The 144,179-nt window shown below is 45.2% G+C and overlaps 1 long non-coding RNA gene across 1 annotated transcript; it reads left to right on the top strand.

The window, feature by feature from the left end:
- Positions 1 to 32,173: 32,173 nt before the first annotated feature.
- LOC110740840 lies at positions 32,174 to 33,704 on the top strand. The gene is made up of 2 exons (XR_002516022.2): positions 32,174 to 32,712; positions 33,458 to 33,704. It is a non-coding gene; the product is annotated as an uncharacterized LOC110740840 (long non-coding RNA).
- Positions 33,705 to 144,179: the final 110,475 nt, after the last annotated feature.

The following is a 144,179-nucleotide window of genomic DNA, read 5'->3' as shown; positions in this document are numbered from 1 at the left end:
TTTGAGGAGGGAGTGGTTCCAAGACTATGCTGATGGCTGAACAATGTGGAAGGAGTTAGGGCAGGCATTGGGACCGATTGTCATGAGAGGGGTTTCTCTGGGAGAGCAGCCAACCAGAAGACGGGGCCACGGACCTCAAGAACAAGGAGACTGAGCTGGAAGGAGCGAAGGTGCCCAGAGAGAGGCCACACCAGCAGCAGCCAGCATGCTCCAGCACGCAGTCCTGAGCAGTCTTCTCACCTGTGAAGTAGGAGTCGTAACTTCTACCCTGCAGGGCGCTGGTGGTATTAACAAGGTTGTATGGAGAAATCATCTAGCCCAAAGCCGGGCACACAGAAGGTGTTGAGAAATGTCATTGGCATTTTCTCCTTAATTCTTAGCCCTCGCTTGGCCTATTGTTATGATTAGTAGTTGCTTTTGGTTTATTCGGCATACTGTGGCTTCCTTCTATATTCCCAAATTCTCTCCTGCTCTGTTTCTGCTAGGAGGACAGAACCTCACACAAGCTCCACTCCTGAGACAGCCCCTTCCTCCCTCCCTGCTCGGCCTCCCTAGAACTATTTGGGGATGAGCAGACCCCAACAACCCTGCAGTTTCAGGCTGGCAGCTGCTCCTGAGCTTCTCAGCTCCTCAGGGCACAGGTTCCTCAGAGGCCTGAGCCTCCATTATTTGGATGAGACAATCTCCTTTGCTTTGCTTCAGTTGATTTCAACATTTCTACATAGAAACCCTCCCTGAATAGGCTGGGTGCGGTGGCTCATGCCTGTAATCCCAGCACTTTGGGAGGCCGAGGCGCGTGGATTGCCTGAGGTCAGGAGTTTGAGACCAGCCTGGCCAACGTGGTGAAACCTCGTCTTTACTAAAAATACAAAAAATTAGCCAGGCATGGTGGTGGGCACCTGTCATCCTAGCTACTTGGGAGGCTCAGGCAGGAGAATTGCTTGAATCTGAGAGGCGGAGGTTGTCGTGAGCTGAGGTGGCGCCATTGCACTCCAGGCTGGACAACAAGAGGGAAACTCTGTCTCAAAAAAAAAAAAAAAAAAAGGAGACCCTCCCAGAATAAAAAATGGGCCATGCCAGAGCTGAAGCAGTACATGGCCCGGGCCATCCCGGTGACCCCAACCTGGCTTAGTCGTGAGCCTGCTCCTGAGTCACCCTTTGGGAGTCTGAGACCTGGGGGACTCCTTTCTCCAGGAGAAGCTCTGCAGACTCTGTATTTGTCATCCTTGCTTTTCCGCTGAGACCCCAGGCCCTGTCTGTTCGGGCTCCTGGGCCCATGTTCTTTCAGATGGGTGTGCCGGCCGGTGAGTAGTGATGGCTGCAGGCAGACAGGTCAGGGAGCAATGGAAACATAGGTTGTTAGGGGGACCCTGCGGGGTGGTGCTGATGGTGTTGAAAAGAGGCTGGAGATAGTCTATGCTCTCCACTTTAGGATTCAGTCATTTCCCGCTCACCCATCCTTCTCTGTCCCTGCTTCTCTTCTCCCCGGGTCTTAGTAAGTGTCACTGTCAGAGGCCAGGCTCTGGGAAAGGAGCACATACTTCCTTGTTCCTCTCTCATCCCCTTTCTGGCCATTATGGTGCTGGGCTTTATAAACATACAAACTTTCCTACTAATCCTCAGGTCCTTCTTCACATTTAGACATGAATGACCCGTTATTACTTCAGTGTCAACTCACCCATAGGAAGCTGCGTTGCTACCAATATTTAATGCTAAGTAGGTAAAACTTGCTTACTAGGGAATGACTTCTGGCCTGCGGGACGTCTGCATGTCAGTGGGACTCCGAACTGGGACACTAGAAAGCTAGAGTTGGAAAGCAAGCAAGCGACCGCTAGGAAAGCAGAGTTCTGGGACCCAGGCAGAGGTGGGGGAAGCATCAGAGGTGAAGGAGACAGTCTCTGAACTTACAGGACAATCTCCAGAGGCAGAGGAGAAGCCGTTAGCCTGACTCAGTGGGCTCGAATGACAGGGGCGTGGCGGATGGGTGCCTGGGTTTGGTGGCAGCAAAAGGGAACTGCTGTGGGCCTGAGCTGGACACGAAGGTGATGGAAACTCCTGGGGTTGCGCGGGGATGGAGTGGGGGCGAGGACCAGGGAGAGATGCAGGGAGGAGTAGAAGAGAGCATAGCGAGAGGCTGAACGAGGCCCATCTGGCTTCTGCCAGGCACTGCCTTCAGGAAGCTCCAGCTGGCTTTGATGGACCCAGCGGTGTAAGAGGAGTTATTCATAGGCTGATTTGAAGAGCTGCTGGGGTAATGCAAGTGAAAGCATCTAGCAACCAACCAGTAAACCACTGGTTCCCAAACCTTATTGTGCATCCGAGTCACCTGGAGGGCTCTTGGAGCACACCTGGCTGGGCCCCGCCCTGAGTTTCTGAGTCTGCAGGTCTAGGGTGGAATTCACAGCTCCAGCAAGTTCTCAGGTGACAGTGATGCTGCTGCCCCGCCCTCCCCCCACCCCCCAGGACCACACCTTGAGAAGCACAGTTGTAAAGGCTGGAGGCTGGAAAAAGGGAACCCCTCCCTATCCACGGTGTTCGCATCTACAGATTCAACTAACCACAGATTGAAAATATTTAAGAAGAAAACAATAAAAAGTAACAATAGAGGCCGGGCGCGGCGGTTCACGCCTGTAATCCCAGCACTTTGGGAGGCTGAGGCGGGCAGATCACGAGGTCAGGAGATCGAGACCATCCTGGCTAACACAGTGAAACCCCATCTCTACTAAAATACAAAGAATTAGCCGGGCGTGGTGGCGGGTGCCTGTAGTCCCAGCTACTCGGGAGGCTGAGGCAGGGGAAGGGCTTGAACCCGGGAGGCAGAGCTTGCAGTGAGCCGAGATCGCACCACTGCACTCCAGCCTGGGAGACAGAGCAAGATTCTGTCTCAAAAAAAAAAAAAAAGACAAAAAGTAATGTAAATAAAGAACAATATAGTATAACAACTATTTCTATAGCATTTACATTGTATATGTTATACGTAATCTAGAGATGATTTAAAGTATATGGGAGGATGTGTGTAGGTTATAAGCAACTACTACATCATTTTCTATCCCAGACTCAAGCATCTTCAGATTTTGGTATCTGAGGGGGAGAGGGTGTCCTGGAGCTAATCCCCCACAGATGCCAAGTGATGACTGCATCTATTTAATGTTTTAGTGCCATTAACCAAACTCAGTTTAAAAGACACACACTGTCATCTCCTCTTTCTATTGTACCTGATAATTACACCCTTAGGAATAAACAAATACGGAATTTTGGGATCAATTTATCCTAAAGTTTTTGCATCATCAAGTAGAGACTAAGCTCCATTTTGGTGGCTAGTAACTGAAATCCACTTGAGTTGGTTTAAGCAATGAAGGAGAATTTTTTCTAAAGACTGTTCATCTCTCCTCTGTCTGCTCTGTAGACCAACTTTCTCTGCTTCCCAGGCCATACCATGGCAGGAGAAGGATTCTCATTGGCTTAGCTTGGGTCAGTTTTCCAACCACTGCCCCATCAATCACCTGTGACCAGCAAGGGTAAGGTCTCATAGAATCTCTAAGTCGGCTCTCACTGTAACCAGGGGGATAGAAGGTGGGACTGGGGGCAGATGAAGCAAGAGGAAGATTGCAGATACGAATAAAGTGGGCTGTTCGGTTGAAGGAGCTGGCTTCCTATGTAGCCCAGCACTGGGTACGTGGGCTTTGCTAAATGTTACATAAATTAAATGCAGTTATTCTTAGAAAATGCCTGGGACTATGTGTTGGGCATGTTTTTGTGCAAAGAACAATGATTTAATAACTGTACTGAACAAATGCATAGATGGAAAATTCCAGAGGTAGGTTTTCGACTCTGTGTCCATCGCTATGACTTACTTAGGTGAATTCTTAAGAATCCTTTTCCTAAAAGCATTTTGTTTTGGTCCTCATAGCTGGTTGATGGACCAGTCAGCTCAGCCAAGCACAGGATTAGTAACTGGTAGGTCCAGTCAAACTCTAGAGTCCGTGTGTGCATTTACAAATGGATTGAAGCAGCCACATCTCTCCTTAAATTTCCTTTGCCGTGTTCTCCACAAGTGGAAGGATGGGTGTGTTTGCAGCTCCAATGTGGACAACTTGCAGTTTCCAAAGGATGCTTTTGGGGGTGCTACAAATGATGATTTTAAAGCACATCTCTGCAAGAGACTCTCACCTCCTCAAAGTGATCTGGGGGCCCTATTTTCTCGTGTTCTAAAACTACTGTTCATGTTTGGGGGCAAATGCAGAGGGAGCTGTAATCTAACTTTTTATTCAAAGTATTTTCTAGCTACTTAACCATTTTGGTATTTTCATAATAAATAGGCTGTGAGGATTGCTAATGGGTTTCTCCCAGGGGTTCCTTCTTTTAAAAGGTGTCTGGCAGTTTTAGGTCATATATTTTCTTCCTTTTGTGTTGAAAGGGAAAACAAGGAAAAGAAATAGAGAATTCCCAGTAAGAATCTTTTCAGCGACTTCTACATTAGCTCAAACGAGCAGAGGTTTGCTCTGCCTGCAGCTGTGGGAAATCTATTAGAATCTTTAAGGGCCTGAGTGAGGAAGGGAGGTCCTGCCAACGGGGTCAGCCATTAGAGCTGGCTTTCAGTATTATTAGCAGGACCCTCATAGGGAATCCACGGGGGGCCTGGCCTGGGTTGGAACTGGCCTTCAGCCCAACATTAGTCTTCACTTTCCCTGGAATTCCTTGGTCCAGGGAAACTTCTTGGAGGTGAAACCTCCCAGATAGAATCAGACTCAAGAAAAGAATCAACCCATCAAAATGCCTGCACTTGGGATCGAGCAGAATTGGGTTTCACTCCTGACTCTGCCACTGGCCAGCTGTGGTACTTTGGGCAAATCGCTTAGCTTCTCAGCCTCACTTTCCTCATCTGTATACTGGGAATAATCATTGGTCTCTCATTCAGTTGTTGTGAAGAGTAAATAAAAACATAGGGAACCTAGAAGAGACAAGATGCTGAATAAATGGCAGCTATTATTAGGATTAGTATTGCGAAGTTTTTCAACCCATTATCATAAACACATTTGTCAACAGCAAATATTTGAGCATCTCTTGAAGCGATGACTGACCTTTCCAAACAGCATTCACATCTATTCCTTCATTTATGTCTGGAGATGGCTCTGAGAGGTATTCTGGCCTGCAGCTGTCTCCAGAGGTCATCTAACGACTCAAGGTCATTCTGCTTACAGAAGCAATGGGGAGACACTCAGAACCTGCTATAGAATTTGGAGGCCCCAGGGCAAAATGAAAATATGGAGGCTACGTTCAAAAATTAAGCATTGAATGTAACAGCAGAGCTTTCAACCACGGATGGAGTCTTCTACAAGCAAATCCACGAAGCTGGCTCTGGGTAGACTAGATGCATGAGCTCCAGGGGCTCTCATGCTGACCCCCGTCTGCCACCTCTGTGCCTACTCCCAGATGCTGCTGGGGAGCACTGTTGCCATGGACCAGCAGATTCTCTGGACTGCAAGGGCCTAAGGCTGCTCCCAGCCTGGTTGCTTGGGATTTCTTTTGCAGCATTTCTGCTGGAAGCGGCGCTCTGCCCAAGGCCTTCTCCTGGGAACTCTAAGCACCGCAGGAACAACTTGCTCCCTCCTGATGTGACCTTGACTCTGCCTGTTCATGACCTCCACTTGGAGCTTCAGTGACAGGCCCCCAGAGCAACGCCGAGGAAGTCGCTTATCTCTTCCTTCCTGCAGCCCTTTGGGTATCTGAAGATGGCTCTCCCATCTCCAACTCGTGTTTCTTCGGCAAGCCACATGCTGCCTTTCTCAACACGTGCTGAGACTAGACATGGCTCTCCAGTTGGTCAGTGTGGGAGGATGACTACATCAGGGGTCATTCAGCTGGCAGTGAGCACCCACTGTGGCTGAGGTGCCAGGAACACAGAAACAAATATGAGGACCAGCCCTCGACCTGCAGGCTGGGACCACAGGTGTGAGTGGTCCTGGAATGGATGGGAAGAGCATGAATGAACAGGGAGCTGCGGGAAGTGGGCTGGGGTGCAGAGGGCTTGGGAGTGCATCTCAGAAGCATGAGCACTTGAGTGGGGCCTGCATCGAGGAAGGGTAACTCATGTGCAGAGCATTCTGGGCGGTGAACATAGGGCAGAAATTGGTGTGGTGCGAGCCTTGGGGTGGGGTATGGGGGAGCCAGCCTGTGTGAGTGTATCTGAGGCAGTCAGAGGCCAGGGACTAGGTGGTGAAAACCTCTGCCCGAGAGCCTGCCTCCATGCTAGAATCACTGGGAGCTGCGAGAACTTTCCAGTGCCCCTGCCCATCCCAGGCTAGTTAGATTGGAATCTCTGGGAAGGCCAGGGATAGGAGTTTTGGAAAGCTCCTCAGGGGCCTCTGATATTCAGCACTGTGTAGGGCAGGGGTTCTCAAAGTGGGGCCCTTGACTGGCAGCATCAGCATCGCTTGGGAACCTATTAGAAATGCAAGTTCTCAGATCGCACCTCAAACCTAGGAATCAGAGTCTTGGGGGCAGGGGGTGGGAGGGCCCAGCCAGCTGAGTTTGAGAACCATTATCCTCAGAGCTGACACTTTTGGGACAGAAGATCCAGGAAGAGTTGCTGCTTTTTCTGTTTTCTGTCCTGTGGTGCACCTTGCCTGAGGCACTGAAGGACTGAATCAGTCACTTGCCTGGGCATGGGGAGGGAAAGGGGAAAATGTAGGGAGGAGAAAAATCCATACATGAATGTCTCAAAATATCCAGCCATAAACAAGCTTTCGGACCTTGCAAAGGGCAGGTTCTGTCCCTGTAGCTCTCACAGTGACCCTCGCGGGAGTGTGAGGGGACTTACAGGGGCCTGGGCTGCCATTCTAACAGGGACTGGGGTGAGGGTGCAGAGGTCTCTCTCCAGCCTGTCCGAGTGCACAGATCCGGCTTCCTGGTGACATGCCTGCTCCTTCCTGCAAGGGCTGCTGGGCCCAGACCCTCCAGGAAGATGGGACGCTTTCTGTCACTGCTCCCAGGAAGGTCAGAGTCCACTGGTGCCCAGGGTGCCTGCCGTCTACCCATCCCTGGAGGCTAAGCCCGTGAGGCTGTCTCAGACCTCTCACAGGTGCTGAGGACATAGGAAGGAAGGGAAGGACCTGACTGTTTTGGAGACAGTCATGGTGTGGGTTGAGTTGAGGTGAGTGGGCACCCCCTGTCTAGGGACCAGTGACCCTCAGAACCCTCTCACCTCATCTGCCTACCTCACTCCTGTAGGCACCGTTGAGAGCTTGGCTGCCAGCACCCTGGACCCTTGGCAGGTTACTCCGTGTTCCCAAGCCTTGGTGTCCTCACCACCCAACCGGACTCAGCAGCTTTGGAGAGAGAGGATGCATGGTTTACCACTGACTGGGTGGCTTAACCTACGGAAATGTATTTGCTCACAGTTCTGGAGGCAGCAGGCCTGAGATGAAGGCATTGGCAGGGTGATTTCTCCTGAGGCCACCCTCCTTGGCCAGTAGGTGGCCGTCTTCTCCCTGGGTTCTCCCATGGCTGTCTCTCATCTCCTCTTCTTGTAAGGACAGCAGCCATATTGGATCAGAACCCCTGCTCATGAACTCACTGTACCCTGTTACCTCGTTAGAGACCCTGTCTCCCAAAACAGTTCCATTCTTCCACCAAAGAATTTTGGGGGGACACATGTACATTACGACCCATAACAATGGTAAATAGCTAATTGTAAGCTAAATCCAGATAGCTGGTACAATCCTGCGACTCCCAGTTCTCTGGGAATCCCTGGCTGACCCCACAGGCTGGGCTGTGGGGCTCCTTGTGCTCCCCCAGCCCCTGGGTCCCTTCCCGAGGGCAGTGGTCACACAACTGGTCATTGTAGGTTTATGTGCTGGTTTTCTCCCCTGGACCTGGAGTGACTGCTGACAGCATCTGTCTTTGTCTCTGTGTGGATCCAAGTACCAGATCTCATTGCTGGGGCCTTTCCACGCTCTCAGCATCCCCATGCTGCCCTCCATGCTGCCGGGAGGTCGTTGCTTCTTCCAACCCTGTCATCGTCTCTGTCTAGTCCCCGTGTCTCCTCCATCACAGCTAACGGCAGCAGGAGGATGGTGGGGATGTGGAAGGGGAGGAAGAGGGGGAGATGAGATGGGCATTGAGGGATGGGCAGGGGATGATGGATGGCAGGGGGCACAGTGGCAGAGGGGAATGGGTAGCAGTGATGCCAATTACAACAGAATATCTGCGGGTGGGGTTTGAGCATTGGTATTTTAAAGAAAACTCGGGAGATGCTGATGTGCAACCAAGGCAGAAGACATTTACTGTTGGACTCACCCCCATCAGCTGCAGATGGGGGAAACGTCTCTCTGGCTTTTGGGTCCAGAGACTAGGGACTTCCTTTTACCTGTGAACGAGCAGCCTGCATTGGCTACAGCTGAGATCATTTTATTTCTGAGTAATGTGATGTTTTAAGTGACTGCACAGAAAGTCTACTGTTGCAAAACCAAGTATTACTGCCAGTGATTAAAACACTAGCAGCACCTTAACATTATTTTCATGCTTATGAATAATGTATTTTTTATCTTAATGTTGCATTAATGTTGCTGTGCATATCATTACCTTCCTTTTATTTCAAGGAAAAATACAGCAAAATACTTGAGTTGTCAAAAGGGCCTGGGATTCTTGTATCTGGGGCTTCAGACAGGGGAGTGCTGATGGGGAACAAATTTGACTCTAAGGCCTTTATCTGAGAAGAGCCTGGGCACTGGTGGAGAGGGGAGGATGAACTGGGCAGTGTAGCTGGGAGGCTGATGGAAAAACCTTTGAAGCCAGAGTTGAAAATATTTTTCAGGGCCGTGTGCGGTGGCTCACGCCTATAATCCCAGCAGTTTGGGAGGCTGAGGCGGGCAGATCACGAGGTCAGGAGATCAAGACCATCTTGGTTAACATGGTGAAACCCCGTCTCTACTAGAAATACAAAAAAATTGGCCGGGTGAGGTGACGGGCGCCTGTAGTCCCAGCTACTTGGGAACTTGGGAGGCTGAGGCAGGAGAAGGGTGTGAATCTGGGGGGCGGAGCTTGCAGTGAGCCCAGATTGCGCCACTGCACTCCAGCCTGGGCGACAGAGCGAGACTCCGTCTCAAAAAAAAAAAAAAAAAAAAAAAGAAAATCTTTTTCGGGGTTTCACATACTTCTGATCCATGATGTCAGCTAATCCAAGAAATTGTTCATTCTCAGAATCTGAGTTTGTTTGCACCTTGAAGTCACAGAGGCCCTTCAGTCCGTGTGTTTTTTTCCAGGTGTATTTGGGATCAATTTATCTATGACTGGCCCCTCAAACATGAGGATGGGGTGGGGCACGGAAAAGCTCTGTTTGGTGATTTTATGTGTGAGACTCAGCCCTTGAGGTGCTGAGAATCCTGCGCAGAGGAACAGACATCGATTACAAACAAAGTCTAAACAGAGAAAAGGATTAGGAACATAGTGGAGGGATATGTAAACTGGCCTAAAGAGTAGCAGCATCTGTAACACTTTCTAAGTGGAGGTCACATTTCTTTTGGGGTTTTGGAGGATGAATAAGAGTTTGCTAGAAGAAGCAGGCAGGGGATAGTAGTGATGAAAATGGTGATGAAGAAAGGCAGAGAAAACAAACAAACTTGCATTCCTCTCAGTGCCCAGGGAGTGGATAGGGCTGACAGGAGTGAGAAGAAGCTGTCAGGAGATCCAGCTTGAGTGAGCCTGACGGGTGCTACTGACTCTTTCCTGGTGGGGCCAGGGCATGGCCACTTAGCAGGAAGAACCTGGACTTTGGGGTTAAAGAGACTTGGTATTGAATCCTGGCTCTGCCTTTGCCTGCTACGAGGAACCGGGCATGTCGTTTTTCTTCTCAGAGCCTCGGTTTTCTTATCCTACTTACTGTGGTTGGTAATGAGACTATTGCCAGAGCCCAAGGGGTTATTCCAGAGGCAGGGGTCATCCTGGTAGGCCAGTGCCTGTGAACATCCCAGGCACGGCATCAGGTGGAGACGGTGGGAGAGGCAAGTTTATGAATGGGGCTGTCTGTCGGGGGAGGGAGAGGGGCTCCAGACCTGGGGATCCCAGAGGATTCCTAGCGGGGAGGCCATGGTCAAAGACACAAGCCTGTGGTCAGAACCCCAGAACCCAATAGGGAAGCCACTGTAGAATGGCACCGTGGCAGTGCCTGGCACTGTTCTACACTACCCATAGCTGAGCCCATCGGACCCTCATACCTTTCCCATGAGGTAGGAGCTATTTTATCCTTTATCATATAGGATAGGAAACTGGGTCTTAAAGAGGGGAAGTGACTTGTCCAAGGTCTCACAGACAGCAAGAGGCAGGGGTGGCATTGGACACAGGCATTCCAACTCCAGGACCTGAGTCTGTGCCTGGTGACTTTTGGGGGCAAAGTCACTTCTCATCTCTGATCGTCCTCCTCATGCCTCTCTGTGGTGGCCTCACCGGGTCTGCATGTGCTGAACTGGGGGTTGCATGATGTAGGATCTCCATTAGGAACTGGGGGCTTTGCAGGCCGCAGCTGCTGTTTGTGACCTTTCTCTGTGTACCCTGTGAAGGTAGGAGCCCTGGCTGCTCACATCCACGGCCTCATACGAATGCGTGGATTTAGAGCTGGCTTGTCTTGGAGGCCACGACAGCACCTTCAAGCAGGGGCCGAAAGAGTGGTGTAACAGGGCATGCTGAAGTTAGGAAGTTAGAAGAGAGAGGGGGCCCAGGGGCGGGGACCAGGGAAGGCTTCCTGGAGGAGGAGGTGAGGCTGGAGAGTGACTTTCAAGGGCAGGAGGACTTGAGGATGAGCTCAGAATGTAATTATGCCAGAGAAAGGTATCAATTCCCCAAGTAAGATGAAGCTAATTGAAATGTCAGCTCCATCACCTCTGCTCTCACACAGAGCCAGGCTCTGCTACGCCTCATAAGAGCCCCGCTGGAAACGATGGCCGTGAAGTGTTTTTTTAATTGGACAAGGCACTGATTTACACAATGCCTCTCCTGCGTGGATTTAAAAAAAAATGTAAATTACTAATCTTGGTTGGCTTGATGAAGCGAATGCTTCTAAGAGGGCTGTGGAAAGACCTGGAATTTCTCTTCACCCCATTGGGCTTGCCTAATAAGAAATCAAATCTCATCAAGGCCTTTACCTGCTGTGGCAGAGGCTGTGATGAGGGGCTCCCAGCATACCCTGAGCAACATGGGTCCAGGCAACCTCCCTGAACTTCTAGAAGCAGAGGGGCAAGGAGGGGCGGGAGAAGGGACAACATTGGAGGAGTTGTCAAATTGTCACTGCTTGAGGAAAGGTGGGGGACTGAGGCTGAGTTCCAGGGCCAGATTCCTAGGCTCTGAGACTCTGGCCTGCACCTGAATAGGAGGCGGCCCTGTGACCTTGAGCAGATGGGTCTGACGCAGGCCCAACACCTCACTTGGAATAATAACTACCACTACTGAGCATCCACTCCACGAGAGACATTTAACCTGTTACATTCTCACCACCATCCCGTGCAGTAGTTAAGGATTATCTGTGTTAACTGATGAGTAACTTGAGGTTTGGAAAACACAAAAAAACCTGACCAGGGTTATACAGCCAGTGTGTAGGGGCTAGCGTGTACTCTGGGAGCCTCTGTCTTCCCAAATCCGGGCTCTGCATTGCTTTTTGTGGGTTGAACCGGATGGGGTCCCAGCGCCCCTGAGAGATCTGCTGTCTGCATAGTCCTCTTGGTTTTGCCCCTCATGTAATACACAGGGATCTTAAGTCTGTTTGGACGTCTACCACAAAATATCATAGACTGGGTAAATTGGAAACAACGGAAAAGTATTTATCACACTTCTGGAGGCTAAGAAGTCCAAGATCAAGGCACCGGCCAACTTGGTGACTGGGGAGGGTTCTCCTCATGGTTCACACAGAACACCTTCTGTGTTCTCACATAGCAGAAAGGGGAAGGCAGCTCTCTCAGTCTCTTCTATAAAGACACTAATCCCACTCACAAGGGCTCTGCCTTCATGACCAGATCACCTCCCAAAGGTGACACCATCTTAACACCATTACAGTAGGAGTTAGGTCTCAACAAATGAATTTCGGGGGGACACAGACATTCAGACCATAGCAATAGGCTCGTGGGGGGGGGGGTTCTGGGCACCCCACCACTCATGACAACAGCATGTAGACAGTAATATGTGTTTTCACTGCCCTGGTGGGTCATCAGGCAGCAGGTAATGAGGGTCACCAGGTGCCAGGAAGGGTGCCACGATTGTTCAACAATCAGCCAACTTTACACGCCCCCATTCCTTACACTGTTTTAGCACCATCAGGCTTGCCCAAGAAACCCGTTGGAGCTACACTGTGCATTGCCACAAAATAGACTCAGAATGATCTCAAAATCAAGCCTTGAGACCCGATTAGCTCAGCCGGATGTGATCTGGAATGAAGCAGCATCAGACACTGGGAGGCGCTTCTCGGACAGGCACTGGGTTAGACAGCCCAGACCTGGCGGAAGCAGAGGAGAAGGGGCCGCTCCTGGGGTGTTTTCCCGGCCTCCCCGGGCGGGTGAGGGGTCCTGGCGGCCTGAACTGGAGACGCTGCCTGGAAGGCACTGCCTCAGCCACTCCTGCCTTAGCATCCACACGGGTCCCGCCGGAGTCCTTCCACACCAGCTCATCGTCTCGGTTCCACCATCCACCCGGGCACACATGTCACGAGTATTCACCGTGCGCTGCTCACTGTTCTAACCGCGGAGGATAGAGTCTAGACCGACACTGCAGTCCCTCCTCTCACAGAACTGATGTCTCTAGAGGAGTGTTCCTCCCAGTGAGAACCTTCTATTTCTAGAACTTTCTTTCTCCTGATGAGCGAACAGTCTGACTGGAACTTCCCCATCCTCCTGGCTTGGTTCCTGAAGTGGCCCAAGGCTGCCTTCTCCCTCCGGTAGGTGAACGGGGTCACTGCTTCCTCTCTTGTCCGGGCCTCCTGGCCTGACCCTGAGCCCCGGGCATAACCGCGTTGTGGAGCCATCACAACCCCAGCCAGCCCCTTCCTCTTGGCCCAGGGGCCCTCCTGGGGACAGTGCGCAGGGCCCCCCACGGGGGCTTAGCTGTGCAAAAGCAGCCCCTACCGATGCTGCGGCTCCTGTGGATGGAGCACTGCCCTGGGAACAGAGCTGGAACTCATCCGAGAGGTGTCCCTTAGAAACAGCTCTGTGGGGTGGGGGAAGGTTGAAGGAAGGTGGTGAATGGGGTTAGGAGAAACAGAGGGACGGGAAGGGGGGCAGCTGCTGGTGCCTCCACCCTTCCTTCTGTCCCTTTCAGCCATCTTCCCGGCCAGGTGTGCTGAGGCTTTCCACACCCAAGTCCAAAGGGTGTTGCTGTTTTCACTCAGTGTCTGGGTGCCAGCTGGTATGCCGGGCGCCAGGAACACGCGATACTGAACACCCTAGCCCCTGCCCTCCCGGAACCTGACCCGCTGAGGGAGCCAGAGCAGAGCAGATATTTAGGAATGTGCTAGAGTATGTGCTAGACCGGGCAGAGTATGCACTTGGTACCAGGAGCACAGAGTAGGGGATAGTTTTTGCGACCTCAGGGTTTGGGGAAGGCTTTCCGGAGGAAGAAATGTGAGAGCACAGAAGCAAAGTAGGCAGGGTCCTTGGTATAGAAGAGCAGGAGGGAAAGTCACAGCTGGTGCATGGCAGCTCCAAGCAGTTTGCTTTAGTGCTAGGCTGCTGTGCGTAGAAGGGCATGGGGCACGAGGTTTTATTCTGCAGGGGACTTGGGGCTCCCACAGGAATTGGAGGTGCTGAGGAAGGGATGGGCTGGGGAGTAGTCTGCAGGACTTTTAGTCACAACCAGGCTTCTAAGGAATTCTGAGACTTTGGGCAGATAAACACAACCCTTTGAGACTCAGTTTCCTAATTTCATCCTTTCACCCTGTCGCCTTCCTCCCTCCCACTTGATGCTGGCCCATTTCTGGGAGCTGCACAAGATGGCTGGCTTTCACCTTGAATGTCCAGGGCAGGAAGGAAGACGGGTGGTGGAGGTGGATAGTGGGCCCACCCACTGCGGGTGGGTTCTGCAGCCTGTCATGCGGGTGTGTGGCACCCCACTCATTCCTTGGGTGGTCCAAGGCTGCCAGGGCTGTCTGGAGGGCATGCGGCCGAAGGTCATCTCTGCCTCTAGCTGGTCCCAGAATGGATAATTAAACACAGCTCTCCAGCTGGAATGCGTCAGTCAGATTCTTAGAAAAATGGTCAGGTGGGCTCTGGGATCCTCACTTCTCTTTGCGGGACCCAGCAGGATGGTGGAGCTGGGACCATCTTGGAGGAGACAGAGCCTGGGGCAAATCACCTAAAACGTTAGACGCAAGTCACACCAGCTAACCTACGTGATTGCCTTAGATCGATTGCAGTGCGTAGGGGCCAGACTCTGTGGGATTTTGAGCAGGTTGCTTCACCTCTGTTGAATCTCAGTTTTCTCTTCCAGAAAATGGGGATGTTAACAGGACTCACCACACAAGATCAAGCTGGTTCATGAGCTAAGCCATGCTGGATGCTTAGCACAGGGCTGGTCCAAGCAAAGGCAGCATAGACGACCCTGACCTTGAGCAGGAAGGTGTGGCCTCTGCACACCAGCTGGAGACAAACTGCAGAACACAGGGCCCGGGCTTGAGGGCAGCCAGGGCACAGCACACAGCTCAAACCCGAGGGCAGTGAGAGGGAGAAATTACTCAGGCCACTGTGAGTGGAACGATACTTGACTGTGGTTGGATGCTCAGGGTATGAGTTTGGAGCAGGCTCTGGCCAGCCTCTCTGACCCACGTGAATGTGTAACCTCTGGAGACAATCAAGCTTTTATGGGTGGAGTGCGGATGTAAAGTTCTCCACTGAATGTTCTATAAATGCTTTTTATTAGCCACCACTTTATAATGTGAGAGCCATTGAATTAGGTATCCATTAGCGTCTACTCTCTGGGGAAGCAAGGTTGCCTTCCCAAGGCATCCTTGGATGCTCTGAGGCTGGTTCAGCTTGGCAAGGAAAATATCCAAGTGACAGGTGGTTCTGGACTCAGGCAGGCAGTCTGCTCATATTTCTTTGTGTGTGTGTGTGTGTGTGGTTGCCTTGTCAATGACTAGAATCGGAGGGAAGGGGACAGGCTTCTGGGTGACTCTAGCAGTAGGCAGAAGGCTGGGCAGGGCCTCTTTGTACAGTTGTGCAGGCTGTGCACTGCCCAAGCATACATTTAAGAGAGCATTGTTTATATCATAGAAACCATAGGTTGCATTGGTCTAGTATGACCATTCTGGGAAAGAAATGAAAGTGTCTTATTGTAATAAAAATCAGAAAATGGTGAGAGTTTAAAAATGAATAGAAATGAAGTGTCTGAGAAGGGGAACCTTTTGATTTGGTGCAGAGGCATCACATAGACTCCCAGCATCCCTGAGGCAGGGCATATGGGCTGGGTCAGTCTGTGGTGGACAGGGGAAGGAGGGGGACCTGGGGTCAACAAGGGCATGCTGGGCTCCTCCCTGGTGTACTCTGGTATACCCAGCTGCACAAGGCTCTGCCTCCTGCCTCCCTTCAGATGCTGCTGCCACAGTTTTCACCAGGTCATGGGTGCCTCCCTTATGGGGACCTGCAGGTGGCTGGGGCAAGGCAAGAGGGGAGACTGGTGGCAGTAATACCATGTCAGAGGTCGTGACAATTGTTTTGGTGAGAGGTTGGCAGGGGGGCAGCAGGTTTGGGGGATGAGGTGGGCTTTTTGTTGAGTGAATTCAGGGCTTGAGGCAAGAGACAAGAGATGGTGCGGACGGCAGTGCCTAAACAAAGATGGGAACGTGGGAAGACTGGGGACTCCTCCCAGGCTGGAGCCCGGCCACATGACTCTTAGTTGAACCCAGCAGGTTTTTAAAGCTGGGACTGGTGAGAGAATGCCGTCATGATCATGTCGAAGGGTGCTGAGATTTCCAAATGGTTTTTGGTGGAATATCAATCCTGAGATACATTTGGCGGAGAAATCAAACCAAGCCAACCTTCAAAATATACTCAGGTTGAGCGAGGTGGCAACACCGCACATGGCATGCTGTGCTCGGGCCCAGAATAGGTTGGTGCAGAGAAGTTCTGTCTAATGAGACCAGGCTTGCATCACTGCAACCGGGATTTCCTAAATATGGCTGCAACATTTAAAAAGAATGAATACCTTTTAGTTTTCCCGGGAGCTGGTATTCTTCTGTCATCTGAATACCGAGTGGGGCCTGCCCAGGGGTCCGTCCCTGTGCCCAGAAGCCTTGCTGAGCTGCATGGAGCAGATTGTAGCTGCACCCTCCCCCCACCCCGCCACTGCCCTCCAACATCCCGAGGCTCAGAGGAGCTGACAGCTGCTTGCCTCCAAGGCTTTCCAGAGCCGTCTTCAGACAGCTCTCCCTCCAGCCAGTCTCCACTGAATAGTATTCTGTTGTATATATGTACCACTTTTCTTCCATAGATGGGCATGTAAGTTGCTTCTAAATCTTGGCTACTGTGAATAGTACTACAGTAAACATGGGAGTTCTGATGTTCATATGGTAGTTCTATTTTCAATTTTTTTTTTTTTTTTTTTTTTTTGAGACGAAGTCACTCTTGTTGTCCAGGCTGGAGTGCAATGGTGTGACCTCGGCTCACTGCAGCCTCCGCCTCCCGAGTTCAAGTGATTCTCATGCCTCAGCCTTGTGAGTAGCTGGGATTACAGGCACTTGCCACCATGCCTGGCTAATTGTTGTATATTTAGTAGAGACGGGGTTTCGCCATGTTGGCTGGGCTGGTCTCAAACTCCTGACCTCACGTGATCTGCCCGCCTCGGCCTCCCAAAGTGCTGGGATTACAGGCATGAGCCACCGCGCCTGGCAGTGCGCATTTTTTGTTTCTGTTATTCTTGGGACACACGAGGAAATGTTGCCATGCTTTGCAATTTCAAAGCACCTTTACCTGCATTGTCTGATTTCATCCTCACAGTAACTCTATGGGGGGTCTTCAGGGAGCGCTGTTCCTATAGTTAGAAACCTAGATTCCGAGGGATGAAGTGTCTTTTCCTAGGTCTCAGCCAGTGGCATGACTCAGTCTTAAACCCAGGTCTCCTGGTCTTTTCACGTATGTATGGTGTTCTGAGAGATGCCCAGGAGGCAGCTGGATGTGTGGATTTGGCTCACAAGGCAGAGGCTTAGGCTGCAGAGAGAGAGATAAGAGTCTCACCAGCAAATGTACCTTTTGCTTTTCTGATGAAAGGAGACATACGCAGCTGGAGCTGGCTTTGCCCATTTTCCCTCTCCTACCTTGAAGGCAGGTGTGATGTCTGGGGCTGTGGCAGCCATCTTGTCACCAAGAACTGGCAAGTGATGCCAGAGGCCCATTCACCAAAGATTGTGGTGTGGAGGCCCAGGAGGCGCCAGCGCTGCTGAGTGGTTGAAATCCCATGGGCGTCTGCTTACCTCTGGACTTCCTGTGATGAGGAAAACAGGCCCAGCTTTTCTAAGTCCCTATAGTCAGGTTTTCTTTGCTTGATGCTTCCCTGGGGGATGTGACACCTAGAGGAGTAGCATGAAGGAGAAAGAGCAAGTGCACTAAAGAATGCAGACAGTGCTGCAAGAGTGGGGAGCCTGGATCCTCAGCGACCCGGGATCAACCTTGCATCTGCTACCACCAGGCTGTGTGAGGTAAATGGGAACGGTCCTGGTGTGCTAAGCCACAGCTGGTCAGGTGTCTGTTACGGGTAGGCAAAGTTATTCCTAATGGTTACACCTTTCTTCCTTGGGTAAGATGCTAAATTGATTTATGAAATAAATTATATAAATGGATAAACACACACACACACCCCCATACACAGAGACAGTGTCGAAACAGAGAGAGGCAGAGGTGAGGGTGGGGTGGAGAGGTAAAGGACAGTCTGGCTGGGATCAGCCTTCCTGGGCAGGCGTGGGGAAAGGCACAGCCTTGATGGAGTCTCGAGGGAGCAGCTGCATCCTGGGGGCTCTGCCAGGCGCTGTAGGCACTGCGTCTTTTTGCCCCATGGCTCCCTGCTGCATGCTGAATGCTGTCGTGTCTGCTGCTGCTGTCCCGGCCTCGCTGTCACCCCACGCTGTCCTGTGTCATGTTCCCATCGTGGCTGACTTGCCTCTGCATGCTTAGCTGTGTGGCAACTTGCAACAAAGCAGGAAAGCCCCCTCTTCCCTTTCTGGGCCGCCCTGTAATGGAGACCTGAGTGGAGTGGCTTGCGCACCAGTGGAGCGTCTCATTTCGGTTTCTCTTGGAGCTGTCCCTCTGTCCTGAACCAGATGCAGGTGCAGGAGGCTGGGCCATGGGAGGACCAGAGAAGCAGCTGCAGTGCTGGGCTTCAGAAACCTTTCTGGCCACAACCCACGCCCAAGATGCACTCCCGCTTCCACGATGGAGAGAAGGGTCAGTGTGGGAACACCTAACACAGTGTCATTTTTTTCAAAGTTTGCGCCCCAGGCCTGCAGTTCTGTTCCCTCCTCCCGGATGCAGATTCCTGATCCTGCCCACACTCCTCCTAGAACACGTCAAGTGGCTACCTGTGCAGGACTCCTGCTTCTTAGGGGCTTATTTGTGGAGCGTGAATCCCAGAATAGACATTTCCCTATGAAGGAACACAGATAATGGGAGAAGAAAAAAGATGCCTCCTTATTGGGGCAGGTTTGCTTTGCCCAAAATAGCCCTGTAACCAACGTGCTTCTGAAGTGCCTTTTGAAGTCTAGGAACATTTGTAGTATTTTACATTGGCTTAATAATTTATTGATGTTTAATATTTCACAAGAGTAAGGCAGAAAACCTGATAAAATTTTCATATCTGCTATTATAAGCTAAATGGAATGTGAGGCGCTTCCGGATGGTGCTGAGTGTCTGAGGCCTGGGGTGCGCCCCCTGCCCCCTCCCATCACGGCAGGTCCAGGCAGCCAAAGTCAAACTCCTCCATCCATTAGTTATCCCAAACATCCCATGCACTCGGGAGAGTCAGAGGCCTGGGGATGTCGTGAAGTTTGGTTGAACAGCAAGACATGCTTAGGGTGTGATTTGATTAGGGCCAAACATCTCCCCTGTCCCCCCGATTTTCCCTGCTGACCTGTTGTTGATGCCTGCGATGTCCATCATTAGAACAGATAGCACTGCTTGCAGGACCATCAACACCCGTGAAAAGCGTAACTTATAAATAATAGTAATAGCAAATCGGTGTCACTGTCCTCATATAGAATTCATTAACTTCTCACAAGAATCCTATGAGGTGGGAGCTCTTGTTATCCCCATTTTACAGATGAGAAAACTGAGACAGAGAGGAAAAGCTGATTTGCTCAGGATCATGCAGTGGCAGTGAGCTGGAATTTGAATCCAGGCAGTCTCACTCCAGAGTCTATGCTTTTACCCATTACACTGTTTTTCTTCTCTAAGTACGAGTCAAATCAACAGTTGAAGGTATCTTCTCCAGGCACAGAGCTCCGGGCCACACACTCTGGAGGAGATAAAAATGGAGACTTCTAGTCTGAGTGATGTGCTCAGTAGCACGGAAGCGCTCAGAAGGCACTCCGGCCCTCCCCTTGCTAGCTGAGTGACCCTGGGCAAGTTCTGCGATCATTTAGAGCCCAGATAATATCTGCCTCACAGGTTTACCGTGAATATGAAAGAAGATACGTTAAAAAAAAATTACACTACAGCTGGGTCAGCAAACTCTGGAGAACTCTGGAGAATGGGCCAAATCCAGCCTGTGGACCACTTGTGTTCCTTTTTCCCTAAACAGTTTATTGATATGCAAATCACACACCATGAAATTTACCCATTTGAGGTGAACAATTCAGTCGTTTTCAGTGTGTTCACAGACATGTGCAACCATCGCCACAGTCAATTTTAGAACATTGTCATCACGTCGAAGCCCTTTAGCTACCATCCCTACCCCTTAATGTCTTCTCATTCTGCCCCTCCTCACCACGTAACTACAGATGTGCTGTCTGTCTTTATAGACCTCCCTGTTCTGGATGTTCCATTTGAATGAGTGGAATCATATAATACTGGGTTTTTTTTTATAACTGACTTCTTGTTTTTAGCATACCACTTTCTAGGTTTTCTCCATGCTGTAGCATGTGTCAGTATCTCATTCCTTCTTATGACCAAATAATATCCCATTGTATGGATAGACCACATTTTGTTCACCCACTCCTCAGTTGATAGACACTTGGATTGCTTCTGCTTTTTGGCTCTTAGGATGCCTACTGCTTTTGTAAGCAAGATTTTATTGTGATACAGTCCTGCTCAGGCCTGTGATTAAGGTGAGACAAGCAAGGTGCCCAGGGTTTAACAAATTAAGGAGCACTCAACTCTCCGGGTCCTGCAAGTTCACAGCCAGCTCTGGCCACACCTATTTGTTTACCTATGGCCTGTCACTGCTTCTGCCCTAGAGTGGCAGAGCTGAATAGTTGTGACAGAGATGTCTGGCCCACAAAGCCTAAAATATTTACTAGCAGGCCCTTCACAGAAAACGTTTGTTCACCCTGGTTCTTGAGCAACAAGTCAACCTAAGGTCCCTTACTCTCAAGTTTGAAGTAGAAGACAAAAACAAGGACTTAAAGGGCCATCCAAGACTTGCATCAGCCTGGGTATCAGCCTTGTCCTTGGCTGTGTCTGGATGGGCCACTGAAAATGATGAAGTCGTTTTAGGCTTGAAAATACCACTGCCAGGATGAAAGTGTTTCTTTCAGAGCCGTAATATTCTAAAGCTCCCTCCCAGAGCGTGCATACTTTAAGCACAGAACAATACGGCTTCCCACTCAACATAAACTACTCTTTCCCCAAATGTCCTGTCTAATCAAAATCTGAGTGCTCAAGATTGGATTAAAAACCCCTAATGCCTGCAAAACTGTTTGCCATCCATTCAAGTAGGGGTGTTTTATTTGTGTTGTCAGAGTCACGAGGAGTGACAACTCTCCTTGTCAAGAGTGTATTTTTCTAAAGATCACTCTGGAGACCTGCCGTCACCCCCCTGCCCTCCACCTTGCCATTATCCTGCTTTCTTGGGCTGGAAGATGTAGTAGAAAGAACACTGATGTTGGAATCCACTTCCTTTGGTAGTAATTCTGACTCTGCTGCAAAATAGCAAAGTAGCTGTGACATTGGGCAAGTCACTTAACCTCCTCTATTAAATAGCGGACATGATGTCTCCCTCACTCGGGTGTCATAGAATGAAGTGTCAGATAAAACAAGGACTGTGGCGATCCCTCAAGGATCTAGAACTAGAAATACCATTTGACCCAGCAATCCCATTACTGGGTATATACCCAAAGGATTATAAATCATGCTGCTATAAAGACACATGCACATGTATGTTTATTGTGGCACTATTCACAATAGCAAAGACTTGGAATCAACCCAAATGTCCATCAGTGATGGACTAGATTAAGAAAATGTGGCACATATACACCATGGAATACTATGCAGCCATAAAAAAGGATGAGTTCGTGTCCTTTGTAGGGACATGGACACAGCTGGAAACCATCATTCTCAGCAAACTATCACAAGAACAGAAAACCAAACACCGCATGTTCTCACTCATAGGTGGGAATTAAGCAATGAGATCACTTGGACACAGGAAGGGGAACATCAGATACCGGGGCCTATTGTGGGGGTGGGGACGGATAGCATTAGGAGATATAGCTAATGTAAATGACGAGTTAGTGGGTGCAGCACACCAACATGGCACATGTATACACATGTACCCTAGAACTGAAAGTATAATTAAAAAAAAAAAAAGAAAAAAAAGAAAAACAAGGACTGTGCATCAATATAATGCCATTGTTTGTTGCTGACTGAAAATTGTGTGCTAAATGATGAAGAAAACAAAGGATGGCTTTATATCCACCTCTGCTCAATGCCCCTTTGCTTCTGTTGGACAGAATCACCACCTCAAGATCATCTCTAGGGACTCTCCTGGTATTTCTTCTTTCCTATACCCTCCTTTCACAATCAAAGAATGTTCTAGAAAATACCCAAGCCACCAAATTCGTACCAAGGTATAATGATTGATAAAACTTTCCCATATTAAAAGCCTCAGAGGTGTTTGCCTTATGTCAAGAAGCTTTATGCTTAAAAAAAAAAAATCTCATTTTGGAATGTACAAAATGTGAGAAAAAGAGAGTGACAGTATGGGATTTGGGGGCGAGGCTTCCCTGGGTCCCAGGAGACAAACTTTCTTTGTGTCTGTTGAATCACACCATGTGGACATTGTTCTGCACAGACAAATCGCTGGGCTTGCACATATGCCTTAGGAACTAGGCAAAAATGAACTGAAAATGGGAGAACTTCTAAATTTGTCCTGTGTCCTGTGCTTTTTTCAGAGTCTATTCTGGTTCCTTTAATCTTTGGGTACTTAATTTACCTGAGTACTTGTAGTGGGCATTTGCTGTTTTGTTGCCTACACAAGGCCCTTCCTACTTGGGAGTATTCCTGAGTCCTACTAAGGAAGCTGTGTTAGGTAGTCCCTAAGGTTGCACCAATGCCAACCTTCTGGTATTCACAGTCTTGTGTAATCCCTTCTCCTTGGGTGTAGGCTGGACTTAGTGAAGTCCTTCTAATGAATAGAGTACAGCAGACATCATGTCACCTCTGAGATTAGGCTATAAAAACACAGTGACTTCTTTCTTGGGGGGTCTCTCTCCCTCTCTGAGAACCCTTGGTTGAGAGATTCAAGCTGGCGTCTTGTGAGCCACCCTCTGTGCCCATGTGGTGAGGGATCAAGACCTGCCAACAACCGTGTGTGTGAGCTTGGGAGCAGATCCACCCTCTCTGTCACTCCAGTTGACCTTTCAGTTGAAATGGCAGCCATGACTGACAGTTGACTATTGTAACCTTATGAGATACTTCACCCTGTGTAAAGGGGCACAGTAAGAGGAGAATCACAGCAGTCCCCCCTGCAGTATAGAGCCTAGCACAATAAACCTGGTTACCAAGGTCTAAGAGTGGTTCAGAATGTGCCCCTCAAGAGGGCCTAGACATTGCTTTTCTTTCTTTCTTGTTTTTTTTTTTTTTATTTTGGAGATATAGTTCTTGCTGTGTCACCCAGGTTGGAGTGCAGTGGCACAATCTCGGCTTACTGCAATCTCCACCTTCCGGGTTCAAGTGATTCTCCTGCCTCAGCTTCCCGAGTAGCTGGGATTATGGGCACGTGCCTCCATGCCCGGCTAATTTTTGTATTTTTAGTAGAGACGGGGTTTCACTATGTTGGCCAGGCTGATCTCAAATTCCTGATCTCAAGTGATCTGCCCGCCTCACTCTTCTTTAAGGCATTAAGAGAGACATCTGTAACGAGAGGAAGGATCAGCACCTTTGAGAAGTATGGAACTGGGATTGCTCTGCATGCTGGTAGGAACACATTGTAGTTGGAAGGGCCTCCCTCGTTTCAATCCGGGTAAGACAATTCTGGAATAATAGAGGCTGAAGAGCCACACTGAAGAGAATCAAGGTGGTTACCAAATTATGGCTAGGGTGTAGTTAGTGCAGTAATCAGAATGTTCTGACTCACATGGATCTTTGGGGGCTGGTTAATTTTAGAGACTCTAGAATTGAAATAGGTAGGCAGCCCACTAACATTCTACTTGATCTGTAAAATAAACAAAACAAATATCCCCTATAGATCTAGTGATCAAGTCATGGTCCTTCCCTAATACCTAAACCTAAGTCAGCTGCCGGACCCAGAGCTCTTTGGATCAAAGGAAAGACAGGTTCCCTTGAGGAAGGATCCTACAGTGTCATCACAAATACACACCTAAAGTAACCAGGTACCAGGGACAGGAAAAAAACAAGTCCTTTTGGGGATTACTGAACACTAGTTCTGAAATAGGTCTAATTTCTCCAGGGACAGAATGTCATGCTAGTCTAGTGGTTTTACTGAGAGCTTACAGGAGTCAGGTTGTGGATTTCAGCCTGAGCCTGCTTTATAATAAACTACATCCTGAGATTATTTCTTCCTTTTGTGAGTTTAAAGTTAAAATACACACACACACACACACGCACATATACACATATATATGTGTATATATATACACACACACATATATATACTCAGCAGTTGCTAGAATCCCCATGTTGTCTTTCTGATCCATGTAGTCAAGGATATTATGGGAGAAAGGGTAAAATAAAGTCCTTTTAAAAAGAGTTACGTGTCCACGTGTGCAGGGAAGCTTAGGGATAAGCAATACCTTATTTGGATAGCTTTTCCCTGCTCTGACTGCTGTAACAGAAGGACCATGACTTGATCACTAGATCTATAGGGGATATTTTTGTTTATTTTATAGATCAAGTAGAATATTAGTGGGTTGTGTACCTATTTCAATTCTAGAGTCTCTAAAATTAACCAGCCCCCAAAGATCCATGTGAGTCAGAACATTCTGATTACTGCTCTAACTACTCGCTAGCCATAATTTGGTAACTATCTTGATTCTCTTTAGTGTGGGGCTCTTCACTACTAAATGATAATCCAAAGCAATACTACATTCCAGGGGAATTTCAAAGATTAGTGCCACCATAAAAATCTTGATTTCTATCAAGTTTGACTGGTGTAGAATGTAAATATGACTTAAAACAAAGACCAAATTATTTTAAACTTAATAGTATAACTATAATTGTGTCTCGCAGGATAATCTAGCATTATTTCCCTATTTTAAGGTCATCTAATTAGCAACCTTAATTCTCCTTTGCCGTGTAACCTAACATATTTACGAGTTCTGGGAATTAGGACGCATTGGTCTATTATCCTGCCTCACACACATGTAAATACCAGGAAACCCTCTAATGGCCACTGTAGTTTATCCCATACACCTTCTTGCCCTCATTGGGTAGAGCAGCATTGATTCCTCTTAAGAATATCAATCATACCAGCTAACATTCTAGCTTCCAATTTTTCCTGTTTGAGGCATGTGAAACAAGAAAGGTTCAGGTAGCAGCCTCTGCTACAATTCAGTGGAACAACTGTTGTATCTTCTGGTAGATCATCCCTCCCTTCAATACTAAAACTTCAAAACTGGCATATTCCAGACTCATGGGGGTGGAAATCGGTATTGTAGACCACTGGACCCTGGAAACTGTATTGAGATGACACACCCAAGTATTTTCATGGTGTTTATCTCTGACCCTTTGTGTGTTACAGAATCATCTAGTATGGCTGCAACCTTCTGATTTCCATATTCCATAAGCCTGGTGTCATTAGTATTGTGGGTGAGTTTAGCATCCTGTAGGATGATGGTGATATGGGAGATACTCCTGTGGTGTAAGTATGGCACAAAACTGACACTATAAAATATTCCCAAAGAAAGACAGTAAAAGTGTGTTGTTGTCCTTATCAGATGAAGCAAACTGCTTTGGGTTTAAAAAGTTTGTTTTGATTTTCTGTTTATTGAAATAGAGGAAAAGGCATTCTTCAGGTCAATAGCTGCATGGTAGGTGCCAGAGACTATGCAAGAGAACATATATTGAGCGATGCAGATTGGGAGACATAACCACCGTGTTTTCAGAAGCATGGATGGCTACTCTATTCTTTCATGTCTTTTAATGTATACGTTCATATACTTTAATGAATTTCCTTTGATTGTTGTCTGTAGTGTTGATGGTGGTTGTTTCATGATTTGTTACCTAGGATACAGAATATCAAGATAGAGTGGTACAATGAAAAGAAATTCATTAAAATATATAAGTGGAATGGACATGGTCTAGAAATCTGGGATAGCTGATGTAATATGGGTGCCTCACCTTGAGGAGAGTTGGGAGCACTTTCAGCATGTTAATGGATAGTTGTCTTATGTTAGAAACACTTTTAGAAAGTTCCCAATATGGGAAGACTAGTGTGAGAAAATGCTGGGGAGCTGAAGAGATGGACTGCAAAAGGCAGTCCATTATTTTTGGCTGACTAGTTTCCAAATAACCCACTTCAAAAAATGAAGGAGGATGGTTATCACCTACCCTGGCTTCTTGGAAGCTAGGGTGCAGGCTTGTGACCTAGCCTAAGTCAATCGGATGTTTCTGCCTAGGACTTTGAAATGCAAGTGACAGAGTTGCACAGGACATGTAGAGATTCCTTTCTATGGCTGAGATAGAGACAGCAGTCTAGTGACAATGGTGTCACTGATGGTATGTGTTTTAGTCTGCTGTGACTGCTATAACAAAATCCCAGAGGCCAGGTAGCTTATAAACAACAGAAATTTATTTCTCATGGTTCTGGAGGCTGGGAAGTCCAAGATCAAGGTACCAACAGATTTGGTGTCTGGTGCGGGCTCTTTTCCTTGTTCATAGATGGTGCTTTCTAACCGTGTTCTCATGTGGCAGAAGACACAAGGCAGCTCTCCAGGCTCTTTCATAAGGGGCATTAATCCCATTCACAAGGGCCTGTAATCACCCTGCAAAGGCCCCATCTCCTCATGTCATCACTTTGGGGATTAGGTTTTAGCATAAGAATTTTAGGGGGACACAAACATTCAGACCATGGCTGTGGTGCTAAGAAGACTGTTCTCACAGTGTGATCTTCTCAATACCTTATTTTCCTTAGCTTTTTTCTCTTTCCTGAACCTGATTCCCAGATAATTTCAATTGAATCTGTGAGCCAGCCAACGCACTGCAAATCAATTTCTTTTCTGCTTAAGTTAGCTAGAGTTGCTTGCCTCCCAGAACACTGATTGTTAGGGTATTCAATACTGTTCAACCCGTGTGTGTGTGTGTGTGTGTGTGTGTGTGTGTGTGTCTGTGTAAATGTCACTTAGAGTATTGGAGAATTAGCAATGGAGACTTTCTTAAATGGAGAAAGAAACAAGTTCATTCACCTGGAGACATTATCCTGAGATAGCCTGTGGCAGAACTTTTTGGTGGAATGCATGGGCTGGCTCATACCTGGGCTAACCCTTAACCCAAACTAAGATGTGGGAGAATTTTGTTTGAAATGGTTTCTATTTTTATGCCCTGTCCCCCATCCCCTTGCCCAGCATTTGTAGAGAATGGGGGCTGGGGGAATTGTACTGGCATAGAAGCTATGAGGAAAATAGATTGACTGATTAAGAAGAGGAAAGATATTGAATAGTGTTTCATTTAGGTATTCAACAGACACTTACTGACTTAGTTCCTAGACCCCAGCCTGGCAGTCAGTGACTGTCCCATAGCATGATCTAGGGGCAGGAGACTTAAGGTAAGATATTTATCAATGACCTCACTTTACCACCTGATCCAAATCTAAGTGTGGAGGTTCAGAAACTACAGAAATGAGTGCAGTAGTATGCACGTGGATTTAGGATAGTGTTTTTAAGGAGTTAAATGTCTGCGTGTGCAGGGAAGCTTAGGGATAAGCAATACCTTATTTGGAATGACTTTTCAGGCCTAGTGAAAGCCAGATCAAAACCAAAGCAAAAATTTAAAACACCTCATTACTCCCAACCAAATACAGAAAAAAGTTTCTTCTCTCAAAACAACTTGTATTTGGAGTAATGGATTCTTTTTTCTTCTGCTTGTCAAACTGAGAGGTGACAATGTGCTAGCAGCCCTCACTCTCAGCACCTCCTCATTGTCACTGTCACCACTGTAAGCAGCAACCAGACCCCTTTTGAGGGGATTCTCCTCATCTCCGTTTCGCACCAATTCTGGGATGAGCTGCTGCCTTTCAGCTAAGGCTCCCTTCTTCTCAAAGACAGCAAAACCAGCGTCTGCTGCAGCAGATTCTCTCCTTTCTTCTTCCCTCAAGGAACTGACAGGCTGAAAGCCATTTTTAAAGTTTTCTTTCTGCTTATTCAAACTCTTAGCCCAGCGTTCCATGTCTTTGGCGATCTGCTGGGCTGTTTAACTCTTGGGTTTCTCCTTCTTCTCTTTCCCCTCTTTTGCAGGAGGCAGGCCCGTCTGCTGGTGGGAGCTAGACTCTGCAGCTGGCACGTAGGTCTCTTTCTCCCCATCCCAGTAAAAGTACTGCTGGGTTAAGGAATTATAGTAGTACCCAATGGGAGCCGTAATGCCTTGGCACTTTTGTCCCAAGCCAGAGCCTTCCGGCCAGCCCATGGCCTGCAGCATCTTGTTGCCAATGTTACTGTGGTCAATGCCATCTTTGGTGGGTTGCTTTTGGTGGGTTGCTTAATTCACAGTGCCAGCATCAAACTGCTTCTTGCGCTTGGGCTCTGGAGGTTCTGGAATGCCGTACTTCTCCCGTCTTTCTGCAGCTCGGTCTCGGTATTTCATCTCTCTCTCCCTTAGCTCCAAGGCTTCCAACTCCTGCTCGCTCAGCCTGGATTGTCGGTAGATACCCATGTTTTGCTTGTGAAGGTCTGAGAGTTGCTGGTGCCTAACTAGGGCATCTTTGTTTGGGAACTGGTGCCGGCAGAGCAGACAGGCCATCTTCTTCCAGTCAGCTAGCTTCTCTTCCTCACTCTCAAGTTTTTTCCACCAGTTCCTCCTCAACCGGGCAGAAACACCAAGGACTAGCACTCTGTGACTCTGTGTGTAGCTCAAGGATTGTAAACGTACCAATCAGCACTCTGTAAAATGGACCAATCAGCTCTCTGTAAAATGGACCAATCAGCTCTCTGTAAAATGGACAAATCAGCAGGATGTGGGTGGGGCCAGATAAGCAATAAAAGCAGGCTGCCCCAGCGAGCAGTAGCAACGCGATGGAGTCCCCTTCCAGACTGTGGAAGGCCTGTTCTTTCGCTTTTTGCGATAAATGTTGCTGCTGCTCACTCTTTGGGTACACGCTGCCTTTATGAGCTGTAACACTCACTGCCAAGGTCTGAAGCAGCGAGACCACGAACCCACCGGGAAGAACGAACAACTCCAGACTTGCTGCCTTTAAGAACTGCAACACTCACCACAAAGGTCTGCAGCTTCACTCCTGACGGCCAGACCACGAACCCACCAGAAGGAAGAAGCTCCAGACACGTCTGAAGGAACAAACTCCGGACACCCCATGTTTAAGAACTGTAACACTCACTGCGAGAGTCCGTGGCTTCATTCTCGAAGTCAGTGAGACCAAGAACCCACCAATTCTGGACACAAAATGACCTAACATGACTTAATCAGGGTGGCTGCAGTCTGGGAACGCTTGGCTGTAGTGGGAGTAGTTTGCGTGCTTTTCTGTCCTCCCTCCTTCCCCATAAAGTGCCCGTTATTCTCATTCATGCCCCTACTTCCCACAGCCATGTCTGTGACAGCACCACCACCGGCCTGAGCTCTGCCCACGCCTCTCCTGTCAGCCGAGTGGTGCTAACTGCTGTACAAACCACCCCAAATCTCGGAATTGGCACAGTTCATCCCATGCAGGCAGTTATCTTCCAAGGGGTGACTCAGGGACCCAAGCTGCTTCATCTCATGGAGTTGCCATCTTGTGCTGTGAAAGATTTACCTGGAGTCACCCAGGGAAAGGGCGTTAATGCTTTACCAGGTCAGCCTGGAACACCCACCACTGTCACCCACATTCCGCTGCAAAATGTTTGATTCCAAATGCAGGGAAATCTGGGAAGTGCAGTCCCTGGTGGGCTCCCCAGCAGCAACCTGACTGTGGAGTGGGAGCACGGTCCTTTCTGGGCTGTGATCATCTCTATCATACCATGTAATACCAAACCTTTTCCCCAACAACAAGCTTTTGACTCATCCCCATGGAGTAAGAAACTGGAGAAACCAGTTCACCCTCTGCCACTAATATTTGATGACATTTTATTTCATGATCACTTCCAGAATATTTATATTTAAAAAGAGGAAAAAGAAGGTAGTCTGCCTGAAGATAACTCAACGCCATGGCTTTACAATGGTGGGGGGAATAGTTTGGTGGGGGAGGGGAATTCCTGCTATCTTCAGATAATTTGCAGAGGACACCCATTCACCTATGTGTTAGGGAGATTCAGCTTCGAGTCGCAAAGCTGATCGTATCAGAGAGGGGACAGAATAGATGCCTTTTGGAGATTTCCAACCAAATTCCAGCCCTGCTGTGCCCTTATTGGCTCCGTAAGTCTAGGAGCAGAGCGGTGGCGCTCAGCTGGCAAACAGCTTGAGGAGTGGTGTGGCCCAGCTCTGTTTTAGTTGGGAGTGAGAGTAGAGTGAGATTGATGGCCGTCTCATTCATTTTCCAATGCTGATGGGTTCCCTGACTCACTCACTGGGGCCAGACATGCATCTCCTGCCTGGCAGTGAAAATTTCAATAACCTCTCTCTTTTTACTCTGCTTCTTTCCAACCTGGGAATGGGCTTTCATTAAATCCTCAACCCGTGCTTTTTTGGTTAAATCAAATGTACAGCCACGGGAGGAGTAGGATGTCAGCTATATTTACCTTGTCTTCAGCCAAGTATCCTGGACTAGTTTTTTTCAACAACTTACATATCAGTTTCCAGTTAAAGCCAAGGGCAGGTCCTAAGCTTGAGACCAGGAGAAGCTGCTTCACCTTCTGTGTAGGACTCAGGCACTCTAAGAATGAGAGGGGAATGGTGAAATTGTGGTGAGGTGGCTGACCTTGGGGTGAGGGAGGGTGACATCAGCAGGAGAGTGGGTGACATTTGTGAAAAGATGGGTGACAACTGGGAGAGGCTGGAATTGCTGACTCTTTGGTCAGTTTAAAGCCAACCATGTCTAAATGTCTGTCACCCTTTAAGAACACAGCTGATAGACTAATTTACATTTGAACATCCAAGATTAATGATAGCTAACATTTACTGATTGCTTACTACATATTGGTCACTGTGCTGACCAACTTCCACATCACCCCATCTAACACTTCCAACAAGCCAGGGAGGAAAGAGGATGATGATTGTCCTCATTTCTCAGCTGAGGAATTGGACTCAAGAAGAAGATAGGTGACCTTCCCAAGGTCGCAGAACCAGTTACATGGCAGAGCCAGGATTTGAATCTCCAAACCTGGCTTGAGAGCCTGGCCTCATAACTGCTGTCCTACACCTGGTGGTAGCAAGAACTCCTAATGTCATTGCTCCTGAAATGGTGACATTCTAAAAGAGCCCAGAATTGGGCCAAAGAAATAAAGCCATAATGGTAGCCTTGTGATGGGGAGATGAGAGAGAAATTCTTAGCCAGGAGGTTTTTATAAAGTCATCTTTCCAGTCACACCATGCTTTCGGTGGAACGTGCTGCCCGTGGAGAAGCCCAGCACAGGGCCACATCTAAGGGGAAGATGCCATCCTCAGGTGTTATCTTCAGCGGTGGTGTTGGAGGAGAGATCAGCTACGAGCTGCTCATGAGCAGAATTAGAAGAAACTAAGAGGAACCCAATCATTACTCTTTATTCTCTGAATTCACATTTTCCCCATGACAGAGTTGTTGCATTTTCATTCTTTTAAAAATTTAGTATTGGGTTAAATTCTTCAATTTGGGCTTACATGGGACGTCCTTTCAAATGGGAGTTGCCACCAGGTGGCCCTTCCTGGAAGAGCTTTCACAGCTTCGCACGGGCAGAGAGGCGTTGGGGTGAAGTCCCCCTGGGGATCCTTGAGCTGTGGGCCCACTCCTCCTCCCAACCGCCCCAGCAGCCTCCTGGGGGATTCCCTTCAGTCTGGGGTGGAATGACAAAGGCAGGGAAGAAGGGCAGCATCTGTGGGTCAGAGGAGTCCCCAGGCATAGGCCAGGCTGAGGTTCTGGAGTGGGGGATGTGGAACAGGGCTTGCACCTGCTGGGGGGGAGCAGCTTTGGAGCTGGTGTTGGGGGAATGAGGGGGAAGTTCAGGAACACAGGAGCTGTCCTTGACTCTACTGCTACTGCCATTCTCTGCCATCTGTGCAGCCCTGGACTGAGGTGAGGAGCCAGCCTTGGGACAGGTGGTCAGGGGCTTGTTCGGAGCTCTGCATGTGTTTGGGCACAAGGACAGGGGTCCTCAGTCCTCGGGTCATGGACCAGTATCTGTCTGTGGCCTGTTAGGACCCGGGCCACACAGCAGGAGGTGAGTGGTGGGCAAGCGAGCATTGCCACCTGAGTTCTCCCTCCTGTCGGATCAGTGGTGACATTAGATTCTCATAGGAGCACAAACCCTATTGTGAACTGTGCATGTCAGGGGTCTAGGTTGCTCACTCCTTATGAGAGTCTAATGATAAATGTCATGCTGTAATGTGTTTAAATCAACCCCAAGCCATCCCCCACCCCCCCCCCCCCCCCCCAGTCCATGGAAAAATTATCTTTCGTTCAGCCAGTCCCTTGTGCCAAAAAGTCTGGGGACTGCTGCACTAGGACATCAGGCCAAGTGGCATGGTGGGACTGTGCTTGCCCACCTGTGCACCGTGGCATCGGGCTGAGTCTGTGTGGAGGAAGGAGTGCCATCTTCTAATGACCGTTAAGACACTGTCTGCTCACTGCTGTGTGTCCCCAGGGCCATATTGACCAAAGGAGGGCCTTTTTTCTAATTCACACAAAGGCTCTACATGGGCTAGCTGTGTTCCTGGGTTTGGGCATTCCCGACTGCAGTGTGTTTGAAAGGGGATCCCAAGAAGTGATTGAGGATAAGCAGAGAGTTTCCATGGTTTCTGTTGTCCCCTAGATGGAGTGGCCAGTCTTGAAGAGTGAAGAAGCTGCATGTGGCAGTGAAGAATGGGAAGTACTTGTGACATGGAGAAGTGTGAGCTGCAGGTGTATCAGCCTGCTCAGGCTGCATAACAGAATACAGCAGACTCGGGGGCTTAAACAACAGACACTTCTTCTATCACGGTTCTGGAGGCTGGAAGTCCAAGATCGAGGAGCCCGCGGGGTTGGTTCCAGGTGAGGCCTCCCATCCTGTCCTGCAGAAGGCTGCCTTCTCACAAGGCCTTTCTTCTGTGCACATGCACTCCTAGTAGTTCTTCCTTTTCTTATGAAGACACACATTCTATTGGATCAGTGCCTTATCTTCACAACCTCATTTAGCCTTAATTACCTCCTTAAAGACCCTATCTTCAAATATTGTCACATTTGGGGGTGGGAGTGGGGACATAATTTAGTGCATAAGAGCAGGAAATGCCTACAATTCTGCAATTGGTATTTTAGTATCAATTTATGTGTGTGTGCGTGAGTGTGTGTGTGTGTGTGTGAGAGAGAGAGAGAGACATCCCAATTGGATCACAATCTTCTGAAGCAAGGCCTTTGTTTAAAACGTCATTTTTTTTGGGCCGGGCTCAGGGGCTCACGCCTGTAATCCCAGCACTTTGGGAAGTCAAGGCAGGCAGATCACAAGGTCAAGAGATGGAGACCAGCCTGGCCAACATGGTGAACCCAGTCTCTACTAAAAAAATTAGCTGGGTGTGGTGGCACATGCCTGTAGTCCCAACTACTTGGGAAGCTGAGACAGGAAAATCACTTGAACCCAGGAGGCAGAGGTTGCAGTGAGCCGAAATTGTGCCACTGCACTCCAGCCTGGTGACAGAGTGAGACTCCTTCTAAGAAACAAAAGTCATTTTTTTTTCACCCCTGTCCTTTTAGTCCCCCAGTCCTCCACCGCAGCGCCTAACACAGGCCTTCTGCCCATTAGGCACTCGAGAACTGTACGTGATGCAAGCCCGAAGGAGCTTCCTGGTGCACATGTGCAGAGAGAAGAGCGAAGCCAGTGCTTCATTCTGGGAGACGCTGTCAAATCCAGGTAGGAGCTGGTGGAGGGAAGGCCCCATCAGCTCACTCTCTGAAGTACGAGATGGAATTTTCAGAAGGGAAATGAACTCTAATTTTAGCCTGTTCACACTCTAATTTCACTTTGTTAAATAACATTATTTATTCAGTAACCTTTGGAATTCACATGTTTCATATTTAATGGGTCCAATTATACCCTTTCTGGCACGCCTGTGAAACATGGCGTTTTCACCATGCGAACGTTTGTTTGACATGATTTCAGATGTTATATTACTCCATAGGGCAATGTGCCTTAATAGCTCCAAACTCCAATAACAAGAAAGATTAGCAGAGCAATAAGCTTTTATCCATCAGCATAACTCCAGAATTGCCACCCACAAGAGACCCTGAAGGCAGCAGATCTCTTATTTACTCAAAGGCTCTTTTGAAAAAAGCATAAGTGGCTTTTTGAAAAAACGATTAAAAAAAAATATGCTCATTAAAAAAGTGTAAACAATGAGAAAGATATAAAAGTAGAGAAATTAACCATGGTCCTGCCACACAGGGATAGCTCCTAGACTCTTTAATGTGTTCCCTTTGATTTTCTTTTTTTTCTTGTTTTTTGATATGGAATCTCCCTCCGTCACCCAGGCTGGAGTGCGGTGGCACAATCTTGGCTCATTGCAACCTCTGCCTCCCAGGTTCAAGTGATTCTCCTGCCTCAGCCTCCCGAGTAGTTGGGATTACAGGCATGTGTCACGACGCCTGGCTAATTTTTGTACTTTTGTAGAGATGGGGTTTCACCAGTTGGCCAGGCTGGTCTCGAACTGCTGACCTCAAGTGATCCACCCACCTCAGCCTCCCAAAGTGCTGGGATTACAGGCGTGAGCCACCGAGCCTAGCCTGATTCTCTTCCTGAGCTCACTCTTATGTCTGTAGGTGTCTGTCGTACTCTTTTCCATAATGGGATTATACTAAATATCCTGTTTCCCTACCCTCACTGTAAAAAATCTTTTTTATCGTGAAACAGTTCAAACGTACACTAAAATGGACTGAAATCCATATTGAATCTCCATTTGTGGCGCCTCTTATTTCATCTGAGCTGCAGTTTACCCACAACCTAGATTATTCTGAAGCGAATCCTAGCCATGCTCTCATTTTATCAGTAAATATCTCAGCATGTCTCTATAAAAGACAAAAACTCTTAAAAAATGACAATACCCTTTTCACAGCTTAACAATTAGCACAGTCTTAATATCCTTAAATATTCAATCTCTGTTTACATTTCTCTAATTGTCTTGTAATTGTTTTCTTTCCAGTTTATTTGAATCTGGATCAAGGCATACTTACAATAGTTTCCTTTGGTTGATACGTCTCTTAAATCTTTTTTTGAAACTCCTACTTTAGGTTTGGGGGTACATGTGAAGGTTTATTATATAGGTAAACTTGTGTCATGGGTGTTCGTTGTAAAAGTTATTTCATTACCCAGGTAGTAAGCCGAGTACTTAATAGTTATTTTTTTCTGCTCTTCTCCGTCCTCTAAACCTCCACCCTCAAGTAGGCCCCCAAGTAGTGTCTCTTGTTCTCTTCTTTGTGTTGATGACTTCTCTTCATTTAGCTCCTATGTATAAGTGAGAACATGTGGTATTTGGTTTTCTGTTCCTGTGTTAGTTTGCTAAGGATAATAGCTTCTAGTTCCATCTGTGTTCCTGCAAAAGACATGATCTCATTCTTTTTTATAAAGACTGCATACTATTCCATGATGTATATGGACCACATTTTTTTTTTAGAAGTTAACATGGACATTTTTATTTTTATTTTTTAAACTTGTATTTTGATTTCGGGGGTAGATGTGCAGGAGATGCAGGTTTGTTACACAGGTAAACATGTGTCATGGGGGTTTGTCGTACAGGTTATTTCATCATCCAGGTATTAAGCCTAGTATCCATTACTTATTTTTCCTGATCCTCTCCCTCCTCCCACCCTCTGCTCTCTGGTAGGTCCCAGTGTGTGGTGTTCCCCTCGATGTGTCCAAGTGTTCTCATCATTTAGCTTCCACTTATAAGTAAGACTATGTGGTATTTGGTTTTCTGTTCCTGTGTTAGTTTGCTAACGATAATGACCTCCAGCTCCATCCACGTCCCTGCAAAGAACATGGTCTCGATCCTTTTAATGGCTATATAGTATTCCATGGTGCATATATACCACATTTTCTTTATCCAGTCTATTGTTGATGGGCATTTAGGTTGATTCCTTGTCTTTGCTATTGTGAATAGTGCTGGGATGAACATATGCACACATGTATCTTTATAACAGAATGATTTATATTCCTTTGGGTATATAAATCAAAGTCATGGGACTGCTAGGTCAAATGGTATTTCTGTCTCTAGGTCTTTGAGGAATCGTCACACTGTCTTCCACAATGGTTGAACTAATTTACACTCCCACTAAGTGTGTAAGTGTTCCCTTTTCTCCACATCCTAGGCAGCATCTATTATTTTTTGACTTTTTAATAGTAGCCATTCTGACCTGTGTAAGATGTTATCTCATTGCGATTTTGATTTGCATTTCTCTAATGACCAGTGATACTGAGCTTTTTTCTCATATGCTTTTGTCTGCATGCATGTCTTCTTTAGCAATCTTTTAAATCCATAGGCTCCTCTTCTGTCTTTTCCCCTTATAGTTTATTTGTTGAAGAAATGCAGTCATCTATTCTATCAAGTTTCTGTCTGGATCTTGCTGATTGCTTCCCCATGGTGTCTCTATGCCATCCCTCTGTCCTGTGTAGTTCCGGTGCGTTGCTAGTTAGACCTGAAAGCTTGATGAAATTCAGGCTCCTCTTTGGCTAGTCACATCTATTAATACTTTATAAATGGTGTCGCGTACATGCTCCAGGAGGCATCATGTCTGGTCTCTTTTATGTTACTTAGATCTGTTACCTGGATCTACTAATTCGTTACAAGGTGTAAAAGGGTGATACTGTAATCCCATCATATCATTTTTGTTTATCAGTTGGAATACTTCTGTAAACATGAATTTCCCCTCCACAACTATTTGGTTACCCAGAGGCATAACTGACAGAATAAGGGCAGGATAAATGCTTGATTCTTTTCCTTTCTGTACCAGTTTTCGAAATAATGGGTAGGTTTCTCATCATCACCCCAGTGAACAATGAAATGTTTTCTCTCTTTTGTTTTTAGTATTATTACGAACTTGTAGATTTAAAGATATTTGATATGATTTCACATACCTGTTCCTTAAATATATCATAGGTATTTTTATTTGCCAACACAATTCTAAATGATCAGTTATAATGGGTGCACAATTTTCCCTTACACGAATGTATTAGAATTTACTTAACCATTTATTATTGTTGGACATTTATGTTCTGTCTCTTTAGAGTTAGCATTTCTACTCCAGTTCAGTCTCGCTTTTATAAATATATGTATTTTTTCCTGAAGTAAGGTAGTATTTTCTCTAATATTATTTGAAAAGATAAAATTAGTAGATTAATTTTTAATGATGATCATGATATGAAAGGGAGTCTGATTAGTTGAGTAGCCTTTTTTATTGAAGCTTGAAAGATATTTTCTACTCTACCTATTTAAAATATTCATACCATTAGTGAGGGAAAATATTCCTTTTTTTCCCCTCAAGGGTTGAAGAAGTTCTTTATCAAGGACAAAAGATAAGACTACCAATTCAGCTAAGATAGTAATTAAAAGTATAAAAATGATAGTAGTAAAGTACCTTTTGCTCTTTCCATATTTGACTGAATGTTTTCATAAAAATAAGTTTCCAGCTTTGAAAGAAATCATATTTGCCTTTATTAATTCGCCCTAATGGCAGGTACCATCAGATGCATGACTAAATTTTGTGTATTGATGCACAGACTAGTGCCAGCAATGAGTCAAGTGACATTCATCCTGATATGCCTGTGACAGTGCCTGTTTATATCTGTTCTGAAACTATTATTAATAATCTTCCTGGCCGGGCATGGTGACTCATGCCTGTAATCCTAGCACGTTGGCAGGCTGAGGCGGGTGGATCATTTAAGGTCAGGGGTTCAAGACCAGCCTGGCCAACATGGTGAAACCCTATCTCTACTAAAAATACAAAAAATTAGCCAGGTATGGTGGTGTGTGCCTGTAATCCCAGCTCCTCGGGAGGCTGAGGAAGGAGAATTGCTTGAACCCAGAAGGTGGAAGTTGCAGTGAGTCAAGGTCGCGCCACTGCACTCCAGCCCGGGCAACAGAGTGTGACTGTCTCAGAAAAAAAAAAAAAAAAAAGTTCCCTAGTGCTCTCAAAAGAGTCCTGGTGGTTTGGACAATAAATTATATGATCACCCTAGATATTAACATTTCTGTTTTCCTTCTACTTATTCAAGTTTCCTCATGTCCCTTATTTCAACTGCCTCAAAGATAAGAGAGGGATGTCAAAGGGCCACCTTCTTTTTCCCAACCCATCTGGACCTCCTCCCTTCCCACAATCCCGTGGCCACATTTATCTTTCCCCTTTTCTTGCTCATTTTGTATTTTAAGCAAGTTGCTACTGTGTGTCTTCCTCTGCAACCCCCATTTTTACTACAGTGCCCTTCAGTAGGACATGAAGCTGTCAGAGCAGGTAACAATAATAGTTCAGTCCAGATGAATAGGATTCAATCCAGATGAGAAGACTGAAGCCAGAAGGGACACTGGGGCCATGGCAACACAGCTGGTTAGTGGCAGTGCAGGACAAGGAGCAGGGTCCGTAAATTCTCTGCTAATTGACCTTCACTAATTAGTCCTTTTCATAATTGCCTGGACTTTGGACGAGTTTGATGTTTTGAGGAAGGTAGGACACTAGCTCCCTTCCCATCGCTTTGCCATCAGGTGCTCAATTATAATGAAAACAAGTCTCAGATCCAGTTCTACCACACACACTACATTTATTACCAAGCCGTATTTATTGGAAGCAGGCAAAGAAGAGTTCTACAATCTCTTTCTCCAAACTTAGGTCAAGTCCACAACCAATTATTATGTGCTTTGACAAGCACCTTGTATGAAAGGCCCCCTGGTGCCATGGTAGAGGAATTGCTATTCTAGTGGTAGAATCAGACAGCTGTCAAGTCAGCTGGCAAAACCTTGTGTTAAGTTGAAGATGGTGGGAGAATACACTGTAGACCTGGAACACTCCTCTATCAGGGAAACCTGTTGGGTTTGACAGACGCTTTCTTTTTCTTTTTCTTTTTTTTTTGAGATGGAGTCTTGCTCTGTCACCCAGGCTGGAGTGCAGTGGCATGATCTCAGGTCACTGTGACCTCTGCCTCCCAGGTTCAAGCGATTCTCCTGCTTCAGCCTCCTGAGTCACTGGGATTACAGATGTGTGTAACCATGCCCGACTAATTTTTGTATTTTTGGTAGAGACAGGTTTCACCGTGTTGGCCAGACTGGCCTTGAACTCCCGACCTCAAGCGATCCACCCACCTTGGCCTCCCGAAGTGCTGGGATTTCAGGTGTGAGCCACCACACCCGGCTGGTTATTTCTTATATTTTATTTTTGCAAAGGCAGTAAATCCTGTAAATCTTTTTAGTCAATCATATTTTTTGAGTTCCACTCATTTAACCAATGAAGAGGATTTCTAATATTGTGAAAAGAATGGTTAGCAGCAGTCCTGCAATTTATTCCTTTCCTTTGGACAAGGGTTCTGGGATGCCTCTGGGAAAGGAAGAAGGAAGGCAATCTGATTAAGTCTCTTGTAAACATGTTAATAACAGGCCTCCTGGAAAACCACTGACGGTAACTCTAATGCTAACCAACAGTAGCTAACAGGAGAGTCCTTACTTATGGAAGGATTTTTAGCAGAATGTATTTGGTCTTTATAGGATTGCTTATGGTAAGTGTCTTAGTTCTTTCAGGCTGCTACAACAAATTTCCATAGACTGAGTGGATTAAGCAACAAACATTTTTCCTCGCAGTTCTGGAGGCTGGGAAGTTCAAGATCAAGGTATCAGCAGGTCCTGTGTCTGGTGAGGGTCTGCCTTCTGGTTTGCAGAAGGTTGTCTTCTTCTTGTATCGTTACCTGAGTAGAGCAGAGAGAATAGGCAAGCTCTCATGTCTCTTTTTATAAGGGCACTAATTACATTCATGAAGGCCCCACCCTCATGACCTAATTACCTTCCCAAAGCCCTATCTCCTAATACCATAACATTTAGGTTTAGGATTTCAACATATGAATTTGATGGGGGACACAAACATTTGGTCCATAACAGTAAAAAAAAAAAAAACTTGAGATCTATGGATTTATGTCACAGGACTACCTGGAGAGTGTCATGTAGGCTAGGTAAATATTTAAGTATAAAAATGGAGATGTTTTATAACCAGAGCAGATCCCTTTTGTGTAAGCGATGCAGCTGCATGCAATTCTTAGAGACATCAAAGTGCATGCTAGTGTGGCAAGAACGGGCCTGGGGAGCTATGCCAGGTGTCCCAGACTTCTCTTTGCTTTACCTGTGCCTCACAATTACTTGCATCCTTGGATGTACTAGTAAATCTGGGTACTGGATAAGACCTCTGATCCTTGTGAGTCTTATTTGGCAGTGTAACACTTTGTCCATCTCTTACCCCTTATGCTAACTAATGTACTCCTGGTATAAATACAGATGAAAACACCTGAAGCAAGGCCTTACTTTCCTCTGGAGTATGGATTTATGACTAGATGATTCAAATGTTATTCAATAACTCCTGGGTATAAAGGTAATTTGTATATATGTGTACACCTTGCTGTTCATACTGAGATATTTTAATGCATATTACAGACAATATAACATGAACAAAACAGGATTATGTCTCCTGTGATTTCTAGTGATGGTTATTAACAGCAACAATAGCACTAACTATAACTATCAATTGTTTTGTGATGATTATGTGCAGATCACTTTGCATATATTAGCGGTAGCTCAGTAAACTTGTAAGGTCTCTGTTCTCATTTTACAGATAAGAAAACTGAGTATTAAAGAGGTTAAGTAACTTATCCAACGTCACATCACTATGTGACCTCAAGCCTGATATATCTAAAGCCTTTGGATCTGCCACAAACCCAGCTGTTCTCAATTGTGAAACAAAGGACTAAAATGGATGGGAACTTAGGCTCTCTGTAGTTTTAATACTATGGTGGCTTTATGAGCAAAGTTTCCAAAAAGTTTATGGAACTGCTTTCACAAATTCAGAGGTAACTGGAGACAAAGGCGAGTCAGCTCCCTGGGGACTGGTGGGGATGTGGAGGGCAGCCCTCACTGCCCCAGGATGATTCAGCGGTTTGTACATTAGTCTTCATGCAGGGGACATGTAGAAGCAGCATAAAACACGGTTCCCTTCTCAAGGAACTTACACTCGGCAGGGGAGTAAGACGCAATACTGATTGATTCAGACTGTTGAGGATGATGGGCATCACTGTGTGGTACATCCTGTAAGTGCACCAGGACTTCGGGAGCTGGGGATGTGGGAATAGGAAAGTTAATGAAGGCCTTGGGAGGAAAAGAGCCAAGTTGTGGAGAAAGTGTTGAGTCCCAATTTGGCTGTGATGCTGGACTCACAGTGCAACAGGGGCCAGATGCTTGGCCTCCCTAACAACAGTGATGCCCTATTGAGTGCTTGCTACTTGGGTTCCAGTTAGGCCCTCCATGCACCTTTTATTGCAAGTCCTCTGAGCCACATTGCAAAGTAGATGCCATTATCTCTGTTTTATAGTCGAGGCTCAGCCAGGTTTAGTGACCTGCCAATTATCATATGAGAAGTAATCAGTAGGGTTTATACTTGAACCTGAGTCTATGTCAAACCTCAGCTCATACCTATTCCATGATTCCAGTGGTTCTCAAAATGTGAACCGGGACCAGTAACATCAGCCTCATCCAGGAACTAATTGGAAATGCAAATTCCCGGTCCCAATTCAGACCCCAGGCCTGTTGACTTAGAAACTCTGGGGGTGGGCTAACAATCCACGTTTCAGTAAGCCCTCCAGGCGATTCTGATGTGCCCTGAAGTTTTAGAATCACTGTACCTGACCATCAGCCTCCATTTCTTATCTACAACTGGTGACAATAATCCCCCCTCACAGTGCTGTGGTAAGGATTATGTGAGACAGTGTTGGGGGAACATCTAGCTTGGTGCCTGGCTCATAGGAGGAAGGACAGACAGTGGCTGTTCCCTTCCTACCATGAGAATATGAAGTGCCATCTTTTTTAGCCAGCACTGTGTCTGGAGGATAGCAGGTGGAAGGTTGAGTGAGGAAAGACATTTTCAGGGGAAACGGTGGAGCATTTCAGATGACGGGAACCACACGGCCACCAGCTGTCACTAGTAGGGCACAGAGTTGTCCTTCCATCATCTTCAAATGTCTTCCTTCTTGTTTGTCTGTCTGAGATTACAACAGTCGTTATTATTGGTGAGACACCTGTTCAGTGTAATTAACCTGGAGTTCACTGCAATTGGCAAATGAGCAGTTCCTTGTAATTGGCTCATAAGACTGATAAGATGTAGACAGCCATAGTTAAAACATTTTCAGTTCATGTGTGCCATTAGTAGGAGCTCGTTAAAGACATGAACGAAGAGAAAATGTAAATAAAGAATCCTGCTTTCTGTAATCACACCTGGACATCTAACTCCCTGTCTCAGGGTTCAGTGGAAGAAATCTCCCTGTGCTCACGGTCTGCTGGCCTGCCTGCTCTCTGCAGCCTCATTTTTGTAGGTCTCAGAGTGTCTTGTCTCCATTAAGCTGCAGCTGGGTTGGGGATGTGGCTTACAGACAGTCTGGGGTGGACAACACTGCCTCCATGGCCATGGCCGCCAGGCAGGACTCCTCCTCGGCATTTAGCACAGACTAGGGAGGGGCGTGGCAATGAACCCTTGTTCCTGATGCCTTTTGGAAGCACAGTGGGAACCTGAGTGTGCCCACTGAGTGACTTAGGTTCCGTGACGTGGAGTTCTTGCAGGTTTTTCCCCCTGTTGCAAAATTAAAAGTAAGTGTATCAGATAGCCAAAATTCCATTTAAATTATGTGCTTAATGCATAATCGACAAACTCCATGTCAGGCTCTATTTTGGGCATTCTTTGATTTTAGCAGTTTTCTAACCAAGCAGTATTACCGAGGCCAGCGCTATACATAGGCAACTCAAGTTACTTCACAGCATGTGTGATTTGAGGCACTAAGAAACATATCTTTCTCATATTTAAAAAGCCCCCTAAAAAGAAAACAGTATAGAATTGACAGCCAAAAGCCCCAACAAATCCCCATTAAGTGGGATAGTAGACGCTTGAAATCCCACCATTTTTGCATTCTACTTGAGGATGCAGGTATTGTTGTCTATCTAAATTGAGATGCAGAATTATTAAACCAGCATCAGTCTTCTGCATGTGCTTTTCAATTTTTTTTTTAAAAGAATCTGCATAGTAACTCTTAGAGTGGTGGACCCTAAGTAGTTTGACTTGGGGATTGCTGAAGTGGGACTGGGCCTAAATTCCTGGGGAGCTGCTGAGGGCTGAAAGGGAGGTGCTGGACCTGCAGACCACCTTTACCAGGCAGGTGTTTTCCTAAGAACCAGCACAAATGGGCCTCCCCCTGCTGTGGATGAGATGGGTGGAGGCCAGGCAGGTGATATGGGCTTCCATTCCCTGCAGCTCCCAGAGGCCAGTTGCTGATAAATTGCTTCTTAAGGAGTCACTCTGCATTTCTTCTTTCCTAATATTACAATACAGAGACAGATATATCTCAAGGCAAGCTGATGGGACAATGGGGATTTGTAAGGAATTACCTGAGATGGATATGAGTTTATTTATAGGTTCTGTACTTTCTGCAGGCACTGCGTTAGGGGCTGGGCATTCCAAGACTAAGCAGGTTGGCTCTCAGGTCTCACAGCCCAGAACAGTGCTGGCCAGACTTTTTTGCATCGTTGCTCCCTGCAGAGACTTAGACTTCCTTTCCTAATCCCCTCACTCCATCATGAAATTTTAATACCACAGATTTACTAGATATCTGTTTTTGTACTGTGTAGTTAGTATCGATCTATCTATTTTCCACCCATTTATTTATTTATTTTTGAGATGGAGTGTCACTCTGTCACCCAGGCTGGAGTGCAGTGGCATGATCTTGGCTCACTGCAACCTCCGCCTCCAGGGTTCAAGTGATTCTCCTGCCTCAGCCTCCCGAGTAGCTGGGATTATGGGCGTGTGCCTCCTTGCCTGGCTAATTTTTGTATTTTTAGTAGAGATGGGGTTTCATCATATTGGCCAGGTTGGTCTTGAACTCCTGACCTCATGATCCACCTGCCTCAGCCTCCCAAAATGCTGGGATTACAGGCATGAGCCACCGCGCCTGGCCCATTTATTTATCTATTTATATATCCATCTATCTCTCTCTATATTTTATACATAAAATGAATACATTTTTTACCCCCCTCTTCCAATCATCTCTGTTGAAAGGCATGAATGGTCTGGATAGAGACAGACGTGTAGATGGGAAAATGGTAAAGATTCACAGAGAGTGAAAAAATAATAATAATGGCTCTCCCTACGTAGCACTCCCTCTGTGCTGGGTGCCCTTTGCAGTATTTTACAAGGATTAACGAATCCTCACAGCAGCCCTGCTTGTCAACTACTTAGCAGATGGAAAACTGGCACAAGGAGGAGTTAAGTAACTTGTCCACGGAGGCGCCTGCAGTTGGTGTTTTAATCATAGAAGTCCAGGACTTTGGTTAACCCTCCCATGTTTGGTGACCTCGTCCCAGCACTTCAGGCCAATGCATGTCTGTTTTCTTTAACTTTCAGAGAAGCAGATTCTTCAGAGTCCACCTCCCTGCCTCCCCAGGGAGGACCACACTGAGTCCATGTGTTGGGAACCAGTGTCTTGTGTGTGCCATGGAGGGGCGGCAGCTGCTCCTCTACCCTAGCACTGAGGACAGAGTGGGGGCTCTGTGCAGTCAGTGGAGTTAAATTCCGGCCTCTAAATAACTGTCTTCTGTTATGCATTCTAGAAGAACCACCTCAAAAGTGGAGCTAGCAGAGGTCTGATTAAAGTCGTCTTCTGTAAGTAGAACGAGCAAGAGGACTATGTGCTCACAAATGAGATATTCCCGATAAGTCCTGCTCTTGCAAACAAAGCAGGGCGTTCCTTCCCTGCAAACAGGGAGGACAAAGGAGCCAGCTGCAAACAGCAGACCCTGGGGACTGGTTAATGTGTAAACATCTTGAGAAACCAGAAAGTTAGGAAAAGGTCAGAAAAACATGTGACTGGTGACTTGGCAACATTCCACGACCGACTGTATAAAATAAAGCAGAGTGTGCTGTTCGGGGTGGCTGCCATGTTCGTCTCGTCCTGTGTTGTCTTGTGTGTTCATTCCTTTGTTTAGGAAACACATGGACCCCAACAGAGCTCTATAAGGTGTAGCATGGAGTCTCCCAGGTGCCCTTGGTACCTTCTTGTTGAATCTCCTAGGCCACATGTTTTGTCACAAGCTGCAGAGTCTGGCTGGTAGCTGAAGCTACCTTGAGGCAACATTTCACCTCCCTAGGTGTAAGGAAGGACCTAGCTCCAAGTGGGTTCCCTGACTTTGACTATGGTCCCTGAGATGGCTTGAAACCTTGCTCCTCCAGAAGGGCCCCTTCTAGTATCCTCTTCCTTGGCATTGGAGAGCTGCTTGCTAAGGTTTAAGAGGTTTGATTTTAAAAGCCATATATTGAATTCCTCTCAGGTGCTAGGCCCTGTGCACAGCATCCCCAGGGGCCCTGTGGGCCACATGAAAAGGCCTGTGTGGGGTTTTAACCAGCTCATCTAACTCTTGCAATTGTGGGCTTTAAAGTAGACGCTACTTAAAGATAAGGAAATCTATTTTATTTACAAAGACTTAATAATTTGTACTTTACAAACTCCAATCACGAAGTCTGGGTGGGTGCATTCTCTGTGAGAACTGAACCAGTCTCTCCGTGTTAAATAATGCAGGGAACAAACACACTTTCCTGTCCTTGTGCTAAACAATTCTGGGAAGAACTGTTTACGTTTTTATACCTGATTTTATACCAAACAATCTGGGGACCAGACAGAAATAACTTAGCTGCTTCCTCCAGGAAATACCTGTTCCCGGAAGATAAGACTGTGAACCAAGATTAACAGCTTTCTCATCAACGTGGCTTTGAGACCCTCGCCTCACCATGCCTATCAATCTCCAGCTGCTGTATCAAAACTCTGCTCCATCCCAATCAGTTCTCCATATTGTAATTCTTGCCATAAAATCAACCAGCCTTGGCCTTAAAACCTTATAAATAGTCTTCCCTGATTTCCCCTTTGAGACATCAGTGAGACCATCAAGGTGGTGTCACCCTTGCTTTGTTGAGTTGGATCCACGTAGTTCTGCCTGATGGGTTTTCCTGGTGGGCATTAGGGGATTGACAGCTGACATCCCTACTCTATCTGACTCTGTTAGTGAACCCCTGTTGACCTCTCTGACTCAAGGGCTGTTCTCTGGGCAGTGTGAACAGCTTCACCTGCACGTGTGTGGGAATGCAATTAGGGGTCGGGGAAATCCCCATCAGAGCATGAGAGCCCACCTGATCCTGGAACACACTGCCAGACAGCCCGTGACTCACTCCTTCACCCCTTCCTCTTGACTCAAATGTGACCTTCTCTGGGAGGCCTACCCAGACCTCTCTTTTTAAAACTGAAAATCCGGGCTGGGCATGGTCACTCACGCCTGTAATCCAGTACTTTGGGAGGTTGAGGCGGGAGGATCACTTGAGCCTGGGAGAGTTCATTCTGGACAATATGGTGAGACCCAGATTGTATATATATACACGTACATGTATATGTATACATATATGTATATGTATGTATATATATAAATTAGCCTGGCATGGTGGCATGTGCCTGTGGTCCCAGCTATTTGCGAGGCTGAGGTGGGAGGATTGCTTGAGGCCAGGAAGTTGCGGCTGCACACTCTAACCTGGGTGAAAGAATGAGAACCTGTCTCAAAACAAAACAAAACAAAATAAAAACTAAAAGCAAAACAAAACAACAAACCCACAAAAACAAAAAATACTGAAAAATCGCCACCCACTCACATACCTTTAGTATGTGCTGTCTTCCTCAGATTGATTTATTTTCTTTTCATTATATTTTAATTATTTATTTATTGATATTTATTTATTTTTTAGAGACAGGGTCTCACTTGGTCTCCTAGGCTGCAGTGCAGAGGTGCGATCATAGGTCACAGCAGCCTTGAACTCCCGGGCTCAAGGAATCCTCCCACCTCAGCCTCCCAAGTAGCTGCGACTACAGGTATGTTCCACCATGCCAGGCTAGTTTCTAAAAAAGTTTTAGTAGAGATGATGTCTCACCATCTTGCCCAGGTTGGGTTCCAGCTCCTGGGGTAAAGTGATCCACTGTCTGTGGCCTCCCAAAGTGCTGGGATTACAGGCATGAGCCACCACTCCCAGCATATGTGTGTGTGTGTGTGTGTGTGTATGTTTATTTTTTATTTTTATTTTTTTAGATGGTGTCTCCTCTTTCACCCAGACTGGAATGCAATGGCACAATCTCGGCTCACTGCAACCTCTGCCTCCCAGGTTCAAACAATTCTCCTGCCTCAATCTCCCAAGTAGCTGGGATTACAGGCACCTGCCATCATGCCTGGTTAATTTTTTGTATTTTTGTAGAGACAGGGTTTCACCACGTTGGCCAGGCTAGTGTCGAACTCCGGACTTCAGGTGATTCGCCTGCCTTGGCCTCTCAAAGTGCTGGGATTACAGGCGTGAGCCTCTGTGCCTGGCCACCCATTATATTTTTAATGGAAGTGAAAATATTATTTGGTGGTGGTGCTCCCTCTCAAAGACATAGCCACTCAGTTTCTCAGTTAGTAGTTTGAAATACCAGACAAACCTTAAAATTAACCAGCCAGCTCCAAAAATACAGATGACTGGGCCTGACCTACAGAGATTCTAGTTTGGTGAACTTGGGTGGGATGGAGAACAATTATGTGTGTGTGTGTATATATATGTGTGTGTGTGTATATATATGTGTGTGTGTGTATATATATGTATGTGTATATATATGTATGTGTGTGTATATATGTATGTGTGTGTGTGTATATATATGTATGTGTGTGTGTGTGTATATATATATATAAAACTATGTAGGTGATGAAGCTGCGCAGCCGACTGACCTACCTACGTGCAACCAACAACAAAGACAAGTACAGTCCACGTGGACCAGAGCCAGCATGTAAATGCACACGCCTTGATCTAGTTATTTCACTTCTAGGAGTTTATTCAAAGGAGAAAATCCCACAGGTACATGAAATTCTATTCAACTAGAGGGTTCATTAAGTTTGGCTTGTAAAGGGAAATCTAAGACTGAAAAGCAATATATTAATATGTATCAGAGACCTACACATTTACATTTCCTTTGATTCAGATAGAATCAGGTTTACCAACACACATGTACCTCTATCCCAATGACGGCTCCCTGATGACAATAACTGGAAACACTTTAGCACTCACAATTAGGTTGGTTCAGTAGAAAGGCACTGCCTCCATGAATGATACACCACACCATTGTCTAAATGATAGAGATGAATATTTAATGGCAAGGGAACAATCCTCATGCCATATTTTTTTTTTCTTCTTTTTGAGACGGAGTCTCATTCTGTTGACTAGGCTGGAGTGCAGTGGCAGGATTTCGGCCCACGGCCACCTCCACCTCCCGGGTTAAAGCAATTATCCTGCCTCAGCCTCCTGAGTAGCTGGGACTACAGGCACACGCCACCACGTCCAGCTAATTTTTGTATTTTTAGTAGAGACGGGGTTTCACCGTGTTGGCTGGGCTGGTCTCGAACTCCTGACATCTGGTGATCTGCCCGCCTCGGCCTCCCAAAGTGCTAGGATTACAGGTGTGAGACACCATGCCTGGCTCTTCATGCTGTATTAAGTGAATAAAAATATAACTCAACTCATCAAATATTTGTTGAGTATTTATTGTGTGTAGCCCAAGTTCTGGTCTAGGCCCTGGGAACACATCAGTGAACACAGAAGGCAAAAGACCTGACTGCATCATGGAGCTTACTTTCCAGTGTGGGGAGAAAGCTGAACTTATGGTGTGTTCGAAGGTTAAACATATATTAAAAAAAGTAGGTAAGTCTAAGGAAGAAAGGACATATTAAGGGTGTGTGTTTGGATGGGTGGGGGATTTTCAGTGTTAGAAGGGGAGGTCTGGATGAGCCTCACTGAGAAGGCTGTGTGTGAGTCAAGAGTAAGGCATGATGGAGTGAATTATGGGCTGTCAACAGTGTTGCAGGCAGAAGGAACAGCAGTGCAGAGCTGCTGGGGTGCAGAGTCCCTGGCACAGACAAGAACTAGCAAGGAGCCCTGGCAGGGCTGCAGTGGGGCGAAGGGAGGAGTGAGGTCAAAGAGATAAGGGGTGTACAACTCACGGGGGTTCCTATCGGCTATTGCAGGGGATTCGGCTTTTACTCTGAGGGACATGGGGAGCCCCTGCAGGGTTTTAAGTAGAGGAAAGACATAGTTACTTATCTTCTAAAATGATCATTCTGAAAGCTGCGGTTTGGAATATTCTACAGCTGCACTGTCTACTTTAGTGGCCACTTGCCACTTGTGGCTATTGAGCACTTGGGTTGTGGCAAAGTCTGAGCTGAGATGTGCCATCAGTGTGAAATACACACTGACTTTGTATTAGAAACAGTGTGAAAAAATGTAGAACATTTTACTGATTTTTATACTGAATACATGTTGAAATGGTAATATTTTGGGTATATTGGATTAAATAAAGAATATTGCTAAAATTAATTAATTAATTTAGGTTTTTCCGCCTTTTTAATGTGGCTACTAGAATTTTCTTTAATGTTTTAATTTTTTATAGCTCTCCAGAATCAACTTGAAGCTAGGAAATTTTAAATTACATATGTGGCAGCATTCTATTTCCACTGGACAGCCATAATCTGTAGAGGACACTTGGGGAGGTGACCTGCAATTGTACAGAGAGGAATGGTAGTGGCTTGGTCAGGGGTAATAGTGGTTAAGGGGAGATTTGAGTAGGATTTATCTGGATATATTCTGAATTGAGAAATGATGATGATTATTTTTCTGGGCAGATTGAATGGGTGAAAGATAAAGATGAAGCCAGGATCATTCCAAGGTTTCGGACTGAGCACCTGGAAGGATTGAGTTGGGAAAGACCGGGATGTCAAATGTGAGAAGTGCATCACTGAGCCAAGTAGAGGTGTTTTGTAGAGAGTTACAGAGGCAAGTCTGGAGTTCAGGGGAGAGGTCAGGGCTGGAGACATAACCTGGGGAGAGAGCATAGAGACCTATTTCAAGCCATGGGTCTGGATGAGGAGCCTGAGAGAAGAAAAGAGGACCGAGGCCTGAGACCTGGGTTCGGCCCTCCAATTTCGGGAGGCTGGGAGAAGAGCAGAAACCACAGAGGAAGTGGAGAGAGGACCAGTGAGGTAGGAGGAAACCGGAGAGGCCGATGCCTTGGAAGTGGGGTGAAGAAAGTGCCTCCAGGAGGCAGGAGAGGGAAACTGAGGCAAATGCCATCAAGAGGGTAGTTAGGAAGAAGGCTGAGATTTGGCCCTCAGACTGAGCAACATGGAGGCCACGGGTGATGTCGACAAGAGCCCTTTGGGGGAAGGTAGTGGTAAAAACCTGACTGGAGGAGCAGCTTGAGGAAGAGCAACCTCTCAGAAATTTGAGAGAGTGAGTACTGCACTTTCCCCCAAAGAGTATGAGTATAAAGGGAAGCAGAGGAATGTGAAAATAGAATTAGGATTAGGTCATACACCAAAACGTCAGCAATTGGCCAGGCACGGTGGCTCACACCTGTAAACCCAGCACTTTGGGAGGCTGAGGCTGGCGGATCCCCTGAGGTCAGGAGTTCAAGACTAGCCTGGCCAATACGGCAAAACCCCATCTCTACTAAACGTACAAAAACAGCCGGGTGTGGTGGCGCATACCTGTAGTCTCAGCTACTCGGAGGCTGAGGCAGGAGAATCGCTTGAACCTGGGAGGTGGAGGTGGCAGTGAGCCGAGATCGTGCCACTGCACTCCAGCCTGGGCAACAGAGACTTCATCTCAAACAAAACAAAATGAAACAAAAACCAAAAAACAAACAAAAAACAAACAAAAAAACAAAAAGTCAGCAGTTGGACCCCTGGCATTATAAATGTTATTTTTTGAAAAAAAATTATTGTATTTTGTTGTAATGTTTTAAAATTACTATAATATTTCAAAGAACGAGTTTGAAGAAAATTTAAACAAAAAGTTATAAAGCCAACAGTGGAGTTAGTACAACCTCTTGTTAGCCAAACCCTCCAACTAGCTTAGCTCTTGAACAGAGAATAAACTGGGTTGGAAGGCTCCTCAGGGATGCTTTCAAATTTTCCTTAAAATGTGTGGTCATGTCTCTTTACCTAAGGTGAGATGCAATATTTATTTCTCCTTGAGTTACTAGGATCCATTTTCTACTGGCCCGTCTCTAGAACAGACCTGAACAAATTGATCCACCACCTGTCGGTGAAGGGCTTTTAAAAGGATCCTCTTACTCTTGAGTCTCTTAGAATGAAAGTCAAGAAGTTGACTAAATCAGGATTATTTCCACATGACTTGTACTTAGGAAAGTCTTTGGTGCAGCGAGTGTTTTCACTTGAGGAGTGCTTTTTATTAACAGTAAAATAGTGGTAAGCAACTATTCACTGAAATGTTCACCAGGTGCCAGATTCCATGCGAAGGGCTTTACATACCTTTGTTCCTGTAATCAGCACAACCACCCTATGAGTTAGTTTTTTTTTTTTTTTGAGAGGGAATCTCGCTCTGTCGCCCAGGCTGGAGTGCAGTGGCCCGATCTCTGCTCACTGCAAGCTCCGCCTCCCGGGTTCACACCATTCTCCTGCCTCAGCCTCCCTAGTAGCTGGGACTACGGGCGCCCGCCACCACGCCTGGCTAATTTCTTGTATTTTTAATAGAGACGGGGTTTCATCGTGTTAGTCAGGATGGTCTTGATCTCCTGACCTCATGATCCACTCGCCTCAGCCTCACAAAGTGCTGGGATTACAGGCCAACCCTATGAGTTAGATATTATTACGTGTGTTTTAATGGCTAACGCAGCTAAAGCTCAGAGATCACACAAATAGTGTGTGGCAAATCACGGATTCCAGCCAGGTTTGTCTGATCAAAACTCAATTCCTGTCCACTCTCAAGAGTGTGTGATACAAGGCAAAAGCTCCCTCCCGCTCCAGGCCCTGCAGATTGCTTTCTAAGGCAGGGGGAGATGCAGTGCGGGAGCAGGGCCCTATGGCGCCTTTGAAGGTTTCCACCAAGGCTTCATAATGAACAAAGATGGATTTTCTTACTGAAAGAGGAGCTTTTCCTACATTCTGAGCTTAAAAACTAGTCAAGAAACCTAAGCAATATTGTCTGTAACCCTGGCCGATGATAGGGTTTTGGCAAAACCAGACTAGTGTTCCTGTGGGTGAGTCAGAGCCCATTTATCTCTATAGCAGAGGTAGTTACATTCCAGTGATGGGAGAAGTGGTCTGAAACTCATCCCGATCATTTATCCGCGAATTGTTCCTGTGGTCATTTTATTCCCCACATAAAGGACCCTTGTACAGTTGAATTCCATTATACGTCCTTTGTTATTACATGAACTTGACTGGCCAGCCAGTAGCATCTCCATAGAGTATAAACATTTTGTATAGTGAACTCAATAAATATAACAGACACTTCCTCCAGCCTTGATTTTTCATTATGAAAGGGCGTAATAACAGCAACCCTCATAGGGTTGGAGCTATTGTCACTGCTTAGCACATTGACTAGCCCATATTAAAGGCTCCGTAAATGTTAGCTGACATTAATAATAAATTCATATTAGAAGACTACATAATTAGCATATCAAACACCATCCTGAACATCATAGCTTGCTTCTTTAGCTGAAATTACATTCTTTGTAGGCAAATTATGCTTCTAGGATGTTTAATAGTTTTATTCTCTTAAGTAGGTAAATATTCTTTCTATAATTTCATTTACTCTGTAAGATGAACCAGTAAGTTGTTTTGTCCCTAGATAGAGGCATTGATTTTGCATGCCTGAGTTCATGTGGACTCAAAATTAATGAAGAAAATCTGAATTGACAAAAAACTACTGTATGTTGCAGATTGCAAATTTCCTTAGCCAGATGTGTATAGTTTTTTTATGTTGTCAATAATCTAGTTTTTCTCTGACTTATACGTTAAAACAGTTTGACTTGATTAAAAATTGTTAGCTAATACATTTGAATCTTTTAGGGAAAAACAAGCACAGTCTTTTTTTTTTTTTTTTAGAAGGAGTCTTTTGCTCTGTCACCCAGGCTGGAGTGCAGTGGTGCGATCTTGGCTCACTGCAACCTCTGGCTCCTGGGTTCAAGCAATTCTCCTGTGTCAGCCTCCCGAGTAGCTGGGACTACAGGAGCATGCCCCCATTCCCAGCTAACTTTTGTTTCTTTAGTAGAGATGGGGTTTCACCATACGGGTCAGGCTGGTCTGGAACTCTTGACCTTAGGTTATCCAGCCATCTTGGCCTTCCAAAGTGCTGGGATTACAGGTGTGAGCCACTGTGTCCGGCCCAAGCGCAGTGCTTTTTTCTCCACTCTCTTCCCCTCCCCTCTCTTCTCCAAGGTGGCATCTGTATCCTGGGATGAAGGAAGAAGAGAGATTCTTGGATGGGCATTTGAGGTGGCAGCTTCCAAGAGTCCCTCAAGGTGACTAGGAGTGGCCCTCTGGCCTTGGGGGTCCCTGCCCTTCATCTGACACAGTCCCTCACATCGCAGTCCTTATCAGCACATCTCTGCTTCCTCTTTCCGTAATTCCCTGGCTGGGAAGGGTGGGCTTTCCTTTCGTTTTTCAGTTGCATCTCTCCCTTGTAGAGAAGGACTTAGACTCTGGTCTCCCAGCACTGGTCCTTGATGCATCACATAGATTCTAACGACACTTAGCAAATCCTTTCTATTTTTTACAATGTCCGACTTTCTCGCCTATTTTCTTCTTGAAGAGGTCATGGTCTAGCAGTCTTCTGCCCTGGAGCAATACGCCACATTCCAGGAAATAGGTGTTTGCATGTGGATAAAGAGGAGGTGAGGTTAAAATGCCTTGATTTAATGTTGGCAAAATATTATCCCTGTAACTGTGTTTTGGAAATGAGTGCAAACCTGGCCGTCTAAATGGCCACATTAACTTGGGTAACTGCCATATGTAAATAACATACAGAAGTGGAAGGATGGACCAGATGGTTAATAATGGATGTGGTGATGGAGTGCTGGAGGAATTAATGGTGAATAATGACTAGAATGCTAACCGGTAGTATTTCTAACACCAGGAGTGACAGTGAACAAACTCGATAATAATCAGAAAAGAAAGAACTGCAAGAGGGTATGTCAAAGTTTGTGTTAACCGAAGTTCCCATATGGATCCAAGATTGCGGCAGTGATTACTTCTGCAACACGAGGACCATCTGTTTCCTCATAGCAGCATCATTTAACAGTGAAAGGACGGGGCCTCAGCCTTAAATTCTGGGAACACAAGTAGCTAGAACCAGTGAGAAGGGAAATCTTGATGTTAATATATGACTTTATTTTTTCTGTGTTATTCAGATAGACCCGTGTACTCCAACATCTCTACTGTCTTTATTCATACAACTCTGGTTCCTTCTTCCCTCTTTTCCTTTCCTTCCCTCCTTGTTTCTTTTCCTTCCTTCCTTTTTCCCTTTCTGCCTCTTTCCCTTCTTCTTCTTCTTTTTTTCTTTTTTGTTTTTTTGAGCTGGAGTCTCACTCTGTCACCCAGGCTAGAGTGCAGTGGCGTGATCTTGGCTCACCGCTGCCTCTGCCTCCTGGGTTCAAGTGATTCTTGTGCCTCAGCCTCCCAAGTTGCTGGGATTACAGGCATGTCCCACCAGGCACGGCTAATTTTTGTATTTTTAGTAGAGACAGGGTTTCGCCATGTGGGCCAGGCTGGTTTCCAACTCCTGACCTCAGGTGATCTACCCGCCTTGGCCTCCCAAAGTGTTGGGATTACAGGTGTGAGCCACCTTGCCTGGCCTTTCTCCTCCTCCTCTTCCTCTTCCTCTCCTCCCCCTCCTCCTCCTCCTCCTCCTTCTTTTTCTTCTTCTTCTTCTCCTCCTTCTTCTTCTCCTTCTCCTCCTCCTCCTCCTCCTCCTCCTCCTCCTCCTCCTTCTTCTTCTTCTTCTTCTTCTCCTTCTCCTTCTCCTTCTCCTTCTTCTCCTTCTCCTTCTTCTTCTCCTTCCTCTCCTCCTCCTCCTTCCTCCTCTTCTTCTTCAAAAAAAAATCTGTTTTCTTCTGTCATTCAATTACAAACCCACTGACTGCTCCAGCCTCACCAGTCACTTTTCCTTTGGAATTCTTGTTCCAGGAAGCCAGCACAATACAAGTTAGCATTTGACTTAATAGTGCTATATTCTGTCTTATTAACAAAATTATTTCTTGTATATTAGAGTCATCTTCTCAATGGGATTATATATGCTCCCATGGAAAAGAATGTAGACTTTTGCTGCTCTGTGTTTACTGTCCTTTATTAGTGAATGTTAGCTATATGACAGACTAATAATTATGAGAAAAACAGTAATCGTTGTTTTATCAATACTGTGGTCTGAATTGAGTGTGGAGATTTACTTTTGGTTTTGTCTAATGCCCGTTTGAAGAGCTTCATGATGAAATGGGATGTGCTTGGCATTGTGCTTGGAGTTGTCATCGTCATTCTCATCATCCTCATCCTCATCATCATCACCACGTCACAATAAACACTGCTTCCAGTTAATATTGACCCCTTCTTATGTGCCAATTATGTTATTTAATTCTTAATATAATCTTAATGACATACTCCGAAGGTAAAACCAAACTGTGTTTTTTTCTACCCTCACACAACAGCACTCAGCTCTGGTCAGCAGAATGTGTGTGGGAATTTCTCCCTACCATTAACCAATTCTCTAATTTAATTCTGACACCATCTACCTGGAGACAGCGTCATATCCCACAGGTTATGGGCTCATTCCCACAAGACTGACCCCACTTCAAATGCCAATCACAAGCCCCGAGTTGTAATCTATGCTTCTGACCCAATGACTGTAAATGGAGGGTTCTCAACACCCACTCCTTGGGTTTGATTAATTTGCTAGAGTGGCTCACAGAACTCAGGGAAACACTTACTTACATTTGCTCATTTATCATAAAATATACTACAAAGGATACAGATGAACAACTGAATGGAAGAGATGTGTAGGGCAAGGTAAGAGGGAAGGGGCGCAGAGCTTCCGTTCCCTCTCCAGGCACAGCACCTTCCAGGAACCTCTGTGAGTTCAGCAACCAGAGAGCTCTCTGACCCCGTCCTTTCCCGTTTTTATGGAGGCTTCATTATGCAGGCATGATTGAAGACATCATTGGCCACTGGTGATCAATCTCTAGCCCCGTCTCCTCCCAAGAGGCTGGAGAGTGGGGTGAATGCCCCAACCCTCCACTTATGGTTTGATCTTTTTGGTGATCAGTCCCCATCCTGAAGCTTTCTAGGGGCCCCCAGATGTCATTCATCTTATTAGCATACAAAAAGCACTCTTATTACTACGGAAATTTCAAGGGTTTTAGGAGCTGTGTGCCAGGATCGGGGGACAGAGATAAAATTTATTATTATTATATCACAATATCACACACGGATATCACTTCTCCCATTTTGTAAATGAGAAAACAGGTGCCTAGAGAGCTTACTAACTTCATTTGTTGTAACTGACTTATTCAATAGTAATAGAGCACCAATTATGTCTCAAAAATATTTTGAGGTTCTACAAATATTATCTCATTTCATTCTCAAGACAATGTTAAATGAGGTAAGGTTTCATTGTCCTCATTGCACAGATCAGAAAACTAAGAATCCTGGAGAACTTAGTAACTTAACTACTGTTTCCTGCAAGTCTACACACTAAAAGAATGGTGGAATTCAGTGAGTGAACTCAGTTCTGATTGACTTTGTATCCTGAAGCTGCCCTAAGATGCTGGCAAGAGTAACCCTACCCCATGCTCCATGCTTACCACATCCAAGAGGGCCTTGTAAATTCCTTGCAAATCAGAAACACACAACACAGATTTGGGAACACATGAACACCTCTGCCTCTTGGAACTTAGCAGGGACACAGAGTGACTTGTATCCTTAAACATCCACTGTGTGACTAACACTGTTCCAGCTCCAGGGAAACGTTTCTTCACATCTCTTCCTATTTCCTCAGAATAAAAGACAACTGTGTTGGAAGATTGCCAAGGTTTGTAGCTGTGCCACCGCAGCCTTCAGAGATGAACAGACTTCAGAGATGCCTTGGAGACAGGGAGGGTTCAAGTTGCAGAAGCATTTAGGTAGAGGGAAAGATAAGCTAATTAAGTTGTCAAAATTTTCCTTGAAGGAAGACTAATTAAATTGCCAGATTCTCTCTCTCAGAACACGTGAAGACTGCAGAGTCTTGCAAAACAGGGTGTCATTATCCACTAGGGCTAACATTCATTTTCCTATTTCATTTCACATTCCAGTTGGAAGTACACACCAGTTAGGTCCATAGTCACAAACATTGCGCTGATGGCTGGGGAACATTTTGCAAAATTGTATGTCTATAAGTCTAGACACAACACCATAAAACATGGTACCTGCTCATCACGTTGACATTTAGATGGACAGTGAATGCCAGAATCATGAGTAGTTTTATGTTTAGATAACCAATGTAAAAGATTTAAGCTTTCAAAAACTTAAAAAGAGCTTTTACAAAATACATTTGATTTTAAAAGTTGGTAGTAATTATGACTTTACATTGCCTTTAACTTTGATACATGATTTAGATTATTTTTGAAAAAAACTTTTTGTAAAATTTAGGAAAAATAATTTTAATTTTTCATTGACACCTTTGAAGGAATGTTTAAATTTTGTATACAATTCCTTTTTTGTTGTTGTTGTTGAGATGGGGTTTCACTCTTGTTGTCCAGGCTGGAGTGCAATGGTGTGATATTGGCTCACCGCAACCTCCGCCTCCCGGGTTCAAGTGATTTTCCTGCCTCAGCCTCCCGAGTAGCTGGGATTACAGGCATGTACCACCACACCCAGCTGCTTTTTGTATTTTTAGTAGAGATGGGAATTTCACCATATTGGTCAGGATGGTCTCGATCTCCTGACCTTGTGATCTGCCTGCCTCAGCCTCCCAAAGTGCTGGGATTACAGGCGTGAGCCACCGTGCCTAGCCCCATTTTGTTTTTTAATCTCTAATATCATTACTGACAACAGAACACAAATTACGATTAAACTTTTAACATAATTTGTGTGTTTAATAAAATGAAGGGATAAAAACTTTCATGGAAGAAACGTGTAATAATATATTAAATTAACTATTTTTTATCGTCAGTCATCCAAACATTACCTACTAATCAGTAGAATACCCAGGAAGGCACAATCACTGCACTCAGTTGTCTTTGGCATCTTGCTACTGTTAGTAACATGAAAGTCATAAGGTTACACATTTTGAAAAGTTTGTTGCAGAGAAAGGTGTATTTGTCAACAGAGGAGGATAGAATGTATTTGATCAAGCAGTTTGTGAGCTTGATTTATATCTTTTAGATATTTGGACACACGGCCTGGTGGACCAAATTGTGTCCCCCGCCCCCCGATTCATATGTTGAAGCCTGACTATGTCATGAGGGCTCCCAGCTGTACTTTTGTCCTGAACCTTGCAAATGAACCTGTTAAGGGCAGCCTTGCTAAAAGCCAAGCTCTTTTACTTTGTTTTAAATGGACATACAATAATTTGTACATATGTATAGGGTACAGTGTCATGTTTTGATGCATGTCTATGTCATACAAGGAACAAATCAGGGTATTTAGCATATCCATCACCTCAAAAGGCTTGTCATTTCTTTGTGGTGGGAACATTAAAAATGCTCTTTTCTAGCTATTTTGATATGCACAATATATTATTGTTAGCTACAGCCACCTTACTGTGCGGTAGAACACCAGAACTCCTTTCTCCTATTTAACTTTGTACTGGTTGACCAACCTCTCCCTTCCCTCCAGCCTCCCCTCCCCAGCCTCTTGTAACAACTATTCTACTTTCTATTTCTATGAGATCGACTTTCACAGATTCCACATATGAGTGAGATCGTGGCTTAATTGTCCTTCTGTGCCTGGCTTATTTCGTTTAACATCATGTCCTCTAGATTCATCCATGTTGTCTCAAATGACAAGATTTCATTCTTTTTAGAAATGGCTGAATAATATTCCATTGTATATATGTACCACATTCTTCCATAGATGGGCACTAAGGTTGCTTCTAAATCTTGGCTACTGTGAATAGGGCTACAATAAACATGGGAGTGCTGATATCTCTATCATCTGGTAGTTCTAGTTTCAATTTTTTTTTTTTTTTTTGAGATGAAATCTCACTCTTGTCACCCAGGCTGGAGTGCAATGGCACGACCTAGGCTGGCTCACTGCAGCTTCCCTTCTGCCTCCCAGGTTCGAGCAATTCTTGTGCCTCAGCCTCCTGAGTAGCTGGGATTATAGGCGCCTGCCACTATGCCCTTCTAATTTTTGCATTTTTAGTAGAGATGGCATTTCACCATGTTTGCCAGGCTGGTCTCGAACTCCTGACCTCAGGTGATCCACCCGCCTCAGCCTCTCAAAGCGCTGGGATTACAGGTGTGAGCCACCGCACCCAGCCCTATTTTCAATATTTGAGGCACCTCCATAGGGTTCTCCATAATGGCTGTACTAATTTACATTCCCCTCAGCGATGTGTAAGAATTCCCTTTTCTCTTCTAACAGGGGTGAGGTGATATCTCACTGTGGCTTTGATTTGCACTTCCCCACCATAGAAGAATTTTGGAAACACAGACATAACTTCCAAATTCACACGTTACTAATTATAAACCCAGGGTTCGAACAGGAGTCTGACCCCTGAGCTTCTGCCTCAAATATGTTGCCAGCCCTTTGCTAGGCTGTCAGCCTGGTTAAAGTGTGTGTCAGGGAAGTCCCCAACCTCTGCATCCTCTGTGTTAGGAAAGACAAGGGTTAGAAAGGGGGATGGGGCAGGACTGGGGGCTTTGCCTGCTCTACCAATCAGGGGTATTTGGAAAAGAGATGGGAAGCACAAATGGATTTGCTAAGATCCTAATAAGACCCAGGATTCCTTCGGTGGCCTGACTGTTTACAGCAGGGCTGTCCAGTAGAGACAGAATGTGAACTGCATATATAATTTTAAATTTTCTGGCCAGGTGCGGTGGCCTTGCCTGTAGTCCTAGCACTTTGGCAGACCAAGGCAGGCTGATTGCTTGAGCCCAGGAGATCGTGACCAGCCTGGACAAGATGGTGAGACCCCGTCTCTACAAAAAATACAAAAATCAGCTGGGCATGGTGGCACACGCCTATAGTAACAGCTACTCAGGAGGCTGAGGTGGGAGGATCCCTTGAGCCTGGGAGGTGGAGGTTGCAGTGAGCTGAGATTGCATCACTGCACTCCAGCCTGGGTGACAGTCTGTTTCAAAATTTTTTTTTCTTTAGTAGCTACATTAAGAAAATAAAAAGAAGCAGATAAAGTTAATTCTAATAATATATTTTATTTAACCCATCAAGTAATGAGTAGAAAGTTATTAATGAGGTATTTCACTTTTCATACTTCACCTTAGAAATCTGGGGTGTATTTTACACTTAGAATACATCTCGATGCCAACCAGCTACCTGCGAGCACTCAAGGGACACACGTGGTGAGCAACGATCATGTCAGACAGTGCAAGTCTAGGTGTGCATTTGGACATCTGTGTCTGAGCGGCCTTGGGGATTTATGACCCTCTGGGGACCAGGATTCCATCACTAGTTCTCGCTGGCTCCACACCTAGCTGCATGGTCTATTAGTTCTCTTTTTCTGCTGGTGTGAAGTCAAGTTCACAAGATGTGTGGCCACCCTGAATTTATTTCTCAGAGGATTTGTAGATCCTACAAGGTGACACGCCTGGTGTGCAGTGCTGCAGCCCCAGCCAAGGAGGTAGTAAAAGTGTATCAAGAAATCCTTGGCCCCCAGATTTTTGCCAACAAACCTTTCTCTATTTCTCAATGATGGCTGTGGAATGGTCAAAGTGTGGATACCTTAATTTCCACAGTTAGGTGGGTTATCTCAGAGAGATACTCTCCCCAGTAAGTGTTCTTAACACCTTCTTGAGTGGAAGGAAACAGTGCTTTTGAAGTGGCATTCCAGGATGAGTTCCTTCTGTTTCTAGAGAGAGTGAACATTTTCACAAAGAAAGGGTCAGCAATTTGGATTTTCGACTTGATTGCTTGGGAGAAGGGTTCAGAATTTCAACCCGCAACACACCAAACCCACCTGCGTCTCTCAGTGTTTGCTCACAGTCACTTTCTTTTACGCATTTAAATCCTCTCTCCCCACCCTTAAGCATTTCCTGTGGAATAACATTCCCTGAATCCTAGCTTAAAAAGAAACATAATGGTCAACAGCTGGCCTTTGCAGTCCGGCAGAATGGAGGTTTTGTTCTGACCATCACTTAAAACTGGGTGATCATGGCAAGACATTTCCTTACGGCAAAGAATAGGTGAAAAGGTATTTTCTCCCATGTAAAATCAGCATAATTCCTGTATCCTAGGTTTTCATGAGGGTCAAAAGAAATAGTGCCCACAATGCGCTTGGTGCAGTGACTGCCTGCATAGAGGTAAGCAAATGTTGATTGCTACTGGTCTCTCAAGCACTGGCATCTGCCTGATTGACCAACCGCAGGTTGATTCCTAAATCTGATGCTTTGTATAGGAAATGGGTTGATTCCTAAGTAAAGGCCTTGACATGCAGAAGTTTGATTCTCTTCTCTGTGGAGACCAGAGGTTCTCACACAGTGAGTTGGTGCTGGGCTCACCACTCCTTGCTGAAGTTTTTTGTTGTAGTTTTTTTTTTTTTTGAGATGGAGCCTCGATCTGTCATCCAGGCTGGAGTGCAGTGGTGCGATCTTGGCTCACTGCAACCTCAGTCTCCTGGTTCAAGCAATTCTCCTGCCTCAGCCTCCCGAGTAGCTGGGATTACAGGCATGGGCTGGCATGCCCAGCTAACTTTTATATTTTTAGTAGAGATGGGGTTTCACTATGTTGGCCAGGCTAGTCTGGAACTCCTGACTTCAGGTGATCCACCCGCCTTGGCCTCCCAGTGCTGGGATTACAGACACCAGTCACCACGCCCGGCCCTTGCTGAGTATTTATTTTTTCACTCTTGATTCTGTCTTCTTCTACTTCTCTTCTCTTCATTACTTTCACTTCACTTTTTCTTTCTGTTTCTTTTCTAGCTTGTGACCCTGGGATGCTGGTTCCCTGTATATGTGTGGGCTTGTCTCAGGCAAGGTCTGGGAAGCAGTTCTTTTAAGCAGGCTCCTCAGCACACCTGTTCCCTTTCCTGTGGGTGACGGCTGTGCAGTAATCCTGAGGCGAAAGCCGGGACCTCCAATGATTGCACTCGGCTCAGTGTGGCTTTTCCATAAGTGGCCTCTGACGATGTGCTGGAGGGAGATCTCTTGGGATGCTCTATTTATACATTGGGTGCAGACTCACCCACCCACCTCCATCCTGGGAACCTGCCTGGCCTCCAGCCTCTCGGAGAGGCTGTGTAGCTGCCACTTCACAGGGATACCTGTGGCCCATGTGTGGCAGGGCGAGGCAGTGGATGCTCTGTGGGAGACACAGTGGGAAGGGCCACCAGACAGTCATCTCAGGGAGACCACAGGTAACTGGGCGGCTGGGCAGATGGCGTGGGCAGCAGGGCTGGGGAGCTGAGACCCAGTGGGGAAGAAAGTTCAGAGCCAGGCATGGGAGTGGGACACAAAGGCCAACAGTCAGACTGTAGCCAGGGGCCAGAGTCGGGGCAGCCGGGAGTCAAGGAGCCCTCAGGACCTAGAGGCAAGGGGAGCCAGTGGTCACAGGTCAAGAGTGTAACTGGACATTAACAGCTCATCAGTCCCTTCCTCAGTTGGGTGGCCCCTGCGCGCCTCTGCTGTGGGAGCTGCTGATGGTAGCATGTGGCAGATAGGGCAGGAAGGTGGGTGGGGGTACTGGGTTGAGAGGTGTGGGATCTGGGGTAAGGGCAGAGTTTGACATTTTGGCAGAAGTAGTGGTACTAGGTGTTGTTATGAACTGAATGTGTTCCCCCCAATTTATACGTTGAAGCCCTAACCCCAAATGTGACTCTATTAACGTTAAGTGAGTCATGAGGGTGGGGCCCTGACTCATCAGGATTGGTGTTCTTAAGAGAAGAGGCAGAGAGAGAGAGAGAGAATTTGCTTGCTCTCCTGGCTGTGTGAGGGCACGGTGACGAGGTGGCTGTCTGCAGCGTGGAGGAGGGCCCTGCAGAACTTGACCATGCTGGCACACTGATCTCAGGCTCCAGCCTCCAGAACTGTGAGGAAATAAATTCTTGCTGTTTAAGCCACCCAGATTGTGGTATTTTGTATGGCAGCCTGAGCTGATGAAGACAGTTGTTAAGGTTTGATTTCGGGGGAGTGTGGGGAGGGGAACATATACTTTGAGAGGCAGGCAATTTTGGGTGTGAATCTGGCTTTGTGATTACCAACCTATGTGGCGCTCGGCAGCCTACTGACATTCTTTGAGTGTCTGTTTCCACCGACTGAAAGGGGGCATGAGATGCACCTCTTTGGGGTGTCAGAAGGATTTAAGATGATGAGAAAGTATGGAATGGCAAGATAATTTCAGATATGTGATAATTGCTTTAAAAAGTTGTTTTTCTCTCTCTCAGTTATTGAAGAAGCTTTTGATGAACAGATGATATGGTCCTATGTGGCAACCTGTGAAGTTGCCCACTACAGATGACCTGGCTGGAAACAGCGCCTAGAATGGGCTTGAGGTGGCATGTGCACACTGGGCACACATACGCATACTCACACCTTCTGGCTTTGCTCTCTGCCTCGCTTTACGGGCGCCAGGGATCTACCCTAAGACGAAGTGGGCTGCAGTGAAGATGACAAAGGGAGCCAGAGATTACCACATGGCCCCATGGTTATGAAGGGAAGGAGAGAGAGAGCGCCTTAGTGATTTCTTGATTTCTTTGTAGTCACAGAATAGGAATTTGTGACTTTGGGGTCGTAAGTAGCCGCCACTTGCTAGCCCCAACCTCTGTACCTAATCCTTGAGACCTGAGCTGTTCAGCTTACCTCGTGTGTTTCCTGAGCCTCTGAGATGTGGAGGGTCTTAGCTGGGATATGCTGTAAGTGTACACTATATGCTGGATTTTAAAGACTTTGAAAAAAAGAATGTAAAGTATCTCGTAAGTAATTTAGAAAATTGACTACATGTTGAAATGATCACATCTGAGATCATATTTGAAATGATCACATTTGAGTTAAATAAAATATATTATTAAAATTACTTCTTCCTGCTCCTTTTTACTTTTTAAAAGTGGTGCCTAGGAAACTGAATATCACATATATAATTCACATTATTTTTCTACTGGTCAGCACTGCTTTACAACAAAATTCAGGTGATAAAGAGATTGAATTATTAATACTGAGACCTAGACCTGACTTTAACTCCTAATCGATATCAAGCTTTAGAAAATTTAGCGTATCTGCTAAGATGCAGCTTTTTCAAATGTTGGCTGACTCATTCCCAAAATATTAAAAATGCTGGCCAGTTTTTGGCCACTCTTCAGAAGCGTGCTTGGAAGTCTAGAAGGAGGCAGGCTGGTGTTGCCCTACCTCACGCCGTGCAGGTAGTGGTCAGATGGCAGCAGTGTGGCTGCCTGACACACAAAGCATGCATGAGACAGTGGTCAGCACTGCAAACACGTGATGAACCAGCTGTGAAGCATCGCCGCACACAGGAACCGGAGCAGAAGGTGGCCAGGGAATTTGGACAGGAGAATTCCAGAGAAGGCTGGAGCCCATGGCTGGGCAGAGGCATGCCAGATTAAAGAATCCTGCTCACTCTCTGGGAGAAGATGTGCTGGGAGAGCCAAACTCTGCTAAGCCCATGGAACAGCTCAGAGGCACCAGCACCCTTGAGGAACTTTGATCCATTTCGGAAACTAAGACTTGGATTTGAATCCTGCTCACCTTGTGCTTGCTGTGGGAACGTACTCCCAAGCTTTAGTTTCTTATCTGGGCTGCTCTGAAGACTGGCTGATGTGGGCCTGGAAAGTTGAGTGCATGGAAGGGGCTTGTCACGGCCATCTGTCGCATCTGCCTGTCAGCAGCCTTTTCCTTTCTCATACACCACCCTCTTGTCCTTTTGGAATGCTCATTCCTCTTCCACCTGCTCCTGTGGGGGCACACGACCCTCGTCAGGCCAGTCAGAATCAGAACCTGGTTTAGGGCTGGACATGTGATCCTATGCAGGCTGAGTGCAACTCAATTCTGAGACTTTTACTGGAAAGACTGGAACAGAGGGGATGGGGCCTGGAGTTGCTGGTGGCAACCTCGGACCCACACAGGCAAAACTTGCTTGAGAACAAAGTCAACATGCAGGATGAAGAGGAGGAGAGTTGGATGCATATCAATCCATCCATAGACAAGGAGAGAGCCTGGAGGCATCCTTAGGCCCAGGATGCGGCTGTGCTGCAACAGGAAGCATCTTTGCATTTCCAGGTTATGCTAGGCAACAGACTCCCTCTGACTAGTTCAGCCTCTTGGGAAAGCATCTTGACCCATTCAGTGCTCAGTACACACTACAGAAAGACCGTTTTGATGTGCTTATAAGTGAGAACATACTTTATTTGGTTTTCTGTTCCTGTGTTAGTTTGCTAAGGATAATGGCTCCAGTTCCATCCATGTCCCTGGGAAGGACATGATCTCATGCTTTTTTAATGGCTGCATAGTATTCCATGCTTTATATGTACCACTTTTTCTTTATCAAGTTTATCATTGATGGGCATTTAGGTTGATACCATGTCTTTGCTATTGTGAATACTGTTGCAATGAACATACATATGCATGTGTCTTTATAACGGAATAATTTATATTCCTTTTGGTATATACCCAGTAATAGGATTGCTGGGTCTCTAGGTCTTTGAGGAATCACCACATTGTCTTCCACAATGGTTGAAATAATTTAGTGTATAAGTGTTCCCTTTTCTGTGCAACCTCATCAGCATCTGTTATTTTTTGACTTTTTCATAGCCATTCTGACTGGTGTGAGATGATATCTCATTGGTTTTGATTTGCATTTCTCTAGTGATAAATGATATTGAACTTTCTTCATATGCTTGTTGGCTGCATGTATGTCTTCTTTTGAGAAGGGTCTGTTCATATCCTTTGCCCACTTTTAAATGGGTTTTCTTCTTGCAAACTTGTTTAAATTCTTTATAGATGCTGGATATTAGACTATTGTCGGGTGCATAGTTTGCAAAAAATTTCTTCTGTTCTGTAGGTTGTCTGTTTACTCTGTTGATAGTTTCTTTTGCTGTGTAGAAGTTCTTTACTTTAATTAGATCCCATTTCTCAATTTTTGCTTTTGTTGCAATTGCTTTTGTGTCTTCATTATGAAATCTTTGCCCATGCCTACGTCTTGAATGGTATTGCCTAGGTTTTTTATAGTTTTGGGTTTTATGTTTAAGTCTTTAATCCATCTTGAGTTAATTTTTGTATGTCATGTAAGGAAGAGGCCCCGTTTTAATCTTCTGCATATGGTTAGTTAGTTATCCCAGCACCAGTTATTGAATAGAATCATTTTCCCATGGCTTGTTTTTGTCAGCTTTGTCGAAGGTCAGATAGTTGTAGGTGTGTGGCCTTACTTCTGTGTTCTCTGGTCTGTTCCATTAGTCTATTTTGTCTCTTTTTGTGCCAGTACCATGCTGTTTTGGTTACTGTAGCCCTGTAGTATAGTTTGAAGTTGGGTAGCATGATGGCTCCAGCTTTGTACTTTTTGCTGAGGATTGCCTTGGCTATTTGGTCTCTTTTTTAGTTATCCATATGAATTTTACAATAGTTTTCTCTAGTTCTGTGAAGAATGTCAGTGGTAGTTTAATGGGAATAGCATTGAATCTATAAATTGCTTTGGGCAGTATGGCCATTTTCACGATATTGATTCTTCCTATCCATGAACATGGAATGTTTTTCCAATTGTTTGTGTCATCTCTGATTTCTTTGAGCAGTGGTTTGTAGTTCTCCTTGTACAGCTCTTTCACCTCCCCTGTTAGCTGTATTCCTAGGTATTTTGTGTGTGTGTGTATGTGTGTGTGTGGCAATTGTGGATGGGAGTTTGTTTGCGATTTGGCTCTCAGCTTGACTGTTGTTGGTATATAGGAATGCTAGTGGTTTTTGCACATTGATTTTGTATCATGAGGCTGCTGAGATGGCTTATCATGCACTGCAGGTGTGAGGTTAAATTTCTTCTTTGGGAAACTTCAGTTTTTGCTCTTCAGGCCTTCAACTGATTGGATGAGGCTCACCCACACGAAGGAGGGTCGTTTGCTTTACTTAGCCTTCTGATTTAAATGTTAATTACATCACACAATACCTCCACAGCAACATTCAGGCTTATGCTTGAGCAAACAACAGGGCACCATAGCCTAGCCAAGTTGACAGTCCAGTGTAAAGTCCATCTTGATACTTCTGGTAGCCCTGGTCAAGCATTTTCCTTTTTGGTCTCAGTCTGCCCATGTGTAAGAGAGGTGGCTATACTAGGAAGGTTTCCAGGGCCTTCCAGGTAAAACATTCCTGCCTCATTCAGGAGACCAGATGACACCAGGTACAGGCAGAAGAAAGTACTTTGTGGGCTCCTCCACAGACCTCTCCCTCAGGGGTTGAGCACCCCCATCTCTGTTTCTGTCGGTGTCTCCCTAATTCTTATGCTCGTCTTTGCACTCTGCCAAGAACATAGTCCAAGGGGCCACCAGCCCAGCCCCAAATTGGCATGTTATGACAATTCCATGGCCCATTACGGATTAACATAGCTGTGACCCTTAATTCAGATTCCAGGGACAGACAGTGCTTGGTTGCTGGCCAGCCAGCTGAATGGCTGGAGCTGTGTCAGGTACCAGCTCCAGATTTAACCAGCTCTGGTTGGGAGCAGAATCCTTTGGCCGGCTGCCACCTCGGCAGGTGCTATGGGAACAGATTCCTGGAGAAAAGCCCCGTGGGGAGGGAGGAGGCCAGGAGGTAGGAGCTGCCCAGTCAGTTCAAATTGACTGACGTGTCCATTACAGTTCCTTTACGCTTAGTGATCTGTGCCTTGCTGTTGTCACTGTTTATTTGTTGGGTCTGTGGAGACTGTGGACCACATGTCATTAAATCCCATGTCAAGGGCACTCACGCTGATCATGACAGCCATGGAAAGGAGTAGAGAGGAAAATATATTGATGACAAACAGATCAAGAATGAGAAAGCCGCTTTCGCTCTCACTAATGAGCCTAAAATTTACTCAATGATCCAGCAACCCTAAAAGTAAAGCCATTAGTCACAATGTTGTCAGGGTAAAAAAGAAAGAAAGAAGAAGCTGTGTGTTATCATTTTGGAACCCATTCCACACAAGTGCCCATTTCAAACGCCTGAATGCCTGGACCATGCGGGTTGATTTAATTATCATTTGCCCTGCATGTTATGGAGTCAGCCACATGCCCTGCACATCCCAGCATCAGAGGAGGGCCTTTGTCAAGCTGAGGGCTCATGCATTTCCTTTGTGTGCAGGGACTGGGGCTTCCTTGCCTGCCCAGCTGAGCTGTCGTCCTGTTGGCTTTGAGGGCAGCGGTGTCCAGTCTCCGACAGTGATGTAGACAGGACCTCTGCATCACTTCTAGGACATCTCCAGTTGGAGAGTGAGAAAGAGAGGGAAAATGCTCAAACAGGCTGGGGGGCCCAAGAACACCTCCCGTGAGTTGGGAGCAGCCCACTTGGGGGTGGGGACACTCCCTGATTTCCTGGTAAGTTGCCGCATAATATGTATTCATTAGATTATTTGTTTACTCGTTTCTCTCCCCTGATAAACTAAATTCACAGAGGGCAAGGCTCTTGTCTTGACTTTGCAATAATACTAGTTTTCACTGGTTGATTGCCTGCTCTTGGCCATGCTCTGTGTTGAATTCTTTACATATATTAGCTCTAATTTGCATGGTAGATTATCCCTCTTTGACAGATAGGGAAATGGAGGCTCCAAGAGGTTAAGTACATTGTCCACAGTTAGACAGTTGTATGGGACAGAGTTGGAATTTACACTCATGGACTTTTCATCTTTCCAACAGCCTCTTACATATCTGATGTGTGCACCATACTGAGTATTAAATACACACCTGTGGAATGAATGAAGATATTCGCAGCTGCTTCTCTTCCTCTTCTCTATGGCTCCTCTATGGCCTGTTTAACTTTGGGAGAGAAGGTTGGCTGTTGGCAGAATTTGAAAATCTACCCTCCCTTTCTTTGTGTCTTTCTTATTTTGCAAGCTAGCATTCCGGAAGCATACGGAAGCAACACCATGTAGTGGAAAGAACACTCAATTTGGATTTCAACAGAGCTGGCTTGGAACCCCGGCTCCACCAAAAGCTCTGTGAAGTTATTTAACCTCTTTGAACCTTAGGTTCCCTGTCTATATAATGAGAATAACAGCACCCATGGCGGAAACATGGTGAGGATTTGGTGGCACGTGGATGTAAGTGGCACCTGGGCACTGGGCTAGGAGGTGGTATTCAGGAAGTGGAACTTCCCCCATTTTCCCCCAGACGCTTTCATGCCTGATCTCTGCCCCACTCTTGGGCTCTAGAGACACATGCTGGGGTCCTGGTTCCTGGAAAGATGAAATGCTACAAAAATTAAATTCTAGAAAATCCTACAGAAAACTAGAAAACTCGGTTCTCTGAACTTTAGTCATTAAAAATGTCACACGCAAGGGATGAACGATTTTAATTTGATTCAATTCAGTTCAGTTCTGCAGACACTGGCCCCACAGCCCCTGCACTAGGCACAGAGCTGGCCTGAGGACACAGAACTCCTGTCTCAAGGTGCTCACACTGAGCCCTGGGGGAAAGACAGCTATGAAGCAAATTGTTTGAAATGTAGTACCCTTGGTACAACAGAGAACTGTGTAGTAGGTCCCACAGTGGCACAATGGGAGCAGAGGCACAGAAGGGCAGAGAGCCAGGGGAGGCCTCTCAGAGGATGAAATGAATAAGCTGAATATTAAGGGATGAATAGGTGTTGGCCTGCTAGGGGAGGAGGTAGGAAAGTCTTTTCCAGCACGGGAATCAGTCTGTGAAAGAGATGGAGAGGCTACACTGATGGAAGGGGTGGAGAACAATTTTGTAGCATTCTATGCACAGTTGCTGGGGACTGTTCCCCCATCTTCACCCATCTTCAGCACAGTTTGAGAACCCTGTGGGCCAGTATGTTCAGGGAAGACTTCCTGGATAACGCTGTCTCTGCTAATTTAGGCGGCATCATTTCTGCCCTAGATAATGCTAGGATAAGGCTTACATATTTTACAAGTTTTTCCTCCTCCCCCCTTTTTCACACATAGCGTTATAGGGTGATTCATGCCTTTATTCAAAAACCATATTTTAATAGCTCCTGGGATGTGCCAGGCCCGGTGTATGTGTTGGTTTTGCAGAGCTAAAACCCATCAAAGTTATTCTCAGTCCAGTAGGAGAGTTGAAGTGTCAGCAGATAATTAAAATGCTAGGGGCACTGGCTAGAACGGAGGGGCCTAGAGGGCCTACCAGGAGCCTACCGCTAGTGGTACTCACAAGACGGGGCAGAATCTCCAAAGTCTTTGGTGGAAGGATGCTTTAGCTTAAATTCAAGTTATATGCGAATTGCCTTATCTACTTACAAAATCAGTTTTTGGAAAAAGGTGGTGAGGAGGTTTCAATGGGCGAGTAGGAGGTAATATTTATTAGGTACCTACAGCAGGGCCCTCTTACAGCTAGGATTTCATTTAACAGCTTTAAGAGGTAGGTGTTGTTAGCCCTATTTTTCCAGAACAGAAACCGGAAACACAGAGGTTAAGTGACTAGCCCAAAGTCACACAGCTAGTAAATGTGCCAGCCAGAATTTCGACGTAGGTTGGACTGATGTGAGAGCCCAACTCTTAGAGTACACTGTAAAGGTGGCCCTTGTCCTAACCTGCTCTGCCTAAGGCTGTAACCTGTAGCTCCAAGTGACCATTGGACACTTGAAATGTGGACAGGGTGACCAAACTACATTTTTACTTTTTTGGAATTTTAATTCATTAAAATTTTAAATTAAAAAGAAATGCTTCATTTAATTGTTAGAGAACTTTTATGTCTGAACAACTTGGGCATGTGAATCTACTCTTTCAACTATAAATTTGATGAACTCTAACTATGTCTGTTTCAAATTTTGTGTTTGCATCCCAATGCACTGTAAGTGTAAAATACACTCCAGATTTGGAAGACACATTGATTATATATTGGAAGGCAGCTATGCTTACCACTCTATCACCAACGCCGTATTAATTATATTTTGAAGGGAGAATATGTTGGCTATATTGGGTTAAACAAAAAATATTTAAAAGATTTATTTCACTTGTTTCTTTTCAGTTTTTAAAATGTGGCTACTAGAATATTTAAAATGAAATATGTGGCTTGCATTCTACTTCTGTTGGATGGTGCTGCTTTAAGCTAGAGTTTCAAATAATTGAATAAACTTTGTTAATTTGTCAGGGTTACTGTATGCAGAACAAGATAGTAATCAAATACTTTCTAAAATCCTTTTCTTTTCTTTCTTTTCTTTTCTTTCTTTTTCTTAGTAATTCCTTCTTCTTTCTCTCTTTCTTCTTTCTTTCTGTGTTTCTTTTTCTTTCCTTCTTTCTTTTCTTTCTTTCTTTTTTTTTTATAGGCTCTTGCTTTGTTGTCCAGGCTATAGTGTAATGGTGCAATCATAGCTAAGTACAGCCTTGATCTTCTGGGCTCAAGTGATCCTTCTGCTTCAGCCTCTTGAGTAGCTGGGACTACAGGTATGTGCAACCATGCCCAGCTAATTAAAAAAATTTTTTTTTTGTAGAGATGAAGTCTCACTATGTTGCTCAGGCTGGTCTTGAACTCCTGAGCTCAACCTCTTCTCCTGCCTTGACCTCCCAAAGTGCTGGGATTGCAGGTGCGAGCTACTACACTCAGCCAAAAATGTATTTATGTTTCTACTTTTCAGCTGACCTCCCTGGCCTTTAAGGCACTGGAATTGGGAGCCCCACATTGTTTCACATGCATGTTTCAGAGCGGGCGCCTGCAAGGCCAGAGGTCTACGGCACCAGATGCAGAACAAATTAGGGGGTAATGAGACTGCTGATGCCTGGGAGGTAGACAGGGGAAGGAGAGAAATTGATGACGACTCTAGCTGTGGTCCTAAAGACAGTTTTTGACAGCAGCTTTTAAAAAACTGGATGATCCATGCCTGTACACACAGAGGAGCCTAAAGCAAAAGCCGCCAGGCCCTGAAGCTCTAAGAGCATAAATGATTCCATAAACTAAACATGGCTATTCCAGCTGATTCCAGGGCTTTATTTTTGTCTGAGTCTGTTATTACAAAGGTTTTCTGTCTGATTTCTTCATTAGTACTCTGTGAAGCTCAGATTTAATATTTGAAGTTTGAACTTTCCCTTCAGACCAGACTTCACTGGCAGAGTAATACCGATGCATTTGAGGGGAGGGAGGGTGATGAGATGAGGCGCACTGTACCTTTAATGAAGAAAACACATGATATTGAGTGAGAGTTGAGTTATTTTGATAATTTGGGGGGGCGGAAATAGAACTGTGGCTGGAATTCTGATTCCTTTCTGATGCTCTTTTAGTATCTTTCTGAGGTTTGCCTCTCTAGCATTGTTAAATCTATTGTTCAGGATTTTTGCACTTTAATAGTTTTTCTTCTGAGGCTGGAGAGAGAAAGAGAGAAAGTGCAAATTAATTTTGGAGTAAGAGTGACTTTAGACCCTTAGCATTAGAGGATGTAATATATTTGTGGTTTCAACTATTTATTTGCAAAGCACCCTGAAAGCCCTTAAAACATGATGAATGGTCATTTTTAGAGACAAAATTTGAATATTGATTTTCATGAGACCGGCACAGAGGAGCCAGTGAGCGAACCTAGCCACGTCCGGAACAGACACTGCTCTCTTAGGTCTTGGCGGTATTTGCTCAGTTTTGAGTATGTGATAATCTTCACTAAGGGTTTAAGAAGCTGTTTAAGTATCTCAGATATACTTTGTGCATTTAACGGGGACGTTGTATGCTGTGGGTGTTCAGAGGTTTGGCAATTATCAAACGTTTCAGGGGACCCTCGTGAACATCAGTATCAGTTGGAATTGGAAGATTTTGGGAAACTCTGGACTGGTGGCATGGCTGCAATAGCTTTCATATTGCTTTTCTAGAACATTCCAGAGAAAGTTGGCTAAATCCAGAGAAAGCAATTACACAGAGTGAAAACTGAACTGGGTAAGGAGTGGGGAAAAATGAAGTGTTGAAATCGGACTTGGGTGTGGAGGCCCCAGGAAGGCTTTTGCAGTTTCGGTGCTGCCACCACCCTGACTATGTCTGGAGGGGTGCTGCGTTGGGTATGACTACCTGTCCTGGGCTGGCCATAACTGAAGGTGCAGGCAGCTTTCTCCTGTCTACCAACCATTTATCCTAGGGGCTTACCTTAATCACAGCGATGACGACACCACTTCCTGCTCTATAAGCTTTCTGGTTCAGTATCTTTAGACCTTCGCCACGCTGCTTGTTCATTTGTTCAATTTGTTTACTCATTTATTTATTTATTCAACAAACATTTACTGATTTCCTATCATGTGCCAGATCAACCTGACCACGCAGGGACACTTCTTGCCATGTCTAATTCTGAGGTTCTTTTATTCCTTTAATAAATATTAAAGCAACAAATATTAATAGCAATTACGGCTATTAGCCGTACGACAAGCACTGCTGTGATGCTAGCTTCCATGGAAGACTTGGGTTCTTTACGAGATGTTGATTAGATTTTGCTCTTTTCCCACCTCCTCATCTACTGTGCCCTTTTCATAGTTTTCAGGACATCAGTTAGTCAACCAGTCTTTTAATATCATTGCTTTTATTATACATTCTTTTAAAAAGATTAGTCAGGAAGACACATTGCAGTTGAAACATGGTAAAAAAAAAAAAAAAAAAAAAGGAGGGAAAATAGTGGAAAAGAATGGAACCAGAGGAATAGTTCTCACTGAAAATACATCCAGGAGGTTCAGATAATTTTCTAGGGGTGGACTAAACTGTAGTTCTATGTTTTTCTAAGCACCCACTCAAGAGGAAGACACAATCAGTAGCACTGTACATTTACAGGATTTATGGAATTTCAGGAGATTCCTCATCAATCAATGGTTTAGGAGAGGCATAAAGACCCCTGGTTCCAGTAACTCCAGTGGGTACTTCTAAAGGCTCCTCACTTCCAGGACCACATCATCAAACCATTCTTACAAGAACACGAGGAGGAGTGTCTTGCACAGGACTATTCTGTCTTGCATCCCTGGCACTGGCTGTGGGCACATCATCTAAGCTCAACTCAGTGAAGGGAGTTAACATTGTACCCAGCAATGAGACCCAGGCATGCAGCAGTCTGGTCTTAGACTTACTCCGAAAGTAACACCTTAGCACATCTGAAGCAGAAGGGATAAACCTGAATGCCCCCAGGGTGTGGCAGGCAGTTGCTGTGTGTGATAGCAGGGAGGCAGGCCGGTGGGGAGCTGGTGAGTACCAGCTCTGGTAAGGGCATTCCCCTCCCACTTGCAAAGACCACAAAGACCCAGCTAAATATTCCTGAGGACCAAGTTCAGCCTTGGGCTGCCAGTTCATGAGTTCTGATCTACAAAAATAAATACGCTGACAAGTTTTCATAAATACTGTTTTCTAGAGCTGAGCTATTGGTAAATATTGGGCAGAAAGAGTTCAAGTTCTTGCTGTTTGATAAGTACTGAGAAATCAGTTAGCATGAGCAGCCTTGTAATTAATAAATCCTTAAAATGAATTTTGCATATTGGGACTGCATACGTTCTGGCATAGTGTTAAGATCTGGAGTTATACCTTGAAATAAAATAGCATCCCTGCCTTCATGGAGAATCAAGTCATGCATGTGATAAACACATAAAATGGGGTTTGATGCAGTAATTATGTACCAGGGAGGCACAGAGGAGGGGTGGGAATAGCACCAGACTATTGGGTCTAGAGGTCAGGAAGTCATAAGGTCAGGGGTCAGGGATCAGAGAAGGCTTCATCCAGGAAGAAGGAGGAAGGCAGCTGGGTCATGGTGAAATAAACACCCCCCACTCCAAAATCTGTTTCTACTTGCCACCCTGGGTGCCAAGAAGACTGGGAGGTGTAACTGAGGAAAGGCCATCCTCGTGTGGCAGCCAGGGACCCCTCCAGTTACCACCTGGCTGAAGCAGAAGAGGGGCTCAGGAACCATCCTGGACAAGACTTCAGGGTGAGTGAGTGGCTCAGGAACCCTGGGCTCCACCCTGTGGGGTGGTGGGAGGAGGGGAGGGGAGAGGAGGCTACGTTTTCCCATCTCCATTTTCATCCTTCTTTTCCTTCCTGCCACTCTCTTCCCTCCACAGCACTGAGCTTGCAGATGTTGGCTCAGGAATGACACAAGGGTGGCCCAGGGGTCTCCACATCCCTCCCTGACACCTTCCGGGAGAGCAGTGGTCTTCAGCATCAGGAGGAGCACAGTGCGATCTCGGAAATACTCTGAGGTTATTGTTAGAAACCTTAGACCATGTTCCAAAACTGTGTGCGGAACTGTCTGGAAAAGGTAGATACCTCCCTGCCCCCACAACCCTCCAGCAAACCCACGTGGTCTCCATGGAGAGGTGGCACAAAGGTCAGGCAGGGGCGGCTCAGTCCGTTCCTGAGTGGCTTTCACCTGTCTATACGTGGACACAGCATCTGACCTGCCCCTGCTATGTGTGGGGAATTCCCCACCTTGTGGGTCCAGGCCTGCTTCCCATAATTGAAGCTGGACACGCTGCTCCTCCACTTCCCACCTCCCTCAGTACCAGGGCAGGGCATGGAACTTAGGCTTGGCCAGTCCTGAGGTTGCCCAGGGTTTGAATGGGAGGCAGGAACTGCATCTGCGGTGGTGAAGACAGTGGGGCTGTAGGCGGTGTGTGCCAGGCCAGGCCAATGCCCTGGGTCAGTGGCTGGGGGGTGGCCCCAGCCTGGGTCTGTGGGATGAACTTGGGCTTTGCTTCTGGTTGCAAAGCCTCAGAGTGCTTCTCTATCCCCTCCTGAGTGGTTCTCTATCCCCTCCTGTCAGTCAGCCTATATACTTATTTTTCCTTAAATCAGATGCAAAATTCATTAAAAAAGCTGAAAAAAGTGTGACAGTTTGGGAGTTGCTTTAGCACATTTAAATAAACCAAGTGAGAAATCATGAACTCCTAACTGGGACATATATGCAGTGCATCATCTTTCATCAACTTTGAACTCATTATTAAAGAAGAGAACATTCAGATAAAACAATAGTGAATATAAAAATATAATAAAGATGAGCTATGAAACCAATAGGCCTTTTCTTTTTTCTGACAGCTGGAAGCCATTTGCATCCAAACTCAATATACTTTTTAATAAATATTCTCTTTGCTTAAAGTAGCGAGGTTCAGTTTCTGTCACTTATAACCAAGAACCATGGGCGATAGAATCTCCTTCCTCATCTGGAGGTTGTGGTTGAGTAGAAACAAACTCAATTTTCTCATCGTAAAGTGGGAATGATAATAATAGCAGCCACTTCATAGCGTGGTTGGGAAGATTAAATCAGATCAAATAAGACTGTCTTAGAACATGATTGCCACATAGTAAATAATACATGTTAACTGTCAGAACTAATAGCTTCTGGGTTTTCACAATGAGTTATCATCTCACACCCGTCAGAATGTCTATTATTAAAAAGTAAAAAAATAACAGATGCTGGTGAGGTTGCAGAGAAAAGGGAACACGTATACATTGTTGGTGGGAGTGTAAATGAGTTCAACCATCGAGGAAAGCAGTATGGTAATTCCTTAAAGAGCTAAAAGCAGAACTACCGTTTGACCCAGCAATCCCATTACTGAGTATATACTCAGAGGAATATAAATCATCCTACCATAAAGACACATGCACTTGAATGTTTATTATAGCACTATTCACAATAGCAAAGACATGGAATCAACCCAGATGCCCATCAATGACAGATGGGATAAGAAAAAGTGGCACATATATACCTTGGAATACTATGCAGCCATAAAAAGAACAAGATCATGTTTTTTATGGGAACATGGATGGAGCTGGAGGCTATTATCATTCGCAAACTAATGCAGAAACAGAAAACCAAATACTGCATGTTCTCACTTATAAGTGGGAGCTAAATGATGAGAACTCATGAACACAAAGAAGGGAAAAGCAGAAGCTAGGATCTGCTTGAGGGTGGAGGGTGAGAGGAGGCAGAGGAGCAGAAAAGATAACTATTGGGTACTGGGCTTAATACCTGGGTGATGAAATAATCTGTGGAAAAATCCCCATGACAGGAGTTCACCTATATAACAAACCTTGTGCCCCTGAGCCTAACATAAAAGTTAATTAAAAAAAAAAACACTTCTGGTTTCAAATTTGATCAACAAATATTTAAACAAACATTTAGCCTCTCTGGTCTCACCGTTCTCTGCAAGGTGGGAGTCATATCTGCTCCCTCTATCTTGTCATTAATGTGAACGACAAACAAATGACGATATGTGGAAATGCTTTGCAAAAGCACACAGTTCAATTCGAATACAATCGATTTCTATGATCATGTGATTAAGGCTACTCTTTAATTCTCATTAGTCCACGCTGATCTCTGGGAACTCGCAGCTTGGAGGCTGAGGCTTATATTCATTTTATGCGACGGGTTAGTTGCGTTGAGAGAAAGGAAGATAGCATTTTTGGGAAAAATAACAGAAAAGCCTTACATTTTATGAACCTAAAGTTTTTACAGTGCTTTATTGTTCTTGTGAGGCCAAAAGAAAATCTACTATCCCACTTTGAAATCTGGACATGTCTTGTTTTATGTGTCAAAAATGTTTAGAACACTTAAATCCATCAAGATCCCAATGGTGCCGTGGGCAGAGTTTTGAAGTTTGTACGGTACCTCCTTCACCTCCTCTCATCCTCTCTCCTTACCAGCCACATGCCCTGCTTGAGAAATAGCTGTTAACATTCTCCTGTTCAGTTCCTTGCAAGGTGTGGCAGTATAAGAAAATTGCCTCCAAGGAGCTCAGAGAGCACAGTGGGAAGGTTGACTGGCTGGTTGGGTGTCTGATCAGGCGGCTGGCCAGGCCCAGAGGGGTGAGAGAGAGTTCTAAGGTGAGGGGAAGCTTGACTTAAGTATGGAGGTGTGAGGGGTGAGAGAGAGTTCCATGGTGAGGGGAGGCTTGAGTTGAGTATGGAGGTGTGAAGCCCCGCCGCACATCCTGGGGACAGCAGTAGAGGGGATTAAATTGGGGATGAGGATGGGAGTGGAAGCAGGGCTCACATGTGGAAAGCGATTAAGTTTTCAGGGTGACAGGGATGTGGAGAGGTGCTGTGGCCATTTTAGTGTTCTAGAAAAAGCGACCTGCAGAGTGGAGGATGTATAGGATGTGTTCGAGGAAGAGACATAGTGGGCAGGAGGACCATGAGGAGCCTGGGCCTCTCATCCTGATGCAGAGGGTGGAGACTGGGTCCTGGCAGGCTGGGGCATGCAGAGGTTAAAGACACATGTAAGCACAGAGGTGGCCAGTGCAGGGACTTTCAGATGAGTGGATCACGCAGGGTGGTTGACTTGGAGGTTGGAAGTCCAACCCAACTGAAATGGGGCATCTAGGAGGAGAAGTGGTGTTGGGGGTGGGTGAATGGGGATGATGGAGACTTGGAGGGAAAAATGTCTAATGTTGAGATTGTCATGAGCATGACTTTTGCTGAGTTCTTCTCCCTGTCTCTCAAAACATGGTGACAATGAGGTTTCGCTCATGGGAATTGGTCCTGGGCTTCACCCAGACTTCTTCCCTACCTGCCTGGCTTGCGTAGATCAGACTCTTGGATGCAATAAACATCTAATGTCAGAGCTTTCATAGCCCAGCATCTCCCAAAGTGTTTCTGAGGATCCCTGGGCCTGTGAGGTGAAGGGCTGAAAGGAATTCTATGCTTAGCTAAGTTTTGGAAATGCTGATACCCAAGTTAATGAAGTTTATTTTTTGCAGGACTTCTCAGAGCCTTTAATATGTTCACGTGTGTGTGAATCCCAAAGAAGGGATATTTAGAAAGTACCATTTCTGTATTAGTTTGTTCTTGCACTGCTGTAAAGGAATACGTGAGACTAGGTAATTTATAAAGAAAAGAGTTTTAATCGGCTCGTGGTTCTGCAGGCTGTACAGGAAGCATGGTGCTGGCATCTGCTTGGCTTCTGGGGAGGCCTCAGGAAACTATCAATTATGATGGAAGGCAAAGAGGGAGCAGGCACGTCTTACATGGCTGGAGCATGAGCGAGAGAGAGAGTGGGGAGGTGCTCTGCACTTTTAAACAACCAGATCTCATGATAACTCTATCAAAAGAACAGCATCAAGAGCATGGTGCTAAACGATTCACGAGAAACCGCCCCATGATCCAATCACCTCCCACCAGGTCCCACCGCCAGTACTGGAGATTACGATTTGACATGAGTTTTGGGTGAGGACACAGACTCAAACCCTATCAATTTCCTAAAAGCATCGGATAATGGAATCCTTTTGGGGGAATACTCATACTAATAATTTTTTACTGGAAGTATTTTAGGGAAAGTTGATTATAAAACTAACTCCCTCACAGTGGTTAATCATGCTGCATTATTGACTTGAAATTATCTAAGGGAGCAGATCTTAAGTGTCCTTACTTTCCGCCATCCCCTACACACACACAAATGGTAACTGCTTGTGGTGAAGGATGTGTTAATTAATTTGATTGTGGTAATCATGTATATAAAATCATGTATACGTATATAAAATCATGCAGAACACCTTGAATATATACCATTTTCCTTCCTTCCTTCCTTCCTTCCTTCCTTCCTTCCTTCCTTCCTTCCCTCCCTCCCTTCTTTCTTTCTTTCTTTTTTCTTTTCTTTTCTTTTCCTTTCTTTCTTTCTGAGACAGAGTCTCGCTGTGTCACCCAGGCTGGAGAGCAATGATGCAATCTTGACTGACCACAACCTCTGCCTCTGGGGTTCAAGTGATTCTCTGGCCTCATCCTCCCGGGTGGCTGGGATTACAGGCCCACACCACTACACTCAATGAATTATTGATTTTTACTAGAGGAGGTTTCACCATGTTGGCCAGGCTGGTCTGGAACTCCCAACCTCAGGTGATCCACCCACCTCAGCCTCCCAAAGTGCTGGGTTTTATAGGCATGAGCCACCTCACCCGGCCTAATTCAGCTCTTTGAAGAAATATGACAGATGCAGCTAATGCTCCTCTATCTAACTTGGCACAGCCTCATCCCTTTCTATCTCACCTTAGAGCTAAGCTGCATCGTGAACTTGGTGCTTACCTGCCATGTGTGTCTTACACGCACTAGTATCTGTGTATGACAGACAACACATACTATCGCTTTGCAGCTTACAGTGTTACACGAATGGTATCATGTATCACGCTAGCCATATCCTCCTGCACCTTGTTTTGTCCCTTCAGCCCTGTTGTTGGGATTTCCATATATGAATAGCTGTCCATGTATGAATTAAATACAGATGAGGTTTACCTCAAGCCATTTAGCCATTCTCCTGGTGCTGGACCTTTAGGATGTTTGTGGTATCTTTGTTATTATAAGCCAAATATCTGGGAACATTATTGTTCAGACATCTTGTTGTGCGCATTAGTGAGAGCTTCTCTGCTGAATATTCCTAGAAAGGGAATTGCTTTCTGGTATCAGCTTCTCAGGGTACAACAGCTACTTTTTAGGTGAGTTTCTGCTTCTCCACATTCTCACCAACACTCAGAATTATCAAGGATTTTCCCACTCTCTTTGCTGTGAAATGGCATCTCATTGTTGTTTGAACTGAAGTTTTCCCGACATCTTGTGAGGTTGATATCTTTCCTGGCCATTTTCTTTCCTCTTCTGGGCCTTATCTGTATTTCTCGTTTTTCCCTAGTTTTTATTTTAATTGTGTTTTTTTCCAAAAAAAATTTTTTTTCCCCTCAGTTAGTGCCTTTGTTTTTTGATGCTGTTTATGATGTTTTTTGTTACAAGAAAGTTTTAAAAGTTTAATGTGTCAAGTTTACCAAAATTCTCCTATGTGGGTTATGCTTTTTGTGATTTCTTTACAAAGGCTTCTCTGCGTAGGAGTTAAAAAGATAGCCTATTTTTCCCCTAAAAGTTTAAAATTTGCCTTTTTCCATTTAGGCCTTGTGAAGTAAAACTAAAATAAGACCCCAAGTTCTCTGTGATTAATAGAGGCAGGCTTCCTGTGAATAATAGAGATGCTTCCAATTTAAAAGCAGAACCAGGCAGTGATGCAGACTAATAAAGAATGGTCACATGTCCTCGGTTCTCAGAAAAACCAGCTCCTGACAAACGTTTTGCTTTATATTCCCGAGCCAGAACAGTTCCTATAACCAGAGCCAAGATAAACTGCTTCCAGAACATTCTCTTCCCCACTCCAATCCAGTTGTTTGAAAGAAACTTCTGTTTCTAGGTTGGAAACTACCCAGTCAGCGCTTGAATATTTGGTTCCAGCTGAACGGAACAAGTTTGAATCCTTGTTAGAATAAACGGACCTGATTGAGAACCTGGGCAAGAACATTCTCTCCCTTTGCTCTACAGCGAGCACACTTTCACTCGTACTGAAGGCTGAGCCTCCCTAATCTGCAGATTGTGCTCAGGAAGGAAAGCTCTGTTTTCCCTCTGCAGATCTCATGGTCTTTTGTGAACAGTCTTTAATTCTTCTGGGGTTATTCTGTGGGCTGTTAGAGACAAGAATCTGCTTTTATTCTTTTCCATTAAGTTATCAAATGTCCCACCACCATTTATTGAACAATGTGTCTTTTCCGTATTGGTTTGCAAAGCCGCTGCTGTCATTTGTCAAGTCTACGCACACGCTTGCCTGCCTCCTCCACTGGGTTGCAGCTGAAGAAACTGAGTCCTGGAAGAGGCAAGCAGGTTGCTCAACGCCCTGCAGCTGTGGCAGCCTTTCCAAACCACGCCACGGGGAAGAGCAAGGACTCTCTGCTGGGATTTTCTTCTCATCTTTCTCTCCTTTCCTCCCTTCCTTCCTGCTCCGAGTCTTTCTTCCTGCTCCCTTTTTCCCTTGTCTTTCTTTTTTATCGAAGATAGGCTTACGTTTCAGCTTCAAGTCCTGTTTTTGTGCATGACGCAGCCATCAGAACGCAGCTATTCTTCAAGCAAATGTTTTGTCAAAAATATGGCCAGGTATATCACATTTCCTTTTCCTGAGCAGGGGCTGGCTGGGCTGACCTCTTTTCCATTTAGAAGAGACAGATAGTTGGGGCTATGAAAATGTACAGCACTTTGCTTTGGCTCCTGGTGATTCATGGCTACTAATCCCTGTGGATATGTTTTTATTTTCTTGGATATATTGGATGTGCAGGTGGTATATATTGAAAAAGCCTGTTGTTTATTGACATGAGCCCAGTAAAGACTCTGATTAATCTAAAAAATAAATAGAGAAAAGTGGAAGGTCACACTCTGGATCAAGAGCTCCGATTATATCCTTGATCCCTGAGTTATTTATTTCCAGTTGAGAGAAATTCTCCCCGCGGAGGCGTCAGGAGATAGATGAAGATTAACAGGCGAATGTGTGTGGGACTCCTTTTCCAACCCTTTCCTATCCTTGTTAGCCAACTGTGCCTGCCTGCTCTAACTCACCATTTTGAGGACAAATCTAGCGTTTTCTTTTATAATCCTCTTGCCTTCAATTGTTTTCAATTGCTTGGAGACATTCTGTCCCTCCCCTACAGCCGAGGCACCCAGAAGGGTGCCTTTTTAGGTTTGCCTGTGACTCTGAAGGGTTGGATGTGCCTGGTAAGGTTCCCCCAGGGAATTCAGGACAGTTTCTGGGCTGCCCACATCCATGGAGTCCTTTCCTGGGGGATGTTCAGGATGGTGGCACATGGGTCTTGGGGTGTGTGGCATCAGCAAGAGAGCCGTCCTGACTATGGGTGTGTGGGTGGGTCTCACATAGGGCTGCACCTGTGCATTTGAGAATGGACTACTGGAGCAAACATGAGAAAGGAAGTTGTATTTTTAGAGACTGAGGTTAGGTGACTGAGTCAGACTCATGCCCTTCCTCAGTCTCGCACTCAGGCTGTCTCACGGGGGTCCTGCTGCTCCCTGACCCTCCTTCACTAGCGGAGTTCAGGACAAGCATCTGCTTTTGTCTAGGCAATGGAAGGAGATTTACCTTCTTGTAAATTTCCCTGGCTCTTTTCTCCCCTCCTGGCTACTCACCCTCAGCCCTGGCTGCCCTAGGGGACTTCCAAAAACACCAAACGCATCATGCTGCTTCCTTGGTTAAAACCCTTCCTGAAAGGGCTCACCGTTCAAATTGGAGATGACCTGGATGTGGCACACGTCAGTTCTGTTTACATCCTGTGACCTGAACTTCCAGCAGAGGGAGGCTGGGAAGTGCGGCGCTCACCTGTGCTGACTTATGCCCAGTGACAAGGCTGTAACTGGGACAGCCAGGGTAGATTTGGTGGTTAACTGTCTGCCTCCACCATTGCAGAGGACGCTTTGACACTTGGTGGTGCCCCCATGGAAAGTCTTCCTCTCTTTCCCATGTCAATGTCACTTCCTCCGTGAAGCCTTCCCTGGTTTCTCCCAGTTAGTTGCCTTTACCACCCTCCCCTCAGCTCCCTTGTGTTAGCAACCAAGTTCATTTCTGCCTACATGAAACAAGCCAATCACTGTGGTGATGATTTGTTTTTTTTTTTTTTTTGAAAGAGAAAAGATTTTATTCTCAAGGCTGCCACGTGAGGAGACAGTAGAACAAATCTCAATTCCACCTCCCTGAAAATCGGGTGTGGGGGTAATTATGGGAGAGAAACTGTGGTTGTCTGAAGTATGGGGAAAGGTGGTTGGTGGGAAGGAGAGGTGAGGTAATAGGGGTTTTTGCACAAGCCTAATGGAGCTGTATGGCTCTTCATAGGACATATGTGCAGAAAATAAATGTGTGAGCATGATTGGAGGGTGGAACTCTTGGCCCTCTGACATAGACGCCTCTCCAGGTACCTATGCAGGCCCGGTTGAAGAGTTGGTGGTCCCAACTGGCTTGAACTAAACAAGAGCTGACCCTTAGTTTCCAAAAAACAACCTGAAGCAACTGTTACTATCGTGACGCCCAGTCAGAGATGGTATCTATAAGGAAGCTAGTGGGAGTTTTAAGATCGACTAGAAATAAGCCATTAAAAGCAGGCAGGAAGGTTAAGTTTGGTGACTTCATCAGATTAGCCTCCAATTTCAGTGGCACCCCTCCTTTGAGCACAAATTGTGCTCGAGTCCTTTGTTTCTTGTCTTTTATCCCAAGTGCACAGCGGCTTACTTTTTTCATCTTTGCATATCCCGTGCAGAGCATAGGGTGGGATGCAAAATAGGGCATGTGTCCTATGAAGAGCCACGTAGCTCCCTTGTGCTTGTGCAAAATCCGCTATTAGCTCACTTTTCCTTCCCACCTTTCCCCACACTTCAGAATGAATGATAGGTAACTGCAATCTTGAGGGCCCCTTAGTGATCTTTATGGCAAAATATGTGTGTGTGTGTGTTTTTTTTTAAAGAGCTTTTTAAAACTCCTTTAAAAACATCAAAGAAAGACTTGTGAAAGGCAGTCTTTATTACTACTGTTGGTCTTTCTCTAGTGCAGGGCTTCTGAAATCTCACCCAGGGAGTATGTGAGAAATAGCTACGGGGCTGTACCCTAGACATTCCCAAGTGGGAGTGAGGTGAGGGCCCGGGGCCCCCGTGGTGCAGCCAGTCCTCGAAGAGAGATGAGGTTGCAGGAGCCCAAGGGAAAATGAACTACAGAGGGATCTCTGTGCTCCTTCCATTTAGAGATTAGGATGGGGGCCAAACTGGTGTCTGCCTTCCTTCTCTCTCCTCTTTCCTTTTTCTGCTCCTCTCCCAGTGTGACTTTCATTATCCTCAGTAGCTCAGGGCTGAGAAATTCTAATCAGAAATGCATCCACTTTATCCTGCAGCTTCCTAATTCCGTCCAGCCTCCATGGATACAATCTGTGGTGATTATGTTTGATGAATTGCTGGTACCTTTGTGATCCCGGATGTGACATCCCCTGTGGGAGCTGAGCCTACACTGGGCTTCCCTGGCTCTCAGCCTCTGGGCACTGGGCTCTGGGAAAGTTATGGCTCCCTGCCAGCAGCTGCGTCTCACCTGGGGCCTTCGGAGGAACTGCTCAGAGCTTCAAGGACCCTGTGGTCAGGCTCCTCTTTTTACTACTACTTCAAAGTGACAGAATGTTTCCTGGCCACTGTGCCTTTCTGAAAAGGGGTGTAAAAAGAGGATTCACTCCTCAGATTTTCCTGTGACCTTCCTCAAACCCATCACTGGTGCTTCCAGGGGAAATGGATGACTTGAATGATAAAATATGCACAGGAAGGCACAGTAAAAAGCCAGCCTGCTGGAATAGAAAGTCATTGTCTTCCTGGACTCCAGTCAACTTGTAGGGGTCAGAAACTCTAAGGCTGCAGTGGCCAGACAGGTAAAATACATGAATGAGTTTGAGATACTGGGGAGCAGCAGGGACTGTGGCAAACTAGCAAGTGTCTAAAGAGCATTCAGAGTCATCGTCTAAGAAAATACGGTGTTGCATATATAAAAATCAACTCAAGAGGGATTAATGACTTAAATGTAAAACCTAAAACCATAACAACCCTGGAAGACAACCTAGGCAATACCATTCAGGACATAGGCACGGGCAACGATTTCATAACGAAGGCACGAAAAGCAATTGCAACAAAAGCAAAAATTGACAAATGGGATCTAACTAAACTAAAGAGCTTCTGCTTAGCAAAATAAACTATCAACAGAGTAAGCAGACAGCCTACAGAATGGGAGAAAATTTTTGCAAACTATGCACCTGACAAAGGTCTAATATCCAGCTTCTGTAAGAAATTTAAACACATTTGCACCAAGGTCTGCTTTTAGTGCTGTATGAATATTAACCTCTTTAAACTTATGAAGTGGGTTTTATGATTATCGTCCCCATATTACAGGTGAGAAAACTGAGGCTAAGGGAGGTTAAGAGCCTTGCTGAGTTATTACCCAGCTGGTAAGGAGAAGATCTGGGATCTACATGCAGACCAATGAGCTCCAGAGCTCTTGTTGTTAACTCTCCATATTACCTCCCTAACTTTTCTGATGCCACACAGCTACTGAGAAGTAGAGCTGGGATAAAAGCCAGCTGGGTCCCATTCCAGACCCTGAACTGGGAGTCCTAGGTACACTTTGCCACCCCCAAGGGGAAAGACTCATCAGGTCGAGTGTAAAAAGTTGTCTTTTTCAAATAAGAGATTCAGTTTTGAATGTTTGTTTAATGCAAACTAGGCAGATAGTGCAGCTAAAAACCGGAAAGAAATAAGACCAGACCACAGCAAGTCACGTGCATAAAAGGAGGAGCGTGTGGCTCTGGGCAAACCAGGGGTTGGGTGGGTACAGGTGGGGCAGGTAGCAGGGTCCTACTAGGATTTGGAGCAAAGACAGAGCCATGGCAGTTGGAGTCCACATAAGTTCCTTCTGAAAACAGGCATTATTTAGTATGTTGATTATGCACCGTGTTGAAGTATAGGGTCTTAACAGAAACTAAGGGGTACAGGAAGGCCAACAGATCCTATTGCTATTGAAAAGACTGTTATTCAGTTCCCAAGAGGAGGGGGCACCCCATGCCAGGGAGCCACGCAGGTTTTAGAACTGGCTGACTCTGGAAGGAGAAGTCCCTCTAGCGTCAGCAAGGGCCCCAGTGTCAAAGCATCAAGAATACAGAAAACAAAAGACAAGGTCAGTACACCGACCTTGGTCTGACCTCTCTCCAGCGCATAGTGTTACTTACTTGAACTTACTTACTTTGGGACTTAACTTACTTAAAATTCATTTTTTTTTGGACATTTTGCTGCAAAGGCTGAGCCTATCACGAGACTCCTCCCTCATGTGATTCTTGGGCTCAGCATGGGCTGGATGCATGGTGATGGGACATGTGGCTTTGCCGCGCCCATGCCCAGATGCACTACTGTGCACACCCGGCCTCTCCTGGTGTCTTGGTGCCCGGGGACTGGAGCCGGGCCAAGGGCAGGTCGTCGGTCTGTTGTGGGGAACAAACACTGCCCATTGGATCCACACCAAGGCGGGCACCGTTCACTCTGTAGGTTTGTGTAGTTATTACAATATGCTTCCAGCAGATGGCAGTAAAGCGTCGTGATCTAACAAAGTCTGCCTATTAGGACGATGTTTCCCACAAACAGAAATAAAGTGCCTGTAGGGTGCGCTCTGCTCCGAAACGGTCCACGCCCCGTGGCCCAGCAGTCCGGTCTCAGAGGCCAGCGTGCAGTGTCCCACTCCGCAGGGTCTGCAGCTACGCCTCCTGTCACCCAGGAAGAGATGGCTTGTCCGCTTAGCCCCAGGCGTCCTTACCTGCCATTCTACAGCAGCCTCCCTTTGGACTCTGCTACCTGAGCCCTGGGAGGGAGCAGTGAGGTCCTGGAAGGCCAAAGGGGGTGCCACGTACTTCAAGGGGGGAGGCGCTTGAAGTCTGAGGTACTGACAGCCAGGGGGAGAGGGAGGGCTCTGGGACCCGACGTGCATAGTAGGTGTGAAGCGATGGCTTAATGAGTCCTGCACCAGGGAGGGACCAGGACCCTAATGGATTAGATCCAACTACTTGGACACGTAATGAAAGGGGGGACAAGGAAAGCGCGGCCTTGTCCTGTGCTCTTTTCTGCCAGGGGTGTCGCTGACGTGGAGGGGGTGGTGATGGAGCCAGGTCAGAGCACCCTGGCTCTTGCTGTGTCCCGTCCTAGGGCAGGGCCACTGGTGTTGTCAGGCTCTGGGTCCCTCCTGGGGAGGAGCTGTCTTTGGGAAAAGTCTTGAAACACCCCTGGAAAGAGGGCGAGACCCTGAGGGCACGGGCGCTAGAGGGATCTCAGGTCACAAAAAGGATGCTAAACTGCTTTTAATGAGACAACGAGGACGATTTGTTTTATGTCCTTCGAAAGAGGAGAGGTGAGGAAGGAGGCCGGAGGAAGAGGTGGGAGCCGCAGGCAAGATGGGGAAACCTGGAGTTCCAGCCAGTGCGGGGGCTGTCCGGACAATGACCTCTGGTCATGGGTCACCGAGAGGGAGCAGGAATGCCTGACACCTGATTCAGAACGAGTTGACTGGGCTGCATGCTGTGGGAGCCGGCCCCATGGATATCCCTCCCCTCATCTTCAGTGAAGTTTACTTGCCAAAGTTTCATATGAAAGTTTTGTGTTATGTGCTGTGTGTGTATGTGTGTGTGTGTGTGAGAGAGAGAGAGAGAGTGTGTGTGTGTGTGTGTGAGTGACAGAGAGAGAGAGAGAGAGAACGAACTAGGGAAAGCCTCAGTTCACATCTGGATCAGTCGATGTGGCACAGAATAGAGGAGGCGTGAGTGGAAGAAAGCCCAGAATCTGCCTGGGCCGTGCCCCTGGAAGTCCCTCGGGATTCTGCAAAATCCTGGTGAAGGCTCCACACACTGAAATTAGGAATTTTATTCACTTTTACCTAGATGCCAAGAGTTTGGGTTGCTCCAGTAGATATTGGAGTCACACTGACAGCTATGTACGTGGAAAGGCTTTTGGAGGCCTTCCTGATCTGTCAAGGTGTCTGTACACATGGAAAGTTCCTGAGCCAAGCAAACATGAAACGTGGTCCATCCCATGCCCCCCACAAAAGTGTCCCATCAATCAGAAGAGTATACTGCGCTCATTGTTTCTTCAGTCACAACGACACTGAGGAGAGGCATTCAACAAGTAGATTCAATTCTTTAATAGACTTTTTAATAAATGAATTTTGAATGGCTTTATGTTTGCTCATTCATTCACTGACTGATTCCATATATTAGCACCTAATGTGTGCTGAGAACTGGCCTAGGCACTGGGGAGCCATGGAGAAGATGGCTGCCCTTAAGTAAATTTCAGGAGGCAGGGGTGGGGTTGATCAGAGTAACAAGAATATAGCAGCTCAGGGTCACATTTTTAGCAGCTACTTTTAATTTGCTTGACAAACTAATTTGCTTGACAAACAGTGTCAGGGAAGTCCCTGGGTAGAAATTACTCCATGCTAGAGAAAATACAGACCTGCTTTTCAGCACTGGTCTGATGTGCTTATCAAGCTTCTGTTGAGAGCAGGAAGAGAGGCAGTAGGATCAGGGTGGACCTGACCCAAAGTGATCCTTGGAGGAGAGTCTCAGGGCAGTGTGGCCTCACCCACTCTGCTTTTCCATTACTGAGATTGTATGCATTCTTAGTTTCATGCTGGCTCTATAAAGGCATTGCAAAATTGTTCTTAAAACCAGAGGATAAAATTGCTTTGGAGAGCTCTCATTTTGGTCTCCTGGTGGGTTGTAAGCAAACACATTCTTGGAAACTAAGCGATGAAACTCTGTTGTATCAGGCCAAGAGGCGAGGCAGCTGCCAAATGCATGCTGCTTTGGGTGCCCCAGCTATCTGTGGTCTACAGGGAGGTGCCATCTTGGGTGCCAAGAACTGGGGAATTCATACATCTGGTGCAGGGTAAGGGCTCAGCACATGCCTGGTGAAGTAACAGAAAAAGGATTGATACACAATGCTACACTCCACACCCTTCCATTTAAAAACAAGTATAATCCACCCTGTTTAGTATATAGTTCTGAGAATTAAAACGAAAACAAAAACAAAAACAAACAAACAAACAAAAAACACTGCATAGTTGTATAACCACAATCAGGATAAGCAATACTTTGGTAGTCCCTAAAGTTCTTCTAGCTCCCGACAAACACTGATCTATTTGATGTTCCTATATTTTTGACCTTGCAAAAATGTCATATAAATGGAATTATACCGTATGTATCCTTCTGAGTCTGACATCATTCACTTAGCATAATGTGTCTGGCATTCACCCATGTTGTGTGTGTCAGTGGTTTGCTCCTTTTTCGTTGGTGTGTAGTGTTCCATGGTAAGGTTGTAGCATGCTTTGTCTATTAATCAGTTGAGGAAACTTTGGGTTGCTTTCAGTTTCGGGTGATTACGGAAAAGTTGCCATAAATGTTCATGTACAGATGCTTGTACAGACATAGGTTTTCATTTCCCTTGGGTAAATAGCTAGAAGTGGGATTTCTGGTTTGTATGATATGTTTAACATTGTAAGAAACTGCCATATGATATATTCTAAAGCATATAATTTTGCATTTGCATCAGCTGTGTGTAGGAGTTCCATTTGCTCTGCATCCTTGTCAGCACTTGGGATTTTCCATTGAGCAACAACAACAATAAGCTATTTTAACAGGTGTGTAGTGGTATCTCATTATTTTAGTTTATACTTCCTTAAGGATGAATGATAATGGGCATATTTTTATATGCTTATTTTCCACTGGTACATCTTGGCTAAGGTGACTGTATAAATCTTTTGCCCATTTGTGGCTGGTTTGTTTTCTTATTCAGAATTGAGAGTTCTTTATGCATTCTAGATACAAGTCTTTATCAGCTACATGCTTTGCAAATATTTTCTCTGTTTTTCGCTTTTTTTCTTCTTCTTTTAACAATGTTTTTCAAAGAATAGAAGTTCTTAGTTTTGATGAAGTTCAATTTATCAACCACTTCTTTTAAGAACAGTACTTTTGGTGTCATGTCTCAGAGTACTTTGCCTAATCCCAGCTGTATTAGTCCATTTTCACACTCCTATAAAGACATACGAGACTCGATAATTTATAGAGAAAGAAGGTTTAATTAACCCACAGTTCTGCATGGCTGGGGTGGCCTCAGGAAACTTACAATCATGGCAGATGACAAAGGAAAGCAAGCATTTTCTTCACAAGGTGTAGAGAGAGACAGAGAGAGAGAGGGGGAGAGAGAGAGAGAGAGCGCACTAGCAAAGGAGGAACTGCTAAACACTTATAAAACCATTGAGATCTCATGAGAACTTACTCACTATCATGAGAACAGTATGGGGGAACTGCCCCCATGATGCAGTCACCTCCCATCAGGTCCCTTCCTCAATATGTAGGGATTACAATTCGAGATGAGATTTGGGTGGGGACACAAAACCAAACCATATTACCATGTCATGAAGATTTTCTCGTGTGTGTGTGTGTGTGTGTGTGTGTTTATTTAAAGTTTTATAGTTTATATTTATAATCTATTTTTAGTTAATTTTTATGTAGGGTGTGAGATTCAAGTCAAGGTTCATTTGCATATGAATGTCCACTCGTTCCGGTATTATTTGTTAAAAAATTATCCTTTCCTCCTCCAGTGAATTGTCTTTGCATCATTGTCAATTTATCATATTTGTGTGGGTCTATTTCTGAACTCTTCATTTTGTTTCATTGACCCATATGTCTATTTCTTCACTAATACCATGCTGTCTTGATATTGTAGTTTTATAATAGGTCTTGAAATTGGGGAGTTTGAGTCTTGAAAGTTTATTGTTTTTCAAAATTATTTTGACTATTTTAGTTTCTTTGGCTTTTCATATACATTTTAGAATCAGTTTGTCTGTATTATAAAATATCGGGCTTGGAGTTTTACAGAAATTGCATTAAGTCAATAGATAATTTGGGAAGAATTGACATCTTTACTGCACTGAGTCTTCCAATTCATGAACACTGTATGTCTTTCCATTTATTTAGGTTCTATTTAATTTATTTCATCAGTGTTTTGTAGTTTTCAGTTTATAAGTGCTGTAAAGTTTTGTTAGATATATTCCCAAATATTTTATTTTCTTGGAGTTGTTGTAAATGGTATTATTTTTATTTTTTGTTTTCAGGCATATAATTAATTTTAAAATGTCGACCTTTTATCCTGTGACCTTGCTAAACTCACTTATTATCCTTAGTCCTAACTCACTATTAGCCTCATTTATAACCCTTAGACCCTACCCCGCTTTTTTTGATTCCTTGGAATTTTCTGTGTGAACACTCATGTTATATGTGAAAATGGATAGTTTTGTTACTTCTTTTTTAATCTGTATACTTTTTCCCTCAATCATCTTAGTATTCTGGCTTTAACTTCTAGTACAATTCTGAATAAAAGTGAAGACAGTGGACATTTTTACCTTGTTCCCAATTTTAGGATGAAAGCATCCTGTCTTTTACCATTACATATGACATTTACTGTAGGTTTGTTGTGGATGCCTTTTATTAATTTGAGGTAGAGTTCACTTTTATTCCTAGTGAGTTGAGAGTTTTCGTAATAAATGGATATTAAATTTTGGCAAATGCCTTTTATGTATCAATTTATATGATTATGAAGTTTTTCTTTTTTAGATTGTTAATGTGGTATATTATATTGATTGATTGACTTTTGAATATTGAATCAGTCTCGTGCTCCTGGAATAAACCCCACTTGGCCATAATTAGTATTCTTTTTGTATATTGTTAGATTCAACTTGCTAAAATTTTGCTGTAGATTTTTGCATCTGTGTTTATGAGAGATACTGGTCTGTTACTTTATTTTCTTGTACTGCTTTTGGCTTTGTAACTAGGCTAATGCTGGACTCATAAAATGAGTCAAACTCTATGCTAGAAGAGATTAAGTGTTATTTCTTCTTTAAATGTTTGGTGGAATTTTCAGTGAAGCCATCTGGCCTGGAGATTTCTTTTCCAGGAGGTTTTAAAGTATGAATTTAATATATTTAATAGTTATAGGACTACACAGGTTATCTGTTTTATTTTAAATGAATTTATTTATTTTGGTTTTCAAAGAGTTGGTTCATTTCCATTGTCAAATTTTCTTGCACAGAACTGTTTATGATATTGCTTTATTATATATATTATATATAATATATTTTATTATATATATAATTATATAATATAATATATAATATAATATATGCATAATATAATATATAATATATTATATACTATATATAATATACAAATACATATACATTTGGAGACAGAGTCTCTCTCTGTCCCCCAGGCTGGAGTGCAGTGGTGCGATCTCAGCTCACTGCAACCTCCGCCTTCGGGGTTCAAGTGATTCGCATGCCTCAGCCTCCTGAGTAACTGGGATTACAGGTGCCAGCCATTACGCCTAGCTAATTTTTGTATTTTTAGTAGAGATGGGGTTTTGCCATGTTGGCTAGGCTGGTCTCAAACTCTTGACCTCAGTTAATCTGCCCTCGTCGACCTTCCAAAGAGCTGGGATTACAGGTGTGAGCCACTGTGCCTGATCACTTTATTATATTTTTAATTTCTGTGGCGTCTGTAGTGATATTCCCTTTTTCAATCCTTATACTAGTAATATGTATCTTTTTTTCTCTTCTTCTTTTTCTTACTAGAGGTTTACCCATTTTTGATCTTTTCAAAAAATTAGCTTTTATTTTTAAATTTTTTTTTCTATCTTTTTTTCTGTTTTCAATTTCATTGTTTTCTGCTCTTATTTTTATTATTTCTGTCCTTCACATGCTTAGGCCGTATTTTGTTCTTCTTTTTCTAGTTTTTAAAAGTGGAGGCTTAGATGATTAATTTGAGGCATTTCTTCCTTTTTAATGTAAGCATACAATACTCTAAATTACCTGCAAGTATTGCTTCAGCTGCATCTGACAAAATTTGAGAATTCAGATCTGCATTCATTCAGTTCAAAAGATTTTCTAATTTACCTTATGACGTCCTCTTTAACCCATGGACTATTCAGATGTGTGATTTTCAATTTCCAAATGTTTGAAGATTTTTTTCAGTTATCTATTATTGTTTCTGGTTTAATTCCATTGTGGTCAGACAGCATTCTATGTATGATTTTTTTTTTTTTATTTTTTGAGACGGAGTCTTGCTCTGTCACCAGGCTGGAGTGCCGTGGTACAATCTCTGCTCACTGCAACCTCCGCCTCCCAAGTTCAAGCGATTCTCCTGCCTCAGTCTCCTGAGTAGCTGGGACTATAGGCGCACCGCCATGCCTGGCTAATTTTTGTGTTTTTAGTAGAGACGGGATTTCACCATGTTGGCCAGAATGGTCTCTATCTCTTGACCTTGTGATCCTCCCACCTTGGCCTCCCAAAGTGCTGGGATTACAGGCATGAGCCACCACTCTTCGCCTGTATGATTTAAATTCTTTAAATTTGTTAAAATTTGTTTTATGACTAATACATATGATATGTATTAGTGTATTTGAGGACAATGTATATTCTGTTGCTTTTGGATTAAATGTTCTACTTATAGCAATTAGATCCAATTGGTTAAAGCTATTGTTTAGTTCTATATATTTGATGATTATCTATGTACTAGTTGTATTGATTATTGAGAAAAAAAGATTACTGAAGATTCTGTAAAGGACAGACACTAGGATGGTACCCAATGATCCCTGTGTACTGTTCACACTCTTGTATAATCCTCTCCCCTTGAGTATGAGTGGGACCTATGGTGTATTTCTAACTACCAGGATATGGCAAAGGTGATAGATGTAACTTCCGGGATTATGTTACGTTATATGACTCCATCTTCCAAGAAGATATGCTCCAGGAGTTTCTTTTGCTGACCTTGAAGGAGTAAATAGTTGTGATGAGAGGCCCATGTGGCCAGAAACAGGGTAGTTTCCAGGAGTTGAGGGAAGTATCCAGCTGACAAGCAGCAAGAATCTAGGGCTGCCAGCCCTACAGCCATAGGGAAATGGTACCTGCCAACAACCTGAGGGAGTTTAATAGCAGAAGCTTCCATAGTCAGATTTCCAGATGAGAACACAGCGCTGGCCAGCACCTTGATTGCAACCTTGTAAGACCGTAAGCAGAAGATCCAGATAAGTCATACACAGACCCCACCCACAGAAGCTGTGCAATGATTAATGTGCTGTGTTTTCAGCCTGTGAATTTGTGATGATGTGTTACGCAGGAGTAGAAACCAATATGACTTCAACTTTAGCTGTGGATTTGTTTGTTTCTTTTTTTAGTTCTGTCAGTTTTTGCTTCATGTATTTTGAAGTTCTGTTGTTAGGAGCTTGTTCATTTAGAATACTTACGTCTTCTTGATGAATTGGACCTTTTATCATTATATACTGTGTCTCTTTATTTATGATAATATTCAGTGCTCTGAAGTATGTTTTGATGATATAGGCATTTCAACTTTCCTTCCTTCCTTCCTTCCTTCCTTCCTTCCTTCCTTCCTTCCTTCCTTCCTCCCTCCCTCCCTCCCTTTCTCTCTTTCTCTCTTTCTCTCTTCCCCTTCCTTCCTTCCTTCCTTTTCTTTTTCTTTCTTTCTCTTTCTTTCTTCCTTTCTTTCTTTCTTTTCTCTTTCTTTCTGTTTTCTCTCTCTCTCTTTCCCTCCCTTCTTTCCTTCCTTCCTTCCTTCTTTTTTCTTTTTTTTTTTTTTTTTTGACAGAGTCTCACTCTGTTGCCCAGGCTGGAGTGCAGTGGTGTGAACTCGGCTCACTGCAACCTCTGCCTCCCACGTTCAAGCAATTCTTCTGTCTCAGTCTCTGAGTAGCTGGGATTACAGGCATGCGTCACCATGCCTGGTTAATTTTTGTATTTTTAGTAGAGATGGGATTTCACTGTGTTGGTCAGGCTGGTCTCGAACTCCTGACCTCAAGTTATCTGCCTGCTTCGGCCTACCAAAGTGCTAGGATTACAGGTGTGAGCCGCTGTGCCCAGCCCCAACTTTCTTTTTATTGATTTTTGCATGAAATATCTTTTTCTGTTGTTCTACTTTTAACTTACCTATATCATTATATTTGAAGTCAGTTTGCTAATTCCTAGCTAAGACCATTTACATTTAATGTAATTATTGATATGTTTGGATTTAGCTCTACCATTTGATTTGTTTTCTGTTTGTTTCCTCCATTTTCTGTTCCTCTGTATGCCCTTTCCTGCCTTCTTTGGGTTAATTGAATACTTTTTAATATCCAAAATATAAATAAATAAATAAGTTTATTTATTTTAGTGCTTGCTCTAGGGTTTACAATATATATATCCTTAACTTTTCACATTTAAGATTTACTCTGAAAAGTAATTCTGATTTTTTATATTAACGCTGATTAGGTTGATTACTTAGAATTAATGTTTACTATGTTTTACAATCAAGTAAAATCATTAATCTTACCACCATACAACTCTGTTTATACTCCCTTTGTGTTGTAATAGTGCTATGTGTTGCATCTACTTACATTGAAAATCCATCAGCTAATACTATAATTTTTATTTCAACCTTCAAACATTTTTAAAACTCAAGAGGGAAAAATAGTCTGCTATATTGATGTGGTTTGGCTGTATCCCCACCCAAATCTCATCTTGAATTCCCATTTGTTATGGGAGGGACCTGGTGGGAGGTAATTGAATCATGGGGGCAGGTCTTCCCTGTGCTTTTCTCTAGATAGTGAATCTTATGATCTTGTGATAGATCTCATGAGATCTGATGGTTTTGAAAAATGGGAGTCTCCCTGCACAACCTCTCTCTTTGTCTGCTGCCATCGATGTAAGACGTGACTTGCTCCTCCTTGCCTTCTGCCATGATTGTGAGACTTTCCCAGTCACGTGGAACTGTAAGGCCAATTAAAACTCTTTCCTTTGAAAATTGCCCAGTCTTGGGTATGTCTTTATCAGCAGTGTGAAAATGGACTAGTACATATATTTACCCAGATATTTACTATTTTTCCTTTATTCCTGGTGCTGCAAGTGTACTTCTATTTTATTTATTTATTTATTTATTTATTTATTTATTTATTTATTTATTTATTTTTTGAGACAGGGTCAGGCTGGAGTGGTACAATCACAGCTCACTGCAACCTGGAACTCCTGGGCTCAAGCAATCCGTGGTCCCACCTAAGCCTCCCAAATAGCTGGGACTACAGGTGTGAGCTACCATGCCCAATTGATTTTTAAAAAATTTTTTTGTAGAGACCGGTCTCACTATGTTGCCCAGTTGGTCTCAAACTCCTGAACTCAAGCAATCCTCCCGCCTTGGTCTCCCAAAGTGCTAGAATTACAGGTGTGAGCCACTGTGCCTGCCTCCAAGTTTACTTCTGATATAATTTCCCTTCCGTGTGAAGAATTTCCTTCAGTAATTCTTTTAGCGAAGGTCTGTTGGCAACTAATTATCTTAGTTTCCCTTTGTCTTAATTTGTTCAGGCTGCTATAACAAAATATGAGAGACAGGGTAATTTATAAATAACAGACATTTATTTCTCATAGTTCTGGAGGCTGGGAAGTCCAAGATCAAGGTGCTGGCAGGTTTGATATCTGATGAGGGCTGCTCTCTGCTTCCAAGATGGTGCTTTTTTTTTTTGCTGCATTCTCCGGAAGTGGAGGAATGCTGTGTCTTCATATGGTGGAAGGGACAGAAGTTGGGAGGCAGCTCTCTGAAGCCTCTTGTATAAGGATACTAATTCTACCCGTGTGGGTGGAGCCCTCATGGTCTTATCACCCCCCAAGGGCCTCACCTGTTAATACTATCATCACCTTGGGGGTTAAGTTCCAATATATGAGTTTTGGAGGGACATATACATTCAACCAATAACACCTTTTATCTGAGTATCTGAAGATCTACCTATTTCACCTTCATTTTTAAAGGATTTTTTTTAACTGAAGAAGGAATTTTGACTTGACAGTTCTTTTAGTTTAGGAGTTGAAAAACAGTTTGCCACTCTTGTGGTTTTCGTGGGTTCTGATGAGAAACTTGCAGTCATTTGAATTGTTGTTTCCCTATAACTAATGTATCATTTTTCTCTAGATGCTTTCACATTTTTTGTGTGTTTAGATTTTAGAAGTTTGTGATGATGTATCTAGATATGAATTATTTGGCTTTGCTGAGCTTCTTGGATCTTTAGGCTCATATTTTGCCAAATTTAGAAAGTTTTTAACCATTATTTCTTCAAAAACTTGTTCAGAACCACTTATTTTTTTCTTCTGAGACTTTGATAACACTAATATTTGATCATTTGGTAAAATTTACCTTTCTTCAATCCACTGACTTTTTTTCCTGCCATTTCTATTTTGCTTTTAGCCTATCCTGTGAGTTCTTTATTTTGGTTATTGTATTTTTCTGATATAAAAATTTCCATTTGGTTGTTTTTTCTATCTTGGATTTCTCTGCTGAGACTTTATACCTTTTCATTTCAGGAGTGTTAACCATTACTTCTTGGAACATTTTTTCTAAAATCTGTGTCAGATAATTCCAACATCTGTGTCATCTGGTGTTGGCATCTGTTGTTTGTCTTTTTCCATACTAATTGAGATTTTCCTGGTTCTGTAACTGCTGAGCAATTTTGGATTATGTCCTGAATGTTTTGATATTATGAAACTCTGTGCCTTATTTAAATCCTATGGAGAAGTTGATAATTTTTTTTTAATAGGCCAACAACCTAGTTGGGTTTAGGCTGCGAGTGCTGACCAGTCCTCTGTGGAATGTGGTTTCAATTTCGGGTTCATTTAAAAAGCATTTATAGTGCTATTCATGTCTGTCGCACACATTTGCTCCTCAACAGCCAGTTGGGTATGCAGGTGGCGGCCTCTTAGTGTAGTTCTCAAGTCGTTGGTTTGCTGTTGAAGATCAGATCCACGCATGTGCAGCTCGAGTGTGGGCCATCTAGAGCATTTCTTCTCTGAGATTTTTCTGGTGCATTCTGGTTCCTGGGGCTTCTCCTTTTTCATCCTCTGGCCAGAAAGCTGTGGCTTTAGTTACTCTGCTCTGCTATGGTTGCCCCTGCTCCTGGGGACAAGCAGTGGAAAAACACTGAGATTAAAAAAAAACAACAAGGGGGATTTGTCCATGCTCTTCTGAACAGAGAGACTTTCCCCTGTTTGAGAGTTTAGGTGGTAGTGGGATCCTGGTGCCACATCTTTCACAGCCCCTGCTCCCATGAGATTCCCCTGAGGCTAGGACATAAGAGAATGGAGAATGAAAAAAGAAAAAAAGAAAAAAAAGGAAAAGAAAAGTGTGGGATTTCCCCCACTCTCTCTGAGAATTAGAGGACCTTTTTCCAGCGTGTTAAACCAGAACTAGAGGGCTTTGCTGGTGCTCTTTCTGTCCACGTCCTGACACCCACTTCTGGATTCTGGGCTTCCTTGGGTATAGGCCAGGGGAAACTGGAGGTAAAATAGAAAAATTACCGTCAATCTCACAGTATAATACTTTGAATTCTGGTATTTCTTAATTTACCTGCTGTGATTTACTTTTATAGTTCTCAAATAACTGCTCCAGGCATTCTTTCCAAGTTTTATAATTTCATTCAATGGAAGAGACTTGACATGGTGTGTTCACTGTACCTTACTCTGAACTGGAATGGGAGTTCTTGGTTCTTAGCACCTTATTGCACTATTTCAGATATATATGACTTAAACATATGCATGTATATGGTGAAGAAGGCTTTCTTTATAATATGGAGAGACCCTTATGACATATTGATAAATGCAACAAGGTAGGTCGCGAGGCACCTTGTATAGTATATGCTCATTTATGTATAATTGTGTATATTCCTATATAGAAAACTTAGATGTTTGGTTTACGTTTGCTGCTGCAAGTCACAAAATACCTAATCAAAAGTGCCTTGAACATTAAGAGAGGTTTATTATGTTACATGGCAGGAGGTCAGAGCCTGGTTGGTTATAGGGTTGGCTAATTTTCCAGCTTAAGAATGTCAGGGCTCTTAGTTTCCCACTGAGACATTCTTTTGACTTTCTTTAAAGGGTGTAAGTTGGCTGCAACTCCTTCAGACTTCCTTTCATTCCATGGCAATGTCCAAAGTCAGGAAGAACCATCTCTTCTTGTGTTTCTCTTTTATTAAGAAGGGAAACTTCTTAAAGCCCCAGCCAACTTCCGTTATGTTAATTAACCAGGGTTGAATCTGATGCCTGAGCCTTACCAGTCTCTAGAACTAATTATGGAACTACCAGGGTGAATAATACTAGCTCATATTTATCCCCTGAGGCTGGAAAGGGAACTCTGAAATCATCTGCGCTCCTGATGCTCAAACAAAATCAAATTCATCCTTACAAGAAAGAAGAGAAGGAAATTAAGAAAGACATAAATAAATGGAAATATAGCTTGTGTTCATGAATTAGAAGACTTAAGGATATTAAAATGTCTGCACAATCCAAAACAATCTAGAGATTCACTACAACCCCTATCAAAATCCCAGTGGCGGTTTTTACAAAAATAGAAAAAAATCCCCAAATTTATAGAAACAACAAAGGACATTGAATAGCCAAAACAATTTTGAGAAAAAAGAACAAAGCTAGAGGCCTCATACCTCCTGATTTCAAAACATACTGTAAAGTTACAGTAACCAAAACAATATGATACTGGCATAAAACCTGACTTGTAAACTAGTGGAACAGAATAGAGAACCCAGAAATAAACCTATGCCTATACAGTCACTTGATCTTTGACAAGGGTGCCAAGAGGACACAATGGGGAAAGAGTAGTCTCTTCAACAAATGGTGTCAGGAAAACTGGATATCCACATGCCAAAGAATGAAATTGCACCTTTATCTTACACCGTACACAAAAGTCAGCTCAATATAGATGAAAGACTTAAAATGTAATACCTGAAACTGTAAAACTCCTAGAAGGAAACATAGGGAAAAATCTTGACATTGGTCTTGGCAATAATTTCTTAGATATGACACCAAAATCAACAAAAGCAAAAATAAACAAATGAGACTAGATCGAACTGAAAGCATTTGCAAAGAGAACAATCAGAGTGAAGGGGCTGCCTATGGAATGGGAGAAAACATTTACTAATTATATATCTGATCAGGTATTAATATCCCAAATATACAAGAAACTCCAACAAACCAAGCCCAAAAGGCCCAAATAGATGTTTAACCAAAGAAGTCATACAGATGACCAACAAGCATATGAAAAAATGCTCAACATCACCAATCATCAGGGAAATGCAAATAAAAGCCACAATGAGATACCACCTCATACCCATTAGGTTGGCTATTACCAAAAAAGTCACAAAATATAACAAGTGTTGGTGAGGATGTGAAGAACTTGGATCCCATGTGTCCTGTATTGATGTAAAATGGTGCAGTCACTGTGGAAAACAGTATGGAAGCTCCTCAAAAAATTAAAAATAGAATTACCACAGGATCTAGCAATTCTATTTCTCAGTATTTATCCAAAATAATTGAAATCAGAATCTTGAAGAGATATCTGCACTCCCATGTTTGTTGCAGTCTTGTTTACAGTAGCCAAGTTACAGAAACAATGGAAATGTCCATTGATGGGCGAATGGATAAAGAAAATGTGGTGTACAATGGAATACTATTCAGCCACAAAAAAGAAAGAAATCTTGTTGTATGCTGCATGAATGTACCTTGACAACATTGTGTTAAGTGAAAGAAGCCAGTCATAGAAGGACAAATACCGCATGATTCCACTAATATGAATTATCTAGAGTAGTCAAAGTCATCGCAGCAGAATGTAGAATGATGGTTGCCAGGGGCTGGGGGAACTGGGAAAAGGGGAGTTGCTGTTCAATGGATACAAAGATTTCATTGTGCAAGAGGAATAAATTCTAGAGATCTCCTTTTTAACGTTGTGTTTACAGTTAGCAATGCTGTAATGAACACTTAAAAATGTGTTAAGAAGGTAGATCTCATGTTTTGTATTTTTTACTCCAATAAAAAGTTAGTTACAAAAGTTAGAAGAGAGAGTGAATAGATTGGTAGGCGGCCAACAGAGTCTTCCAAGGAGGTGTGTACCAATCCTGACCTACTAACAGTGTTTTCTCTTGGGTGCAGGGTTTTGAGGAAACTTTCACTTTCTTAGTATTGGTCCTTTCCACCTGATCATATATGATGACGGTAAAATAGGTGTTTCCTATTTGAGAAAAGGTAAAGCAGGGTCCTGGCTTTTATTTACTTCTCCACAGAGCCTGCCTTGGCTCCCAGGCCCTCTCTGGATCCTTTCCTTCTCTGAAGACAGGATGTTTCAAGGGCAGTGTCATGCAATTTACGATTTCAGTCCAATACTTATTGTTTTGTTGGATGCTATGTCTTGTGTATTCATTTATCTTCTACTCCCAACTGGGTTGTAAACTCTTTGATATCAGATACATTTCTTCTTGATCTCCAGGGGATCCAGGGCTGAGAACACGAGTTTAACACAATAAATACTCATTTAATGGTTTATGGTGCGGCCTATTTCTGGGCCAGCCCTGGGAATAGGGGGTAATGCATGGTCATTTGCTATCAATCAATTTCTGAAAATATACTATCACATTTTTGCTTGGATCCCTGATGATAAGACACAACTCAAAGAACTGAAATTTTACCAGGAAGACCTAAGTGATAGGAAGCAAATAATTATGTAATCAAGACAAGTCATATTTATGCTATTCTATAATGTTCCCATTGAGTAAGTCTGTATCTCAGGAGACTTTTGCATGTTAATAGACCATGGGCTTGGCAAAAATTACTTTGTGGTGGTCTACAGTGTGTGGATTCAAATCCTTAATGTTTTAGTTACCTGAATAATTCTCTCAAAGTTTTCCAATAACACACTTTAAAGAAAAAGAATGCCTCAAATGAGTGTTGTATAGTTAAGCATGTTTACTTAACATGATGCTTTTTACCTTTCAATGTCTTTTCACCTACACGACAAAATGTTCCAAGTGAAAAGGACTTTTGACACCACGACTCCAATCGCTTTAGATACTAGAGAAACTGAGGCCCAAAGAAGGGAAGTGCCTTTCCAGGATACACAGTTAATTATTGGCAGTCCTGGACTAGAATCTGGAAGGAATGACTCTGACCTTTACCACTTTACCAGGCTGCTTCGAACATCTTGTTTTCTGGAAGGGTTATTGCTATTTTGACTACTTAGTAGAGTTGTCAGGGGAAGCTAACTAACTAAGCAAGATGTGAAATGTTAGGATTAACCTGTATGTTTCACTGAGAATGAGCATACTAGATGCTTTCTGGAGGAGATGCTAGACAAAGAGTTTAGGTGGTGGGAACTTGAGTTCAAGACACTAGAGGGATACACCTGGAGTGTAAAGGCCCCGGTAAGCAGGATGGATGGAAAAACCCTGGAGAAGAAAATAGCACCTCTGCCACAATTGTGCTACATGAACCAGATGTCGGAGGTGGGTATCTTCCCCTGTATTATCCAGATAAGATGGGCTTCATCTTCCATCTTATGTCTTCATGTGGGAAGTCAAATGCTTTCACCAAAGTTTTTGTAAATTTCTAGTTACTTCTAGTTACTCATTTCTAGTTACTTCTGGCTAGGTTCTTTCTTTGCCACATTATGACTTTATGCTATGCTTTTTGAAACTACTTCATTATTCTGCCCTGAGATTGACCCAAATGTGAGAAACAGATCTGCCTAATTTATTCCCTTTTAGGAGAGAAAACTCTCCAAGATTACTGAGTCATATCAAAATGGCTTCTACTGGTCGAACATAAGACAATTTGACTATCAATAAGAATAACTACATGATATCAAATACATTAAATATGTTTAAATAAGGAGTTCATAATGATAATGATAAGAATAATATGCCTCATTTGTAACCCTTGGGTTCTAGGGAACCCATTCATAATTTTGAAAGGTGGCAAATAAAAGGAAATTAATAATTTTTTAGTCCTGTGTTTATCATACTAACTGTACTTCAGAATAACCAAATAACCAAATAATTTGCCGGGGAAGGTTTCTCTTCACAGAGGCTAATGGATACAGAAGGAATGATACAATTAGAATGTCACCATTTTGCAAGCCCTAGTGAAGTAATTAATGGCTACATTGAATGATCATCAATGGTTTCAATGTCATGAAATGAGAAGGCTGGATATTATGTGTCTCCCTGTGGAAGTTTCCAACACTGCTTATGAAGTAGTCTTGCCAAAAGAAATCAAAACAGAATCCAATCAACCCTTTCAACGGTTTGTGGATTTGTTTTGGCAAGAATACTTTAAAAGTGGTGTTGAGTACTCCCATCAAGAAGGATTTGCTTCAGAATTGTCTCGGGAGGAAAAAAATGGATGGGTATAGCGATGAAGCAAGATTGGCCATGGGTTGCTAAGTGCTGAGGCTGGGTAGTGGGCACATGGGGCCTCACTATGCTATTTTCTCTCATATGCCTTTAAAAAAATTAATAATTAGTAAGTTTGAAATTATTATCCTAATGTAGCATAAACAAAACAAAACAACGCACATGAAGTAGCTCAGTGAGGTGGGCTTTTATGAAAAATTCTGAGGTAATAGTGAGAAAAGTTACAGCAAACTTCATGTAGTGGCTAATTTAATATTGAATATTAGCATTCTTTCACTTCAGAAAAAAACCTCTCCAGCCTTCTCAACTACTCAAAATCTAGGTGCCTACTGTGTTTGGTTTCCACTTGCCTATCACCACTTTCCATCTCTCACGATGCCGGAAAAAACTCCTATTGTATTATGTAGAGCTATTCAGTGGTCCCTAGCCAGAAACTCATTTCTGGACTCTCCTTTGCAAATCCAACGGTCCAGTGATGCACTGTGCAACAGACACTTGCTCTAGGTTTTGCAGCTTTCCCATGATAGGGTTGATAAGGTAAAGATGAGGTAAAAGTAACTCACCAGGCAATGCCTCAAAACACAGACCGTATTTTCCCCTCCTGTAATGGATCTGTGGATGGATGGGAAGTCCAGCTCCACTCCATGAGATCATTCAGAGAAGCAAGTTCCCTCCATCTGCTGCTCCCCCACCCCTGGCTGGAGAACTGCCAGCGAGAATGAAAGGATGTGTGGAAGAGTCCACACTGGAGTCCACAGGACCAGCCCAGGAAGTTGCGTGTATGGTCACTACTCATATCCCATGCACAAGAACCTAGTCACCGGGCTCCACCAGCTATGCAGAGCCCGAGCTGTAGCCTGGCCTGCAACCTTGTGCCCAGCTACAGTTCTGCCTCCATGGCAGAGGGGAGAATGGATTCTGGAATATATCTCTCTGCTCTCAGTCTATGCAAGGAGAACAGAGGTTTCATCCCCACTGATATAATAACCAGGGTGTGGAATGTATGACTGGTGGGCTGGGATCAAATGCAGCTTTAGTTTGTCCCCTATTCCCCTTTCAAGGTTACTTAGTGCCGGTGACTTTGCTTTGCCCCTGGGTGAAACTGTCAGACCCACAGCCTCTCTCTCTGTTCTTGGGTAATAGACCATTTTAGGGACTTTAAATCCCAGTTCAGTAACTCGAATGTCCAGTCCCAGATCTTACCTCAATTTGATGACAAGTATTTGCCGCTCTCCCAGCTTGGCTCAGGTTTGGGGACATGAGTGGCTTTTTCTTAGTTTGTCCACCTTTGCAGGATGATGATGGAGGTGCTGGAGGAGGGAGGGTCTATCTCACTCCTGCTGGCTCTGCGGGGAACTGGCTTCCTGCTTCCCGGGCCTGGCAGGTGCGGAGAGCTGACTGCATCCCTCGTGCTGGGATTTGGAAAGCTCTTCACAGCTTCCCAGGTGGGTTCCTTGACTGCGTCCCTTTGAGCAGCCCTGTGTTCTGGGTAGCAGCTAGAGACACCTCCGGCAGCCCGAGGCAAGGAGTCTTATCCTGACTTCTTGTGGCTGAGATCAAGATCTCTCTGGCCCCCGAGGTGGCCCTGTTGACCCTAAGATATCCCAGAGCTGACTTTCTCTCCCACGGGGCACACATTGGATCCTTGGGAAACACATCCTTTGCTCAGCACTCTTCTTGTTCAGAACTCTTCTTGCTCACCTTTGACCTCTTGATTTTTCAGGTGGGAGTCAGGACTCAGCCCTCCCATCCTCCAGCTGTAGGGGCCACAGAGCCTGTAGCAGGAGGTGGGATTCACAGCACAGTCTGTGGTGTATAATCTGTGGTCATATCTGGATCACAGTGCTCCAAAGATATAATTGCTTTTTGTATTCATGGAGAGGGTGAGAGATTCTCAGGCAGTGGACGAGGTTCTGCATCCGACCTTGATAAATTCCGCCTTTGGAGATGTGTCTACAGGTTCTTCGGCATTGGGTATCTGTTGTCTTGGTGCTCAGTTAAAATGGAAGCAGGAAGAGTTCCACCCTACTAGCCTGTAATATAAAAGAATCATGCTGCTTGCAAAAGCAGCCACAGTCAATTTGGGTTTTAAATAACAATTTTTATCTCCCTGCTACAGTTGGAAACCCCCTGCATATAGCCCTGGCTACAGAAGGCAGACCCAATAGGGAAGCCAGCATGGATGTCCTGCCCATCTGTCCCCTGTCTCCCCACAGTCTGTGACTGAGAAAGCATAAAGCATTGGTGGGACCATCTCTTTGAACAGGATTTTTGTCCCCAGCTTTCTGTGATGTGGCTCACCAAGGGAAATAACATTTTCATATCGTTATGACCCGTGAGTGTTTTCTTTAAAGTCAGCAAAACAAATCCTTCAGATTCTGTGCACTTTTGCTGCCACATAAATTGTCATTATTAGGTCAGTGGCGTGGTAGCAGTTACAGGGAGCCCAAGGCTGGGATTGTTAGAGCCAATTAGTGCAGACCTTGGATTAATATATTTCCACCTTCACATGTCAAGCCCTGTACAAGGCTATGCATTAACACAAGGATTTATGTTGCAGTGGGCAGGGGCTGAGTCACACTCCAGCCATGTGGAGACCCAGTGGGCCATCTTTGTGCCAATATGTCTTTGAGCCTTAGAGCCTAAATCTAAAGGAATGAGTTCAGCATACACTGACCAAGAACCTACTGTGTGCTTGCTACAGAGGGTGACATGTGTAGTGATGAAGGAGACAGCTTCTCGCCCAAGGAGCTCGGAGGCAGAGCCTAGAGAAGAAGGGAATGGATATACACCTACCACCAGCAGCCCACTCCTAAGACCACGGTGGACTCCCCAGCTTGTCTGTCGGCTAGGTAGGTTCATCCACCTCCTATCGCCTGGGTGTTCCTCCTCACCTGGCTTCCGGAATTCCACCGACCACCTTTCACTGACCCTCCTACTGTCCTTCCAACTTAGGGTTCAGGGCTCCCCTCCTTTGAGTTCTTGTCATTTGTGAAGGTCCCTTCAGTGACCATACAGGTGGCTGCTGAGAGTGCACCTGTGGGGCAGTGAAGCTTGGCAAGCAGGCGTCCTGTGCATCACTCTTCAGAGCCAGGTGGCTAGGAAAAATCCCACCCAGGATGTCACTGGGTTGGGCTCCTGTGCATTAAACCAAGCAGAGATATGTGGTTGTCTCAGGAGTAAAGCTGTTTTCTCCTGTAATTCCATCCCCGTAGAAACACACCTAAAACTGAATTCAACTTATCTCCTGTAGGTGCAGAGTGCCTCTTTCCCTGACAGACTCTGTATCAGCAAGTTGCCCATAGGAAAGCATTCAGTGTACCAAGTGCTGTGGGACACAACAATGGGAATTTCCAACTTAGCAGCTAGTCATGGGGCGCCAGGACTGAGATCTGGCTCTACTGACTGCAAAGACCACGTTTCTTCCCCTTTATCATATTGCCCTGCCTGCTAGTGATACTTTCTAGTTGTTTCTTACCTACATATTTTTCAGTTTATTATTATTTGTTGTGATAAAAAACAGCATTTACCATCTTAACCATTTTTAAGTGTATAGTACAGTAATGTTACCTATATGCACATTGTTGTGTTACAGATCTCTAGAGCTTTTTTATCTTGCAAAACTGAAATTCTACACCCATTGAAAAACTCCTTTCCCCCTACCTCCTAGCCCCTGGCAACCACTATTCTACTTTCTGTTTCCAAGAGTTTGACTACTTTAGATACCTCATATAAGTGAAATCGTGCAGTATCTGTCCTTTTGTGAATGGTTTATTTCACTTAGCATAATGTCCTCCAGGTTCATCTAAGTTGTAGCATATGACAGAATTTCCTTCTTTTTTTAAGATGAGGTCTTGCTATGTTACCCAGGCTGGCCTCAAACTCCTGGGCTTAAGTGATCCTCTCACCTCAGCCTCCCAAGTAGCTGGGACTAGAGATGTGAACCTCTGTACCTAGTAGATTTCCTTATTAAGGCTGAATACTATCCCGTTGTATATCACAAGAGTTCCAATTTCTCCACATCCTGACCAACTCTTGTTATTTTCTGGTTTTTTTTTTTTTTTTTTTTGATAGTGGCTGTCCTGGTAAGTGTAAGATTTTATGGTTTTGATTTTCATTTCCCTGATGATTAGTGATGGTGAACATTTGAATGTCTTTTTGGTAAATGTCTGTTCAAGTCCTTCACTCATATCTTAATCTGGCTTTTTTTTTTTTTTGCTGTTGAGTTGTAAGAGTTCTTTATGTATTTTGGATATCAGCCTGTTCTCAGATACAGGATTTGCAACATGTTCTCCCATTCTATAAGTTACCGTTTCACTCTGTTGATCATTTCCTTTGTTGTGCAGAAGTTTTAAAGTTTGACAGCCCCATGGGTCTCTTTTCACTTTGGTTGCCTGTGTGTTCTATGTTCTTAGAAATAAGGATTGAGGTACAAGCAGTTCATTCAGGAGGGCAGGGAAGACTTGCGGGGAAATGATGCAAAAGAGAAATTGCAGAATGATCCTTCCCAATGGGTGGAGGAGCTGGGTATTTGCGCACCGTTTCCTGTCAGTCATTGGTTGGGGCTGCTTGTGGGGGATGCTAATTCCCTGGCACTTCTGATTTGCCATGCAGGGAGCAGAACAGCATTCTGTGGATCCAGCAAAACCTCCAGGCACAGAGATGCAGATGCTGGCAATTTGGTAGCTATTTGGAGCACTTGAAGTGGTGGGGTTGAAATAAAGCAAGTAGAGCCTTGGCAGCATCTGCCACATCCCAAATAACCCCAGATCTTGGGTTCTAGTCCTGACTCTGTTTGCACTGCTGTAAAGGAATACCTGAGACCGAGTAATTTATAAAGAAAAGAGGTTTACTTGGCTCGTGGTTCTGCAGGCTGTACAAGAAGCATGACACCAGCATCCACTTCTGGAGAGGCCTCGGGAAGCTTCCAATCATGGCAGAAAAGACAGGGGCGCCAGCTTATGCAGATCCCATGGCAAAAAAGAGGGGCAAGAGTTGGTGGGAGGTGCCTGGCTCTTTTTAACAATCAGCTCTCAGGAATAATTGCAGGAATTCATAGCTCAAGAACTCACTTATTACTGTGAGGATGGCACCAAGCCATTCCTGAAGGATCCACCCCCATGACCCAAACGCCTCCCACTAGGCTGCACCTTCAACACTGGGGATCAAATTTCAGCATGAGATTTGCAGGGGACACATATCCAGACTGTATCAGTCACTAACAAGCTATTTGACTTCGGATATCATGTGAGCCTGTGCCTCAGTTTCCTCAAAAGCAAAATGGGGGATTTATAATTTCCTCTCTCCAAGTAGAATACAAACTCCTTAAGGCCAGGCACTTTGCTTTGGACACCCTTTTCCCAGGGTATGGGCTAGATCATTAGAACACTTCATCTTGCTGCCTCTTCTGGAAATAACTTTAATCAAGACCTTTAGGAGACTTGGGACATGCAGAATGTGTGTCTTTGCAAAAGACATGACAATGTCACCATCCATGTGGCTAGTTCTACACTAAGATATCTGTTGATGTTCTCAACACAGCTCTGAAAGCAGATCCAGTGGATGCTACTTGACTCATTGGATGAAGCAGGAAATAGGGACACAGAGCTGTGTATGCACTAGGTGCTTACCGATGCTTGGCACAGCCGCTGACTGAAATGTTCGCTATATTTTTGGCTGTATGGCAGGTGCTTGATCACAGATTCCCTATGTATGTGTCACTTTGAATAGATACATATTCTAAAATGTCACCCACAGCTATTAGGTATGCAGAGATTCTCCTTGGAACGGGCCATTAACTACCATTTATGAACTGGTCTGAATCCCGAGAATGGTGCACCCAAGGATGACCTTGGTTCAGGTGTCAGTAAGTTATGCTGCACAGCATTTTGCTCATGCTGCGGTCCCTGGTCTGCAGGCGGGATAATTATCACACAGTCAGTAGGCACATCCTTTCTATATTCATGGGTTTCCACTTCTTGGTTGTTTGCTTGCTTCCAAGTACTTTCTGAATGAGTCTCTCGATTTTTTCTGACTTCTATAAAATGAATGGATTAATTTCCATCAGGGATCACCTATGTTTATAAATAATCTCCAAAAGTGACTTTTTGGCTGTTCAGCTTACATAAGGTTATTTTTGAGATGTGACAGATCACTTATTACTTGGGACTTCTGAGCAGGGAGCCTGATGAAATTATTCCAAAGTTAGAGGTGCATCTTCATGGCTCCCATCTTGTCCTAAGATTGCAACGTAAGAACACATGACTTAAAAGTTTTTTTTTTTGATCTGTTCTTTCTCTCCATACTCTCCAGCCTCCTTCTAAGAAGACTGTGAGTTTGTATCTCTCTTTCTCTCTCTCTAACATATATATATGTCAACATGTGTGCATACTCAACTTGATAAAAAAAAAAACAAAACATGAAGAAATTGAGGTCACAGCAAAATGAAGGTGTACACATGAGATCTCCCGGGCAGGAAAGGCTGGTAGGTACACAAATGCTGGTCCTAGGATCTTAGGCAGATATGAGAGATTGTTACAGATTTGGTTCTTAACCTCTTAGCAACCAAAGCAAAGAAACACTATCAACAGAACTCACTGTGTCATTAGAAAATAAAATATGATTACTTAGCAGAAGCTCAGAGTTTTCTGTTAGTAGGTATACAGGTTTTAACAATGGGCAGCATATCACACCATCCTGGATAGAGCTATAATGAAATGCAGGTGGGTATGTGCTGTGGGCTGTGTGTGGGGCATGGCTGCCATGTCTTTGTGTGTTGTGGGGGAAGGTTCGGGAGATCTCTAGGGAGCTAAGGCCCATGGGAATGGGAGTGGGCACTCACACTGAGTGTGGTGGTCCTGTGTAGCCCAGACTGAAAGAGGACTTGGAGACCACCTTCCTGTGCAGGCCAGTCTGGACCTCTGACACACTCATAACAGGGCCCTGGCAGGGTGTGGTGGCTCACGCCTGTAATCCCAGCATTTCGGGAGGCCTAGGCGGGTGGATGACCAGAGGTCAGGAGTTTGAGACCAGCCTGACCAACATGGAGAAACCCCATTTCTACTAAAAATACAAAATTAGGGCATGGTGGCGTGTGCCTGTAATCCCAGCTACTCGGGAGGCTGACGCAGGAGAATCGCTTGAACCTGGGAGGCGGAGGTTGCAATGAACCAAGATTGCACTATTGCACTCCAGCCTGGGCAACAAGAGCGAAACTCCGTCTTAAAAAAAAAGAGGGCCCTGAGGAAGCACGTGGCCGGGCTGCACCTGAGACTTTTCCTGGCCTCCATAGCTGCCGCTGGTTATCAGATTTTGCCCCGCACAGCCTGAAGCAGTTCCAGAACTTTCCCAGTACTTGAGATGCCTAGAACACATAAGTTGGAGGTCAGAGCCCATCCCCCACTGCCATCCTATGTCTGACTCTCCACAAAAAGGAGGAAAGCAGGTACCAGATATGCCACAGAGGTGTAGGCTGGCACGGGACAGTTGTTTTCTTAGCATCATCGTCAGTGTGTTGATGACATTTGTTCAGAGATGCATCTGAGCGCATGAAATGATGTGGCTGGGCTCATCTTCTCAGCCACAGACTGATCCCAGGCCTCCTGGCAATCCCTTGTGAAGTGAAGGATCTTTGGCTCTTGAGTGTGTGCATCAAATCTGTCCCCTGAAGGCTAACATGCCTTGGTTTCTCCCTAATTGACAGCCTCCACCAACAGTTTCTCCTTTGCTCTGATCATGTACCTGGGATTCTTTTCAGTTTCCAGAAATAATGTTTTGAGATTGCAGCTCAGTTTCTGGCAACACAGATAAGCAGCTTCTTTCAGGCTGGGCCTTGGGAACCTTGGCAGCAGCATGAACTGAGGGAGGCCCCGTGGCTGTGACTTTTGTGATGAGCATGGCCTATGGTAGCTTCATCAGACGCTGCTACAGAAACTCCTTGTTGGCTATGATTTTTGTGATTACTGTGGTCCTCGTAGCTTTTGACAGCAGCTGTTCCGGATGGATCAAGGCTGTTAGGGAACTTCTGTTTCAATGAGACACCTCAGACTTAGAGATAATTTCTCTGCAGGAGTGATCAGGCCTTAAGATACGAAACGTGTTTATTGGACAGCTGCTGAGTGCTTCCTGCTGCATAACACTGCCTGGGGTGTGGAGAGCTTTATGTAAACTTCAGAGAGCTTTTCCTGACTTAATTTCCACCATGCCTCTGTGAGGGAGTACATCAGCTGGAGCAGGTTTGTTTGCAAGTGACATGAAAGACTCCGGCTGACTTGATCTACCAAGGGGAGTCACTGTCTGGGTCATATCACTGATATACTCAGAGGTAGTCCTGATTCAGGTGAAGCTTGATCTAGGGCTCAACAACGATCCCTAACGGGCAAATATTTTCCTTGTTCCTGCTCTGCCTTCCTGGCCTGGGCTTCTTTCCCAAGGTTTATACCAAAGGTTGCTAATAGCCCAGGAAAGCTTGCAGTTTCAAAATAGTTGCTTGAGTTCTAATCTTTACGACCTCTGATTATGCCATCCAGTGGAAGAGAGAGGGTCTCTTCTCGTAGCTTTTACAGAGCAGGGATACAGTCTCCATTCCCACAAAGCCCCGGAAAGTCTCCTTGCATGTCCTTGGCTCTAATTAGTTTGTGTGTCCGTCCTTGGGTCAGAGGCATGGGACTCTCTGACTGACTTAGGGACCCTCTCCTGGAGCTGGGGGTGGGTTTAACTTTATCAAGTCACAAGGCTAAGAATGGGAAGGAAAACAAAAGATTCTGTTCATGAAAGAGGGGAGTTGTTCGCAGACCTGCGAAAAATGACTGTTCACTATAGGCCAGGAAGAAGAGGCTTATACCCAGTCAGCAGAGGAGAGCCTGGGCTTGTCCAGGGTCATATAACAGGCGATCGTGCACCCGGGGATGATTTATTTCTCTCCACAGTTACACTGTCAGTTCCCTGATGCCCCAGGCCACTGATTTTTTTTTTTCCGCTACTGTTTCTCCAAGACCCAGTATAATGCAATGCCCTTAGGTGGTGCTTACCCAGTATTTGTTGACTGACTGGAAGAGGGTAATGAGGGAAGTGTGAGGGACATAGTTGCTGGAACTGGTGAGGCTCAAGTGGTGATTGAAATGGAGACCCAGGAAGCGCATCGGAAGGGATCTTGAAAATCTGTAAAGCAGCTAAGAACCTGGGCTTGCTCAGTAGAGAGTGAGACGCGCTGTTGTAGAAGGTGGGTGATGGTGAAAGGAGGGGAGCAGAATGTGAGCTGAGCTGGTGAGGCAGATGCTGGCAAAGCCCTGGAGGAGGTGGCAAGTGCTGCTGCGCCTGTTCAGGTGAGAGCCTGGGCAGGACCCCGCATGGCACCGCCTCCCCATCAGCCCTGCACCGGACCCCTCTCTCTAACACGGTGAAGAAAGACGGGACTCTTTTGCAAGTTAAGGCACAAGAGATAGAAGAAATTCACAGCTGAGCAATATTTTTAGGATCTGTGCTGTTTAATGCCTTTGGAGCTAAACGGTGAAACATGGGTGGAGCTTTGGCTCCGGTGCTTTGAACACAGCAGAACAGAGACTGTTGACGACGTTGACTTGTTTGCCTGCCATGATGGCGGGGCTTGGGGAGGGTGTACTGCCGCAGCAGCCATGTGGACCCCGCAGGTTTCCCAAGGCATGATATGGGTAGGGTAGTGGATGCCCCCCGCCAAGGCGTCTGCCACTGCAGATGTCCTAGGAACGGAATGCCCTCAGGGAGTGCTGCACCCTGGCCTGTGAGGGCCCCTGCAGCCTTCTTGCTTGCTCCAGGTGTGGTTTGTGTCCCTGTTTCAGCAATGGAATCTGGGCTCCTGGGCTCCTGGGTCCCGGCACCATCGCAGAGGCACTCCCGCTGCATGACCGCTTATCAGGGCTCCATGTTGGCATTTGTTCTTCCCTGGTTTGAGTTTCCCTGACAGGAAACCACAGGAGAAACCCTACACTGGTGTTCTCTGCTCATTAGGCCTGTCTGCATCTCCGGTAAAGTGAGAAATCTCCCAGCCTCCCAGCCTCCCAGCCCCATGGCTCCCTGTCTTTCAAGCCCCTGGCGGGATGCCCCCTTAGGGCACATTGGCAATATGGACAGGGGATGCCTCCAGGCTCCTGTCTTTCTGATGTGCTACACTGACCTTGGGTGACCTCTATTGAGCTCAGCTCCACTGAGAGCCACAGGGAGAGATTAAGTCAGGCATGACATCCCAGCTGTGTGGTGGCTGCCTGCTCCCCAGGGAGCAAAGGACACTTGGGGTAAATTTTCAGCCCCAGTCTTGAGCTGAGAAGGCCCTGGAGACTTTTTTCCGTTACCCTTGAAGAATTTTAAACAATGTTGCACATGACACCTTCTGTGTATTAGGAGAATAAAGGTTGGTTTAAATACAGAATTTTTTCAGAGCTAAAAGAGTATCAGTCATCTTTTGAGTTTACAGTGGTCATGTCCCAGCTGAGTCTGCAGTGGTAAGTTGCAACCCAGAAGGCAGGTGGACTCCTTATATACTTACTCCTTTCACAAAGTCCTAGAGGCAATTTAAAACGGGAACACATAACATAAAACAATGTAAATATAAGAAGAAAGATGTAGGTCCAAAGAAAATAAGAATAAGTGACATATGTTGAGCCTGGAGAGAAGGCGAGGAGAGTACCCATCACAGGTCCTGCCTTATGGCTTTCAACTGAGCCTGACAGTTGATGCTGAGCTCCCTGGTGGCCAATGTGAAGAAGAATTGGTTTGACTTTTCTCTTCAGAAAGGAAATGCAGGTGTTGTGTTATGTCCCTTAAACACAGTATCTTGTTTCATCTTCGTAACAGTCCAACGAGGTAGGTTTCCTCAGATCCAGTTTATAGAAGAAGAAATGGAATCTCAGAGATTGTAGAGGACCGTGGGCTACCCAGCTGTTAGGTAGCAGGGATAAGACTGGAACCCGGTTCTGACTCATTCTGTAGGCCATGCTCTCAACTAGGAGGCTGCATGTTTCTGAGGTGAAGGAGCAAGCAGATGGCACCGCTGCTGTTATTTTATGCTCTTAAAGAGTCCAAACTGACACCCTGGCCTGGATGAATGCTCCTCTTGCCTGGATTTTCAGAGGGTGCCTCCAGAACAAACCCAGGCCTCTGCACAGGGCTGGCACGACTCAGCTCTCAACGACCTGCAGTCACAGCTAAATCAGTGGTGCTGTGTCCCCAGAGAAAGGCTAGGAGAGACCCTCTTCCCCTTACCTCCTCCTGGGCTCCCCAGTTCTTGTCTAGATTTTCGTAGGGTCCTTCTAAGGTGTATGCCCCTGCTTTTCATAATCCCGGTTTCTCCAGAGGGCGTTGTAATTTTGGTGGGGAGGGTGGATAGTGTCATCATGGGCTACCATTTGGGTGAGGGACACATACATTTGGATGAAAACTGGTTTGCTCAGTGAATGAACTAGTAAAAGTAAGCCCGCGGTGAAGTGTAGATCAGGCTCCTACCATCCCTTTGTCGTGCAGTGCAAAGAGCTCACCTTTTCTTTGAGCCAAAGAGAGCAAAGATAAGCTTCTGGGACAGGGCATCCCAAAGGCAGCACCCATGACTTTAGGGGAGAAGACGGACTCTGGGGACAGAATGGGGCATGGGAAACAGTGGTTCAGGGGGCAGCAGGGCCATACTCTGCAGGGGGTGGGTGGGAAGGGTCTCCTCCATCCAGCCCGTGGAATCCCTGGCCCTCCTCTGCCACCTGCCATGGCAGCAAGCAACCATGAACACCTGGAGAAAGGGGCCGCCAGCTGAGCTGTCCTTTGCTCTCCTGCCTCTGCTGGGGCCTCAACACTTGTGTCCGGAGCCTCTCCACCCACCTGCACTGTCTGGGTCCTCCTGTTTGGCATCAAGGTGTGGTCATCATGCCATCAGGTCAGGCCCCACCCACTCCTCAGAAATAAACGAACACCGTCTGCTGCCAGGGTGTGGAGGGCAGGCAAAGGCAACCAGGCAGAGACGAGACGGGGAAGAAATGGACGGAAACGCTCCCAGAGTTATTCTAATCAGGAATAGCCACGCCGCTACCTCGACAGTGTACGCTATTTGAAAAGCACACAGGGAAAGATATAACATGAAGGAGGCTCTTAGCCGTGTTAATGCTCCCTTCAGTGGCGTTAGCTGCACAACAGATGGTAGACGGCCAACAGAACTGGAGGAAATCAAGTATCCTTCATAGCTCACTTCAGGCAGCGTCTGGGGTGATTTTATTATTTATAGCGTCATGGAAACAAGCTGTACTACACCACAGTGTGCTGTTACTTAATTCTTTTCTCCTCCTGAACGCAGTGTTGGTATACTCCATATGGTTATTACAGGTAGATTTCTTTCTCTTCCTGTACATATTTATTTCTGGAGTAACTAGCTTTTGGCAGCTCCACCTGAAAATTAATTTGAAGCACTAAAGAGAGGTAGTGGGAAGAAGCAACTCTACTCAGACCTAGAATAGACGCGTTCTGTTTCCACGGACTCTTCTTACGTGGGCCATTTAAAGGACGTGACACCACGAGAGAACCTCCCTGGACTACCTTGGTTCAGGCGAGAGTTGGTGTGCGAAAACCCGGACAAACGAGTGTTGATTCCGCAGACAGAGCTGGAGCGCTTGAGTGAATTTTGGAGGGATTTTGCTTTATGGAATCGTTCTTTTAAATGAAGCTCCCTTAGTGCTGTGAAGTCACCGATAATGCCGAGGATGGGCAAAAACAGCAGAGAAGATAAGGGCCCAAGGTTAAGAACTGTCAAACTTTAAGAGAGCAAAGAAAGAAAGACGATAATTGGCGATAATGGGGCTCTGTACCATGGTGTTGATGAACTCCTTATGGATCCCTTATTAAACAATTGATTTTTGAAAATAACTAGGTTGCACGATTAAAAATGTAATATGTATTCATGACTACATTCAAATTGTCCTGAAGGACATAAGGTGAAGAGTGTAAGTCTCCCCCTCTGGTCCCTCTTCCTCAAGTTACCATGATGCATCGCTTGTTGCTCATTGGTCCAGAAATTTCCTCTGCAAGGCAAAGGATGTATTATTGCTTCCTTTGAAAAATCACAAATGGAATCGCACTGCACGGACTGCTCCACAACCTGCCTTTTCAATTCATAGGTGATCTTGGAGATCTTCCCACATGTGAAGATCGGCACCATTCTCTGAAATGGCTGCACACTATTTCATTGCATGGGTGTATCATAACTTTTCTAACTTACTCTCTCTTAAAGAATATGCCTGCTGGCCGGGCGTGGTTGCTCACGCCTGTAATCCCAGCACTTTGGGAGGCCGAGGTGGGCAGATCACGAGGTCAGGAGATCGAGACCATCCTGGATAACACGGTGAAACCCTGTCTCTACTAAAAATACAAAAAATTAGCCGGGCATGGTAGCGGGCGCCTGTGGTCCCAGCTACTCTGGAGGCTGAGGCAGGAGAATGGCGTGAACCTGGGAGGCGGAGCTTGCAGTGAGCCGAGATTGCGCCACTGCACTCCAGCCTGGGCGACAGAGCAAGACTCCGTCTCAAAAAAAAAAAAAAAAAGAAAAAAGAAAGAAAAAGAAAAGAAAAAAAAAGAATATGCATGCTGTTTCTTGGCTTTTGCTACCACGAAGAATGCCACAAGCAACATGTTCATTCACCTATCTTTGTGTACATCTACAAGTCTAGCTAACAGATAAATTCATCCTGTTTGGCACAATTTAACTTGATCTCCAACAATTTTTCTTGCTAATCAGAAATGCCCAATTCTCTCTGCACCTTTCTAATATTTGCAATATCATGGGAGAAAACAATTCTTTTGTTTATTCAGTCACTCAAAGATACTAATTGAGCATCTACTATATGGCAAGCATTGTGTGTTATGTTTCAAGAACACGATGAAGATAAAAAAGCAAAATTTTTTTTTTCCGAGATGGAGTTTCGTTCTTGTTGCCCAGGCTGGAGTGCAGTGGCTTGGTCTCGGCTCACTACAACCTCCGCCTCCCAGGTTCAGGCGATTCTCCTGCCTCAGCCTCCCAAGTAGCTGGGATTACAGGCACCCGCCACCATGTCCAGCTAAGTGTTTTGTATTTATAGTAGAGATGGGGTTTCACCATGTTGGCCAGGCTGGTCTCAAACTCCTGAACTCAGGTGATCCACTCGCCTCGGACTTCCAAAGTTCTGGATTACAGGCGTGAGCCACCACACTCTGTAAGAAAAGTGTATTTTTTATTGGGAAAAAAATCAGTTTCCCAATGGAGGTTGTGGTCCAGATGAGGAGACAATAATTTAAATATCACATAGATAAAATTAGTTTCCCAATGGAGCTTATGGTCCAGATGAGGAGACAATAATTTAAAAATCACATAGATAAAATCAGTTTCCCAATGGTGCTTATGGTCCAGATGAGGAGACAATAATTTAAATATCACATAGATAAAATCAGTTTCCCAATGGAGCTTATGGTCCAGATGAGGAGACAAACATTAGTTTAATAATCACATTTTATAGGTGCTAAAATACATGATAGGAGAGCATATAGAAGAGACAGCTAATGTAGTGAGGGAATGGGCTGGGGGTCAGGACAAGTTTTCCCCAGAAAGGGAAAATTGAGCTGTAATCTGAAAAATGAGTCGAAGCTCATTAGGGGAGGGAAGAAAGGAAGAGGAGAGGGAAAAGCATCTCGGGGAGAGGGAATATACCAGGTGCAAAGGTCCTGAGAGAAGACCCAGGTAGGAGGAGTTAGGAAAGAGTGATGGGTTCAGGGCCCGCACAGGACCCACTAAGGATTTAAAACCTTTCTCAGGAGTGGTGGAAAACCTTTAAAGAGATTTAAATGGTGGAGAGGTATAATTAAATTTGTGTTTTGAAAAGATTGCTGTGTTTACTTTGGGAGGGAGACAAGAGTAGAAGATAATTTATGTTGCTGTAATTCACATCTATTTAATTTTGTGTGAGGTGAACAGTTGTTCTTATGTGATGGTCAATTGCATTTCATTTTCTTTGAATTGCCTGTTAACGGTCATAACACTTTTTTTTCTGCTGGGTTCATCTTCTGCTTATTGATTTACAAGAGCTCTTTGTGTATTAAAGAAATTAGTCTTTCATCTGCCAAGAGATAGAATATTTTCTCTATTTTGTCTTTTGGCTATCTTTAGATACTTTTAAGATTTTATGTGGTCAGATTTATCAATATTTTCTTTATGGCTTTTTAATTTTATGTCAAGCTTATAAAGGCCCTCTCTCCTCTGAGATTATAAATGTTTGTCCTCATTTTTCTAGTGCTTTTGCTTTTATTTCTTACATTTTAATTGATTTATCTGGAACTTATTTTTGATAGGAATTGAGTTAGAGATCATGTTTATATATTTTTGCTAATTGCTGGCTAGTTGTACCATTACCAGTTTACAAATCCATTCATTTTTCTCACCAATCTGAAATGCTGTGTTTATTGCCTACTAAATTTTTATTTGTAAAATATGTATCGAGATGTTACTTTATTCTTTATTCTGTGTGTTTTATTTATTTTTGTCTATTCTTGAACAAGTACTAAATTAAAAGAATCACAGTAGCTTTGGAATATATTTTAATATCTGATAGGGTTCATCCTCAGTTTTCTTTTCCTTTTTCCCCATGGCAATGCTGGCATGCTTCTTTCCTTGCAGGGCTCCCTGTGGGGATGAGGCAGCTAGCATGGCCTCCGTCACCAGTGTGAGGGTGCTTGTCACTGGGATCCCATCCCGTGTGTCCATTCAGCACCCTCTGGAGCATTGACCTATCTGCAATTTGACCTGTGTTTCTCCACTTCTTGGCATCAAGGTGCTGCTGGGGTTACTGCGTCTCTGCTTTGTTTAGCAGCAGTAGCATCGACAGTTTCAAAAGCATCTTGGAGTTCCCTTCACTTTCTTCCTTTGAAACACACAATGCTTTGCACGCTCTGTGACCTGGCCAGCTGCATATTTTCCCTTGCAGACTTGCACCCAAGCTGGGCTTTGAACATTCGCAGGCACTGATAAAGTTGTTTAGGCTGTTGCCCCAAACACTGAGATATCAAACATGTTGCTAAATATGGAGAAAGTGGCCTCAGCCCTCAGCTAAATGTCTTAAACCTTCATATAAACTCCATGACCTTCGCTCTGACATACCTGGGTAGAGCATCTCCTATCTTGCTGACTGTTTCAAGGATGATGAAGCCCTGTATATGTAAATTCTCCTAATAAATGCATTAGATGGATCCCCTCTGGGCGTTTAGTGTTTCTTTGGAATCCCAGCCAGCCCTATCTTGGGATGGTTTGTGGTAGTTCTTTCAGAAATTCTCATGCCACTGCTCCTGGGGTGACTCAGACTTTGTCTAGGCCATGGGGAGTGAGGAATGCAGGCACTCCTCAGCTTCTCTTACCTAAAGATAGGAAAACCAAGTAGTGTCAGCAGTAACAGAGCTTCAGTTATAGAACAAAGGGGGAAAATGTCATCTGGGCAGGCTGGACTGCAGACCTCTTCCTGACCTCTTATGCCGGTGCTGGTTTAGCTCAACCAGGTGCAGAGTCCCCGTGTTCAAATCTCCCTCAACAGAAAGAGCATGAACTTGAGAGTCGGGAACACCCAGGCTCAAGTCTGCTACCCACTTGCTCTGTGACCTTGCGCCTCTTCTCAGAGCTGCAGTTACTTCTCTGGACAATGCAGAGAAAGAAGCCTGCTTCAAAGGGTTGTTCTGAGAAGAAGAAATAATATCTGTGTAACACTTGGCACAACGTAGCTGCTGAACTGTAACCATTGCTATTAAGCAAGCACATCATAGATTTGTTTCATAAAAATTTTACTCTTCTTATAATGCCAATCCCTTTTGTAACCTTTTTTTTTTTTTTTTTTTTTGAGATAGAGTCTTGCACTGTCACCCAGGCTGGAGTGCAGTGGCACAATATGGGCTCACTGCAGCCTCCACTTCCCAGGTTCAAGTGATTCTTGTGCTTCAGCCTCCCAAGTAACTGGGACTACAGGCACACGCCACCACACCTGGCTAATTTTTGCATTTTTAGTAGAGGCGGGGTTTCACTATGTGGGCCAGGCTGGTCTTGAACTCCTGACCTCAAGTGATCCACCTGCCTCAGCCTCCCAAAGTGCTGGGATTACAGGCATGGGCCACTGTGACTGGCCCCCTTCTGTAACTTCTGATGGGGATTTAAATGCAGAACCCAGATGGGAGTCCTCAGAGCCCCTCTGGTCACTGCAGGTCCTTTGTTGGCAGTATTGAATAAAAATATGGGGGAAATATTCTGAAATAGGAGAGCAAATGGTGATTTATCACGTTCCAGACGTCAGATTTTTACTCCATGGATTTCACACCCCAGGTCCCCTCCCCACCCTCCAGGGCCGGGCAAAGGGGGCATTGCTGGGACACTCCAAAGCCCGCCTGCCCTGTGTCCTTTTGTGGGGGCATAGGCTCAATTAGCATGCAGAATCGCGTCAGCCTGCATTTCTGGAATGAACTTTCATCCACTTCCTCGTTTCACAAGTTTAATTAGCTAAAGCCGAGCCAGTGGTCTGGCGTAGATGGAAATGCTTTCAGAATAAAAATATCAGTTACTCTGCAAGCTTTTACGAAGAGTCAGGAAATGAAGGCTGAAGCCTACCTTCCTGCCCACCACTCCTTCCCCAATTAAAAAAAAAAACAAAACAAAAATAAACGGAAAAAAAAAAAAAAGAGAGGTGCGAGAGAGAACAAAAAAGGAGAAAATAAAAGAAAAAAAGAAAAAAAAAATCAGACTTGGGTCAAAAGCAAATTCTCTCAAGTGATGGAGTTTTCCAGGCAGTTTGTGAAGCATGTTCTCTGAAAAGCCACCGATACTTTCAAATACCAAGCCTAAAAGAGGTTGTAATCACCATGGTATATTTCATTAACAGAGAGGGTCACAAAGCATTCTGGTCAAAAGTAGATAATGTCATTCCGACAGAAATATGGAAATGCGGAGAGCTGGCTTTAGTCACATAGCCGCACTTGGATTTGCAGGTTGTGGCCCTTCCTTAGGTGATAAATACCAAGTGACGAGGGTGTGTGATGGATGGGCTTGGAAAGAGCAGAGGGCCATGGGGCAGCGAGTGATGTGTCCTGGGGACCCAGCGAGCTGGCATAGAGGGTGGTCACGCTTTGAGACATTAGGTAGAGATTAGCTGGGCCAGGCCCCCACCCCCAGCAATGGGGGACTACAGAGGCCCCGAGAGGGCAGACCGGGCACAGGGAAGTGCAGCCTGGGCTCTCTTTGACCTTCGCATGGATGCCGGGGTCTGGGGCCTGGGATGCCTTCTAACATTCAGCATTTAGCTGCCTCTCCCGCTCTGGTGGTGCCTCCTTCCTGTTCCCTTGCTTGACACTCTAGCAGCTCTTGCGATCTGGGGATGAAGTCTGCACTCCTGAATGCAAGAGTACACAGCTCTTTTGGGTCCCCCTTACCTGGGCCCTGCTGGCTCTCCCAGTTCACCTCCCTGCATCTGCATCCTGCTCCCGTCATCCTCCTGGCTAACGGAACTGAATTTAAGCATCATGTTTTACAGGAAGTATCTTTGGTGCTTCTGCCTGGCTGGAGAGCTCAATGCTTGGCTGCAGACCCTCTCTGTGCCCCGGATAGCTACGAGCCTTCCTCCATCATGGCACTATCATAACAGGGCCCTGTGGCTGTCAGCTGGTTTGTCTGCTTCTCCTACTAGGTATGAGCGCCTGTTTTTTCTGTCTCTGCGTTGCTGCCCCTGACATGGTGCTTAGAAGTGGGGGAAGCCTGTTATAGGTTGGGCTTCCCAGGAAGCAGGCTCTGAGATGTTCAGCGGGCAGGAGGTTTGGTAGGGGAGCCCAGGGGAGCTACATCTGTGGAAGGGAGGGGAAGGCATCAGAAGAGGGCAGAGGAGAGGGAACTGCTATGATGCAGGCCTGCCACAGTGAGCACAGCCCCGTGGGGAGTGCTGGAGCTAGATGGGCCCTTTGGAGATTTCCTTTCTTGGGCAGAGGAGGGCAGACCTTTCTGCTCCTGCCTGGATCAGTCATTGGGTGTGAGCAACGCTGAGAAGAGTGTAGCCTTAGGTGAGAGGCTTTCTGTAGCGGAGGCAAACCCTGGAGGGGCTGAGAGCTCTTCACTCTGCCCACAGTGCCCTCGCATCTGGAGCTGCAAGTCCCCACTAATGTGGGATCTGTGCAGCACATGCACCATCCCCACAGAACCCAAGAACATCAGGATGAATTGATGCATGCACGAGTCCAGCAGCCCAGGCTTGTTTTGGGATTCTCAGCCACATCTGTCCTCCTCAGACACCTTCTGTGCTCATTCATTTTAATATAGCAAATACTTGAGCACCAGGTGCTGTTCTGGACACTGGGACAGAGAGGGGAACTGGACAGATACGGTCTTTGCTTGTCCAGAGCCCGTGTTCTAATGAGGAGACAGACAATAACTGCATCAACAGATGAGCAACGCAGTTCTCCTGCCGCGGGGTTCTGCGGAAAATGGAGAGCATGATGGGAGAAGGTCAGGGGACAGGGGAAGAGAGGGGGCTATTTCAGGAAGGGATGAGGTCAGAGTGCAAGGCAGGGACCAGGTCTTTGGTTTGAAAATCAAAATAAGGCTTTGATTTTATTGCAAGTACATTGGGAAGTTTTTCGAGTGTTTAAAGCAGGGAGTGAGCACTTATCTGATTTGTATTTTGAAGAGATCCTTCTTCTCATTGTTAAAATACAGGAGGCAGGGGAGAGATTGGAGGCCAAGAGGTTGGTTAAGAGGCAGCAGCAACACTAGGCAAGAGAAGGCTAGGGTTGGGGCAGGGGAGAGGCAGCAAGGGGACAGAGAGGGCCATAGTGGGGGACATTGATCGGGTTGGCTGATGGACTGAAAGTGTCTCCTGTGGGAAACGAGGGCGGGAAGCTCCTGGTGGTTTGGTTTGAGGCACCAAGCATTCCGTGGTGCTGCTTCCTAAAATGCTGTGGATCTGTTTCTTCCTCCTTTTCTTCATCGTACATTTCCCATGGGAAGTCCCATTTCCGTGCAGTTAGAGTTTGTTACTTAGAGGACAGATGAACCACATCACACTCATGTTACAAATAACTGTAAGGTGACTTATCCAGAAAATGCATATACAATAGTGGAAACTCAGGCAAGCAGTAGAGGTCCTCAGAGGACGGAATGTGAAAATGTGGCAGCCAGCTACACTCGTGCACACAACCAAGCATTTTTTAAAGAATATTTTTTGGGGAGTCTGAGTGAGGATAGTGGTTATCTGGTCCTTTGGTACCAAGAAAAGTTTGTGTTTTCACTACATTTTATCTCCTGCCATATGTGGAAACACAGACAAATCAGATGAGTGCCAAAAGAAATAGGAAGCTAAGGTCAATTTCATGGAAATTTCTTAATGAGTGAGCTGTAGAAACAAAGGACAAATATTTGAGTCACAACTTGATTGGCATTTCACAACCTCTGCAGTGACTGGGGTGATGGCCGACGCTGCTTTCAAGCTCTTCGGTCTCAGGGCAGATCTCAAGAGAAGTGTGAGCTGTGAAACTGATCTGGGAGGCTGTGCAGATGTGGCCGCTGGTGGAGCTGGGGGACATCATTGCTGAGGGACAGTGGATGTGTCTGCTCCCAGCTCCCCTAGCTGCAGAATGAGCCACCTGCCAGTATGTGTGGTGCATGGAGTGAGGAGGTCTTGGGGCCACAAGTTCTCCAGAACCTCTCCAGTTGGTACTGGGATCCAGAACCATTGCATGGAGGAGCCAAGGTTGTAACTATGACAGTGATGCTGAGAATGGCATCTGAGGAGTGATAGCACGGGGGACCGGGGGACACCATCAACAGGCTCAGGAGCTGGGATGGTGCAGGACAGGACGAACCGAGTCCAAGGCAGGCTGGGGAGCCTGGAGTGAGCTGCTGGGGGCAGCTGGCCTTTCTCATGGCTCTGGGAGTGGGTGTGGGAGGATGGGGTCTCAAGGAGACTGTGGGCAACAACACGGAAGGCTGTACGTCTTTCAAGAGAGAGGAAGATGGCCTGCCCAAGCTGTGGGATGTTTAGGGCATGCTCTGCAGGATGGACATAGGCTTTTAGACCTGACAGACGCCACCAGGATCTCCTGGTAGCACCGATGTGACTGAGCTTCAGAAACGGGGGATGATGACCAGCAATGGTGGCCCAGCCACCATGCTCCCTGTGACTGAGAAGCAGGGCTGAGCCCAGAGGTGGTGGCGTGAGGTGTGGGGTGCAGCCTTCATTCTGTTGCACAGCCACAAGGTCCTGAGGCTGACCTTGCCTATGACTGGCATAAACCTGTGACTTTCCTGCAATGGTACAATGACTGACTTTCACTTCTGTAAGGAGGCAATGATGGGGTAGTAGTGGTCAGAGCCTGGAGTCTGGAGTTCTGAGCCCAGCTGACCTGCACATGCTGCATGAATTGGGCAAGACACGGAACCTGGTGGAGCATCCCTATTTCTTCACTAGAAGCACAGTGGGGGTGGAGGGTGATAACTGCCCTTCCCTTGTAGGGTTGTTGCAGGGATTAAATGAGTTAATATTTGCAAAGCGCTTAGAACAATCGCTGGTACTTAGTAAACACTCAATAAATGTATAACCATCTCCTGAATGTTGATTGTTTGCCAAGAGCAGTGCTAGGATATTCCTATGTAGAGAATTATTTAAACCTCACAATAGCCCTGAGCGTGGGACTATTCCCATTTTACAGATGAGGAAGCTGAGTTTGAGATTATGTAACATCTTGAGGTCAGGCACAATTACCCAGTATAGCTGCTGGACGAGTGTGCAGGAAATTTGGCTGGCGTTATTTGAAATCCTTAAGGATCACACTTGCAAGACCTAATGTTCGGCTCAGAAAGTGTCTTTGGTTCCTCTTACTGGAGCAGGTGCCAACTTCATCGTTGACCTGCCTGTGTCCTCAGGCATGGGCAGGTGGGCCACCTGCTGCTGCAGGGAGGGAATCAAAGGGGCTGCAGGGAACAGTGTGGGATGGGAGCCAAAGGCAGATCCTGACATCAACTGGGGGAACATGGGCTCAAGCCAGCTCAGAAAAAAGAGATCGTTCTTTTTCCATCAAAGGATCTTTTGATTTAAAGCACCACAGCAGCACGGAGGATTGGGGAAGTGCTAAGTTTGTCCTGCAAAGGATAAACGGCAGTGCTCGGAAGGCTTCCAGGACATGCCATGTGCTTCTTCTCAGGTCTCGCAGCCTTGGCAGGAGCACACAGGCGCGGCGTGGCTTGTCTCTCTCACCACTAACCAGGCTGTGCAGCTGCAGCACGTGAGGCTTTAGTTAAAGAGTAACTGGTGAGAAAGAGGAGGACTCAGCTCATAAACTTTTATTTAAGGGAGATTGAAGACTGCTCAGATGACCGTTTTGCAGAGCAGAAATCTGCATGTATCTGTCAGAATGGTGCTGAAAACCAGGTTCCTGTCAACGGGAGTGTCCACTGCATCCTGCATTATGCTAGGTGCTTTGTAGGCACTGCCTCTAGTCCTTACCCTAATGGGTAAGGTAGACTGCATATATGAGAGCACCGAGGCTCAGAGGGGTGACGGGACTCTGCCAAGACCCTGCAGTGGTGAGCTGGTGAGATGGGAATGTCACCATCAGAACTCATTTGCGAAGACCCTAACAGTTACTAGAACTGCCTCAGCACACATCTAATTTTGATCAAACGTGGTTCAAATGGGACTGAGAGGTCCCTTTAAAGAAATTTCTGAGCATGAATTGAGCTGGTCCTAACTCCAGCAAATGAGCCCTTCTTTAAGAAATGACACTGGGGTATAAAGTGTAACTGACATTCGTAAGCTGGGAGATAGACAGTCTGCCTTGGAAAAGCTTCTGTAGTCTTTCCCTTTTAATAGCATGCTCCTATCATACAGGAAGACATGGATTTGATGAATAAGGTTCCTTGTCTGTGGTTGACTCAGGCAATTTAGTCAGCATTCCACAGGGTCATATGGTCCCTCCTGCCTTCCCAGCTTTGAGGGGGTCTCGCTGATCCCACCCCCAGCCCACCCTAAACTTCTCTCACATTGACCTTCCCCAGGAATATCAGTAATGTCCTTTCCCTCTAACATTCTGTGTGCTTGACATCCTACCTCCTCTTACAAGTCTGGCTTCATCTTCTCAGCCCACTATGCTGAGGTTGCCAGATAAAGTACAGGACGCCTAGGTATATTTCAATCTTAGATTAACAATAAATGAAAAAATTTTTCTTATAAGTACATCCCAAATAACATAATATGGCCCATGCAATATTTCGGACAAACTTATAATAAAAATTATTCTTTGTTCATTTGAAATTCAAATTTAACTGGATGTCCTGTGTTTTTATTTGCTAAATCCAGCAACCCCACTGTGGGCTCTTTTCCCTTTAACTCTTACAGCATTTAATTGTCTGACTCATTCAGTTTCACATTGGGTTATTGTGTCTGTCTTCTCTCCCTTGCTGGGCTATTGGCACCCCGAAACTGGGGCCCTGGCTCTGCATGGGACCTTATGCCATGCCTTCTACATAGCATATGACCAAAAGTATGGTTAAGGAGTAAACCATATATATATATGTATAAAATATATGTGTATATAATATATATATGTATATATAATTAGATTGGTGCAAAAGTAATTGTGGTTTTTGCCACTACTTTCAATGGCATCATTGCCTCTGCTAGACTGGTGGCTTTTTGAGAGTACTTTCATATCCCAGCACTATTGAGGCTTGGGCTGGGCACAGAGCAGAGCTGAGAAGATGCCTGTTTATTTGTCTTTTCCGAAACACACCTCCAACATGCATCTTAGCACATTGACCTTTCTGAGTGTTTTTGGATTACTCACTTTGCCCACACCCCCAAAACAAAATAAAGCAGCGAAAAACTAAGCAAAACTAAATTAAACTGATCTGAATGGAACTAAACCAAACCGAATTAAACTAAACAGCTGGGGGTAGATAGCCTTAGTGGAAAGAATGTTCTAGTGGGTCTTGGCATGCACTTGGCGAGTGCTGAGGGCAGCGTGGCCCAGAGAGGTTGGGTTTAGCTAAGTCTAGCATTGTGTCAAATGAGTGAAATAAACACGAGCCTAGCATTGTGTCGAATGGGTGAAATCAACTAAGTTTATTTATCTAATAAACAAATAAGCACAACCACACTAAGACATTTTTCTAAGTTCGGGAAAATCTATTTATTTAACACTTTTCTAATTCAGAACTGATGACGATCCCCCGAAAAGGCAGGACCAGAGTTCCCCTTTGGATTCTTTTGAACAAAACATTGGCCAAACAAAATAAGAATATACACAACACCGTCAAGGTGGGCTTAACCTATTTAAAAGAACAAATTGCTTTTGCTTTCAAACAAACGAATGCTGCTCATGTGAGATGTTTTACTCATTAAACCTGGACCAGCGAGTGCCTGCTTAGTAAGACAGAGTGAGCAGCCAGGGCAGGAGGTAACCCGAGCTTGTGGGAGCAATTAGGTACACTTTCACGTGGCCAGCATTCAGATGTTCTCTCCCCTCTGAAGCCGGAGCTGTGAGAATGTAGAGTCCACAGGCCTTTTGTGGGAGAAGCTGGAGGTTCATCCAATTCAACCTCTGCCTGAGATAGGGCCACGATGTGTGGTCATGGGGACCCCCTTCCGATACCTTGCAATGGTGTGGGGTGCAGCCCCCTGTGGATGCCTGGTCCGTCCTGTCTTATCTGGCACAAGACAGCCCCTCAAAGATCGGCAGGCAGCTCTTAGGAGCCATCTGAGCCTTTGATTATTTGCCAAAGCAGAAATGTCTGCAGGAAGCAAGGTCTAAATAAGAGAGGGCTGTGTCATTCTCACGCCTCCTCTCCCATCTCCTTGGACTTTCTGAAGGGAAGATGGAGTAAGGTGGGCATGACTCCTTTCCCCTGAATTTGTGTTTGCAAGAGATGCCTTGACAGCTGTTTGGGGTGGGAACTGGGGGTGAGGCGTGGTTAGTGATAGAGGAGAGTTGGTAAACGGTCTTCCGTTGGGTGGGTCTCGTGTGGGCAAGTGCAGAAGTAGGAGGTAGCTGAGGAGGGTAGGAGTTCTTTGAATACTGCAGGGAAGAGGAGTTTGAAATCAGGGATGGAGACATCAGAGAGGGAGGAGATAGGAAACCTGGGGTTCACACAGGAGCAGACACACAGCTCTCTGTAGGAAGGGGTGATCCAAGGTAAATTTTGAGAACAGAAAACATCCGTTGCCAAACTGGGGACAAAGTGATTGGTTCAAAAACACTCAGATGGCCAGGAGTGGTGGCTCATGCCTGTAACTCCAGCACTTTGGGAGGCCAAAGCAGGAGGATCATGTGAGGCCAAGAGTTTGAGACCAGCCTGGGCAACATAGTGAGACTGTCTGTACAAAAATAAAAAACCCCAAACAAACAAAAACACGCACACACACAAAGCCAGTAACATCCCTCATGAGCTTCATGTCTGTTCACAGCTTCTCTTCTTTTCCTGATTCAAGAAGGAAAGGCCCAAGAGCCAGCCGATGCATTGTAAAGGGCTGGGTGGTGCGCCCTGCTAACTGGCTCCCCTTCCTGGACGGTGGCAGGCTCCACCCCACTCAAAGGACTCTGCTGGAGGCTGAGTCTTGGCAGAGGGGGCTGTTCCCCAACTCTTTTCTCCCTTGTCCTCCAGAAGGGGAACAGCTCTTGCTAAAGGTGTTACTGCCTTGCTTGGCAGTTATGTTCGAGTCAAGCGTTTTTTCAACGGTGAGCAAGTATGCAGATCGTTCGAAACAGAAGCCCGTCATATGCTTTATATTCATGAAAACTACAGAGCAAACATTTGAAAGCCAAGCCATCTTGGAGTAATTTGCATTTTAATTAATACTTCAAATGAATTGCTGTGTTGAAAAAATTCCTGTTTCTGGCTTTTGGATCTTGAAGAGCAAAGACCAGGTATCAAAGTCCCTGCTCCAGCAGGCTGTGGTTGCCTTTGGCCCCTGTCTTGGCTGGCTTGGGCGTTCTGATGCTGGGAGAGAGGCCTGGGATTTGGTCGCCTGCCAATTGTTCCTGAGGGAGGGGGCTGAACACGCTTACTTAATTTCTTTCTCAGAAAAATTATGTATTAGAGTTGCTATCTAAATGGTGGTTGAAGGGGAATAGAGGTCATGCATAAAAAAAGACAGTTGTCAAAATTCCTCATGCTATTTAAAGGTGGCCTGATCATTTTATTATTTTTTTGGTAATCCTTCCAGACTTTAAAAAGCATATATATACATAATAATGAACATATACAGATTTATGTTATTTTGTTTCTATCTAGACAGGGAAACTTTGTCCTTCAACTTATACACACTGATCTGAAATTTGCTTCTTTTTTGTTTTTAAAACGCAGGTGTTGGCAAACTGTCCTGTGGGCCAAATCCAGCCCAAAGCCGGTTTTTTTTTTTTTTTTTAATATAGTTTTATTTTAGTTTCAGGAGTACATATGCAGGTTCGTTACATGGGTAAATTACACGTTGCAGGGGTTTGATATACAGATTATTTAGTTACCCAGGCAATAAGCATGGTGCCTGGTAGGTTAGTTTTTCAACCCTCATCCTCCTTCTACCCAACCACCCTCAAGCAGGCCCTGGTGTCCGTTGTTCCCTTCTTTGTATCCATCTGTGCTCAGTGTTTAGCTGTCAGTTATAAGTGAGAACATGTGGTGTTTGGTTTCTGTTCCTTATGTTAGTTCACTTAGGACAAAGATGTCTAGATCCATCCATGTTGCTGCGAAGGATATGACCTTGTATTCCACATTTTCTTTTTTTTTTTTTTTGTTTTTTTGTTTTCCTTTTTTTTTTTATTATTATTATACTTTGAGTTCTAGGGTACATGTGCATAACGTGCAGGTTTGTTACATATGTATACTTGTGCCATGTTGGTGTGCTGCACCCATCAACTCGTCAGCACCCATCAGCTTGTCATTTACATCAGGTATAACTCCCAATGCAATCCCTCCCTCCACATTTTCTTTATCCAGTCTACGATTGATGGGCATCTAGGTTGATTCCATGTCTTTGTTATTGTGAATAGTGCTACAATGAACATATGTGTACATGTGTTTTTATGGTAGAACAATTTATATTCCTTTGGGTATATGCCTAGTAATGGGATTTCTGGGTCACTTCAGAGAAAAGAGAGAAGGGAGAGTTGGTGTAGGCTGGAGTGCACATAAAGGCTTCATGGAGGGGAAGGAAACTGGTCTGGGCAGGAAGAAATGGTAAGATTAACAGAAGAGAGGCCATCCCATGTGAGTGAAGTAGGGCCTGGCTTCCGTCTTCCCTGCAGCCCAGCTGCACCCCACATGCCCATGACACAGGAAAGGCAAGTTCAGTTTCTGTAAGTAGTTTAGATGCTGAACTTTTTCTTTCAGCAAGTGCAGACTAGGCTGGTGGGAGCTGAGGACAAGCTGATGGATGTGGAGGCTCAACTGCTGCGGTGGGGTGGGGTGGGTGGAGTTGGCAGGAGGGTTAATAATGGTAGAGAGAAGTGCCACAACAGCCACATTTCTGTGCGATGGAGGAAAATCTGTTCTTGGCTAAGGCTGTCACCAAGAAGGCACTCTTCCCGTCATACAACCAGGGTGTCCCCTTTTTGTTCGTGGCGGTGGGGTGGGGGGAAACATGGTTCAAAGGAGAAGAAGGTGGAAGATGGCGTTAAGGAAAAAATTATTCAACAACATTTTTTGTTTGTTTGTTTGCTTTTGAGACTGAGTCTCGCTCTGTCCCCCAGGCTGGAGTGCAGGGGCACCATCTTGGCTCACTGCAACCTCCGTCTCCCCGGCTTAAGCAATTCTCCTGCCTCAGCCTCCCGAATAGCTGGAATTACAGGCATGCGCTACCACGCCCGGCTAATTTTTGTACTTTTTTAAAAATAGAGATAGTGTTTCACCATGTTGGCCAGGCTGGTCTTGAACTCCTGACCTCAGGTAATCTGCCCGCCTCAGCCTCCCCAAATGCTGGGATTACAGGCATGAGCCACTGCGCCTGGCCAACAACACTTGTTAAAGCACAGTAAAGAAGACTTTATTCAAGATATCACAATAGGTAAAGGGACCACTGCAATGGGATTTTGCCACAGGGAAGAGAGACGGGGCTCAACTTGAAATACAGCATGCACACATGAGGTTTACAGCCAAGGAGCAAGTTGGGAGAAAGTGGATGGAAAATTGTTAAGATGAAACATCAAGGGTAAGGGGGATTCTGGCTAAACAGACCTAATAGGGATCCTTGCTGAAGACGGGCCAGGGTGGCCAGACATCACCTGGATGATGGTGGAGGATGAAGAACCTGGTCAGATAGGGAAGGTGATCACGTATCGAGGGTGGGGGGATTCTTCCAAAACGGACTTGGCAGGGTTCTTGCTGAAGCTGGATTTTTACAAGGAGGTGCACATATGGACCTAGGAGAAGGCTGAGAGCCTAACTAAAGTTTGGTTAAGCAAAGACTCTTTGTCAAGGGTCACTGACCAGGGAGCTTCGGAGCCCTTAGGCTGGAAGGCGGTACACGGGCCCAGAGCACACATGGGGAGGGATACTGCTTCTTGCAGTAGGGGTAGGTTATTTGCACAGACACAGAGCACCAGAGGGAAGGAACCGTCTTAGGAACTATACAAAATCAGGAACAACAGCATTTATTGAGAGCTTATGAGGCACTGGTAATGTTCTGAGCATTTTGCAAATTAACTCACTGTATTAGTCAGGGTTTCCAGAGAAACAGAAACAATAGCACAAATAAAGATATAGATATAAAAGGAGATTTGTTATGGGAATTGGCTCATGCGATTATGAAGGCTGAGAAGTTTCACAATATGCTATCTGCAAGGTGGAGGGCCAGGAAAGGTCATGGTATAATTCAGTCTGAGGCCAAAGGCCTGAATGAGTACCAGGAAGCTCCAATGTCCAAGGGCAGGAGCAGATGGATGGCCCAGTTCAAGCAGAGGGAGCACCGTTGCCCTTCCTCCACCTTCTTGCTCTGTCTGGGTCCTCCAAGGACTGGATGATGCCTCCCCATGCTGGGGAGGGTGGCTCTGCTTTGCTTAGTCCCCTGATGCAAATGCTCATCTCTTCTGGAAACAGCCTCACAGACACACCGATAAATGTTTTACCATCTATTCTGTCATCCCTTTACCTAGTCAAGTTGACACCTAAAATTAACCATCACACTCATCTAGCTCCATGACAATTCTATTAGTATCACTTCCCTTTCTTAGGCGAGGAAGATAAGGCTTAGAGCAGTTATGTAAAATAGCCAACATCCTTGGACCTTAGACACATTAACTAAGTGAGGGGGTTCCTCTGTACTTTGGGATTCCCTGGGCCACATTGGAAGAAGAATTGTCTTGAGCCACACATAAAATACGCTAACACTAATGATAGCCGATGAGCTAAAAAAAAAATAGGAAAAAAATCTTGCAATGTTTTACGAAAGTTTGTGAGTTTGTGTTGGGCGGCTTCAAAGCTGTCCTGGGCTGCGTGGGGCCAGGAGGCCACAGGTTGAACAAGTTTGCTCTAAGGAAACTACTTCATTATATTAGCACTGGCTAATTGTGTGTCCTTGGGGAAGTTTCTTAACTTTTCTGTGCCTCCATTTGTTCGTTACAAAATAGTTGTTGTACCGGTTCTTTATAGGGGAGGTGTGTAGATTAAGTGAGATGTGCATGCAAAACCCTTGCATGGGGCCTGACTCTCAACAAAAGTCAACTGGTGTTATGATTTCTCCTATGCCACCTGCCTAAGTGAAGTCTGGGAATTACAGATGAAGAGGTTGAGGGTTTTTCATATATAGGTTCCGACTGTGCAGGCTGGCATGGGAAGAGGTCGGGTGGGAAGCACTCCAGCAGAACCTGAGGGCTACCAGCCACCTCAGTCTGGATGAGAACTGAGCCCATGATTTAGCAGAGAACCCTTCACTATTCTCTGAAGAGGAAGAACCAGCAGGCAATGCAGGGACCCTGGGGATGGTCATTTCCGGGGTGTCCTATCATCATGGTGAATTTAACTCTCCAAGATTCTCCTCCTTCCAGGTGGTACGTGTTCAGTCATTTTCAACAAATCCTTTTATTGCCCTCATGAAATTGTGGGCTAAATACTACCTCCAGGCATGGTTGCAGAGAGCTAGCTGGACAGGAGGGACCTGCCTTACTGTTGCAGGTGTCCAGTGCGAGTGGCCAGGGAGGCAGCAGCCCTGATTGCGTTGGTGCCAGACCTGACTCTGCATCAGAATCAGCTGAGGGGTGGCTGGCATGCAGTCTGGGACCACCTGGGGATTCTGATTCTGCAAGCATGAGGGTCAGGAGTGAGTGTGCAGGGCCTACAAACATCACGGGTAATCTGGGCTTGTGGTCCTCACACCGGCTTTGAGAAACTGTCTTGGACAGGAGACGGCCTCAGTAAGGCAAATTATCCTCAGTGTGCTACAAGACACTCTACAGCTGAAGTGTACCTGTGAATATATCTGTTGGAATCCGTCCCAAGAGATATACCAGCTCTACACAGACACGCGCATCTTTAGGTATAACCAGTGACATTTCCCCGCAGACACAGATGTATTACCAGGTTCCAACTTCCTGCTGCTTTGATTCCTTGTCTTGAAAAGAAGTTCAATTTGAATGTTAAGACATAAATATTTGGCATATACTCTTCTTCGTCAATTGAATTCTCTCTGCAAATGGTTCTCCCTGAGTCAAAGCCTTCAAAAGTCCTTCAAAAGAAGTACTGTAGTCAGGGTTAGCTTGCTCATTCTTTAGAATCCTCCAGGTTGAATATGTGGGCTGGATTCAGTTACGACACGTTATGGGCGAGTCATTTGAGGAATGTGGGAACATAGTTTTGACATTTTAAGCCCTGATAATATTTGAAATCAAGGCAGGATAACGACTTTTATTAATTACCCCTGTCTCCTCCTGCTCTTCTAGCCGCTGCCCCGCACCAGCTGTTAAACATTTGAGAAAATGGTAAATGAACATGGTTATAAGCAATTATGAGTTTTTCTTTTTTAAGGGACAGATGGAATCAAGGTTTCTATTTTAAGAGGTTTTCAAATTTAGGTTATGTCTACACAGTGCCATGTTATTGCGAGAGAACCATATGTTTTCTTTCAGTGTCATTGAAACTTCCTTCTAAAATGGGCCTGGATCCATGGTCAGTGCTGTGTATGGGAGCAAGTTCATAGATGCTTCACTTACACAGACTACCTCACAGTAATTCCACCTTTTCCCACCTTTTTCCCCATTTTTAATAGTGAGGCCAGGAGGAGAGATGAAGGAGCTGCTTCTTGGGGAAAGAGCAGGGCCTTGCGAGGTGCGTTGTTGCTGTACACTTCATCAGTCACGGTGTGTGCAAACTGGCAGCCTCATCGCACATCATTGCCGGAATCCAGTGTCCCATCTGTCTCCATTCAATTAAACCTTCTTGCGGGCCGGGCTCGGTGGCTCAAGCCTGTAATCCCAGCACTTTGGGAGGCCGAGATGTGGGGATCACGAGGTCAGCAGATCGAGACCATCCTGGCTAACACGGTGAAACCCCGTCTCTACTAAAAGTACAAAAAAACTAGCCAGACGTGGTGGCGGCGCCTGTAGTCCCAGCTACTCGGGAGGCTGAGGCAGGAGAATGGCGTGAACCTGGGAGGCGGAGCTTGCAGTGAGCTGAGATCCGGCCACTGCACTCCAGCCTGGGTGACAGAGCGAGACTCGGTCTCGGAAAAAAAAAAAAAAATCAAAAAAAAAAATCTCCTTGCGAACAGGTCCTCAAAGGGATTGGGTTCATGGTGGAACAGTGCGGACGACACACTCCTTGTTCAACCTGGAACCAGAGCAGCAGCCAAAAATGGTTGGTTCTCGTGACGACAGTTCCCCGGACCGACCTGAACCTCCATGGCTGGTGTGTGGCTATTGCCCTCTTCCACACAGGCCGCTCTGTCTTCCAACCTGGCAGATGTCTAACGTCTTCAGCCTTAATGAAATGCCCAGCAGGTGCCACTAATGGTTCTGACCCCAAGAAAAAGAAGTGCGAGTTGGGTGGTAGGGATTTAAAAGCAATAATCGTAAAACAAGTATTCCTAGGCTTTTCTTTGCAAGCCAGTTTGACTGTGGCCCGGGGTTCTTGTGGGCTGGTGACAGGAGTTGGCTGGGACAGGCGTGGTGCAAACAGGGCAGGCTGTGGTTGCAGCTCTGCGGGGTCTCTGCTCCACCACCTGCTGTTTTTTGCCCCATCCCCATCTGCTTGGTGCCTGGAAAGGCAATGACGTTATCGTACTGAGCTTTGGCATTCGCAGCCGTAATGTTGCGGTTGTGTTTTGTGTGCATGTAGGAAGCTGCCTGGATGTTGTTTTAATTTTCTTAAGGCACTTGGATTTTTTAAAAACTCCTTTTCGTAGCAAAGGTAGCATGGCGTTTTTAGTTAATGAGCTTGTACCCTTTATCTTGTCCTGCTCTAAGTTAAATTGGATCTGCTTAAAAAATATAGACTCTTAATTGCTATTCTTAAAAGGCCATCTTGCTAGGAAGGGTCTGGTTAAGTAATGGCTTTTTTAATTAATAGTAAGCAAGGCAGCTCCTCCGCTCTTTCCACTGAGGCAAAGAGGAGCCTGACCTCTTCAGGGACCCAAGGAGACTCTCAAGGCTTTAAGAGTAAAGAAAAGCACAGGGTTTGTAGTCAGATTGCCCTGGCAAAGAATCTTGCTTCCACCGCGTAGTAATGAGTAAGACACTCACCTGCAAGTCATAACTTCCTCATGTTTAAGGTGAGAGCGATAATACGCACCTCACTGGGTTGCTACAGGGATTAGAGATAGTTTGTAAAGCATCTGGCAGGGTTCATAGCCTGTGGTAGTTATGTGGCAGCCGTTACTAACTGGCTGTGATTCCGCAGAGCCTGCCCTTGGGGAGAGTGACGTGGGTCCTAGAACAAGGAGCTATAAACCAAGGAACCATCATGGGCCATCCGGAGACAAGCAGGGGGAACAGCACATCATGGCTCAGCATTTGTGTTCCTACATTTCTCAGACTGTCTGTTCAAGCATTTTGAATACTAGCCATAGAAACCAGAGATAATAAAGCTTTAGCAATGGCTCCTTCTTTGGAGACCTTCCAGGATAGGTAACTCCCACTCTCCTCCCTGGAGGATTTGCTTACATTCCAATTTTAAAACAGATCTCTCTCTGTAATGGAGAACGGAAGTTACCAGTAGCCCTATCGAAGATCAGGGTTTTGTCATTTGGGGGTTCCTGTCCTGTGACGTGCAGGTGCCATTGGACCTCACCATGTCACCTTGTGGAGGTTGGGGTTTAAAAAAAAACTGATGCTAGCAACTGCTCCAGCTGCTGCTTTTGCTGTGAGTAATACACGGTCTTTGTCTCTGATCCAGGTGTCTTGTGTCTTCTGTCACTATATGTATATAAAATGGTGGCAGGTTAACTTATTAGCCTACGAAGCAGGATGCCATCTCAGACCCTTCTCCGTTTCTGATTAAACACTTTAACACTTGGTTCTCGTTCTGGAAAGCAAATAATTCTTCCTACCCTGAAGGGTTGTTGTTAAGACTAGAAGGACAAGAATATACGTAAAAAATATACTACTATTTTAATATTTTTATATAATAGTATATTTATACTATTTTATGTATAAGAATATACATAAAAAGGCCAGGCACGGTGGCTCAAGCCTGTAATCCCAGCACTTTGGGAGGCTGAGATGGGCGGATCACGAGGTCAGGAGACCAAGACCATCCTGGCTAACACGGTGAAACCCCGTCTCTACTAAAAAGTACAAAAATCTAGCCAGGCGAGGTGGCGGGCGCCTGTAGTCCCAGCTACTCGGGAGGCTGAGGCAGGAGAATGGCATAAACCCGGGAGGTGGAGCTTGCAGTGAGCTGAGATCCGGCCACTGCACTCCAGCCTGGGCGACAGAGCGAGACTGCGTCTCAAAAAAAAAAAAAAAAAAAGAATATACATAAAAATATAGACATAGTGGTAGATGGATAGATACATAGATAGACAAAAAGAGTGATGCCTGGTACATACCTGGCTCTCAAAAGATGACAGTTTGATAGCCAGTTATTATTGCATCTGCTGAGACTGTTGTGTGGCAGTTAACATATGCAAATGCGGATGAGATGACACTGAGAGAGGTAGAAGATGCATGGGAAGCAGCATTGGCTGGAAGACCAGGTCTGCCCGCAGGGAGCTGCATCCAGTAGGCAGAGGGAGTAATGGAAAAATGCAGCAGCAGCACAGCCTTGCTCAGCTTTCAGCTGGGAGGTCCTGACAGCGTGTGGGGGAGAAAGGAAAGAACAGTGTGGGTGGAGGCTGTTAGGGATGACTTCCTGGGGGCAGGTAAGAGTGGTTTTAGGCCAAGGTGGGTGAGGAAAGGGCAGGAGGCATTTCAGGCTGGAGTACTGCCTGAGCAAAGGGGCAGAGGAAGGAATGAGCTCACGTGTGCTTGCCTTCCTTCACACCTGAGCTTCAGTTAGCTGCCTAGTGCTGCAAATTTCTTTCCTAGATACTGCTCAGATACAGCCTCCTCTTTCTGACTTTGGCCTCGCTGCCATCCTACTGGCCTTAGCAGCTTCCTGGCGACAGTCCCGGAACTGTCCTCCAGCTGTGCTACTCTCCTCAGCCAGCCTCCCCAGAGCCACCAGGGTGCTCTCTGGAAATGCAAATCTCCCTTTGCTTTAACCACTTACGGGATTTTATTGTCTTCAGAATGAAGATGAACTTCCTCAGTGTGGCTCACCAGATCCTTCCTGGGCTGGCTTTGTCTTGACAGTGTCACTTCATCTTTTTCTAACCCTCCTGCTCCTGCTACACTGCATGGTCTGTGGCTTTGTGAATGAGCCATGCTGTGTTTTGGTGTGACTTTTCATAGACCACTTACTTGGACACCACTCACCACCTTTTTGACAATCCAGTCCGTACTTATCTGCACACAGGGTTACTGAGCCTGTGCGTCTTGTGCTTCCAGTGTTTGCGGTCATCTCTGGCTTGCCTGCATGGCTCCCTCGCTGGTGCTAAGCTCTCTGAAGGCAGCAGCTGAGTCTCACTGGACTTGGTTTCCTCCATGTTGAGGACTGCATCTGACTCTTTACAGGTGCTGATGAGTAATTATTTCTGAAATCAGCCTGGCTGAAGATGGAAAAGGCATTTGGGAGTGGCTGGGTCCTCAGTAGATGTGGTGGATGGACAGAAGAGGAAGCCATTGGAGATTCAGAAAGCCAGAGAAGAGACTCTGAATTGGATTGGAAGGAGAGGACTAAGATTTGCTACTTTTTCACATTTGAAGAAGTTGAAATGGCAGCACATCCTTCTTTGTAGTGTGAATTAGTGGCACTGAAAGACAGTCTGCTGCTTCCAGCACAGATGTTGAAGAAAACTGAACATCTTTGCCTGCACCTGCTCACCTCCAGCTCTGCACATCTGTAGCTCCGTGTGCCGAGGCTGACTATTGTGTTGTGTGCAGGTTGCTGCAAATCGTGACCCTGTGGGCACATAGGAATTCTTCCAAGGGGGTGCTCGTTTTGAGGTCCTCCAAGGTGGCTTCTTGGAGAAGAAATCAGAACCGAATTTATAGGCAGGAAACTCCTCTCTCTAAAAGCGTCTCCTCTTGTATTCAGATTTGAAGGAGAGGAGTGTCCTGGCATGGGCTCACAGCGTCTTGGGTGATGCTGACATGGCGCTCACTACAAAGATACAAGGCAGCTCCAGGAAAGAGGAGACCCTCTAGGGAAAGGAGGGCCACGAGTGAAAGATGAAGTCATCATGCTTGATAATTTGGGCTATCAATTTTCAAAGTTCTTTTTTAACCTTTGACACTTGATTTGATCTTGTCTGAATATTCTAGCCTTGCCTCAGCTGTGCAATGGCACTTGAGAGAAAGATTTCACATTACCCTTGGATCTGATCAGTAAAAGCCTTCAGACCCCCATGCCCAAGTCCAAGGAGAAGTTAACCACAGAAGGGCGAATCTGGGCTCTAGGGCCCAAAGCCTCTCGCCCTGAGATGAGTCTCCTTCCATGGCACTTTTTGGATGACTCGTTTCCTTTATTCAGAAGGGCTGCTATCACATTTCAGGTCTTCTTGAAGTAGAAGCAGGTCTCACCTCTTTTTCTGGTATTCAGCGGCACTTCTTATAGGAATCGCTTCATTTTCCCCTCTGTTAAGATCTGTATGCAAACCTACCTCTTTGGCTAGATTGTAAAGTACTCAAAGACAGGGACTACATCTTTTTATCTCTTTCTAGTCTGACAGAAGTTTACTAAATATTAGAATGAATGCTGGGTGATCTGGGGCAGCCTGATTCTCTGAGTGCCTCATTCTCCCTTTTCCCTACCGTGCCATGTGTCAACACATTTCACTGGTGTCTTGGTTGCAGCCAAGTGGAACATTTTGTTGACAGAATGGGATTGCCCGTGGCAATTTCCTCAATGCAACATTCAGGACCGCTTTAATTTTTCACATTTTATGAGGCTTTCCCTTCCTGAAATTGCTTTCTTGTGGCTTTTGCTAATAGTTTCACACCTGATGCCAGAGAGGGAGAGAGAGCCTTAATGGGTGAAAACACAGGTGTAGTGGAAATTGCCTGTAAGTAAACTCCAAGATTGGGTGTTGGGGGACGATGTGGTAGGAATAGCTTCACTTAGTTTGTATGGGTGTTGAAATGACATACACGTTTCTTGCCTCTCAATTGGAACATATTCACTGGGTTCCTAACATGAACTAAAATCTTTTTAAGGCCCCTGCCAAACAAGAGATCTATAACTCTATTGTCTATTAATTCATTCAACAAGCCTAATTGTCTGTCTTCTCCAGTGGTCTAAGAGCAAATTAAAGGTGGTTTTGAGGTCTCATTCATCTCTGCCTTCCCAAGGTTCCTCATTGTTTCCACTTGGTGCATGCTCAATAAATGTTGTTGATCTGCTGTTGAATGATGAGTCTTTTCCACCTGGGATTTCTTATGTCCTGTGGCATTAGGACCATAGCAACAACCACATCTCCCTAGCAACAATTCTGGGTGATAGAGATGGATCATACCATAATTGCAAATCCCAGACCTCTGAAAAAGAATGTGATTATTTGGCGGCAGAGCAATGAAAACAGCAGATAAAAGAAGTGTTATGGAAGGACAAATTAGCAGGATGCCTCAGGCCTGTTTAATCCACAACAACCCACTTCCCATTGCCTTTGTCTATCAAAAACACTGAATGTCAAGGGTTTTACCCCCTCCCAGAGGTCCAGAACAGCATCTGGACTCAATACAGTTTCTAAAACATTGGGAGATATTTTTAGAGTCATTCAAACCTTTTTGTTGTCATTTTGTATTGGCAATTCACAGGACTTGTGCTGTTTGATCTCCAAACTGTCTTTTACTCCTCAGTCTGAAGTTGGGATTTAAATATAAAGGTTTGGCGGGGAGTGGTGGAGGAGACACACAAAACAGATGGCGGACTTGCTGCTGAGACCTGTAGAGATGACATTCCTCTGACAACTTCCTTTCTCCCCAGAGTTCCCTTTTGGGTAATGCAGAGCAGAGAATTCTCTTATTGATCTTGAAACTGAAAGAGTTAGTTCCTAGTCACTGCAATTGACAAAGGCTTTTGCAGCTCATTAACTGCCAGATTATGTGGCACAATTCATTAAAATTCTGTTTCATTGACTGCATTTGTAAATAGGCTTGGGGAAGTTTATCACTTTTGCCTCTTGCAGAGCTTTCCTTCAATGAGTGCATTTTTCTTCCTCTTTCTCCTGCTAGAAAAAGTCTGAAATAATTTGCCACAAGATGTGTTATCATTTAAATGTAAACGAAAATGAAATACTGGCTAGGAATTACAGGTTTGTATATTTTTTTCTTTCTATTTGCTACGATCTGATTATTTGGGTTACTTTAATAAATACGTTTGGTTCGAGCTCTTGCCACATTAATTTTGCATAAATCATCATACTTCTTAGCAGGCCTCTGCCCTGTAATTGCTTTCATTTGAATGTAAGCAGAAAGGGAAAGATTAAAGGCAACTTAAAAAATATCTTTTCCTTTCATTAATACCTAAGCATTAAAGAAGTTATTCTCAGTAAAGCACTAATCTTAAGATGAACCAGGAACACAGGACAAAGAGCAGGAAACCAGACTCTGGGCATCCCCCTTCCCTTTCATGTGTTCCATGGAGCCATTTGCTTTCCCCAGAGGAGGCATTTTCTATAAAGGAACACATAGTGTATATTTTCAGGCTCTATGGTCTCAGTTGCAAGTGCTTACCTCTGCCATTGTAGCACAAAAATAGCCATAGACCCGGACGCGGCAGCTCACACCTGTAATTCCAGCGCTTTGGGAGGCCGAGGACGGTGGATCACGAGGTCAGGAGATTGAGACCATCCTGGCCAACATGGTGAAACTCCGTCTCTGCTAAAAATACAAAAATTAGCCGGATATGGTGGTGTGCGCCTGTACTCAGGAGGCTGAGGCAGGAGAATCACTTGAACCTGGGAGGTGGAGGTTGCAGTGAGCCGAGATCACGACACTGTACTCCAACCTGGTGACAGAGTGAGACTCCGTCTCAAAAAAAAAAAAAAAAAAAAAAAAATAGCCATAGACCAGGGGTCTTCAACCCCTGGGCTGTGGACTGGTACCAGTCCATGTCCTGTTAGGAACAGGGCCGCACAGCAAGAGGTAAGCAGTGGGTGAGTGAACTTTACCACCTGAGCTCCACCTCCCCTCAGATCAGCTGCAGCATTAGATTCTCATGGGAGCACAAACCGTGTTGTGAACTGTGCATGTGAGGGATCTAAGTGGTTGTGCACTGCTTATGAGAATCTGACTAATGCCTGATGATCTGAGGTTGAACAGTTTCATCCCCAAACCACCCTTACTCCCAACACCGGTCCATGGAAAGATTGTCTTCCATGGAATTGGTCCCTGGTGCCAAAAAGGTTGAGGACTGCTGCCACGGACAACACTTCCATGTGCTTCCATTTCAATGTGCTTTTATCTATGGATGCTGAAATAAGAATTTTCTATAATTTTCAAGTATCATGAAATGCTTTCCCTGTTCCTTACCCTTTCGCTCTAACCATTCGAATATGTAAAAACCATTTGTAGTTTGAGGGCTGTCTAAACATAGGAGGCAGGTGGGATTTGGCCCACTGGAGGGTTCTAGATTGCTGACCGCTGCCCTGGAGCACTGGTTCCCAGTTGTGGCTCCTGGATTGGTGCATCAGCATGACTGGGAGCTTGTGAGACCTGTTGAAGGTTAGTCTTGATTTGAGAATGTGGGAGTGTCCCAAACACCACGGTCTGTAGTTGGACTAAGAATCCCTTCCCTCCCCTCCCCCCCCCCTCCCCTCCCTCCTCCCTCCCTCCCCTCCCACCCTCCCCTCCCTCCCTCCCCTCCCCTCCCCTCCCCTTCCCTTCCTTCCCTTCCTTTCGAGATAGAGTCTCGCCCTGTCACCCAGGCTGGAGTGCAATGGCATGATCTCTCCTCACTGCAACCTCTGCCTCCCAGGTTCCAGCTTTTCTCCTGCCCCAGCCTCCTGAGTAGCTGGGACTACAGGCACACACCACCATGCCCAGCTAAGTTTTTGTATCTTTAGTAGAGATGGGGTTTCATCATGCTGGCCAGGCTGGTTTTGAACTCCTGGCCTCATGATCCGTCTGCCTTGGGCTCCCAAAGTGCTGAGATTACAGGCATGAGCCACCGCGCCTGGCCTGAACTAAGAATTTGTTCAGACGTCTGCTTTCATTCCTCTGATACTTACAAGAAAGTCTTTCTGTCTGCCCTGGGTCATCCTGGCCATGCCATGAGGGGTGGTGGGTGGGAATGTGGGAATCTCTTGCCATGGGCATTGCTGTGGTAAACAACGGCACTTATGTGTTTGTTATTGGCCCATTTTCATCAGAGGCAGAGCAGGTAAAGTCCTTACATTTCAGCGTTTCCTGAGTGTTAGAAATGAGATTGAAGTGCCTTTACCGCAAAGCACCTGTGGGTGCTCCCTGCACCCTGGACAGAATGTCATTTGAGAGCCACGCCGTCCTGCAATTCAACAGTGACATTTCAACCCTCTCTCAATGTCCGATGAATCTTGGTTAGGAAGAGTAGCTTGGATTGTCTAATCAAACTTCTTTGCAACCGAGCTCAACAACACTGATTTTTAATGATGACGCAATCCTGATCCCATATGGTACAATGACAGCACCAATAACTACCGATTGCACTGAGCAACTGAGCGTCTGCTAATGTTCCTGGAATTCACATATACCAACTCAGAGCCTTGAAGTAGGACTCTAAGAACAGAAGATATAGGTTGACGTCCTAATCCCAGAATGAAGACTCCTAGTTTAAGTTGTTTTGCTAAGAAGCTCTCATAGTTGGGAAGTGGCTGAGTCCCTTTGCACATTCAGATTGATCAGAATCAAATGTTTCTGTTTTTTTCCTTCTAGATCACTCTAGGTTCAGAAATTACTAATTTATTACTTTTTCT

The sequence above is a fragment of the Papio anubis genome, chromosome 10 (genome assembly GCF_008728515.1).
Source record: "Papio anubis isolate 15944 chromosome 10, Panubis1.0, whole genome shotgun sequence".
In the NCBI taxonomy this organism is placed as follows: Eukaryota; Metazoa; Chordata; class Mammalia; order Primates; family Cercopithecidae; genus Papio; species Papio anubis.
This window is presented reverse-complemented; position numbering and strand designations above follow the sequence as displayed.